A 116,795-nucleotide genomic window follows, 5' to 3' on the forward strand; every position below is an offset into this window, starting at 1 on the left:
GTACAACACAGATATACAGATTAGAAGCTCAACCTAGGGGTATATTCAATCAATTTGTATCTTATTATCATGGCCTTGCATCTCTTCTCCTATCTCAGGATGAGTGATGATCTAGTCAAGAAAGAAACCTCAATACTCGCAACTTGATATTTTAGAATTTACTTTCAACTAAAGTTTTATTCACTACCACCCTGCGACATCGGTAATAGCTATCCCCAATCTTCATAGCTGGGGAATCAACCTTTCGTTTTTAACAATATCACACAGAGCCTTATGTACCACTTACTCCCTCATTGTAAGCTACAAGAGAATTATTATACATATTTTTTTTATCATTTGATTAACTCGCCTGACATGTATACTTTAAACAATAATTAATCATTTAATGATTCAATAGTCTTTACCGGGCATAAGCAAGTATGCTTTCAATTAACCTTATCATAAGATTTTTGGCCACCTATTTGGGGAACTATCATATATCGGTCCAATTGACGATGAACAAGGTCGAAAGCCACTCATCCAGGCTCGAGCCATCACAATTTCATAACATGCTTTTCATCATAGATATTATGCAATACATACACATCATTCGATATACATTTCATTGTTCATAAGCATAAACACCATGCTAACATGTATCATAAATTCTGAAATACACTCATAAGTCCATGTTCGTAAAAATTTAAAATACGCAAATATGCTTGTAAAGCTTGAACATATACGGATTTTTTACTGAAAACATATTCAAAATATTCACATATAGATAATTTAAAAAAAAATTGTACACACATATTTTTGCAAGTAAAATCCAATGGTTTCGTAAATATATATTTTCTTGAAAAATGCACAACATGAGTATCTGAAACTATATATATATATATATATATATATATATATATATATATATATATAGAGAGAGAGAGAGAGAGAGAGAGAGAGCCGAGTGCGGACGTGGTCTTGACATGTGTCCGATAACGATGGCAGAAATCCAGCAAAGATGTTGGCTACAAGTGGTAGCACTGGGGTCGAAGGACTGTGGAAGGAGGTGGCTGCAATGGTCGGCACTGACAACAAGGTGGTGGTGGTGTTGCACACCGGCAAGGAGGGTGGTAGGCGGTCAATGTCAAGAGGTAGTGCAGTGGATCACAAGGGAGCAACAGGCCCTTAAGCTCACTGAGTGGTGGATCTCACCAAGTGACATGGTGAACAAGCGAGAGAGAGAGAGAGAGAGAGAGAGAGAGAGAGAGAGAGAGCTTGTATGGGAGTGAGAGTAGGTGAAGTGAATGGGTGTGAGAGGGAGAGATGATATTTATAGGCAAGTGAATGGTGTAAGTGGATGGGTTTATTAGGAGAAGTGGTAAAACCTATGTTACACATAGAATGATAAGTCAAACACTCGTAAACAATGCGTTCACAAGTGTAATGTAAAATTCAACATGTGTTAACAAATATGGAATACATATAGCATTTTGAAGTTTATGTGTTTTGGGTCTGTTTTGGATCTTATGTGATCCAATTCAAATCCAAAACCAGTTATGGTTGGGTTGTAGTTACATTAACTAGATCCCAATCTAGTTAATGTAACTAAGTTCAATGTTTATTTTCATTTAAGTCCATAAAGAAAGCAGATATCCAAAATGACATTTTTCTTTAATAGAATGATGCCTATGTCCCCATGGTGGTTGACTGAGCCAGTCAACTAGGTTTTGGACAACTATGACCCTCAAGTCATATTTGTCTCCAAAAATTTTCTGCAATTACTACTATGCCTCCAAAACTTGTTAGGCCTACTTCGAACCCATATTAACTATATTTTTTATGAACTAAAGACTATTTTCTTTGAAATTTTGATACAAATGAAACTGTATACTCAAAAGTCATAAAATATGCCTTAAAGTTTCTATTATCCAAATATTAAAAAATTTGCGATAAATTCCAAAAAATACAGGATATTATAGTGTGTATAAGCATGCTTTTAGATTATGAACAAGTAAATTAAATATTTAAAATGTTATATTGGTATTTATAAGCATAAATACTCAAACATAGTGTTATTCATGCTCTGAACATGACAAAATTAATTATGAATGCAAGATCCATATGGAGAAGATTTATAGGGTCCAGATCATCGTATGCACCAATTATATTGGCACCGAGCCCACATGTGGTTCCAAACACTGACAAAAAATGTTAAGGATTGGCTAGAACGGATGCATTTTCATAAATTCTTGGAGATCACATGGTGAAACATTGGTCGCAGTTTCTTAGAATTCATTGTTCAATTCTGAAATTCATCAATAAATACATTTTAGTTTGGAAGCATGGAGTTGACCATACATTGGAGAGCATTGCATGAATCGCCAGATTAAAGTGCAATAGGAAGCCAATCATTGGACATTGGTGGAGAGATTTCAAGAAGATGGGTCAAGAGCACCTAGATGCATAGGATGATACGTTTGCAGGTGGAAAAATCAGGTCAGTGTGGCTAAAGAAACAATTTGACCCTACCGTTTCATAACCAAAGGGTGTGAAGCTACCCTGTTTTGAAGGAAAGAACTATAGTCTGGAGAGGGAGGTAAGAGCATTCTTTCTTTACTTTTTTGGAACTTGTTTATTCATCAACGTTGTTGGGAAGACAATGAGTGGATCATACTTAAAATGCTTGTTGTCACTGGAGCAAGTTGATGAGTATGCATGGGGAGTTGCCTCACTTGCACATATAAATGAAAGTTTGAATGAGTGCAGGAATGACAAAAAAAACCTCTAAAATTTTGGTGGTGTTGTAGGTAATCGTTCCTTCAATTTTCCTTAACTTTTGATTTATACTAAAAAACATATAAAAATTGTTAATGTACTATATTGTGTGTCAATTATGTTTTTATATTGATCCTTGCAAATCTGGATATGGGAGTACATATTCATTGAAAGGGCCATGACACGTGACAAGGCACCTAAATTTCCTCGTATTGCAATATGGGGATGGTTAAGCAACAATGAGGATAGTAATGAACGAAGAAGGTTCAGTCCTCATATCAACAGAAAAGCTTGTGTTGCAGAATTGCGCAAGATAACTACAACACATATAAGTATTCTTGAAACAATTTCTTATGTCTTTAAAATTTTTAGTTATACTTGTATCAACAGGAAACATAGTTACCAACCATGAATGAAATGCTATCGAGGATGAACAAGATGCAGTTGTGGCAACGAAAGGCCTCGCGAGGATGGATATTTGGTTGCACATGAATGAAGTTGAACGTTAACTAGTCAGCTCAATTGTTCGGCAATTTGGTTTTGTTGAGCAAAGTTACCAGATCCGACTGATATAGTAAGCAAAATCATCCACTCACATACAAGAATCGAAAGAAGGATTAATTGAATTGTTTGAATTCAAACTTGAAGACTAGTACGACGGTGGAAAAGACATCAACACCTCATCCATGGTACCTGATGACGAGAAAGTTAAGGTCCACACTGAGGAGGAGGAGGAGGAGGAGGCCGAGGAAGTTGGGGCAAGGAGTCTGAAGCAAACTGCTAGAGAGGCCCTTTTAAGGGAAGAAAACCAAAGGCTAAGGCACTTGCTTAAGGCAAAAAGACACAAAACTCTAGAACATGACTAGCCTTATCGATAAAATAGAGAGGATTAATAAAGAGTTATTGTCTCGCCTTAAGCAATATGAGCAGTGACATCAAATTCTTGTAATTTAATTGAACTTTGTTGGACTGTTATGTATATTATTGCAAATAAAGTGTAATTTAATTGGTCTTTAACAATTATACTAGTTTGATTTGTATATAACACGTGACTAGCTAAATGAAGATTGAATTGTGTAATAATTTTTGGACTGTTATTATTGTATATGAAGTTGTAATTTAATAGGTGACTGTTTAACTAGTTTGAATTGTATATAACAGGTGATTGTGTTTAACTAATTTCAATTGTATACGCAAGTGTGTTTAATGTGTGATCAGACTTTTATGAAATGTGTTTGAAATGATGATTGATTTGTAATTTTATATATAACATGAGTGATCACACGTATGCAAAACAATTCGCAAGTATACATGTGAATTTCCTCATTACGTGTGAAATTTTGCAAAAAGGATGGGAAATTCACACATATACACAACAATTCTCAAGTATACATACAAATTTTCTCATTATGTGCGAAATTTAGCAAAAGGATGAGAATAAAACAAAAAAAACTAATCGAGAAAGTCAATGAGCATCAAATTAGAGTGAACAAACTTTCACAAGGATCACAGCAAAAGGAATTTTGCATTAACTCAAGTGAAACTTCGTGATTTTCATAAACATTCAACAACTTTTGCAAGATAAAATGGAATGTCGCCTCTCTTAAAGTAGCTATCATACGAAATTCCTTGAATTCTACACAATTTTCATGATTTTTTTTCATAAAAAGTCAATTTTCGCAATTATCAACGTGAAACTCTTAACGAAATTCACACCCTCATTGCCTATATGTATGACAAAATTCGTACGATAAAACAAATTCTCGCATCTCTTAAAATCAATATCATGAAAAATCCCATGAATTTCATAATTTTTCATGAATTTCGCATCGTAAGTTGACTTTTGCAACTACCACATGCAAAAATCTTGATGAATTTTGCACATAACAGATTTTCGCAAACGCTATAGCTATTATTGTAGCATAGCCGTGAAATTTGTGGGGATTTTGAGAAAGTGAAGAGCAACGAATGTCGCAGTTGTAGTGTGCAAAATTCATGATTTTTGCATAAATATTGTGCAAATTTTGTTTTTAGTGATATTTAGCAAGATTGGGAGAGCGTCGTGATGTAACACATGAAACTCAAGAGATCTGCATGTTTTAAGGGTAAAATGATCATAAAAAAGTAGAAAACCTTTGAAATTGGACATTTGGTGTATTTTAAAATTTATAGGGCATTTCCAAAAACACATTAAATTTACCATATAGTACGATAATTTTCCATTTTTTTTAGGTAGGCAAGAAACCCTTATTTTTAGTTTCATTTGAAAAGGTAAAAAAAGAAAAGATGAGGGTAATATTGTAACTTGATTATGACTAACCATGGTTTGACCATGATAAACCTACCATAGTCATGGTTTTACCCTAAGGTTTTCTTTGATGAGAAAATCTCGATAAAATGTTATATATTTTGTTACTTTTTTTGACAAATATGAAAATGAAAATTTGGAAAATCTCCCATGAATTTTGTGGCCCATAATTTTTCTTCATAAAATTCTGTCAATGTGCGGTTTTCAACTTTGTCTAATCTGTTAGATACGTGACAGAGGTAAAACAACTAATTTGATTTTGATGATAGCCTGCAGGGTAACATTAGGTCAAGAAATCTATCATATTAACTTGTGGTTTGACCGTCCAAGTCAGCTAACAAGTTTTGACATCCTAGAAAGATGCATGTCACAACAAAAACTTGCACAGGAGAACTTGTGAACGTATTTGGTAAATTCTAATTTTGTGCATGAAATTCTTTTAAGAAATAAGAATGTAATACTAAGCATTTTCTAAAACCTAAAAAATTTAATTAATGATTTTTTTTTTTAATTAATAAGAGCTTTTATGTGAATACTTTTATTTCAAATTTAAATTTGTAGGTGCAAGCTCATTATAATTAATCATTATATATTTAATAAAAAATAGTATTATACCTTGAAACCTAAGGTGAATCATGAACCTAATGGAGAGGATCCATAGTCTATACAAGTGAATTGGCTCTTGCATGCGGGTGAAGCCCAGCTACAATTCATGGCTGAGCCGGCTATCTCTAGAGGAATTGGGCCAATTGAGCTCTGTTGGACCGAGAAGAAGGATGATCTGGTTCAGATGTTGGATTTAGTAGCTCGTTTGAGGCTTCTAGAGATCATCCACATCGAATCCAAGCTCCTGTCGGTACCGTAGAGGTGAGATCCAGTAAAACCAAGATTGCTGCCTCCGTTTCTCCATCGATCTAGCCATGATTGCAGTCCATTTAGCTAGATCTACTCTAGATATAGTCATCTGAGGTGAAATCCTCGATAATTCGTGAGAATTATGCAGTCGATGGAGTTCCTACAAAATATTCTACTCGGAGGATTATCTGCTACACTGAACTTTCAGCGACAATTCCGACCATCTGACAGTATTTCCGTCGGCATTCTAGCATTGGATATGCTCCAGATCGTCCCTAGAGAGCTCCTGTAACTAAAATCTAGCTATCTACGGGTGAGCAACCCTAAATTGTACAAGTTTTCGGCCGAATGTAGCATTCTGTTGTGTTCTGTTTTCTTGAAAATTTGGCAACTTCAAACACATCGTTCTCAGCCCTCGAAGCACCTGTCAACATTCTTTGGCTCTTTGGAGAGCTGGATGTGTGCTCTTGGGTACCGAATTTCGTCGTTTTCCAGCGACAAACAGGATTGAGCAGTTTTCTGCATAATTGTGTAGTCTGGTTTTCCGACATACTTTGAGTGTTTGTATTTCCAGATCCACTCACTCGTTGGTCGTGATTTTTGGTGTGTGTTTAGTTTGTATTACAGAGAGTCTGTAGGCCAATTTGCATCGAGAAATTATCTGTATTTTGAGAGACAACATTGTAAAATTGACTCCTGAAACTGTGTATAATCTGTGTAAACTGATCACTGTAAGTTTGCCAAGTGTTTGTTGTTTTGTCTTTGGAGCCTATTTGGCTCTCAATCGAGTTCTGTAGTGCGTGTGATTGTGAGTCTCGATTATGGATTTTGAAGAACTCGAAAGCCTTCCTCCTCGCATGAACTGACTTTGGAGTTTCCGCAGGAGACCAACGGTCGGTTGGCTGTGGGAGGGTGGTGTATGTTCTCCCCCGATGATTCACTGAATCTCCGAATGAGCGCTGCGTATGTAAGCATAGGGGGCTCGTATTCCCGTATATGTGGACATCACTTTGCATTGGAGTCTGGTGCGGTTGCAAATACTTAAGTACCCTTTCTTGCTATTCTTGTCATAAAACGACGGTTTGAAAATATGATAAAAATGTTCTTCATTAAAAAAAAAGAAACAAACGATTCAAAAAAATGATAAACATGTCCTCCATCCAGAAAGTCGAGGATGATGTTGACTCTTAAAAGTCTAAACAGCGAAAAAAACCTGAGCCGACTATCCGATGGTGATCCGGTGAAATAAACCTGAGTCATAAAAAAATGTCTGTTTGAACTTTTCATCGTCATCTTCTTCTTTCTTCTCCGTAAAACATTATAAAAACCCTCTCTTTTTAGAGAAGAAATCAAGGGATGCAAAGAGCCAGCAATCCGATGGTGATTGTCATCTTCTTTTGACTAGCTGTGGCTGAAATGTTGCTCTCGTCCAGCGGGTAACCGACTGCGGCGACGCCTCTTCTGGCTTCAAGGGACACTTACAACAGAATCTTCCTCCAGTACACCTACAACGGAGTACAACCTCCGACTTCCTCATCATGAACCTCAAGACTACCATCGGGATGGCTGGCGACTACAACCTGATCATGGTGAAAATCGTGCTCAAGGGGGTGGTGTTCGGCATCGTGATTTATGAAAATCGCATCGTGCAAAAAAATGGCAAATCGCAAAATCGAGTAGCGATTTATGAAAATTGCGTAGCAAAAAAAAAATCGCAAATCGCTATGTGATTTTCGTAAATCGTTATATCGAGTAGCAATTTACGAAAATCACGTAGCAAAAAAAAAATGGCAAATCACTATGTGATTTTCGTAAATCGCTATATCAAGTAACGATTTACGAAAATCATGTAGCAAAAAAAAAAATAAAAAATCGCTAAATCGAGTAGCGATTTATGAAAATCACGCAGCGAAAAAAATGGCAAATCGAGTAGCGACTTACGAAAATCGCATAGCAAAAAAAAAAAAACAGAAAAATCATGAGAAATGGTGTTACGAAAACCTTGAGCAAGAAACAACCGAAGGAAACATGAGCACCATGATTAAACAAAACACTTTATTACTCTTTTTCGATAGTTACAAAAGGAAATTTTTTTTATACAAGGCCCCCAAAAAATTTGGTCCGGGGGGCGCCCCCCCTGAACCCCGCAGCAGGACCTGCGCCAGAAGAAGCCCCCGAACCTCCCTCCTATAGGGGAAAATTTTTTGAATCAGGCTCCACAACTTATCAAGTTGAATAATATTACCCACAACGGGGGGAACCCCATACCCCCCTTCTGTAAGGGCAAAAACTCTGAATTAGGCTTCACAACTCATCAAGTTGAACGATGCTACAGTCAGTGTGCAGGTCAGTCAATGCTTGATGGAGCAATGTAGGATCATTTGCTGGATATGCATAGAAGCAAAAAGAGAAGGGAGAGAGAGTGAGAGTGAGAGTGAGAGTATTGATGTTCATGACCTTCTCTAGGAGAGATTCCTTTCTCGAATAATTCTGCAGTGTAGAGACTGAATCTTAAATAACCATCTTCGGGATACTTAAGTCTTTGCAACCACTCTTTTTTTAGAATCATTATTTTTTTTGCACCAATAAAGAAAAATGTACCTAAGTCTTTGCAATCGCATCAAACTCCAACTCTAAGTAATGCTGACAAACATGAAGATACGAGCCGCACATACTTACATACCTAGTGCTCATTGGGACCCCGAACACTAACAACCCTCTTCGGGGGGAACATATAACCTGCTTCGGTTGGTTGTGCTGAGGTCGATCCTAGCGTCCCCCCTACGGTCCTACCACCACGAGACGACACGTCCCCTGCATTCGCCGTTTGGCTGCGGACGCATCCCGCGCCTGTCAACACGCCTTGGGTTTTCCCAACCTGATGCCAGCTGATGTGCGATCAGGGTTTTTTTCTCTGGGACTATTGAAAAAAAAGAAAAGAAAAATCGCAAACATTACACGCCCAATCTTTCCCCAGTTCTGGGTACGTACATTTAGACCTTACCCGAATCCAGGGCTGATTCGAGCCCTAGTCTCTCTCTCTCTCCACAACCACCAAACACAAACACGAGAGTGACCTTCGATACAAAGAAACCCTCGAGAGGGAGAGTAGGAGACCTCGCGAGCAGGAGGTAGGGAGAAAGAGCACGAGAGAGAGAGAGAGAGAGAGAGAGAGAGAGAGAGAGAGAAGGTTAACTGACCTCTTCTCTCTTTCCTCGTTCCGGTTTCCTTGGTCCATGACCCCGTCTTTCCTCTGAACATGCCCTTCTCCAAGCTGCTGCTCTCCAGGGTCTTGAGGAGCCCACCCACCATGTCCCTGTCCAGCCCTCTCCCCCTCCACTTATTATCCCCTTCCCTTAGGATGACGACGCACTACCCACTTCGCCAGCAGTCCCGTTTCTTCTACCACTTGCCCGCCAACCACCACCGGCTCCGCAGCTTCGTCGTCTTCGCCGCATCCTCGAACTCTTCCTCCTCCTCCTCCGCCGCCGCTGCCACATCGAGCCGCTTGTTAGACCTCGATTCCAGATGTAGCCGGGGGATCCTCCTCCCCTCCAACCCTGCATTCCCTCCGCTGCACCCCAGTTTGAGCTACGGGCGTCTTGCCTTTGATGAGTGGTCCGAGGAGGACTCCGATCGCGAAGTCGAATCGAACAAGGTGAGTACAAACTCAATTGCGTTTCCGCCTCTAGTTTCAATCTGAATTCCATCAAGGGTTTCCGTTATTCAGTGCTTCTTTATTCGTTTTCTAGGTTATGCAATGGTCTAATTGCTTCATTTTCTTTCTTTTTATTCCTTTTCCCTGAGCTGGTTGTTTTTCAAGTTTATGCATTTGCGTGAATTGGTTAGGTGATTATAGCTCGCCTCGATTGGTTTTCGATCATTTTTGCTTTTTTTAGTATAACTTTTTGATAATTCATGTCAGGCTTGTGTGCACGGTTGCTTTTGTTCTTTATCATTTGAAATTTCGGCTACTGTCTGTGTGCATTGCTTGAACCTTCTAGATGTCGTGCTTGTGATATTAGGGAAAAGGGCTGGATGGTCATCTCTGCGTTTAACTCCTTTTTGACAATATAGATGAATTGATAATTGTCTGTGAACTTTGTTCATGTAATGGTTGCATCATGATTACAATGCAATAAGACAGTAATTTTGTCCTCATGGCACAGTCTAGGTTGCACTAGGGGACTTTTGCTGAAAACTATGGTCTATTGAATTTTCTTTCATTCGGTGAGCTCTGTTCTTAGTCAAAAATACATTTCTTGAAAGTTGAAACTATCTTAATATATTTGATAAGAATATTTTCTCTAAATTAAGGCGTTGAGTAATTGTTTATACAGTATGCACATTTCAAACTCTCTCTCTCTCTCTCTCTCTATATATATATACTAGAGTGGGTATCATCGAACCCCCTTTCTGTTGAACAAGGATCGGACGATTGGAAGGCATTCATTTTGTGTGAAAAATGTTCAAAAACACATGGAAAAAAGGTCATTTTTTATATAATGCGCGCACGCCCTTGATTGCGCATGTGATCAAGGGTGTGGGTCTCCAACTGGAAGGGTGTCCACTGTTATGCCCTTCCTTATATATATATTTTGAATAATGTCTATACCAAGGATGTAAGTATTATATCGTTACCCGTATCGGTTGAGCCCAAAATAAAATACATATTGTATAGTAAAAATTTGTAATTTTTAATAAAAAATAAAAAAAAATAAAAAAAATTATAAAAAATTATAACACGTCAAACAATGATGAATTACACAAAATCCAACCATAAAATCACATAGGAAGCATTTATGTATCTATGAGTTGCATAAGACATCATCAAACATCAACTATCTCACAAGAACAATGCAAAATATTAAATATCTTGCAATTAAGAACATGCCACAAGACTCATACTTTCATATTACGTAAACAAAAAGATTATGACAATAATTGCACTCGATTTTCAATTGGGTTTCACTCATTACTTGAGTGTCCCATTGCCATGCCGGATCATCTCATGCCATCCTTGTTGGAGGTGTGTGGAGCCTGATTTCTACCTTTATATAAATATCTAAATTTTGCGGATCCAACTTTAACCTACTTTCTTGAGTGAAAAAATATTGAAAATACACTTTTTTACTTTAGCAAACTGCAAAGTCCCTCTCCCTTGCGCACGGATCTGCCCTCATATCACTCTCACGAGTCATAGGGTACGTGGATACCTCTCTAATGACTTCTACACAAATGTGGGAGTCGGCCCTCAAGAGGTCTTTAAAACCTAAAATTGAAAAATTATGATTTGGCTTTTTTTAAGTGTATTGACCCCGTATCGTATAATACATACAATACTGCTACGATATGCACTCATATCGCGATACAAGTGCATATTGTATTGATATTCCTATAGTAACGATACAATGCAGTACAATACATATAACATTGGTTTATATCATGTACAATCTAGTCAGAAAATCATAGGTGCAAGTTTTATCCACTCAATCTAACCTCATAGATATGTTCACACCTTAGATCATATTTTTTTGCACAAAAATATGGTTTTTTTATTCATCAAATTCTGGCATATTGTGAGCTGTTGGTTTTTGAAGCCCTTGCAAAACCTGCTTACATGTTGCAATTACATGATCCAAAACTTATTTTCTACTAAACAAACACTGTAAATCACAACTGTAAGGTCAGATCCGCAAAAAAATTGCAAAAAGGTTGAAAAAATGACTGTAACAAATATATATAAATATGTATATATATATATATTGAGAAATTTACAAATAATACAGGTGCATTTTTTAATTCTGCTGAAATATATGTGCATATATATATTGTGTGCACATATATTTCAGCAGAATTAAAAAATGCACCTGTATTATTTGTAAATTTCCCATAATGCACCTAGACGCTAGGAGTAATAAAAAAACTGTGGGCAATTTTGACATTTATAAAATTTCTAATGTTACCTTTATAAACACTTTTTCAATTTTCTCCTCTGATGGATCTCTTTTTTGTATAAATTTAACAAATTTGTTGTGGCATGTGAATGATAATGATTTAAACATCAATACATTTAAAGAATAAAATGATAACAAATTTTTGGTGAGGAAAATATCAACTCAAAACCCACCTAATTCATGACAATGCCACAAATCTCATTCTTAGGAAAATTTCAATGAGGGAAAAAGTCACAATGATTTAAAATTTTGGTCTTTCTTGGGAAAATCCCAAGCAAATATCCACATATACAAAAATATAAAATGTAAGAAATATAGGCAATACCACAATACTGTTTTTATTTCATTAATATTGTGGTAAAAAATATCAATTTTTTGTGTGTTATCTCATCCCTTGAAAATATTGTGATAATGATATTTTTCAAAATGATGGTGGTATTTGTGATAGATTCATAGGCTGATATTTGTGACATCGATTCATAAGCCTCACAAACCCAGGTTGGCAAATAAGACCTAGAGTATATTCTAAGGGGCTGTATGGATGGTGCCCAAAACTTGGTTTTAACCAGGTTTTGCGTGTAACTGTAAACTTAGTTCTAACTCCTAAACTAGGCTTTGAGTGGTGTTTGGATGACATTTCCAAAATTTTGCAGTTAGGAAAAAACTAGTGGGGATGATTTTTTTCCCAAAACAAGTTTTATTAGTGATGCCCTCCTCGACCCCCTTTCGCATTGAACTCCTCCCCACCTATTCATTTGTGATAGATTCATAGGCTGATATTTGTGACATCAATTCATAAGCCTCACAAACCCAGGTTGGCAAATAAGACCTAGAGTATATTCTAAGGGGCTGTATGGATGGTGCCCAAAACTTGGTTTTTAACCAGGTTTTGCGTGCAACTATAAACTTAGTTTTAATTCCTAAACTAGGCTTTGAGTGGTGTTTGGATGACATTTCCAAAATTTTGCAGTTAGGAAAAAACTAGCGGGGATGATTTTTTCCCAAAACAAGTTTTATTAGGGATGCCCTCCTCAACCCCCTTTCACATTGAACTTCTCCCCACCTATTCTGTCTACTAGAATATCCAGCCGTTTGTCAGCCCTGGCTGATGGGTGGCCGAAAAATGGCTGGATGTCTCTCTCTCTCAAACTGATTTTCACTGATTTTCCAACCCCACTAGCCGGAAAATGGCTGGCTGGTATCACCCATTCTAGAGGTACTAGCCAGTGATTTTCCACCCAGTGAGTGGCTGAAAACCTTAGGTTTTTTATTTTCCTTTTAAATAGATTTAATCCAGCCATTTTCCGGCCAGCTAAAAGTGGTAAAATGTCTGCCTAGTACCGTTCAACATGCAGAATACTAAGCTGGCCATTTTCAATCATCCAATGGCTGGTTGGTACCTACTAGGCCGGCCATTTTCCAACCCCTAGCTGACGAGAAAATGGCTGGAGATAACTTTTGACTTTTCTTTTTTTCAATAGTTGATTCATCTTGCCATTTTCAGGCTAGCCACCAGCAGGAAAATGGACAATGATAATCTTTTTTATGTGTCATCAACAAGATGGTCACAATAAACATAAATTTCATCCAAACAGGTTAGTCATGGTCATGTTGTTGCACAAAAGTTTATCATATATAAGATTTGTCTATTACACAGACACTTGTCCGTTTTCCTTGTACATACATGCTTTGATGTGGAGTGTTATTGCAAATGCTGGTACATGTGTATTTACTTATTTGTACCTGTTTGTGAAATTCAACCAGGATTCATCATCAACCCTTGATAACATTGATGACTGGAAGTGGAAACTAAGCATGCTAATACGCAACAAAGATGAGCAAGAGGTGGTATCAAGAGAGAGAAAAGATAGACGGGATTATGAGCATATTGTAGCGCTAGCTACTAGAATGGGTTTATATAGGTATGCTTTGTCATTGGCTCATTTGCTGTTTATTTTTATGTACAAATTGGGCTTCTGAATCCTGAGATAATGAAAAACATGGCAGCCGTCAGTATTCAAGAGTTGTAGTCGTGAGTAAAGTTCCATTACCAAACTACAGGCCCGATCTTGATGATAAACGACCACAAAGAGAGGTAAAATGCTTAGTTGTGAATGGAAACTAAGTTTCCTGCATGTCATCAAAGGTAAATCATTTTCATGTAGCGACCGATCAGTGTTAACTGTTAACTTGGTATAATAGGTTAATATTCCTCCCATTCTGCAAAGGAAAGTGGACAGTTTACTCCATCAGTTTCTTGCTCAAAAGCCTAAAAGTCTGTCGGCTTTACCTGATATTGCTTTTTCAAGTACAAACACCAGCGTTAGTCTGGAAGGGAGTGTGGATCGGTTTTTTGACCAACAAGAGTCTCAGAAACCTGCTAGTATGATCATGGAAAATTTTTTGAGGCGACGAAGTCTACAACTTCGCAATCAACAACAAGAATGGCAGGTACATTTCATTGTTTCAAATAGTTCTATGTCAATTGTCAAGAAAGCATAAAGACACATGCACACATATATTCTAGTATTTCTTATCTTTCATGCCATTTTGTGTTCCTGCTTTTCACATCCTGCTTTTTAGACAAATTAAAAATAAAAATTACACTGTGCAACCACTTGCATCTTCCAATTTCTGACATCACAAGAAAGTAATTTGATATGTTTAAGAAACTACCAGGTTACTTTGGACTTCCAGCATAACTGTATGTGGATGGCATTATTCATGAAATCACCAAACATGGGGAGGGGTGACTGATGTTGGTTGCCATTAGGAGTCATAATGGAAACATGTACATAAAATAATTCATGCTAGCCACCTTGGACATCTAGAGACTTGGAAAATATGTCCATGTATCATGCTAAGATGACTTCCCATCAAAATGCAACCTTAAGAATGGTGGCATCATGGGTGATTGAATTATCTTATGCTTACAACCTTAGAAAGGAAAAATGTTAGGTCCTTGGGTTCTTTATGACATATTGTCAGATGGTGCAAGTCCAAGGGGATAGGTTGACTGGAGTTCGATGCTATAACTAGATTTTTCATCTTTTATTGGCTGGTAATTCTAGGATGACTGAATTGCACTTTAGTGCACTGCATTGGCCTTGATAGAATGCTAGAGGATTCATAAGAGGGATTCAATTTGAACTTATGCAGGGTACTTTCTTTGTTCAAATACTCCTTGGACTTCACTAAGAGCTTAGGAACAACATCATAGAACTGAGTTTGAAGGTGAATTTGTCACATATCAATCACACATCCTGTATGTGATGATGAACCCAAGAAAGCCTTCTCTAGTAAATAGGATTTGTACCTTCATCATCCAACAACCACAAATGAGTCTAAGATAGCTGTCTTCTTATGGTGTTTAATTAGGTAAATCTTTTGGATCAATTAGTTGAAAATGCAATCTATTTCCAAGTACTCTTAAACAACAAGTTGGGCAGAGCCATTTAGCAGAGTATATCTTTGTCAAAAGAGAAGAATGGAGATGGATGTGTTCAATGAAAAAGAAAGCAGTTTCTATCATTGTTGAATTTTATTAAAAATTCTAATTTCTGTAAGTTCTTTGGAAAGGGATTTTTCTAGGGTATGATCTTTCATAGAAAGCAACAGGAAGGGGTCTTGCAGGTTGTCATGGCGGCAGATTCGGTTGGGGAATAATGAGTATATGGAGACCAATCTTTTTTTGTGGAGTGGATCTACCTTCTACATTCAAGAGGATGTTTGTGATGCTTTGGTCCCTACCCTTTTGTTTCACGTTGTTTAACTCTCTCTCTCTCTCTGTTCCTTTTGTTCTTGTATAGATCTTATTAACAATCAAGTGCATTTTTTTTCTGGACTCTGCTAAAATTAAATAACAAGTTTATCGTGCAATATGATAGATACCTGTATTGGCTCCTAGAACATTCGTATGGACCCTAGTGTCTGTGGATTAAGTGTTATTGGGTTGTGTTGACCCTTACAGTAAGGTGTGGGTCTGTATCACTTGGTATCATGCAAGTCAACTACACCAGGAACTTAAAGTTCTTGACAGCTAATAAGTGGTGTCCAACCACCTTTTGGGGAGTTTTTTAGGCTAGAAGAGTATTTTGACCCTATTTTCATACTGAAACCTAAAAATACCTTCCTTTCTACCATTCTTGGATCAAATCACCCTTAAAAAATTGGGAATTTGCTAAAACCAATTCCTATGAAATGTTTTTTGATAGACCTTCTTTGATTTGATCCTACTTAAGTGTTTTTGCATTAGTAAATAAAACATCAAGTCCTAAAAATTGATTTTGTGAGAGATCTACTTTTTCCATCCTCAAGTTCTTTTCTACTAAGGTATCCCATAAACCAAGCACTAGAAGTTGTTTTGTGAGAGTTGTACCCTCATTCACACGTAGAGAGGTGTTTTCTGCAGCGATATACCAAAATTCACCATTGGATGCATCATTCAACCTAAATAAGGTTAGATTTATGCGATTAAAGGTGCAATCTTTAATTTTGAAAGTAGAAGAGGGCCCTAAAGCTCAAAATTGTGAGGTATAAAGTTTGATCTGTATTATTTTAATAGGCTTTTCTTCTATGTCACATGGGTGCGGGTGCGGGTGCAGGTGCGACACGGGTGCGGCACAATTTTAAAATTTTTGGACATGGGGACTCGGCAAAAATATATATATATATAATTTTATTTTATTTTATTTTTAAAATGCCACAGCTAACAGCACAGTCTGTGTGTCTGTGCACAGTCACAGACTTTGACTTGACTGTGCACAGTCACAGGCACAACACTGTGCACAGTCACAATCACGCAGCACAGTCACAGTCTGCACTGTGCCTTTTTTTTTATATATATATTTTTAAATAAAAAATATAAAAAATATAAAAAATTGGTTTTTTAGGGACATTTTTGGACTCGGTCAAAGTTGACCGAGTCCAAAATGTGGACGGACTCGGCCTGGACTCGTTGACCGAGTCCGACTCGGCGTTGATCGAGTCCGGGCCGAGTCCGAAGCCGCACCCGAGTCCGCACCCGTGTCGGGGCGTGTCGACTCGGGTGCGGCACCTCCTTAGCCGAGTCCGTGTGACATAGCTTTTCTTTTAAATCTCTCTCTTTTTCTCTATTTTTGCTTCTTCTTCCTCCTCTATCCATGACCCCAATTCATTGATTTGGGCTTTTTGAGTTATATCTATTGATGGATCAATACAAAAATGGCCTAGTATAAAATATTGCAAACTAGTCGACTTGAGTCAGGAAGTCTAGCCATGAAGTGTCTTTTTGTGGGCTTATTATTCACAATGGACTATAAAGATTCGAATGCCATGTTGTGTGCCAATGCAAGTATCTGTGCGTATTCCAGCCAATGTCTCATGAGGGGATTGTTGTGAGCTTATGAGAGAGAGATGGAGTTCCAAACATGCCGCAGCTTCAACATAGTCATTGCTAAAGGTCATTTTGATTCTGAAGATGAAACATTCAATGAAGATAATCCATCATTACTACCATCAACCTCATGACTTGCAAAAAATTCCCAAATTTACGAAGGAGCAATAGCAAGAACTGCAAATGGAATGTTGAAAATGTACATTCCAATTTTTGGAAGTGGTCTAGCACCTCTTGCCCTAGTTTTTGGCCACAAAACTTACACATAATCATGAACTATGACATAACCTTATAATTGTCTAATATTTTTATTTTAGTTATTTATAATTGTGTTTCTTTGCTTATTTGTTCGTGTTGAGTTCTTTGGTTTTTCATTGTTATATATTGTTGATTTGTTAGTTGTTCCTTGTTAGTTACTATTATTTAACATGTTTTAGTAGTCTACCTTTTAGGTGTATTTGATGTTCTAAACTTCTGGTCATTTTAGATATTAAGTATAAGTTTCTTTTTAATCATGTATGGATTTTTATTTTTATTTTTTTGATCGCGTATCTTACAATATGATACAGTTTGATACACTTGTATATTAGGCTTTTCCAATACACATTTTATAATTGTTGAAGACAGGTGGTTTTAAGTGACGTTCTTTTATATTTAATGCTATTTGTAATTTTGCCTTTATTATGGACTTGGCTGTAATTTTTTCTTTAAGCCTCTCTCTATTTAACATAGAGAGAGACCCTAATAACGAGTATCGAGTCCTCTCTTCCTGTGCAGCCGTCTCTCTCTCTCTCTCTTCTCTCTCTCTATCTAGGGTTCAGTGCATCTTCTACCTGGTATCAAAGCGTAGCCGATCGTGGGAGCGTGATCGATAGCCGATCGTGATCGTAGGAGCATGATCGAGTGTGATCAAAGCACAGTCGATCGTGGAAGTTTTCTCGATCGTGATCAAACTTCTATCTAATGAAACTATTTCTCCAATCAGGTCAGCGATTAAATTTTTATTTTAAGATCTGATGAAAGATCTGGGCGTGCTGCTGGTCGTGGATGCTTGCTGTGGGTTTGGTAGCTTCTCGTTTTTTTTTGTTTCGTGACTACCTGTTGCTGAGTTTCTTCTTCGCTGTGAGTTCCTGCCGTGGTTCTTTGTTGCCGAGTCTTATTTCATTCCAGGTTGACTCTGTTGTCGGTAAGTGTTGACGAATGTTGGTTATTTCATTCCCTGGTGAGTCTGCGGTTGCTGTTGGTGATTCTGCATATGTTTGGGCCCTGTTTTTTCGTGATTTCATGGCGTGAGACCTTGATATCGTGGACATGGGTACAGTTTGCACTGAACCACGTTAGCTCCTGTGTGTTAATCTATTTGCTTTCTGATCTGTCGTAAATGTGTGAAAGATATCAGTGCTTCTATCCTGATATTTCAGCCGTGAATGTGTTAATCTATCAATGTTTTGATTTCAGCCATGATACCCTGATATTTGGGCCCTGAGTTTTTTTTTATCGTGAGTTCATGTTGCGACTTCCTAGTTTTTGAAGAAACAACAATCAAACAAGTAGTGGTGTTGCTTGTGATTGAAAAATGACTGATTGTCGAGCTGTATATGTCCGAGGAGCAACCCATGTTATGAACCAGGTTCTGCGTATGCAGAGTTATGTTGGTCGTGATTCACTAACGTGCTGAATTTTTTTTTATGGTTGTGGGTTGCTGTCCCTTACTGTAGTGAGTTTTTTTTGTGTGAACAGTTGCTGATTGTCATATCGGTTGATGTGTGGGTGGTACACACGTGTTTCCCTGAGTTGATTGGAGTCTGTCTAGTTTTTTTTTGTTTGCTGAACCAGAAGTATGGCTGAAACTTCGAAAGGTGATTCAAAATTGAAAAATATTGGAGAATATAAAGCTTTTGCCAATCCATTTTCGTACGGCTCGTCCGTAAGGTTGAATGAAACTAACTATGCTAGGTGGTCCAGAACATTTATGATGTCGGTATCTGGACATCGTAGAAAACATGTCTTGTTGGAAGACGAACCCAATGAAAAGGTGGGAAAATATGTTACCTGGAATGAAGATAATGACATAGTTATGTCACAGATTATGAATAGTGTCGAACCTCATATTGCAGATGGTTTAATTTACTATAATACAACCAGACAGATGTGGGACAATCTTCGAGATACGTACTCACAAGAGACTAATGTGAATCGTATCCTGCAAGTTGAACAGAAAATTTATAATTTACAGCAGGGAGATCAAACCTTGGCCCAATACTATGCCTCCGTAAAAGCTGCCTTTGAAAGACTTAATGCTCACAGACCTCTCTGCTGTTCGAAACAAAGGGATCATCAAGAACAAACTATGGTTGCTCGGTTTCTTACAGGTTTATCTTCAGAATTCTCTGTTGCAAAAGTCCAAATGTTGACTGGTTCAGATGTACCTACTCTTGCCGAGGCATATAATCGTCTGAGTAGACTTGCGATCTCTCTTCCACATTCTCAGCCTGTGACTCAGTCATCTGCTTTAATTGTCTCATCTGGTTATGGGCGTGGAAATTTTCAGAACATCAGAGGACGAGGTTGCGGACGAGGTGTGGGAGGCAGATGAAAACTTCAATGTACATTTTGTGGAAAATCTGGACATTTAGAAGATCGTTGTTGGGATAAACATGGCGGGCCAACCCCCTCTTCATCAAAGTCATATGCTCCTAAAGCAAATGTTACTACTCTCGAGGCACAAGAAAATATCTCTGCAAATGAAAGTAGTATCACCCTTAGTCGTGCGGAATATGATGAGCTGATAGCTTTTCGACCTTTGAGTTCCACCCCTCCTGTAGCTGGTGTTGCTTATTCAACCGGAAATCATCTTCATCCGACTGATAGTAAGTGAGTTATTGACTCTGGTGCATCCAGACATTTGTGTGGAAATTCACGTGTTTTTTCAGATCTAAAGGATATTAAGGCTCAGCTTGGAGTCTCATTAGCCGATGGGGGCTCCTCCCCGGTTGTTGGTCAGGGAAATATTTCTATATCCTCCTCATTACAGTTGAAAAATGCTCTTTATGCTCCAAACTTTCCTCAAAGTTTACTCTCTGTTAGTTGCCTTATAAAAGAACAAAACTGTAGAGTAATATTTGATCCAATGGGTTGTCATTTTCAGGATTTGCTGACGGGGAAGAAGATTGGTGGAGGCTATGAAGAAAATGGAATTTACTACCTACATCATCCAATGGGTACTGTTCATGCTGCAGTGGAACATTCATTCAGTTCTGTTCAGTGGCATCGTCGTCTTGGTCATCCTTCATTGTCAAAGCTTCGGTCGATCTTTCCTTAGATTCCTTCCACCACATCATTTCAGTGTGAAGCATGTCAGTTGGGCAAGCATCATCGAAGTTCATTCCCTTCGAGTCAGAGTCAGTCTAGTAATAAAGTCTTTGAACTTCTTCATGCAGATGTATGGGGTCCTAGTAAGATTTCTACTAGGACTCAGTGTCGATATTATCTAGTTATTGTTGATGATTTCTCTAAGTTGTCATGGATGTTTTTAATAAATGAACGATCTGAAGTTCCAAGTATTCTCCAATCTTTAATTCTTGAAATAAAAACTCAGTTTGAATCTATTGTCAAGATTGTTCGCACTGATAATGCTCTCGAGTTTAAATCAAAAGGTCTGTTACAATTTTACCAAGATAATGGCATCCAACCCCAAACTTTCTGTGCCTATTCATCTCGACAAAATGGGGTGGCTGAGCGAAAACATCGTCACCTGCTTGATGTTGCCAGGACCATTATGATTCAATCCAATGTTCCTGCGTTATACTGGGGTGATGCGATTACAACTGCTTGCTATCTGATCAACCGCATGCCTTCATCTTCTGTGGGTGATCAAATTCCAATTCATATCCTAAAACCCAATACCCCCTCTTCTCCCTCTCGCCCAAAGTATTTGGATGTGTTTGTTTTGTACACAAACTTGGCCTTGACCGTGATAAATTAGCTGCTCAAGCTACAAAATGCATATTTATAGGTTATCCCAAAAATCAAAAGGGATATCGATGTTATGATCCTACTTCTCGCCGAGAGTATGTCAGTGCGAATGTCTCTTTCTTGGAATCCACTCCATATTACTCTAGTACCGGTTCCCCGCTGTAGGTTGATTCAGTTGAGTCTTGTCCATTACCTATACCTCATTTTCCTTTGGAATCCGTATCCTCATTCCCGAACCAACCTTCATCCTCTTCCAGATTTCATAATCCTCCATTGGTATATGTACGTAGAGATCCACCTCCGCAAGTGCCTTCATCTTCATCTTCCCCCGAGGTAAGTTCTACTGACAATAGTGATATTAATGATGCTGATAACAGGCCTATTGCTCTACGAAAGGGGACACAACAATGTACCTTATATCCCATATCTCATTTTGTCTATAATGCCAGAATTGGAAATCAGATGAAATCTTTTATTTCAGCCTTATCTGCTGAAACTATTCCTCTGAACTATCAGCAGGCAGAGCTTGATACTCGCTGGAAGCTGGCTATGCAAGAAGAAATGGATGCTTTAATATCTCAGCATACATGGGATCTAGTTGATTCCCCAGCAGATGCCGACATTGTTGGATGTAAATGGGTATATACCATAAAGTACAAATCTGATGGTTCTATTGAAAGGTACAAGGCCAGATTAGTTGCAAAAGGGTATACTCAAACATGTGGTATTGATTTCTTTGAAACTTTTTCTCCTGTTGCACGGATGGGTACCATTCGTCTTGTTCTCTCAGTAGCTGTTCAGCATGGTTGGAACTTGTACCAATTAGATATGAAAAATGCATTTCTATATGGGGATTTATCTGAGACCGTTACATGCAACAACCTCTAGGATTCACGGTTGAGGGGGAGTGTCAGAAGGTGTGTAGATTGAAAAAAGGCGATTTATGGCTTGAAACAAAGTCCTTGTGCATGGTTTCAAAAGTTGTTTGAAGTGATGTCACGCTTTGGCTTTAATAGGTCAGCAACAGATCATACACTATTTATAAAGAAAACTAGCTCTGGCATAGTTGTTATGGTGGTATATGTGGATGACACCATTCTTACAGGAGATGATGTGAAAGCTATTGAAGCCACAAAGGCTCATCTTAAAAAACAGTTTGTTACAAAAGACCTTGGTTCACTCAGGTATTTTATGGGTATAGAAGTTGTCAGGAGCCGTGAATGGATGGTTTTGTCTCAACGGAAGTATGTTCTTGACTTATTAAAGGAAACGGGAATGTTGGGAGCTAAACCAGCAAATATTCCCATGGACCATAAAGTTCAGTTGTTTGAAGAAGGGTCAAAACTGGTTGATAGCAAAAGCTATCGCTCCTTAGTAGGGAAGCTACTGTATGTAACTGTGACCAGGCCGGATATTGCTTTAGCAGTAAGCAAAATTAGCTAGTTTATGGACAAGCCAACTGAGGTACACTGGAATGCAGCTATTATGATTCTCAGATATCTAAAATCTTCACCTGGAAAGGGGTTATTGTTCAGGAAAGGTGGAACTCTGAAGATAGTGGCCTATTCTGATGCTGACTATGCAAGATCTGTAGTGGATAGAAAATCTACCAAAGGATTCTGTGTGTTTCTGGGAGACAACTTGATCTCTTGGAGAAGTAAGAAACAAAATGTGGTTTCTAGGTCGAGTGCAGAATCAGAATATCGAGCTATGGCCCAAACAACTGCTGAATTGATGTGGCTTCGTACTGTTCTTCATGATCTTCAGGTGAAGGTTTCCTCTCCCATGACCATGATGTGCGATAACAAAGCTGCAACATATATAGCGAAGAATTTTGTATTTCATGAGAGAACAAAGCACATTGAGGTTGATTGCCACTATGTAAGGGATATGGTTCAAGCTGGTCATATCACTACCAGATATCTAAAGTCGGAAGACCAAGTTGCAGAGATGTTTACAAAACCTCTTGCTAGACCAAATTTCTCAAAATGTTGTGACAAGCTGAGCATGATTGATATCTATGCTCCAGCTTGAGGGGGAGTGTTGAAGACAGGTGGTTTTAAGTGACTTTCTTTTATATTTAATGCTATTTGTAATTTTGCCTTTATTATGGACTTGGCTGTAATTTTTTCTTTAAGCCTCTCTCTATTTAACATAGAGAGAGACCCTAATAACGAGTATTGAGTCCTCTCTTCCTGTGCAGCCGTCTCTCTCTCTCTCTCTCTCTCTCTTCTCTCTCTCTATCTAGGGTTCGGTGCATCTTCTACAATAATATTGTTTGAACTTGTAATAAGATGTGTGTTTTGTCTCCCATGCATTGAAATTAGGAGGGGCTGTTTTTTTTGCTGTTTGTAGTTCATATAAGGATTATTTGAATGGATTAAAACTGGAAAATGTCAAAGTAACCTGCATCATATGGTAATCAACAGTTATACTCTTGAATCTTGTGTATAAATGCTTTCATACATGTATATGGATGTAGCGAAGGGATGACTTTGTCAAACAAGAAAATATTGTTGATGATTCGATACCAAGTTGTTTCCAGATATAGAAATTGGGTACTTTTTTGCCAATGTTGTTAGTATCGGAATCCGACCTGTATCATTTGGCCAGCGATTCAGGTGAATCGTTCTGAATCAGCCAAAAAATAATTAAAAAATATTACGTGTCAATCAGTACGTGACTCATATTAAAACCATTAAAATAATATTAAAAAAATAATTTTAAGCTATTTTTTACATTTATTAAAAAATAGCCGATTCAGGTTAGTATCGTATCAATTTTCTGCCGATACGATACAAATCGGCCCATTCAGTCCGATTCACACCAATACTGACAACATTGCTTTTTGCTATCAGCATTTAATTCACAATCTACAGAACACCCTTGTTAATTATCATACTAGCAGACAATGTAAAACATAAGTAAATGACTAGCTTATCTGAATGTGCCTTTGCTTTTGCCTTTCACCATTGAAGGTTCTGCATTCTTATTCATTATTGCATGTCACAAATTTTTGTGTACTTTTACACAAGTATTGAAAATTTGGGCTCTCTACTTTTTGTATCATTGATTGATTATTCGTGCATCAATTATAGTTATAAAGCTAGTTAAGCTTCTTTATAATGTTCCAGTTTGGTGCATTTCATTGGCGTACCTCTTCCTTTGTGATTAATTTCTAAGCAGTTGCACATGTTGCTTTCAAAATATGATGCCTTACATATAATGGTGCAGCTTTTCTGTTTTCTTTTGATTTTTCATTTCTTGTGTCTACATTTGGGATACATCAATTCTGGAGGCTTTTTGCACTCATGTACTTGATGACCTGTATTCTGTTATGAAGGAATCACCTGAAGGCCAGAAAATGCAAGAGTTTCGAAGAAGCCTTCCTGTTTACAAGGAAAGAAATACTTTGCTAAAAGCCTTTTCGGAGAATCAGGTCTGAGTTGTATGTCAACCTGGTTCCTTTTTTCTCCCCTTTTCATTCTTTTGCAGTTAGAATTGAGGATATGATTATTGTGTAAATGGTAAACTTATGTATTCATTGCCTTAAAGAACTATTGCCTAGACAAATAGGGATGTGTTTCAGACATGAATCAGAGTCTTGGTCACATTGCCTCAACATAGCTAATCTAATCTCAAGGATCCTTTTTATTTAAAGAAACCCAAAAAATTAGGATAGACTTGCACATTTTTCTTTAAAATTAGGAGACCTTAACCATTGGATGTCTGTTACCATCATTATAACAATGATGTTTGTTACATTCCAGATGCTCATGCAAATATCCTTAAAACAATGAAGAAATTAGATGTCATTTCTCAACAATTTAATCCTCACATATTTTACGCTTCAAAATAACCAAATTTTGTGCTATATTGCTCCTACTCAACTTTAATGTGTTGCATGTGCACATGTGTGTGCGCGTTGAAACCATCCCTTGATGCTGCTACTATGATGAGGTTCTATGTCTCTTGAACTGATAGGCATACTCCCATCTTTAAATGAAAGAGGATACACCTCTTAAGGGTTCGGGCCTCAATTCAGGGCTAAGCCTTCCCTTTGGTGAGGCTTATCTCCTCACCTCCTCAAGGGTGGCAAGTTTCTCAGTGCCTCATCTTGAGGCAGGTTCCTCTTGCCTCAAGGCATGACAGCTGTTATCAGGAAAAAAACACCATACCTTTCATTTGGGGAGATTGGATCATATGAGTAGATTATACTATGGAAGCAACAATAGCTATGGTTTCTTCGTACCCAGTTATCTTTGTCTGATACCAGAATCATCATAGTATGATTTTATAATAACTTTGTGATAGTGTTTATCTTTGGTTTCCTTTTTCTTCGGTTTACAGTTGGCTCTGTATGATTAAGTTAGAATATTTTACTTTGTATTTGTAAATCAGTTGGCAATTCATGCTATGAGCTACGATATACAGATTGTAATGGATATGGTGATTTCACAGGTTGTTGTCATCTCTGGTGAAACTGGTTGCGGTAAGACTACACAACTTCCACAATATATTTTAGAATCTGAGATAGATGCTGCCCGTGGAGCAACCTGCAGCATTGTTTGTACCCAGCCTAGACGTATTTCTGCTATGTCTGTTTCTGAAAGGGTTGCTGCTGAGAGAGGCGAGAAGCTGGGTGAATCTGTGAGTTCTTCATGCAGTCATTTATTTAAGGATTCAACATTTTCAACCCCTACAGAATTGATTAGTTGTTTTATTATGTCTTGCCCCCAGGTTGGTTATAAGGTTCGTTTGGAGGGTGTAAAGGGAAGGGACACTCGCCTACTTTTCTGCACCACCGGTGTTCTTCTGAGGAGGCTGCTTGTTGACCGAAATCTCAAAGGTGTAACTCATGTAATTGTTGACGAGATCCATGAGCGTGGGATGAATGAAGGTAATTATTTTTTTCTTTTGAGTTTGGCTTAAAACTCTAATTACTGACAAATTTCACACTTACGGTCGTTCATACTGGTGTCAGACTTCCTGCTCATTGTCTTGAAAGAACTACTGCCCCGCAGACCAGAGCTAAAGTTGATTTTAATGAGTGCAACTCTCAATGCAGAACTCTTCTCAGCCTACTTTGGCAATGCTCCAGCGCTACATATTCCTGTAAGTTGAAGGGAGTAACCTTAGTGTGTTTTGGTTCTGCAGAAGCTACTGGTACCATCTTGTGTTATAGTGATCTTGTTGATTGCAAATGCTAGAAGAATTATGTTAGCAGTCAACCACTTCTTTATGTCTACAAGAATGTTACTAGAGATAAACTACCAGTATTTTAGCTGCAAAAACATCTCCTTTTGACAAAAAAACATTTCAGATGATACAAGGAGATGGATAAGCACACCAATGAGTGAAAGATCATTGGAGACTGGTCTCCATATCGTTCATATATCAGTGTCGTTTTTGCGTGCTGTTAGACTCATTAATGTTAAAAAATATGTACTAGGTTTATATGCAAATTATGCTTGCTAATGGTGTATACTATGATATGATATAACTGCGAGGTTCGAACCTGGGGCTACAGCCACATTTGGAAATTCGTTGGCTGCTCCCTTCTTTTCACTAATTTATCCTTTACATAATTGGATTGTCAATAGCATTGAACTGGAATATTGTCCAATCCTAGATCATTTATGATGGCCACACTACACATAGAACTTCCATTTTTACAAGTTGCCTCTTAAATCGGGAAGCCTTGGAGTAGGATTATGTTGAGTTTTTTAAAGAAAGGAGAATTATAGTATTTAGAATGTGCTTTTTTCCAGCCTATTCCTGTTAAATATTTCTTATGATGGGCTTTTGGCCCTAGAATTGCCTACCTTATTATCTTAACAATGTGGTTGTGTGTCACTCTTTCATTGGAGTTGGTACTTCCTCTCTGGGTTAATGATCATTTTGATGTTGCTCTCTTGTTGAAAAGGCATGGGTTCTTTTATGTTATTCTTTTTGTGATGGAAGTCCTGGTCGCTTCTTTCTGAGACGGAAGTCCTGAACCCTGTTTTTATATGCTTTGTTGGAATCACGCTCCTATGTAAATTCAATCTTGAGGAGATTTGTTTTGCGAGGGTCACAAGTAACTTTGAAGTATCTTGTGGGTTGTTGATGACTTAAAGTATACTAAGTTAGGACACAACCAAACTAAGGAAAAAGAGGAAGATGAGTGAGAAACACAAGAAACCTTTATTCAATCGCGAAAAATGAAAGAGCAGACATCTTAAAGGGAGTAGATCCCTTCGGTTACACCAAGGTTGCCAAAGCGGGAAGCGGGAAGCGAAGTATCAATTTAAAAGCGAAATATTACAAAAAACGAAGCAATATGGTAATTGAATAGGAATCGAACAAGAAACAAATAAAAACTAAAATAAAATTGATCATTCTTATATTTTGTGATTTTTCAGTAAAAGAGTTAAATTTTTGTTAAAATCTAACAATGATGGTTACTAATTTAAAGAAAGTACATGGAAAGTGAGTGAAAGCGTGAGAGAAAATACATGAAAAACATGAAAAGAAACGTGAGAAAATCATATAGGAAGCATAGACCATGTGTGTAGGAAGCATAGAAGAAGTGTGGGGGAATCAAGATTCCCATGAAGTTTTAGAAGTGAGGAGTATCGCGCTTCCGGGAAGCGAGCTTCCCACCTACCTAAGAAGCTTTCGGTAACTCTGGGTTACACTACAAGACACATTTTGTTGACCTCTAACCTCATATAAAATACAAAAGTGCCCTTATAAATAATTCTATATACACTTAACCATGGGTAGCACAAAGGATAGTAATACATATTATACAATTCATATTACACTCCTCAACACTCCCCCTCAAACTTGAGATGATACTCGAGAAATCATCCCAAGTTTGATGAAAAATGTTTGAAAGTGTCTACTAGACAGACTCTTGGTGTACACATCAACACTTTGCTCCTTTGAGCTCACATGCTATGATCTCATCCTCTTAGGCCTTTCATGTAAAGTGACAATCAATCTCGATATGCTTTGTCCTTTCTTGAAATTCTTGATTCTTAGCAATATGAATAACACTCATATTGCCACAATGGAGAAAGGTCCTTCCAGTGACAACACCACCAAGCTCTTCTAAAGCCATCTTATCCATATGATTTATGCAGTGATCTTAGCCATGGCCCTATACTCAGTAGACAAGGCAACTCGTTGTTGCTTTTTGCTATTCCACAAAATCAAAGAGCTCCCTACATATACACAAAATCCAGTTGTTGAGAGACTATCTTTAGTCGATCCACCAAAGTCTGAATCACAAAATGCTCAAACTTCTGTAGAAGAGGATGAGGAGAACATTCCAAAATGCATGGTGTCTCTCACATATCGAATAATCCTAAGCACAACAACAAGATGAACTAAGGTAGGAGAGCTCATAAACTAGCTGAGATCATCAACAACTTACATGATATCAGGCTTAGTAATAGTCTAATATATCAAACTGCCCACCAATTGCCTACATATCATTGATTCTTTAAGTTTCTCTCCATCAGAGGCTCTTAAATTGACATTAGCTTCCATTTGAGAAGCTACCCACTTGGAATCATCAACCAATTTAGGTTTCACCACAAGATCAGTGGCATACTTATGTTGAGACAGATAGAGACCTCTTCTAGAATAAGCAACTTTAAGACCAAGAAAGCATTTCAAGCTTCCGAGATCTTCCATTTCAAATATGCCAACTATTCTTTTCTTTATATCAACTATCTTCTGCACATCATCACCTGTAATGATCATGTCATCAACATAAAGAAGTAATATGCATCTCTTAGATGCCGAAGAGGATACAAACAATGCATGATCATGATGACTATGCACACATCCAAGCGACTTCATGACTGTACTGAATCTTTCAAACCAAGCCTGAGGCGCTTGCTTAAGGCCGTATAAAGCTCTCCTTAATCTACATACTCTACCTAGTGAATTTGAGTACCCTTGAGGTAACTCCATATATACCTCCTCTTCTAAGTCACCATTCAAGAACACATTCTTCACATTTAACTGCCAAAGATTCCAATGCCAAATCTCTATTTGGCCTTATATCTCTAAATAGGTCCATCTGCCTTGGTTTTAATTTTATAAGCCCATTTACACCCGACTACGTTCTTTTCAGGTAGCAGCTCTACGAGATCCCAAACATACATCTTCTCAAGAGGCTCAACTCCTCAACCATAGCCTGTTGTCACTCCTCTTTAGAGGCTGCCTCTGCATAGGAATTAGGCTCATCATCACAGGAGTAGATTAGAGCTAAATATGTAACTCCCCCAAAATTTACCACTTGTGATTTTGAAAACATTAGTAACAAACCCCTTTTTAAAAGAATTTCGAAAACATCAGCGGAAGCAATCCAAAGAAGGAAAACAAGTGGATGAATTCTGGGTACGTTAGCTCGAAGACCAATCCTCAAACAATTTCTCAGAGTAGTAAGAAACAAAAACAATCATTTATCAATAGCTGTTGTTGTTTAACAAATAATAGTTTTTCCATAATCCAAAAAAACCCCCAACAAAATCCCAAAGCTCCGAGCTAGGATGCCAGTAGAAAGAAGGAAAATTTGAGCCATGTTGCGTCGCACCATCGGCCGCCTGTGAAGTCTTACTCCTCACCTGCCCATGAAATGAGTCAGTTTTGCGACAAACTAATAGGGTGCACAAGTAGACAATGTAGAAAGTAGCAGGATATGCATGAGATAAACAATATTTCATTAAGTGCAGTGAAAGTAACAACAACAGTAACCGTAACAGTGGTATAACTAGAAAATAAGAGACTTAAGTCTAATATAGCATTCCATCATGACTATCACTATACTACACATATCATACATCATAGGCAGAAACAATAACTAATGTAAATCTACAACTATTATGAGTTGGATATTATTTAAGTTTTGATATGTAGCTGGCCTGTGGGTACGCACAAACGCAAAACGTAGAAACAACCGAGACCGATCCAAGGGTCCATTATGTCAAGTGTTTTTCTTATTATTTCGAATGGCTGACTGAGTCCGCTCCTAAGAGGATGGTCAATGACCAAGAGAGTAAATCCCCAAAGGCATTCGTGGCCCATGGATAACTTCTGCAGAAGTACCTGGGAGTTACCACCTGGGATAATTTATGTTTATCCCAATTCTCCTAACTCCGATGACTGGGGAAGCTGGGTCTTTTGCCCTTAGGGTGGTTGTTAACAACCTGTCCATTGGAGTTTTTGTACCATTCATCCTCTCCCTTGATGAACAATGAGGTCGAAAGGGCACGACGGGGGTTTCTTAACTGCCGTCTCCAACTCCATGCTCTGGTATATCAAACCCACTTGAGCATCTTGCCTGTGAAGGCGAAAAGTCACAATGTATGTGATCTTAACAATCTGCTATATGCATAATTCGAGGTTTGCCACAACCTCTTCATCCTAACATTGTAACACCAATGTGACATACTTGTTCAAAAGTACGATCGTACCCGTCTGAAGGTACGACTACAACGGTAGGTCATGGGTTTCTCGAGAGATTAACCAACACAACATGATATAATATGTGAGCAAGCTAGTTTTCTGACCCAAGAACACAAAGTACAGAGAGTTATAACTAGCAACTTACAGAGAGACTCTTGCTTTACATTTATGCTTTTGAGCTCGATAAGTCAAGCCTTGCACCAAGAAGGCCTTTTCATTGGCACTACTGTGCCTATACTCAATTCTGTATTTCTTTTGAATGGTTGTGAAATATTGAGTATGCAATTGTGTATCCTACGTGGCTTGCCCGAGGGTGCCCCCCAAAACAATGGTGTGATAGAAAAATTTAGTATCCACAATGCACTAGCAATAGCTAACGAGTACAGGAAAGCAATAACGACAAAGTAATATAGTACAAGCTCATGCATGCAAGATACACTGAGATCTCAATAAGTCCGAAACAAACAGGAATAAGTCATACTTTTCTATTCAAACATGCAATATCTCAGAATCCAAACATTCCCCAAAGTCTTTATGCGATTTTTCCCCTACCTCGGGATGTTGGGTAGTTGTGTGCGTCTACAAGTGTAGATGATACGAGGCTCAGGCCGCGGAGCCAGAGCGGGGTTCGATGCGAAGTCTGCAAAAGTGTGAGTATTCAGTGCTACATTATTTATCATGCGGAGAATAGAAAGTCAGGCAGGGCATCGCCCTCTGCCTGTCGATCGAAAAAGAGAGAGGCGGTAAGGGTGTGCCCCCGCTTGCCGAAATCAGAAAAGCGACAGGGGGCGAGCCCCTGCCTGTCGACAACAGTGAGGCGACAGAGGACGAGCCCCTGCCGGCCGAGAACCAATAGGCGGCAGGGGGCGAGCCCCTGCCTGCCGAGAACCAAGGGGCGAGCCCCTGCCTTCCCAGAAACCAAGAGGCGGCAGGGGGCGAGCCCCTGCCTGCCCAGAAATCAAAGGACGACAGGGGCATCACCCCTGTCTGCCAAGAGAGGAAGGTGGCAGGGGCATTACCCCTGCGTGCCAAAATCCTAGAGGCTGTGGGGGCAAGCCCCTGCCTGCCGGGAAACACGGGGGCAGCAGGGGACTAGCCCTTGCCTGTCGAGATCCAAGAAGTAGCAGGGGCACTGCCCTTGCCTACCAGAGATCGAGAGGCAGCAAGGGAACTAACCCCTGCCAGAGAGAGAGAGAGACCGGGGCGGCAGGAGCCACCAACCTCCTGCCGACCCCTTGACAGGTCACAGAGGAGGGGCACGAGCGACAGGGGTCGCCGACAACTTGCTGACCCTCAGGTAGACCCTAAAGGAGAGGGAGGGTGTCGCAAGGGTTACAACCCCCTGCAGGCTCGCCGGCAACCTCAAGAGTAGAGAGAGAGAGACGATAGGGGGGCGGGGGGGGCATCAGCCACCTCACAGCCCTCCGACGAACATAGAGGCAACGAGAGGGCGCGGTAGGGGCTGCCGGCCTCCTGCCGTCCTCCCAACGAGAAATCAGAGGGATAGGGAGGAGAAAGGAAGGGCGTACCTGGGAGAAGCTCGTCGGTCGTCGGCGGTGCTGTCGCACACAAGGAACGAGGGGAGAAGAGAGGAGACTCGAGAGGGAAGGGAGGAGGAGCACAAGGAGGTACCCTCCTCCATGCGTGCTCTTAAAGGCACAAGGGTGTCGATTCGGGACCCCCCCCCCCCCCCCCCCCCAAAGACGTTTCCATTTCATTAAGAGGGAAGGAGGGTAACAACACGGGAGGGGGCGGCACACAGGGGAGAGGATTTGTTTTAAAAATCCTCTCCCTGCGTTGGGTTTTAAAACCCTATCGAGGACGGGTCCGGGTCGGGTCTGGACCCGACCCGAGTCCGATATTTTTTTACGTGGGTTTTACAAAATAAGCATGATGCTGAAGAGAAAAGGAATCATAGGACACAAAACATGTAAGAGGAACAAAAACCCTAGAACTTCTACATACCTGAGGAGGTGAAGAGGTGGAAGAAGATTCTGAACTTGTGTGTTCTGGATCAGCTGGAAGGGGATAAGAATTGGCCTCTATCGTTCCAATATCCTCTACCTCTACCTGATCTAAGAAAGGTATCTCCACCACATCTTCTTGCCTTCGATTATAAGTTTGTCCAAATCTATTTCTTCTCCCTTGACTTTCCACGTCCAACTTTTTCTTCCACAGGAAATGATATAAGAAATGAGAAATCTTCTGGTTCTTACTCCTTAGTTTTACTTTTATTGAAGTAGTGAGTATGCTCATGAAACACAACATGCTTCTATACCCAAATCTTCTTTTCAACCGGATCATAACACTTGTAATCTTTTTGCCCATGGGAAAATCCGGAAAACATTTTACAGAATGAGGATATAATTTGTTTCTATATCTATTAGGAAAGAGAACAAAACAAGTATAAAAAATATTCATCTTATAATTTGGGGCAAAACCATACAACTTCTGATATGGAGATATACCTTTAAGCACTCTTGATGGCATGCGATTGATTTGATAAATTGTCATGTGTACCACATCTACTAGTAGTCTTTAGGCACATTTCCTGTAACGCCCCAAAATCCAGGACTTGTAACTTTTTATGAAAAGTTTGAAAGCTTTGAAATCAATCATTTATCAGAGTTTGAAATAGAGGTTCAACAGAAAAATCTTGTTTGAAATAGCAAGTCAAGGGACCTTGGGTGCATTACAACACAAACTTTCTCTTGCACAACAGATTTGCAACACTGCACATTTAAGAAATCAAATAGATTATGAAAATACAAATTTTATTTAATAGTTTAAGATTTGTGCAAAGAAGAGACTTTTAAGAAAACTTTTATGCAAATTTACTGAAATGTCCTCAGGAGCGAAACGTCAAGGAAAGAGTCTCATCTTGAACTCATCACGTCATCGTGTCATCATAAGCTGCCTCAACCTGTCCACCACCTGCTCAAGAAATGTGTCAGTTTCGCGAAAAACTAGTAGGGGTGAAAAAGACAAGAAGAAAAAAGGACTGCAATAAGTAAAATAATTGCTCAACTAAACAGGAGAAACAAAACAGAGCTAACCATACATGTCGAGTATGACAAGTAAAACTCTAGTAAAGCAAATAACTAAATACAAGAGCAGTAAGGTACAAAGTGTTGAACAAGTAAAATATGCATTTATAGCAATCCAACTAATTCTATAGGCAAAGAGTAACTACTCCGCCAAGCAGTTAAGCATAGTAAGCATATAAACTGAATAAGCATTTATAACGAAGCTCAAAATGCATGCAATTACCACTGAATTCTTCAGTTCACCGACAAGTAACTATATTAATCATAAAGTGCAAGTCATTGCACAACAAGCATAAACTACCCGTGATTAAGCAATCACACGACAACAATTATGTATTAACCATAAGGGGTAAGCAACTTATAAGACAAACAACTACATTAGTTCTAGTTGTAGACAGTTCGTAGATTACAAGCTGTGAGCAATTGCATTCGTCATATAAACAGTTCGTAGATTACGAGCGGTAAGCAGTCACATTCGTCATAAGAGATGCAAGCCAACAAGTGCTATATTACTACAAGCACGAATAGTTCAACCAAGTAGCAAGTCATGCTAATATATCGCAACTAGTATAATGCTATCATCACAAGCATTTGACTAGCATGAGCAGCTAATTATTAACAAAGAACTGCGTAACCAGTTCAACTAACAAGAGCAACACCACAATAAGCATGCATAACTCAACGAGTAGTACGCCGAACTACAGAGCAACCAAGCAAGTCACGGCACACACATCTCTACAATGTGAATAACTTACATTTTGTTCTGATTAATAATTGGCCGTTGTGGGTACGCACAAGGCACTAAACATAGAAACAACCGAAATCGATTCGGGGGTCTATTATGCCATGTATTTTATGCTACCCCGAATGACTGACTGAGTCCGCTCTTAAGGGGACGGCCAGTGACTAAGAGAATAAATCCTCCAAGGCATTCATGGCTCGTGGATGCATCCAAACTTCTGCAGAAATGGCCTGAAGGCTATCTTCGTAACATTTTCCCTAACTTCAATGACTGGGGAATTCGAGTCTTTTGCTCGTAACTGCCATTAAAGGACCTGTCCATCGAAGTTTTGTACCATCCATCCTCTCTCTTGATGAACCGTGTCGAATGAGCACGATGGGGGTTTCTTAACCGTCGTCTCATTTTACATGCTCTGGTCTTTTAACCCACTCGAGCATCTTGCCTATGAAGGCACATAGTTACCATTTAGTGAATTATACGTGCTAATGCACGTTCGAGGCAACCACACACCTCTTATCTTACTCACCGAAGTACGCAACATACCTGTTCAAAAGTACAACCGCGATGAGAGGGATCAACTCATAATGATGGTAACAACATCACCATTTTGTGATCTCAAACACGTGCCATTGCACGCTCGAGGTAAACATAAACCTCCCATCCTACACATCGTAGTACGCAAAATACCAGTTCAAAAGTACAACTACGATGAGAGGGACATGGGTTTCTCAAAAGAAATCCATCAACAATCGTCTCTCGAAGGAAGGAAAAATGTCAACCATCTTAGTTGGCTAGAAAACCCAATAACTAGGTCTCGCATCAGGGGTGATGTAGCATTGGTCTAGCGATGGCACATGTTCCTCAGTAGAACGTTTGCCCATCTTATGCACATGCCCTTAAACAGGGTTATCCGAGTTGTATCGGGTACGCGAACTGAAGTTGTAAACACTTCTCCCAAACACATCAATTTGGAAGATCCAGCCGCTATCTCGCAAAAGGACTTCGAAATCTGCTTTATGAAATAATATGTTTCGAAAATAGGTTGGTGCCTAAAAGTTATCCTTTTTGGAGAACCAAGTGCATAAGTGTGCATCATGCCTTTTAAGACAAAAGAATAAGTTGAAATACACTCAAAGCTACACTTAATGAGTGCAAGCTAACAAAAGAGTAAGCACGTGCACGTTACAGTGCGACGATAAAGTATGAACGATTCCCAAAGTGCAAAACTGTATGTCAAACGCAGAACCTCAAAAGCAATGCACAAAGTACGAAAAGGTACCTCACTAAACAGCCGAGCAACTACGTGATTACTGAAAGCAATGCACGAGGTACGAAACCGTACCTCGGCCAATCAAACACACAAGCAAGTGACATACCCAAGGCAGTGCACGCGGTACAAAACTGTACCTCGGTTAACTAGACATGTAAGCAAGTAATATGCAAGGTAAGAGAGCATACATAAAGGAAAGCCTTGGCGCATAAAGCGCGCGGCAACAAAAAGGAAAGTGCAGAAATTAAAAGAGACAAAATGTAAAGGCCATGACGCATAAAGCGCGGGGCAACAAAAAAGTAAAGTGCAAGGAAAGTAAAGATGACAAGGATCACGAAACCGCGTCGACATACATATATATTTTATATGTATATGTATATCATTGTCCTTTTTCATTTTTAATTATCTTTCCTTATTTTAGCATTTATCCGTTCATTGTCCTTTTACACAAGAATCCCCTACCTTGAGGGGTTGCGGTCCTCGTATGCTTGCGGCGTAGGTAAGCATGGGTTCAAGCTACAGAGAGCGAGCCGATTCTATCGTTCAACCTGCGGGCGTAAAAACGTTAACATGAACATGATAAAAAACAACAGGTGGGTTCGGTGAGACCTGTAATGGTCGACAAACCGGACCCCGATACATGGCTAGGCAGGTCAAAAGAGCAGCAAAGGCAGGGTGCCCTTAGCTATTTGTCTGCTGAAACAACAAGGGCCCTCCTGCCAGGGCCTTGCTGGCAGAAGGCGGCAGGTAGGGGCAGAGGCAAGGCGGCAAGGGCAGGGAGCTCTGCTCCCTAACTACCGAGATCCAGGAAACCCAAGCGGTAGAGGTAAAGCCCCTACCGGAAAAACGGAGGCAGGGAGGGGCTTGACCTCTCCCCTGCAACAAATGACGCAGGGAAGGGCTCAACCCCTCCCCTGCCTACTGAGGGAACAAGGTGGTAGGGAGGGGGCTCGACCCCTCCCTGACGAAAGCAGGAATGGGGGAGGGGCCGAATCCCTCCCTTGCAACCCAGGAGAACAGGGAGGGGGCTCGACCCCTCCCTTATGGAATAGAGAAGGCGCAGAAGAAGAAAAGAAGACAACGAGGAGAGGTGCTCGGCACCTCCCTCTTGGTAGACCCAGAGCCACCCACGATGGTGGCTCTTGTCCACCGCCAACAACCGGAAAAGGGGGAAAAGGGGAGTTTACCTGGGAAGACCGCGATGACTTGGGATGTCGCTGGTGAGCGATGCCAGAACGCAAGCACGAAGGAGGAGAGCAACAGTGGTGTCGGGGACGTCGGTCGAGCTGCCCGAGCAAGGGTGGCGATGGTCGGCGGTCGCTCGCAGGGGGTTGTCATGGTTGCCGGTGAGGCTGTCGGAGAAGGGGACGTCTGTCGACAGGGGTGCCCAATCGTGGGTTGCCAGCGTCTGCAAGGAAGGCGACAAAGGAAGGAGAGGAGGCGGCCGACGAGGTCGAGAACGGAGGGTATCGATCGAGAAGGCGTCGACGAAGGTGGAGGGTCACCGGCGGCTTCGTTCGCCGGCGGTTCCAGTCATCGGTGGCCGCAGAGGAAGGGGATGTGAGATGGGAGGCGGAGCAGAAGAGAGAGAAGGGGCGAGGGTTTTGCCCCTCGTCTGCCCAGGTCAGGCTCGGGTTCAGGTCAGACTCGGATCTGGGCCCGACACGGCGGACCAAACCTCGATACGTGTCCGACAAAGATTTTTTTTTTACAAGCTTTACGTTTCCACCAAATAACAATGCTCTAGTGGTCTTCAGAATGTGTTCTTCCTTTCAACAATATCATTATGCTCAGGAGTGTATTAACAAGTTTTCTAATGCTTAATCCTTTTTTCTTCAGGAAACTTTCAAACACACTCCTAATATACTCTCCAGTAGAATCAATACACAACACTTTAATTTTAATAGAAAACTGAGTCTCAAGATTAACATTTTTTTTTAAATGTCAAAAAGTTCATTTCTATTTTTCTTGAAATAAACCCATGTGAATTTGGTACAGTCATATGTTAAAGTCACAAAATATGAAGAGCCACCCTTAGACAAAATGGGTGAGTGCCTGAAACATTAGAATGTACAAAGTTCAAAGGGACTCTCAGACTTTTTATCTCTCACTCCGAATGACAAGGCATGACCTTTTGCCAACCTACAACTTTCACACTCCCGTACATGCTCAGATACGACTACCAGAAGCTACCAAGTATTGCAACCTAGAGCTGAAAATATGTCCCAATCTCTTGTGCCACAGAACATACTCATCTAAAATAGTTGCACCCAGACCTTCTCCACCCCACCTCTTTTCTGCTTGCCTATATCCAGCCAGTTCAAATAATAGAGATCCCCCTTTCTATGTCCAATCCCAATCATCTTCCGTGATAGCTGATCTTGCACAACACAATCAACAAGAGAAAGTGACATTGCAATTATATTTAGTAATTTGGCCAGCAAAAATAAGTTTCATAGCTAGAGAGGGAACATGATAGACTTGAGAGATATTTAACTTGCAACCAGGGTAGAAATTTTGAGAGATACAACCAATTTTGGAATCTAACATCAAAGACCCATTTGCAGTTCAAAACACACCACTGCAGGCTCCTAAATTGGTTAAAACAAATTCATGGGCCATCATATAACATGAGGCTCCTAAATCTATCAACCAACCTCAAGGACTGTCCGAGATACCTGCGAAGGTAATACTAGAAGGAGGGGGCAGAGGTCTGACTGAGCAAGGAACTGCAACTGTTGAAGCTACTGCTACATCTGCTCCAGTGTCTGAATCTGAGCACCACTCACATGCTCTGACTGACTCATCATGGAAGAGGCATTGCCCTGAGCACTACCACTCTCTGGCTGCATCTCTTTGGGCTCAGAGCCCTTATCTCCAGTAGAAGCTGACATGAACTCTGCTCTCTTCTTTTTCAAGGTAGGACATGAGTTCTTCATATGACCAAATCCTTTGCAATAGTGACACTAAATAGAACTCATGTCCCTTTTGCCACCACACCTCCCCGTCTACCACCAAACTGACAAGTTACTGCAAGTGCCACCTAACTGGAGGATTGGATAACTGGAGGGTTGGATATTAAGACACTTGAGCTTTGTCTCTTCAGCTAACACATCTCCCAAAGTCTGAACCAGCGTGGGTAGGAAGAGATGATGAAGGATACTACTACAAACACCATCAAACTCGGAGCGAAAAGCCATGAGAAAATCAATGACTTGTTTATAATCCTATGTTTTTGCATCACTGTTCTTACACTCGGCACACTCATCACACCCATCACACTTGGTGCACTTGCTGATGTTCATCATGGATGCAAGAGCATCTGATAGCTCCTGAAATCGAGCATAACTGATTTGTTGCCTTGCCTCAAGCTTTTCAACTCTTGTTCAAGCTGATATCTTCTTGCCCAATTAGACTGCTCATATTCCTGCTTCAGATATGCCCATGCATCTTTAGCAGCCTCAAACTTCATTATATTCACAAAGATGTTTTGCTCAACTGAGCCCAACAACCCCGACTTCACCTTGGCATTGTCTCTTTCTCATTCCAAAATGACTGTCATAGTATGCATCATCCTTCTTGGGTTTGGGTTTAATACCATCAAGGTACCTAATGTAACCAAATCCTCTAACGACTGTTCACATAAACTCCGCCCAATAGACAAAGTTGGTTCCATCGAACTTGGCTATATTAATTTGTATTGACTCCTTATCCATTCCCAACAATCTCCCAAAGACACAAAACACATTGTGATACAAGCAACAATGAGCACTACTCCAAGAAGAGAGGCAACAACAAGCCGTTTTACTGTTTGCATAAACTCCGCCCAATAGACAAAGTTGGTTCCATTGAATTTGACTATATTAATTTGTATGGATTCCTTATCCATTCCCAACAATCTCCCAACTACAGATGAAGGTGCTGCACAAAGACACAAACAACACACAAAACACATTGTCATACAAGCAACAATGAGCACTACTCCAAGAAGAGAGGCAACAACAAGCCGTGGATCCGCAACACTCAACCAAAGCAAGCGCTACACCAAAGAGAGACAAATAGCAAGTCGCCAATACCCAATATGCAATCAGGACAGCACAAATTCAACCAGCTGAGTATAAGGTGTGCTTAATCAACTATACCAATATCAGAAAAAAATATCACAACATACAGTTGCAATAGCAAAATGTTGATTCTTTTATCTTCGACCATACACTCAACCAACTGAGTATATAACCTGTTCCTAATCAAGCATACTAGTATCAGAAACGTGAAACAACACACAAACTTCCACTTCTCATCCCAAAACAATACACTTAATGAACCAATATGCTCCAGAACAGGTTAACGTCAAACAAAACTCCTCAAAACTTCATCAAATCCACTCGGAAACACACCTATTCAACTCAAAACCAATATTCACAGCATGTCAGATAAAAAATGACCCTAGACAACCATTCTGGGGCGAGGGTCGCAGAATTAGAGTTGATTATTTTGCTTGGCAATATTCGACACTTGAATTCGGCCAACTTTTGCTCTCTCTACCAATTTGTTTAATTCTTTAGATGGGTTCTCACTTCAAAGAGTTCATATTCACAGAGCAGACGGTGAGTACACTAAGAAGGTGGCACATGGACATGAGGGAGAAAAGGAAGGTGTAGCCTCCTTCCACAATAGGCACTTCACCTCCTCCCACTTTAAATCACATTCAAATTGACACCATGTTCCACTATCTGCATGCTTCAGTGCTATGTCACAGGGATTCGGCTAGCAGGGTGCCGCACCCGCGTCGACGCGAAGCGGGTGCGGCACCGGGTGCGGTCAATGCACCCAGGGTCATTTTGGTTCAATTTTCGGACTTAAAAAAATTTTGCCAAATTTTTTTTTTAACCTATATGTCACAGGGATTCTCCAACTAGGTGCCGCACCTGCACCCGATGCGGTCAACCTGACCCTGGGTGCAGTCAACGCACCCAGGGTCATTTATGTCCAACTTTTGGACTTTATATATATATATATATATATATATATATATATATATATATATATATTTTTTTTTTATTTTTGCCGCACCCCCCACCCGCACCCATGTGATATAGCTTCGGTATGAGCCAACTCTCCACTCACCCAACAAAGGAAATAGAAATGCAAGGATCACCATCGTAGAAGGTGCAACTACACAAAGGGAATCCACCAACAACCACGGTGGAGATTGACACTTTCCCAGGAAGCGAAAATTTAATATTTTGTAATAGGCGCCACTTCTGTAAAGTGTAAACAAGAAAATAGCCGCCATGACAAATTATTTTAAATTCTAGGGAAGCTCATTGTGTGAGGTTCTTTTCTCTTTTATAATAAGGTGAAACTTGGCGATTAAGCTGTCACTGGCACAATGACTGCAAAATGTTACAAGTTGTAACATTTTACATTTGCACAAATGAAAGGTAAAGTGGCAACGTCGTGATCCTCATATCCTAGGCTGAAACGAAGCAACAACAGCCAAAGCTCAATGCACTACAACATCACTGCAAAAATAGGGGACCGGGACCCCTTACGAAAAAAATTCTACCGGACAGAGTTGGAGAGAGAGAGAGAGGTACGTAGAGGGGAGAGAGAGAGGCGGGGCAGGGGTTTAGCCGAGAACGAGAAGTGCGAGAGAGACAGGGGGAGAGAGATTGAAGGAGAGTCACATACTTGGAGACTGGAGTCGTCGCGCCGGAGATGGGTTGCGTTGGAGACTGCTAAGTGGAGAAGAGAAGGCGTCGGCGTCGGGGTCTGCTTAGAGGAGATGATTTTTTTGCTCGAATCCCTCGCAAACTCCATTTCATCAGGTTTATTTATTTATTTGTTTTTTTTAAGTCCAGAATTAGACTGTTATGTGGATGCGTTGATCGCACCCAGGGTCGGCTTGACCGCACCGGGTGCCGCACCCGCACCAGAGTCCCGTCGCATCGATGCAGGTGTGGCACCCTGCTGACCGAATCCCTGTGTCTTAGACGCTCGTATATTATGTTAAGTTCCATACTAGAAAATAATGTTGTGGTTTTTCGATTAGAGTTCTGACCAACCCAACCCTTTTGTATTCATATTACACTCGGAAATTATGAATGAAAACCTAACTAAAAAACATTGATACTTCCATTTTGCTTTTTGGTAGACCTTTTTTATTCAAAAAACTGAATATAATGATGAAATTTTATTGAGGCTTTATTAGAAAACTTTGGTTTTCTTCATTAATGTTTTCAAGTGCATAATTTTGTTTAAATTCTTTGTGAAAGTCCTCAATGAAGGTACATGAGAATAGAACTATTTCAGGCTTATATGTATCAGATATGAGTAGCTTGGCAACCCAACCCTTGGGACATGCTATATTTGCCAGGTGGAAATGAGCCAATATCGAGGTGCCAAACCTATCCATCAATGTGAACCATTAGGAAGATCAGCTTGTTATCCCTAGGTAATAACAACATGAAGCTCAGAGTTTTGGGTGTATTCAATACCTCAAAAAAGAAAGAGGAAGCTGTCCATGAGGAATTAAGCCATGGTCAAGTTCCTAAGAGAGTAATATGGACTTGCTAGTTGTACCTGATGAAAATTTTTTCATGCTCTTTTATGGGTTTCTGAAGTCCTAGATATGTGGTGTCATCTTTCCCAGGAAAAACATTCTAGAGTACTGAAATAACATGGCTGTTGTCAGCTCCGATCTAAAAAATTATGTTTATGGAGTTTTCAGTTACATTGATTAACTTCTCAGCCCTTGCTAATGAGGGTTTTCCTTTTGTCTTCGACTGTGAAGCATAAGAGGCACTGTTTGGGAGCTTGGTGTAGGAGGGAGTTGGGGTGTGGAGAAGTGGAGAGTATTCAAATGTTGAAATTGTCAAATAATCTTCTAAAGAGGTATATTTGCCAACTTTGTTTTCGCCTTCGGGTACATAAAGAATGGATCAAAATCTTCAAGCACCTCAGATCCTCAAATGCCTCTCTGTTTTTTTTTTCCTAAACTGCCATTTTATAAGATTTTGACTGAACTTCTGCTTGAATTCACAGCTCCTTCCCCAGCTGTCAGATCCCAAACAGAGCCTTAATGTTGTTGTTGAACTTTTTATTTTCTGGTCAAACTTGTTCTTTTCGTGTGTTTTATGCTAAAATGAAATGAAAAAGATGGCGAGTTTGGTATTATGCATTTTACTTTTTTCTCATTTGCAATCTTTTATTTATTCCTCAAGTAATTGGGCATGACATTTTGGTTCAGTGTTCATGGTTTCAGAGGATTTTGTGTTCCCATTTCAGGGATTCACCCATCCAGTTCGCACCCATTTCTTGGAGAACATTCTTGAGGTTACTGGGTATCGTTTGACTCCATATAATCAGGTAGATGATTATGGGCAAGAAAGGATGTGGAAAATTCAGAAACAAGCTCTCAGGAAGAGGAAGAGTCAAATAGCCACTCTTGTTGAGGTATACAGTGCTGTTTGTCTAGATTTTGGTTCCATTTCATTGTATGACCTTTTCCTGTGTCTTCTTCTTCCTCATTATCTTACTAAATTTTATATGGACAGGAGGCACTGGAGACTGCTGACTTCAAGAAATACAGTTTGAGAACACGAGAGTCATTGTCATATTGGAATCCGGATTCTATAGGTTTTAACCTCATAGAAAATGTGCTATGCCATATCTGTAGATATGAAAGGCCTGGTGCCATTCTGGTATTTATGACCGGTTGGGATGACATTAATTCTCTCAAGGAGCAGCTTCAAGCTCATCCTTTCTTGGGAGATCGTAGTAAAGTACTAGTGCTTGCATGCCATGGATCTATGGCTAGTTCAGAGCAGGTGAGATTATTCTTCTCTTTTCTTTTCCTTTATGTGTAGTGTTAATGCTTTTAATCTAAAAAATTGTATGCTTCATTGGGTTAGTTACATTAAGTTAGAATGCATTCTTCTGGTCTTAATTTCTTTTTATCCTTGTATACGACAGAAGATATACTTTGAACTGACAAGTTACATTAACTTAGCATTAATCTGGTTGAAGCTTCAACATTTAGAAGCTTAAGGGTATATGTGGTTGCATATTTTTGGAAATTTGCATTTTATAAGTGAGCTGCCAAAAACTTCCCTAAAGAGTAAAAACCTGCAAAACATGGTGAAATTATTTGTGTTTTTACCCACCAACCATACACCCTCTCAAACTTTTGATGATGATGACAAACTTTTGGAAAAATAAGCTTGCCTCTATAATTTTAAGAACGAAAGAAAATATATATTGTTTTAGAGGGGCAAAATACATATAAAAAAGAAAAAAGTGTGAACTTGGTTGATGGGGGTTATTTGTCCGTTAAAAAGGCATGAATTGAAATGCTTTCATTGATATTTTTCTCATTCCAAGAATCACTATGACACTTCACTAACCCTTATAAGGTGCTACTTTCCTAAGATGATCCTGGGGCTGAATATGAATCTGCAAAATCTGGATCCACATCTTCCCTTTCCCATGGTACTGCTGGTCTATCTCGATCTGGCACCTCGTTTATGCTTCCACCTCATTGTGTGTTTAAGGAGCAATGCAATATTTTGAAGAATGAGAAAATGCATGCTTGTGATACCAGACTTGGTCAGAAAAGGATTTCGAGTTCCTTTCCAACCAAAAGTTTGGCCTTGGCCAATGGCCACTCTATCTACACCCACTTGCACAGTCATCAGGTTGATTTGTTATCCTTTGCAATACTGGTTCATCTGTCATCCTTAATTCAATTGAAATTTTCATTCTTAAGAAGTATGAGAAGTTGAATCACAATCTTTACTGCATCTTATATGCTCCATAGCCATTTAAGAGCCTTTGTTGTGAGATTTAACATGTAGTCACCTTTCCCCAACAGCCAGACACTCGAATGTCCTTGTAATATGTAGTTACCCTTCTTGGTTGCTCAAAGCAGAAACATAACCATAATACCCCATCCATTGTGTGAGACATTGGACAAACCCTATTTGACTTTCATGGTCTTCACCTTTAGTTCCTTATTATTTTCCTGAAGCATGGTGTTGTGCTAAAAGGGCTGTAGTTCTTTTATGTCAAGGCTGCTCTCTTTTATTGCAGCGTGTTCCAATTCTCTCTCTCTCATATGATGCTTTCTACCGTCGCTTAGTGCCAACTATCCTGTATTAGGGCTGAAATCATTTCTATTTCAAGGCTGTTTTTCTTGGAGTTGTTACTGCATTCCATCACATTATTTGAAAAGCTTTTTAACTTGTCATCCATTGAATGCTGAAAATGTTCTCTAGCATACGACTTCTCCATAGTTTTGATGCTAGCCTAATACACCGAGCAAGTGTTATAGAATTGGCTCGTTCAACTTTAGGTGCCACTGTTGTAAAACACTTAGTGGTCAAGTGTCCTCCATATAGTGGGATGCCCATATACCATTATAAAAAAACAAATTTACATTAAAAAATAGTTTCTAATGCCTTGGTAATGCTTGGCCTGTTTACTTTTGTAAGACTCTAAACTATATATTAGTATTTATTAATAGAGGAATCTGTTGCAACCTTGAATCTTTTCAGAAAGTCATTTGTCATCCTTGGTGAGTGTCCTGAACATGGTTGCCAGATGAGGAAGCGGGAGCAGGAAGCGATACGGGAGCGGGAAGCGAGGCACTTTCAAAATTTTAGGAAGCGGGAAGCGTGGGATCACTTAGGAGCGAATCGGGAATCGTCTCGGAAGCGACTTAGGAAGCGAAAAAAATAAAATAAAAAAATACAAAAAAATTGAAAAAATGGGAGAAGCAAGGGGAAAGCATGATGGGAAGCACGCTTTCCATTAAAAAATGGCGCTTCCGCACACATTTCGGAAGCGCGACGTTTTGCGCTTTCGAAGCTCGCTTTAGGGAAGCACACTTCCCCACTTACCTAGGCGCTTCCGGTAACTCTGGACCTGAAACTAAGGTATCAACATGAAATAAACAAAAGGTTTTCTGACAATGGGCCTTGCATATTATGTGATTGACCTCTCCCATTATGTCAAACTAGTGGGCAGGAAGAGTCCACTTGAACAATGAAGGAACCACCAATGCTTGCTTTGGATATAGTGATCTTTGCAAATAGTGGCCATGCCCAATTGTGCTCATCCAGTGTTTCTCTAAGGGCACATTTGGAAGTGAGAAAATGGCAGGAAAAAATCAATTAGGAAAGACAAAGCGACAACTTTTGTTAAATTATAAGTATGCAATTTCATTTTCGAGTCAGGGGTATTTTGGTCTTTTCTCCTTGTAATAAAATATCCACTAGGGATAATAGTTTTAGTAGTTTTTATTTTTATTTTTCCTTTTTTTGTCTTTTATAAAAAGACTAGGGGCTCTTTGGGCATTGGCCCAAAGAGTCATTGGGAGTGCCCGACCGTCATAAATATGATTGTTGGGCACTCCCAATGACTCTTTGGAGCTCCCAACAGCTCTTCCTACTTGGGTCTTTTTGTGTATAAATAGGGGTTGAAACCCTCTTCTTCTTTAATGCTTGCGTTAAGCATTTGATGAATAATATCCTTTATTTTTTTCTTATTATTGCCTTATTGGCTTTGGTTTAAATTCCATAGTGGACATGTGCGTGTGTATAAGCGTGATCTTGTAAGCCCTTGGTGGCTAGTATTTGTGCTTCCGCGTATTTCATTACATGGTATCAGAACCATTGTGCTCTTGGACTCGTGGAAGTTTGCTATCAAGTGTTTGTATTTATGACAATTTTCTAAAACTTTGTGCTCTCATTCTCTCATTTCCTCTCTCTATTCTTCTCACCAATGGAGAGCAAAATTGACCTCTCCTTCAAACTCAATGAGAAAAACTACATGATGTGGGCTTCAACAAATGCACAAATAACTCACAAACAAGTGTCTATTGGAGACACTACAAGCATGACCCTTGAAAGGGTATAAAAGGAAGAACACTTGAAAAATAAATAATACTTTATTCATGAACAAAATGCTTAAGAAGCATGGTAATTTACATTGAAGGGGTTCACCCCTATATATACAAAAAAGTGGGAGAGAGGAGAGCTCATTTTGAGCTCTCCAAAAGAGACGTTGGATTCCAACGTCTCTTAATATAGCTGTTGGACTACAGTCCAACAACATTTATTATTATAGCTGTTGGACTGTAGTCCAACAGCATTTATTATAGCTGTTGGACTACAGTCCAACAACTATTTGCATAGTCAGGAACTTGACTGAATCAAATATCTAGTTTCTATTGAACTAGATGCTAAAAAAGAAAATAAAGAAAAATAATAAAAGAAAATAATAAAAGAAAATATAATAATATTAAATAATATATATATATATATATATATTACAGATTACATTTTAACACTCCCCCTCAAACTTACGGTACAATGAGCGAAAGTTTGTCTAAGAGGAAGTGAAATCTGAGAGCAGCGAGAGGCTTGGTGAAGAAGTCTGCTAATTGATATTCTGATGTAACATATGGCATATCAATGGTTCCATGTAAGTATTCCTCTCTGACATAGTGACAGTCCATCTCAATGTGTTTAGTGCGCTCATGGAATGTCCGGTTGCTTGCAATGTAGATCGCACTTTTGTTGTCACAGCACATCTTTGAAGCTTGCGTTGCTTTAGCTCCCATATCCGCTAGCAATCGTCTGAGCCAAACAACCTCCATAGTGGTAGTTGCCATGGGTCTGTATTCAGCTTCGGTGGAGGAAAGAAAGACTTTTTGCTGCTTCTTGCACCTCCACGAAATTAAGGTTTCACCTAAGAACACACAAAAACCAGTAGTTGAGTGTCTATTATTGGGATCACCTCCCCAGTCAGCATCAGTATATGCAATTAAATTTAATGAAGATGAAGCAGACAAGAAGAGTCCTCGTGAAAGAGAGGATTTTAAGTATCTAATAATACGCAAAATCGCTCCCATGTGCACGGAGGTGGGAGCATGCTGAAACTGACTGACTATATGAACCGCATGAGTTATATCTGGCCTAGTAATGGAAAGATAAGAAAGAGCTCCAACAAGCTGTCTATAAGGAGTAGGATCATCAAGAAGTTCTCCATCATTAATTTTCATTTTAACATTGACAACTTCTGGAGTGTCTACTTTCTTATCATCTGTAATTCCAGACCTGGAAACGATATCAAGAGCAAATTTAGATTGAGATATCAAATACCCCGAGGGGAATAAGCAACTTCAATGCCTAAAAAATATCTTAATAAACCTAAGTCAGTCATTTCAAAGTGAGTTTTAAGAAGAGATTTGATATTTGCAACTCCCTGTTTGTCGCCTCCGGTGATGATCATATCGTCCACATAGAGAAGAAGAATAATGATGCCTGCATCAGATTTCTTAACAAACAAAGCAGTGTCAGTTAAACAAGGTTGAAAACCAATATCAAGCATAACATGACTAAATCGGTCATACCAGGCTTTTGGAGCCTGTTTAAGACCATAAAGAGCTTTTTCTAGACGAAGAGCTTTACCCTTAGGGATACTAATACCAGGTGGGGCTTCCATGTATACTTCTTCAACGAGATTCCCATTCAGGAAAGCATTTTTGACATCTAATTGAAAGATAGGCCATATTCTAATGGAGGCCAAGGCTATTAAAGTTCTAACAGTGGTCATACGGGCCACAGGAGCAAATGTTTCTTCATAATCGATGCCATACTCTTGGGCATATCTTTTTGCTACTAAACGGGTCTTATATCTTTCCAGGGTCCCATCACTTTTGGTTTTGACTTTGTATACCCACCTACAACCTATAGGTTTCTTACCCGGAGGAATATCTTGTATCGTCCAAGTATTGGCCTTTTTTAGTGCATCCAATTCTATTTTCATGGCTTCTATCCATTCTATATGATTTTTTGCTTGAGAATAGGATGATGGTTCAACATATGATTGTATTAATGTAATGGCGGCCCTATACGTGGGTGAAAAAGATTCATAAGACACAAATTTTTCTGGAGGTTTAGAGATTCTAGACGTTCTTCTAGGTGAGACTTCAGAGTATTTTTGTAATGCACATGGAAGATTTTGCTCTCTACGTCTTGAATATTGTAGACTAACATCCCTATGGATTTGCTCTTCATTATCATCATTTTCAACAACAATAGGACTTTGATCATTGTCAAGGTCACATCCAACATCACATTCATTGGATTTTGAAATTGGATCAATTAAAAACGAGTATTCAGTGACATCCTTGGATTTTTCAAATTCAAAGAAGCTTTCTTTTTCCAAAAAAGATACATTTCTTGACACATATAATTTGTCATTTTGAAAATCGAAACACCTGTAGCCTTTTTGATTATCAGCATATCCTAAAAAGGCACATGGGATTGCACGAGGAGAGAGTTTGTCATTTCTGTTGGTGAAAACAAAACATTTGCATCCAAAGACTCTTAATCTAGAATAATCTGGAGTTAAGTTAACAAGCTTTTCTATTGGAGTTGTATTCTTTAATGAGGAAGATGGCATCCTATTAATGAGGTAGGTGCCAGTTAGGACCGCTTCAGCCCAAAAACTTTTTGGAACTTGATTTGCAATTAGCAATGTCCTAGTAGTTTCCATAATGTGCCGATGTTTGCGTTCGGCTAGGCCATTCTGTTGTGGAGTGTGTGGACATGATCTATGATGTGTAATACCATGTAAATTGAGATAGTATTTGAATTCGTTGGACATAAATTCTCTCCCTGAATCAGTGCGAAAAATAGAAATATCATTTTGAAACTTATTTTTAACCATTTTATGAAATATTTGGAAGTTAGCAAAGACATCAGATTTATGTTTAAGAAAATAAATCCAAGTATGTCTAGAAAAGTCATCAACAAAAATGACATAATATGTATAACCACCTTTGGAAATTACTGGTGCGGGGCCCCAAACATCCGAATGTATTAACTCAAGTGGTCGTGAGGAAACAAAAGTTCTACTAAGAAATGGTAACCTTTTCATTTTGCCAAGAATGCAGTCTTTACAAGAAAAATTTTCAGAATTACAAAATTTTTCCAAACTTGGAAAATATTGAATTTTAGACATATGAGGATGGCCAAGCCTTTTGTGCCATAAATCCAATTCTAATTTCTGAATATTATAACAAAATGCATTCTTGGGTAATTCCAAAAAGTCCATGTAATAAAGTCCTCATTCTCTATGGCCTTCCCCAATCAGCTTCCCTGACTGGCGATCCTGTACCCAACAACCATGAGAAGAGAATGAGATATTACATCCATAATCAGATATTTGCGAGACAGATAAGAGATTCAAATTAAGTTTAGGGATATATCTAACTTCTGGGATAAAAAATCTTTTGGATTTTTGAAGATTTTCAAAACATCCTATTCCTTTTACTTCGAGAGATGTGCCATCGGCTGTAAAAACCTTTGACACACTTGAGTTATTTTTAAGACATTCGGATAGACTATTAACATTTGGGGTCATATGAAAAGAAGCACCAGAATCTAAAAGCCAAGGAAAGTTACCTGGACCGGAGAAAGATGCAACTGCCGCTCCAGTTGAGGCTTCGGTTGAGGAGGATACCCCTTTGAGAAGTGGTTGAAGGATTTCCATCAGTTGAGCCATAGACACAGGTGCATCTTGATCTTTTGACTCAGATTCAACAGATGCAACTCTTTTTTCTTCTCTTCTTTTTAACTTTGGACATTGAGGCCTATAGTGCCCCGGTTCATGACAATGATGACAAATAACTTTTCTTTTATCAAAGTCGCCGTTTTGCCTTCCAAAATGAGGCGGCTTGTAAGTACGAGTATGATTCCCCGGTCTAGATACAGCTAAAACGGAGTCATCATCAACTTTTGGAGTACTTTTTCTAAGTCTATTTTCCTCCATAGTGAGTTCTTCTATAGTATCAACAATAAAAGGAATTTTTCCACGATGTAAAAGGGCCAATTTGGTGGATTCAAACTCCGGCCTTAGACCATTCACAAATTGATAGAAATGTTCCATATCGAGTTGCTTTTGGCGAAGCTCGATGTCTTCGGCACAATGCCATTTGGGCTCAAGAAGAGCCAACTCTTCCCAAAGTTCGGACAACTCATTATAATATTCTCGAATAGTTTTATCTTTTTGAGTCATTGTCCGAACTTTATCTTGTAAATTGCATACATGTGCAATATCTTTAAGGGAATACATGTTTTTGAGGTATTCCCAAGCCTTATCGGCATGCTCAAACTTAGCTAGACTAGAGCATTTTTTAATGTCTATGCTATTGATGAGTCATGACATAATTTTTGCATGCCCTATCCTCCATTCTTTCCATTTCTTTTCATAAGTGGCTAACGCCTTACTCTTCTCTTCTTCCGTTAGAGGAACCTCTTTATCACCCTCTTTCTTGGTAAGAGATAGTTTAGGTTCCAAATCGGAACCATCCACTATACCCCATAAACCTTTTCCCCAAATGTGGTGCTTCATAATCGAAGCCCACATTACATAGTTAGTATCATTTAGCTTCATAGGAATGATGGTGATCTTATCATTGTCATCCATCTTTTACAAGGGTAAGAGAGGAATAAATAGGATGAGAGAGAGAGAAAAATAAAAAGAAAAGAAAAAGAGTAGACAAAAGAATAAGAGAGGATACAAAACCATTTTTTTTTGTAGCACAAGTTCGCCTTTCTTCAAACAAATCTTCTTGAGCCAAGAACAAGGTGATGAAACACCTTTTGTAAATGTGGCACGAAAATCGAGGCAGAAGCACTTCAAGATCTAAGGATTTCGTAGCTCTGATACCATGTAATGAAATGGTGGTCTTCAACAAATGCACAAATAACTCACAAACAAGTCTCTATTGGAGACACTACAAGCATGACCCTTGAAAGGGTATAAAAGGAAGAACACTTGAAAAATAAATAATACTTTATTCATGAACAAAATGCTTAAGAAGCATGGTAATTTACATTGAAGGGGTTCACCCCTATATATACAAAAAAGTGGGAGAGAGGAGAGCTCATTATGAGCTCTCCAAAAGAGACGTTGGATTCCAACGTCTCTTAATATAGCTGTTGGACTACAGTCCAACAACATTTATTATTATAGCTGTTGGACTGTAGTCCAACAGCATTTATTATAGCTGTTGGACTACAGTCCAACAGCTATTTGCACAGTCAAGTTCCAACAGGAACTTGACTGGATCAAATATCTAGTTTCTATTGAACTAAATGCTAAAAAAGAAAATAAAGAAAAATAATAAAAGAAAATATAATGATATTAAATTATATATATATATATATTAAGATTACATTTTAACAACCTCCACCATGGAGAATAATCTCAAGGGAAAGAAGCTTTGGGTTTATATGATGGGCACAATCCCTGAACTTCAACTCAAGCTCACCAAACTAGAAGAGGACAAAAGAATGCTCTAGAGAGAAATGCTTGTGTCATGGCCATTGAGGATCATCATAAGCAACTGGAAGACTGAGAGAGTAACTATACAAAAATTCTTGCATGGTTTATGAACAATGTCGAACTTAAGGTATGCACTAATAATATTGCTAAATTCCGAAAAACGAATGAAGCTTGGTTTTTCATGTAAGGTCCCAAAAGGATCTTGCAATAACATATCTTTTGCAAGGAAAAATTAGGGCTACTAATCAAGGGGACTTAAGTATCCAGGATTTTTATAGTGCATTGAATCCTCTATGGGATGAACTTGCGCTTTTGGAGCCTAAGGGGGTTGCCATTTAAGATGTGGAACTTAGGCAAAAACAAATAGAACAAGAGAGATTCTTTCAATTTTTTGTATGGGCTTCGTCTTGAATTTGAACAAGTTAGATCTTCTATTCTATATGGATGTACTCCTCTCTCTCTTGAGGATACTATTGCCGAAATTATCCAAGAAGAAACTCGCCTTAGAATGAGTAAAAGTTGTGATGAAGTTTTAGCAGTGTCTAAACTCGGTAACAATATTAAGACTTATAAGCCTCCACACTTTGAGAGGAAAAATAACTATAGTAATAATAATAACTATAGTGGTAAAAGAAAAATGATTATTTGTCATCATTGTAATGAGCCAGAGCACATTAAACCTACTTGTCCTAAGTTGAATGAAACCTTCAAGTATAAGGTTGTTTCGGTTGAAGAATCTACTTACAAGAAGCATAAATAAAGCAAAAGTGAGGGTGATCTTAAAGATACACTTGGTCAAATTTTCTTGGCGCTTCAACAAATTCTTAAAGCCACATCATCTACATCGGGTGCTGCCATTGCCTCCTCCTCTTCTCCCAATACGTATTGTTGGATTCTAGATTCAGGAGTAGCTTTTCATATGACCCCTCATGAGAATGCTTTATCCGATATATGCACCAATTCAAACTTGTCTTATGTTTCTACCACCGATGAGACCTCTTTGGAAATCAAAAGAATAAGAACTTTCAAAATCTTTCAAAATTGTCTTGTTTCAAAAGTTAGGGTTGTCCCCAGATTAAATTTAAATATTTTTTAGGTCTCTCAAATTGCCGTCCATAGATGTGAAATATCTTTCTTATCTAAGGATTGTGTTGTGCAGGATCTCCAGTTTGGAAAGCGGATTGCTCAAAGCCATAGGAAGAAAGATCTTTACTTTATGGACTCTTTACCTCTTCCTCTAATTTTTTTTTGTAACTGTCCAAGATAAAGGCATTTAAACTTGGCATAAAAGACTTGGACTTCCAAGCTACTCTAAAATGTATCTTTTTCTTTTTGGAGGAAAATTTTTTAATGAAAAAGATATAAATTGCAAAGATTGTATACTTGGAAAAATGAAATCCATTCCATTTTTAAATAGAACATTTGTTTCGACAAAACCCTTTGAATTGGTGCACTCAGATGTATGGAGGTCCTTCTCTGGTCATATCTAAAGGTGGTTACTCATATTGTGTTACTTTTATTAATGACTTTACTAGATATATGTAGATTTATTTTCTTAACTTTAAATCAAAAGTTTTCTCTTTCTTTAAAGAATTTGATTCAGGTGGTAAATATCTATCCATTAATTTTAAACTATTTAAAATAAAATGAGATTTGCCATCAAAGATCTTGTCCTAAGACACCTCAACAAAATAAACTAGCGGAAAAGAAACATAGACACATAATAGAAACCGCTAGAACTCTATTTATTTCAAAAAATATTCTTAAATTTTTTGGGGCCGAAGCCGTTTTTGATAAATAGAATGCCTTCTTCCATTTAAAAAAATGTTTCTCATGAGAAATTATTCAAGATAACACCCGATTTCAATCGTTTACGTATTTTTGGTTGCAAATGTTTTGTGCTTTTACATAAAAGAGACAAGTTATCCCCTAAAACTATTGAATGTGTTTTCATCGGGTATGGTGAAAATAAAAAAGGATATAGATGCTTTGATTCCAAAAATAATAAACTTTATATTTCTAAAGATGTGACATTATTGGAAGATGAAAATTGTTTTGAAAAGAATAATAAAAAAGATGAAATAGACTATATGTTTTTATATGATCTCTCTCCAAAAGAAGATATACATGCTAATGATTATTCTTGGAGTCATCATGAAAATGTAGATGATAACATTTTTGAAGATCCCAATATTGGGACATCACCAAGTAGTGATGAAATCATTAGTAGTTCTAATAAAAATATTAATGTTTATACCCAACGTGAGCAAAAAAATCCTATTAGTGCCTTAGAAAATTTTTCTTGTTATAGTGAATTTATACCTATAGAAGAAACTTTACTTAAAAGGTCTAGTAGAGTGCCTATTCCACCAAATAGGTTTGTTTCTTATGAGTCACTATCTCCTAATGCCAGGACTTGCCTAATAGCATTACAGTCATACCATGAGCCCTCACATTATAATGAAGCTAAAAATGTTCCTCATTGGATTGAAGTTATGAACATAGAACTAGATGCTCTTAGGAAAGCAAAAACTTGAGAAATAGTTTCGTTACATTGGAACAAGAAAATCATTGGATGCAAATGGATTTTTAAGGTCAAAACCAAGAGTGATGAAACTCTAAAGATATAAAGCTAGATTAGTAGCTAAAAGATACTCTCAAGAATACGAAATTGACTATGAGAAAACTTTTGCACTCGTAGCTAGAATGACTAGTACAGGTTCCGACATTATTATCCTTTTACTTTAAGTAGATGATATTTTCATATATGATAATAACAGAAAATGAAACTCTAAAGATATAAAGAGTGATGAAACTTTAAAGATATAAAGCTAGATTAGTAGCTAAAAGATACTCTCAAGAATACAAATTTGACTATGAGAAAACTTTTGCACTCATAACTAGAATGACTAGTATAGGTACTGACATTATTATCCTTTTACTTTAAGTAGATGATATGATAATAACAGAAAATGACAAATAGGGTGTTAGTAATGTTAAAAATATTTTAAAATAAAATTTTGATATGTCTGACTTAGGACTCTTAAGTTATTTTTTAGGAATTAAAGTTGTTTATTCTCCAAGAGAGTACATACTTTCTCAAATAAAACTTGTTGCATATGTCTGTGCTACATCTGAAATTTCAGATTATAAGAAAGTAGAAACTCCTGAAGTGGTGAATGCTAAATTAAGACTTAAAAATAAGACTCTTCTCGAAGATCTCAGACCTCACCGACAGTTAATTGGGTCTCACTTATTTGTCTATCACCAGACCAGATATAGCACATGCAGTTCACTCTGCTTGTCAATTTCAACATGCTCTAAGTACTGTGCATATGAGTGTTGTTCTAAAGATCGTCAGATATGTCAAGAACACCATAACTAAAGGGATCCTTCTATCATCATCTTTAGATTTACTTGTCTATCCTGATGCTGATTGTGGAGGCAATCCAAATGATAGAATCTTCACTACTGGTTTCTGTGTTTTTTTAGGAGATTTACTAATTTCCTGGAGATGTAAGAAGTAACAAATTGTGTCATTATCTTCTACTGAAACTGAATACAGAGCTATGACAACAACAACTATGAAACTTGTATGGTTAAGAAATCTTCTCAAAGATATGGGTATCGACTGCTTCAAACCCTCAAAGATGTGTTGTGACAACAAAAGCGCAATTTATATTGCTAGCAACCACACCTTCCATGAGCGCACCATTCATATCGAAATTGACTATCATTACGTTCATGAGGAATTCTTGAGAGAAACTATTGAGTTGCCTTTTGTCACCTCTGAATTTCAACTTGCAGACTTCCTTACTAAAGCTCTTATTGTTCCACATTTTTTGTTCCTTCTTAACAAACTTTCAGTGTTTGCACCATAAGTTTAAGGGGTGATATTAAATTATATGTATGTAATTTCATTTTCGAGTCAAGGGTATTTTGATCTTTTTTTCTTATAATAAAATATCCACTAGGGATAATAGTTTTAGTAGTTTTTATTTTTATTTTTCCTTTTTTTTGTCTTTTATCAAAAGACTTGGGGCTCTTTGGGCATTGGCCCAAAGAGTCATTGGGAGCATAGTTTGAAAACTCACCAGGTTGACCCGGTGACTCGGTTGACTCAGCTCGGATCGCCCAGTCACCGGGTCAAAAAACATGTGTGACCCGACTTTAGCAAAACTCGGCCGAGTCATGGGCGAGTCACGCATAAATATACATATATAATATATTTTATATGTAATCACATACATTATATATAAAAATATGATTATACATGTATTAATAAAATTATACATTAAATATACTATAAAAATATCATATAATGTATATTATATATAGATAATATATACATATATTCATATATTCTATATAAAAATAAGGTTAGCATGACCTATCCGAGTCACCAAGTTGACCCGGTTGAGTCACGAGTCACTCAAGGACGAGCTGAGTGACGAGTCACCGGGTTTTAAAACATTGGTTGGGAGTGCCCAACGGTCATAAATATGACCATTAAGAGCTCTCAACAGCCCCTCCTACTTGGGTCTTTTCTGTATAAATAAAACCCTCTTGTTCTTTAGTGCATGTGTTAAGCATTTGATGCATAATATCCTAATTGCCTTATTGGCTTTTGCTTAAGTTCCATAGTGGACTTGTGCATGTGCACGTGTGTAAGTGTGATCTTGTAAGCCCTTGGTTGCTAGTATTTGTGCTTTTGCGTATTTCATTACAACTTTTCCATCCATCCCAAACGAAAGAAATTTTTTGAAGGAAAGCTTTTTCCAAAAACAGAGATTTTTGATAGAAAAATTTCCTGAATTTTTCATATCAAAAGTTTTCTTTTTTGCATTAGAGCAATCCCTCACTTTTCAAAGCATGTCATCCTATTTGCTGCCCCTCTACTACCTTCATCTTCATCTTCCTCTGATGCACCTCTCTCTGTGTGTGTGTGGGCATGCGAAAGGGGGTCTAATCGATCCCCTTCTCCCTATCTTCCTCATATATATATATATATATAAAGAGAGAGAGAGAGAGTTTTTCAACCCTAATTTTCTTATTACACAAACAAGCAAAAAAATTTCATTTGGAAAAGTTCTCATATCAAATCTTCTTATAGGCAAAATTTTCTTTTCTTATGAGATCCTTTCTTGCTTCCAAACATGGTCTAAATCCCATGTGTAAGAGGGTAAAGATAGTAAAAAATCTATAACAAAATATCAAATACGACGTCTAAAAATGTATTAATCACTTTTTCTCTCTTCTCCAAGTTGAACCAATTTGCTGCTTAAAAAAAAGTTGAGCCAATTTCTTGCAGCATGGGGCTGTTGATGATCTAAAGATCAAAAGTTGACTTCTAAATCAAAATGCAAACTAAAATAAAGTGATTAGGATGTCAAAGCAGAGTCTGCCTAATTTATAGGCCTCCCAAACCCAGGTTGGCATATGAGATCTAGAGTATATTCTAATTGTTGGAGAGTAAATTGGTAATTTCATTTGTATTAATCCAAGACATGTTAGTAGTAACTTCAGTTAATTTCAAAAATTTATTTTAAATCCACATGAACACTTTGGGGCCTTTTAAAAAAAAATAGATGTTAGGTGCATATCCAAATTAAACCAAAGGGTTAGGTTCCATTTTGAAAATTTACCAAAACAAAGCTCGAGATATCATGCTAATGGATAGAGTGGACTCTCAGGTATAGTTTGTGTAGTACGCTGCTCTTCGTAAATGCATTTCAATTCATGTGGGGAAGAAAAGTGAGAAAGAAAAGATGTCTTTTTCATGGTTGTGGGAATGATCTTCGAACTCCATTGTGCCATGTTTGATTCCATACAAGAGGTTAGCCTTATAGGACTCACCTAGGGAGCATTTGCTTCTGCATTGGTAACTTGCTATCTATCAGAAAATTATAGGTCTGAGCCTATGTCACCTAGGCACTAGTGCGGGTACGGGTACGGGTACGGAGGGTACGCCACGGCAGTTCAAAAAAATGTGGGTACGGGGACACAGCTATATATATCACATAAATACAAAATAAATTCAATATAAATTGAATATAATCTAAATATAATGTTATATCTAAAACATATATTATATACTGAAAATATGAAGTTATAAACTGAAAATATAATTATAAATTATAAATTGAATACAAACTTGTATGTACGGAGGGCAAAATGGTCTGTCCGAGTGTCGATGCGTGCTGACACGGGGATACACATGTCAACATGGGTACAGAAGGCAAAATGGAGTGTCCGGGTACCATAGGTCTGAGTTTTATCTGGTCAATCAGAGCAGTGGACGAGTTTAGGATGGATAGCTTATCAGGAAACAGACTGTTGATCAAGTTATTCCAATTTAAAAGCTCATTTATGAATCATGAAATTTTGTCACATTTTTATCATCAATTTCTAAGCTCTTAAAATGCCTTTTACACCTTACATTGATACTGCAAAACATGTTTTTTTACTGAAGAAATTGTATAATATGTTGGCCTTAGTTAACATTCACACTCCACTAGGGTCAATCCTGATGATATCTGAACCTGTCCATTTCTCTTTAAGACAAAGAAGTTACCGTGGTTGGATTTTACAATAATTAGCTCTAGGTCTTCCATCTTTTCTTCAGAAATCCTATTCTTATGCATCTATCTTTTCAGAAATTGTCTTTTGAGTGTCAAAGAAAAAAGAAGAAATAGAATGTGTTTCAAGTTCAGTCATTTTAAAAGACATGATATATACCCATTAATTTTAGATTGTTAGTATTTATTGCTCATGATTGCTCTCTGTAGCCATATTTACCAATTTATGAATTTAATATCAGAAATTTTGATTTTTGAGAACACAGCTTAATTATTACCTGCATTTGCCATTTTTTTATTTAAATGTTTCCACCAACATTAGTTTTTCCATTTCTTTTTTCCCTTGTGCAGAGGTTAATTTTTGACAATCCAGAAGATGGTATGAGAAAAATAGTTCTTGCCACTAACATGGCTGAGACCAGTATTACCATCAATGATGTAGTTTTTGTTGTCGACTGTGGAAAGGCAAAGGAAACTTCTTATGATGCATTAAATAATACCCCATGCTTGCTTCCATCTTGGATTTCGAAGGCTTCTGCTCATCAGGTGAAACTACATGATTTGGTTTACTTATTTGTAACATGCTTCTTACATCAGCCTCAACAGCGATGTGAATATCCAATTTTTCTTTCTGATCACCTTGATATTTTGATCAATGTCCCAGTGAGTTTTCAATTGTTTGAGTCATGCACTTGCAATCATAGCATAAAATAACAGTTTGATATCCATTACTTGTAATTTTTTGGAAGATCCTATAAAGAAATCTTTTCTCTTTCATGTGCTTCAGGGGACTATTCTATCATTTAATTTTATGTTGCTTTTGCTACTTCCCGAGGTTCCCCACTTTCTGCATCTGCTTTCTGCCAAATTCTGTCTTTGTAGGCTGTGATCCATATAACGACCTAAGGCAGAAATCTATATGAGCCTACCTGGAATTATGAACTGGCCTGCATGGTCAATGTGATGTAGCTAAAGTTTCTTTATTAAATATAATTTATCCTTTTTTTTTTTCTTTCTGGTGGGGAAGATGGTATTCAGTTGGGACAAAGAGTAGTCACTGACTTTTTAAATGTGTTTTAAAGTGCTGGACACAAAAAATGGTTTATATTTCATTTGCTGCAGCCACTGGAGAATGCGTCGAGTCCTGCTTGAGGGCCATAGGATTGCTGCAAAGTTCCTTTGAATGCATAAGCAGGTGACAGTGTCACCAATAAGATACTTGTCAGATGTAGAGTTAGCTATGATCACATCCAGATCCAACACATTGGTTGAGAAGCTATTAGATAAAACTTGAATTCACAATATGATGGGCTTTATTTTATGTCTGTTTGTTGAAATGATCCTCATTCTATTTTTGGGATAAGCTTTTGTTTTTTTTCTTTTGGCTGTGTTTTGGTCTGTCACCTTTTCTCTTAGTTTCGTGGTAACAAGCACAATCATGTAGCACCATGCTTAGATACAAGTTGTAATATAGTTAGAATGGTAAGAGTCAGCAAATCATGTGTATAGGGCATTTTGGTAATTTTAGCCCACTGTGAGGATATATATGTATGTATATATGTCATAGTTGCAAATATCAAGGATATTTTCAAAATATTGCACAATATTATCACTGTAAAAAAAAAAGCATTTTTATTGGAAAAGTCACGATATTTTGAAAAAATTGGGAATTTCAATTTATCATGAATATTGAAGAAAATCTCGAGAATTTATATTTATGTTTTATACTCATGTTTTATTGCTTCTTTGCTTAGCATATATGCTTTCTTATTTATATTTATTTTTATATTCATGTTTTATTGATTCTTTGCTTAACATGTATTTTTCTTATTTTTCCAACTTTTTTTTATTTTTTTTGTTTTTGGAGATTTTCCTGATATTTATTGAAAAAGAATAATATAGCAAGAGTTTTCATCACCGAAATATAGCTGAGACCGATATTTGTGACTATGATGTATTATGTTCCTTTCCCCCTAGGACTTAAATTATGAAGGGAAGAAGGGAATGTATGCATGGTAAACAAAGGCATTTATGGGTTGAAGCAGTCAATATCGGTATTACAATGACACATTTTTATCCCCTCAAAGTGGAAGTGACCATGCAGTTTTTGTACGAGTAGTGTATGTGGATGACATTGTGATTACAAGCAATGATGATGAAGAAATAGCAAGGTTGAGGAGTCGCCTCTAGAAGACCCTTTATAAAGGATATGGGGCTACTGCACTATTTTCCAGGAATACGTGGGCTTAGGTCAAATGGGACATCTTTTGTCATGGAGAAAATATAATTTGAATCTGCTGAAAGAAACTAGTGTGTTGGATACATAGTCACAAATACCATTCTTGGGAATTTCTTGGCAAGGGAAAATCTCTGGAGATTTTGAGAAGTTTGTTTTCCTCAGAAAAATCTTGGGAAAATCTCGGCAAAAATAAATAAATAAAAAATAAATAGAAAAATGATAAAAACATATTATTTTACACTTCTAAGCACTATAAATTATTAACAACAATATACAAATGAGCTAAATATAAAAGAAAAAAATCAAATACCAACTATCCACTTCAAGCAACAATTTATAAATTAAAAACCACAACATCTAAAGTAACAAATGAGCTAAACCTTAAGGACTTTTCACCAACTATCAAGCAACAATTATGAATTAAAAACCACAATATCTAAAATGTCCAAATCAAGATTACAACCATAAAATTATGAGTCCATCATCAATGTTTTCAAATAAAACTTGCAAAACTTAAATTTCAATTGCAAACTTCCACAAAGGGTCTTTCTCACGCAACATCTTCCCCTAATCTTCCCTTCTTTAAACTGAAAATATTAACTGTAAAAGAAAATTTGGAGTTTATTTTCTTATTCTTAATCAAGATTCACTAGCAATAAATCATAATTTATAACATAGTTGGCAATAACAATTTAGATACAAATGCATAGACTATGATCAAGAAGGATGGCACAAAAGTTCTTACACAATATACAGCTGAATAGTAAATCATTTTTTTTTTGGGATGCACCCTATGTCACATGGGTGCGGGTGCGGGTGCGGGGATTCGGCACTTCCAAAAAACCCGGGTGCGGGGTGCGGCAGGGGCAAAAATGTAAATATATATATATATAAATATATATATAAATATATATATATATAAATATATATATATATATATATATATATATATATATATATATATATATATATATATAGAGAGAGAGAGAGAGAGAGAGAGAGAGAGAGAGAGAGAGAGAGAGAGAGAGAGAGAGAAGGGGGTCGGGGGTTCTCCCGGTGCGGGTCGGGGTCCAATTTTTTTTTGCTGGTGTGTTTGTTTGAAGACTTGTTACCCACGTTCTGCTTGTTGTGTACTTTGGCTCAACGGGACAAAATTGATGAACTGAATGGATTGGCAATCTGATCGACCCAGCCTGCTGCGTTCTGCTGATTGTCATGATTCAATCATGTCTGAAACTCCCTGGTCTTCACGAAAAAAAATATAAGCGAAAGGTTTGACGTGGTTTGTTGGAGAGAGAGTCTTCACGAGGCCTATGGTGCCATTGCCACGCCACTTCCTTGGGTTCTTCAAATTTCATTTTATATACAGTTGCACACAGATGACAGCTAAAGGAAATTTATTGGATTTGACATGTGGAAAAGAGAGGTCTACACAAGGCTACGGCTAGAGCACCCATCTCGTCAGGAGAAAAGTGAATACTAATAGCCACCAAGGCTCTACCACCACCATTATCATTTATTATGAAGAGAGAAAATCCTTGACGAAAAAGGATCTGGATGGTTGAAGCATAAAGACTTCAAAAGGCTCTTGAATTTTGGTTTTAATTTTTGAGAAAGATGGATCATCATTTTCAAGTTAACAATATGTTTTCCAATGCTGTGAATTAATTGTTTGGAGGCAGGAATAGCATGGGATGCCAACAAAGCTCGTCAGATGTTGTGGACACAAGTGGCCCTTTATAAAACAAGAGCAGCAGCAACAAGCAACTGTCAACAGATTTTTTTTTTAAAATTCCGCAGCCCATTTCGTAGGGCAAATTTTTTCTTTTAAAAAGAAATCGAAACAAAAATGGACCGAAATGATCTTAGGTCAACGCACCCAGGATCGGGTTGACTGCACCCGATGCCGCACCCGCACCCGCGTCGAGTCGCGTCGACGCGGGTGCGACACCTTGCTAGCCGAATCCCTGTGACATAGGATGCACCCCATCTCAATTCTCTTTCTCATTTCTTCTTACTTCTGTTTGTTTTTTCTTAGATAAAGGACAAAGAAAAGGGGATCACTGACTCACCATCCCCTTGTAATGAAAATGAAAAATTATACAAGTGCCTCTTATGGGCTTTCTAAAGCACAAGAACATAACCAAACAAGGGACCACTTATGGGTCAATACATAAACACATGTACACAAGCCACTTAAAGAGCTAAAACACCAGTAAAAAATATAAACTTTATTGAGAAGTGCGGGTGCTTGCAAAAGCATAACCCAACCAAGGGGGAATACCCCTTTATATGTACACTTGAGGGCTCATAGAGCCGTTGGATGCATCCCAATGATTTTATGTGGCATTTGACTAAAATACCCATAAAAAATAGAAAATAAAAAGAGAAAAATAAAGGAAAATATACAAGACAGATGTGCCCCTAATGGGCACAACCTATTCTATAACAATAAAATGACTAAAATACCCCTAATGGGTATTATCTATTACAATAATATATATATATATTACGACTTAACACTCCCCCTCAAACTTAGGGTATGATAATTGAAAGTTTGTCAAGTAAGAAATGAAATTGGGGGAGAAGAAAGCACTTTTGGAAAGAAATCAGCCAGTTGAAATTTTGATGCTATATAGTGCAGGATGACAGTCTTCGTTAGATATTCTTCACGATTGCTGGCTATGTAGATGGCACTTTTATTGTCACAACATAACCTCAATGTTGATTGCATATGCACCTCCTGTCAGAAATATCAGAAATACCAACCTGCAGGGGTTAGAGATGAGGTAAAGAAAGAGAAGAGAGAGAAGTGTAGTCAACGGCAATAGGGTTTTCCCTTTTTACTTATTATTTATAAGTGGTACAATGCAGGACATAACTTTACACAGGTAATAAGAACTAATTACAAACATGCCACCGCTCACGCATCTCAAGGTGGATCGGGTCGGATCCATGATCCAAACTAACAGCCTCCCTCAAGTTGAGTATGGTCTTTGATCATGCTCAACTTGTCTTTGAGTGCCCAAAACTGATGAGTGGATAATCCCTTGGTAAAAATGTCAGCAACTTGCATATCTGACCTAACATATGCAGGTTCAATTTCCTTTTCTTCCACCTTTTGTCTAACAAAGTGTTGATCGATTTCGATATGCTTCGTGCGACAATGAAGAATGGGATTGAATGCAATATTAATAGCACTCTGATTATCACAAAGAAGCATAGAGGACGAGATCGGTTCTTGTAGTTCTTGCAGTAGGTGTCTCACCCACGTAACATCGGTTGTTCCTGCTGCCATTGCACGATACTCGGCTTCAGTACTAGATCGCGCCACGGCCTTTTGCTTCTTGCTACTCCATGTTACAACATTATTGCCGATAAGGATGCAATACCCTGAAACTGATCTGCGCTCATCAGGATCACCAGCCCAGTCTGCGTCTGTGTAGGTGAATAGTCGATGTCCTGACGTATAAGCTGTGTCTTTGTTATACATCAAACCATCTCCAATCGTACCCTTTAAATACCGAAGGATTCTTTTTACTGCTTCCATATGTGCATCTGTAGGAGCATGCATAAACTGAGAGGCCTGATTGACAGAGTATGCTATGTCAGGCCTAGTGAATGTTAAGTATTGTAACATCCCTACAACTCGACGATACAAAGTAGGATCATGATAAGTAGTGCCTTCTTTAGCACTTAACTTATGATTTAGAAGGCAAGGTGTGCTAATTGGTTTACAATTCTCCATCCCTGTAGCGAGTAAAATATCAATAGTGTACTTATGTTGGCTCAATGTAATAGTCTCATGTCGACTATCAACTTCCACACCCAAAAAATATCGCAAGGGACCCAAGTCTTTCATCATGAATTTAGCCATCAGCATAGACTTAACCCAAGATATGTGATCCTCATCACTCCCGGTAATAATGATATCATCAACATATATAAGCACCCAAACAATAGCTGAACCACTTTTGAAGATGAACAATGAATGGTCTAGAACACTTTTATTGAACCCATGATGCTGGATCTCTGTGGAAAAACTTTCAAACCAAGATCGAGAAGCTTGTTTCAATCCATAAAGAGAGCGTCGAAGTTTACATACCCAATTTGATGAATCATGCATGCTATATCCAGGTGGCTGCTCCATGTAAACTTCTTCCTTTAGTTCACCATGCAGAAAAGCATTTTTAACATCAAGTTGACTGAGTGACCATCCATGTTGTAACGCCAACGCAATGACAATCCTGACTGTGCCCAGTTTTACTATTGGGCTGAACGTTTCATCATAGTCTTGCCCATATTGCTGTGTGAAGCCTCGTGCAACCAGACAAGCCTTATAGCGCTCAACACTGCCATCCGGTTTGTGCTTGATCTTGTACACCCATTTGGATCCTACAACATTCTTGTTGTCTGGCCTTGGCACAATTTCCCATGTGTTGCATTCATGCAATGCTTCCATTTCCTCATTCATCGCCTCTACCCAGGCACGGGAATGGACAGCCTCATGAAAAGAGGAAGGTCCTGTTTCTTTGGAAACTCTGGTTAGAAATGTTTGAAAATCCAAAAAGAAATTGTTATAACTTACCCAACGCTCTATAGGATGTCTAACCCGAGTGGAATGTCGTAGAGGAGTCTCATCATTGACTGGGTGAGTTCTACGAGAATAAACAAGACCAGAAAAACGTGAGGATGTTGTTGTAGGAAGCAGTGTTTTAAAACTCGCCGAGTCAACTCGTTGACTCGGCTCGGCCCTCCAGCGAGTCAACCCGGCAAGGCAAACTCGGTTTGCCAAAACTCGGGCTTGACTCGGCCTGACTCGGGCGAGTTCTGGGATGTTTGAAATTTGTTTTTTGAGTTTCAAATGGTAATGATATATATACATATATGCAGTCTACTGTTTACTGTCTGTACAATCTAGTTGAAAAATCACAGGTGCAAGTTGTATCTAAGCAATCTGACCTCATATATGTGTTCAACATGGTTTATTTGCTAGGAATCACACCTTTATCATATTTTTTTATGTAAAAATATGTTTTTTTGAGTCATGAAATTTTGGCATATTGTAGGCCATTGATTTGTGAAGCCCTTGAGAAACTTGCTTACATGTTGACAAACTATTTGAAAAAAAAAATTGTGTTCTAATAGATTGTATGTACAATTGACTGAGTAAAAACATACATTGAAAAACTTACTCTATTGGCAAAACCAGGAGATTTTTGTATGCATTTGCTTTTGTCAAATAAAAAATGGTCTATTTTGCAGTTTCAGACCTTGTTTACCTCAAAATTGGGATTGATATGAAAAATCAGATAAACTGTTGAAATGGAGAACCAGGTCTTGAGTAAGGCTAAAAGAGTCTAGTACTTTCTGCAAGCTGATGAAATGGTTTGGGAGTCGGAACTTAAACTAGCAAAATTAATGAATTTTTGCTTGTCGTGACCAACTGTTCTACATCTAATAAACTTTTAATCTTTAAACTCCCAGATTTCTGTGGCACATGACAAATTGACTGTCAAAGTGCTTGTATAGATATCAAATTCAATTATTCAAGCAAACCTCTATAGCTCTTTGCAGTTGTTTTTATATTCTTACAGACATTTGGAGACTATGTTTACTCAAAAACATGGTTTCAGACAAATTATATATTGTTTTTCTTTTAAAATCAAAAGTTAACAAAACCCGGTCCGAGTCACCGAGTTGACCCGCCGAGTCACGAGTCAATAAAGAACGAGTCGAGTTCCGAGTCACGGGTTTTAAAACCTTGGTAAGAAGAATGTCTTCCATATGTGGTTCCACATCGAAAGTACAGGGTTCATTGTCTGTCAATAAAGATGAATCCTCATGAGGCAACGAGTCATATAAAAGTGAGTCACTGAGCCAAGGATCATAACTGTCCTGTGTATCTGTGGAAGATGAACCCAGAGTGTCAAAATTTTCATCATAAAAAACAACATTTCTGGATACCTGAATTTTGCCTATATGAGGATCATAACACCTGTATCCCTTATAGTCATCTGCATACCCAAGAAACTTGCACTGTACAGCTCTGTCTTGAAACTTATTTCTCAATGAATGATCAATATGAACATAACATACACAACCAAAAGGATGTAGTTCTTCATATGATGGATGACAATTATAAAGAACAAAATACGGAGAATTATCTTCAAGGATGGTCATGGGCAACCTGTTGATAACGTAAACAGCTGTATGGAAAGCCTCGGTCCAAAGGGAAAAAGGAATGCCCACAGTATGCATCATGCTCAAGGTTGTTTCAACAATATGCCTGTGCTTTCTCTCAGCAACTCCATTTTGTTGAGGGGTATGAGGGCAAGAAATGTTACGGGTAATGCCATGCTCCTTCAAATATTCACTAAAATCATGGGATATGTATTCTCCCCCCCCCCCCATCACACTGGAAATATACAACATTGGTATTGAATTGGTTTTGGACTAGTGCATGAAACTGTTTGAACAACTTGAAAACCTCATGTTTGTTTTTTTCATGAAGTAAATCCAACTAAAACGAGTGTAAGAGTCAAGAAAAAGTACATAGTATCGAGATCCAGAAAGAGAGGCAGTGGGTGCAGGACCCCAAACATCTGAGCATATGATCTCAAAAGGCTTTGTTGCTCTTTTATTGATACTATGAAAAGAAAGTACATGACTTTTGCATAAGTGACAACTTGGACATTTTGACTCTAAACTGACTGCGGGTATCAAACCTTTAGCAGACAACTTGTCAAGAAAAACTTGACTACAATGACCCAAACAAAGATGCCATAAGTCTGACTTATTAAGTTTCAAGACTCTAGATGAAGAACTATGATCTGTAGATCGACTCAAAAATGTTGGAAAAGAAGAAGCTGATGAAGCCACGACTACGGAAGACGACATCTTCAAAGGCACATGAGATTCTTCAAAGACTTACATGTTCCCGCGCCGTTCACCTTTAGCGAGCGTCTTCTTGGTGTGAAGGTCCTTAAGATAAACAAAAGAAGGAGTAAATTCAACGGAAGAATTTGTTTCATCAACTAATTTTGACACAGATAGGATATTCTTTTGAATAGCAGGTGTGAGTAAGACATTTGACAAGGGTAATTGAGATTCAGGCAAAGAAAGGGAGATATTTCCAGTGTGAGAGATGGGGTGGTGAGATCCATCTCCTATGACTATAGTGCCATTTCCAGTGTAAGGAGTCAAGTGAGAAAATTTACCTGCATCAGAAGTAACGTGTGGTGCTGCCCCTGAATCAATATACCATATACCTTCCTCATTTTGGCGCAAGTTCATCTGATTGAAAGTAGTCATAAGGATATTTTGTACGTCCTGTGGGAGAACCTGTCCCTGAGGAGTACGGGCAAACTGATGAGTTGCCTTCTGCCCTGGTCTACTTTCTGGCCTCCCTGATTTGTTCCGGGTCTGAGGATTGTACCAGCAGTTTGCTTTAACATGTCCCCGCTTGTTGCATAGAAAATAAGTAGGAACACGTCCTCCTCGTGGTACACTGCTTGAACCAATACCTCCTCCACCTGGTGTAGGCAGTAATCCTCCTTTGTTCATAGGTGTTCCATTGGGGCGAGGAGTAAATAGAACTCCTGTTTGAATAGGCGTATGTGTCATCATCACAGGATGAGCATCATCTGACGCGTGTTCTTGATTTAAACTGACCTCATATTGCAAAAGCTTAGATTGAAGATCATCAAAACATGGAAGGACTGAGACAACCTGGAGTGCCGTGCAAAACATGCGATATTCAGGTCCAAGACTACCTAATACCTGTTGTACCATATCCTTATCTGATACAGGACTTCCAATGGCAGCTAACTGATCTGTAATCACTCTGACATTCCCCATGAACTCTGTAATGGATTTGTTTTCTTTTCGCATGGATTGGAATTTCCACTTGAGTTGCAAAGCCCGAGATTCGGAAACCTGAGAAAAAGAATGAGCTAGTCCATTCCACAACTCGGCAGTAGATTGGTCATCAGAGATAGTTTGTAAAACACGATCAGAAAGTGTGGAGGTTATGTAAGCAACTAATGTCTGATCCCGTTGTACCCATATGTCATAAGCCGGATTGGTGCTTCGAAGTTGACTCACCTTCCCATCTTCACCTGTTATTTCCTGCATGATATGTGTAGGTGGGGCGGGTGATCGCCCATCTAGATGCCCATAAAGACCATGACTGCGAATAAAAGGCACAATTTGACGTTTCCAAAGTAAATAGTTATCATGGGATAACTTGTGGGTCATGAGGTGAGTAAGAAAACTAGGGTTCAATTTGGAATCCATGGATTATATGAAGAATGAGAGGCTAAATTGTACTTAACAGTGTATTAAGGGAAAGAAAAACAACAATACTGTGTGCTGGAAATGATATCAGCACACACGTTGCACAAAAATATAGTGATGTGCAAACCAGAAAATATTAAATGCCGACTGTACTTAACAGTATATTGAGGGGGAAAGAACAATGCTGTGTGCTGAAAATAATCTTCACACACACACGTTATTCAGAAAAAAAAATATTAGCAATGCTGTGTAACGTGTGAACTAGGAATAGCAATGTTGTGTGCACAGAGAAATAGCAATGCTGTGTGCACAGAGAAATAGCAATGCTGTGTAACGTGTGAACCAGGAAAAATATTGGAAAAGAAAAGGAATCGAAAGAAAAATAAGGATGCGCAAAACTGGGATGCGTGAAATCAGATTAAGAAAAAGAGAAACTGGAGAAATCTGATTAAGGGAAAAGAGACAGAGAAATAGGGATACGTGAAACTGGGATGCGTGAAATCAGATTAAGAAATAAAACTGGAGAAATCTGATTTAAGGAAAGGAGACAGAGAAAAGATCAGAAATAAAAGATCAGAAATAGAGCCTACGTCCTTTCACGCGTTGGTCCTTATAGGCCTTCCAGATGATCGATTTCCGCGCCTGTGCTCTGATACCATGTCAGAAATATCAGAAATACCAACCTGCAGGGGTTAGAGATGAGGTAAAGAAAGAGAAGAGAGAGAAGAGTAGTCGGCGGCAATAGGGTTTTCCCTTTTTACTTATTATTTATAAGTGGTACAATGCAGGACATAACTTTACACAGGTAATAAGAACTAATTACAAACATGCCACCGCTCACGCATCTCGAGGTGGATCGGGTCGGATCCATGATCCAAACTAACACCTCCATGTCTTCTAACAATCTCAACCACACGACTTCAGATGTCGTGGTAGTCATGGCACGATACTCAGCTTTTGTTGACGATAGATACTTTATGCTGCTGCTTGCATTTTTAGGATACCAACGAATCACCTATAAATACACAAAAACCCGTAGTTATATCAATAGTATCTCCTCCCCAGTCGGAGTTAGTATATGCAAGTAATTCAAGTGGGGAGGAGGATAATAAAAGTTCTTTAGAAACATAAATTTATAAATATCTAATAATGCACATAACAATACTCATGCGTACAATTGTAGGAGAATGTTGAAACTGGCTTGCTCTATGTGTTGCATGAGAAATGCAAGGTCGAGTTTTTGTCAAATAAGGGCCCCAATCATTTGTCGATAAGGAGTGAGGTCTTCCAAGGGTGTTTCATCATCGATCTTCATGTTTGTGTTAATTACTTTAGGATTGTCCACCCTCTTTTCATCTGTAATGCCAAACTTGTCAATAATCTCAGTGGAAACTTGGATTGAGTTAGTAAATAACCATGTGCAGAATATGCTACCTTAATCCTTGAAAACTATCTAAGAAAACCTAATTTTGTCATTCCATACTTGAGATGCGTTTGGATAACATCCTTTTTCGATTGGGTATGGCTTCAACTATTCCTGGAGCCAGGCAATTAGTTAACCATGGACATATTTTAGTTAATGGTCGTCTAGTAGATATACCAAGTTATCGCTGCAAACCCCGAGATATTATCACTACGAAGGATAAACAAAGATCCAGAGCTTTGATTCAAAATCATATGGATTCATCCTCCAACGCTTTTAATATAACTAACTCTTTGTTTGTCTTCTTCATTAATGATCATGTCATCAACATAAAGAAGGATAACAACTTTTTCAGATTTTTTAACAAGCATAGCAATGTCGGTATAATAAGATTTAAAACCAAATTTAACTATAATAAAGTTAAATCTATCATATTAAGCCTTAGGAGCTTGTTTCAAAACATACATAGCCTTTTTTAAGTGAAAAACCGTTCTTGTTGAGATTTCATATCTTGGTGGAGAATCCATGTATATGTCTTCCTTGAATTCCCTATTTAGGAAGACACTTTTGACATCTATTTGATAGATGTGCTAGTTCTTAATGGCAACTATAGCTATGAGAGTTTGAACTGAAGTCATTCTAGCCATTAGCACAAAGGTTTCATTGTAGTTTATCTCATATTCCTGTGAATAACCCTTGGCTACTAACCTGACCTTATATTGTTCTAGGGAGCCATCACATTTGGTTTTTACCTTGTACACTCATTTACAACCTAATTTTGTCATTCCAAATTTTTGTTTTAAAGTACTTTTAATATAACTAACTCTTTGTTTGTCTTCTTCATTAATGATCATGTCATCAACATAAAGAAGGATAACAACTTTTTCAGATTTTTTAACAAGCATAGCAATGTCGGTATAATAAGATTTAAAACCAAATTTAACTATAATAAAGTTAAATCTATCATATTAAGCCTTAGGAGCTTGTTTCAAAACATACATAGCCTTTTTTAAGTGAAAAACCGTTCTTGTTGAGATTTCATATCTTGGTGGAGAATCCATGTATATGTCTTCCTTGAATTCCCTATTTAGGAAGACACTTTTGACATCTATTTGATAGATGTGCTAGTTCTTAATGGCAACTATAGCTATGAGAGTTTGAACTGAAGTCATTCTAGCCATTAGCACAAAGGTTTCATTGTAGTTTATCTCATATTCCTGTGAATAACCCTTGGCTACTAACCTGACCTTATATTGTTCTAGGGAGCCATCACATTTGGTTTTTACCTTGTACACTCATTTACAACTTATGATCTTTTTCCCTTGTGGAAGATCTTCTGTTTTCGACGTATTAGATTTTTCTACCAGAATGCTTCGCCCATAGGTGCGAACCATAACCCTGGTGTGTTGACCTTTGAAAAGTTTTTGAAGCTCGACCCTCCTACTTATTCTGGAATAGCTGGCCCTGAAGTTGCTGAGAGCTAGATTGAGGAAATCGAGCATGTGTTTCGAGTGCTATCTGTACTTGAGGATAGGTAGACAAGTTTTGGCATATACCGATTGGAGGGTGATGCCAAGAATGGTGGGATACGGTTAGAGAGGTTAGATTCGCTAGGGAAGACTACATCTTCTGAGTCGTTTTCCACGAGGCATTCTTGGAGAACTATTTTTCCTCATCATGCCTGTGACAAGGAACAAGAATTCCTAGAATTGACTCAGGGGAGCATGAGTTTGGTGGTTTATACTACCAAGTTTTGGAGTCTTGAACATTACTATCCGAACTTGTTTGCCAATGATATGGCTATGGTGACAAAGTATGTTGGGGGTAGGGGTGGCAAAATCTGACACGACCCGCCAACCCGTTTCTTAGTCGGGTTCGGGTTTGGCTTAAATAGGTTCGTGTCGTAAATGGGTCGACCTGCCTAACCCGTTTATTAAACGGGTCAGGTTCGCGTTAGGGGTATACCAACCCGCCAACTCGGATGACCCGTTTAATAAACGGGTTAGGCGGGCGGGTCAACCGTTTACCCGACCCCGACCTGCCAACCCGTTTATTAAACGGATTAACTGTGTCGTGTCGGGTTACCCGTTTAATAAATGGGCCGGGTTTGTGTTTGCCACAGCCGACCCGTTTAATAAACGGGTCGGGTTCGTGTTGAGGTATGCTGACCTGCCAACCCGCCGACCCGACCCGATTGCCACCCCTAGTTGGGGGGCTTAAAGATGGATTGAGGTATCGAGTAATGACCAACCATCCGACCACCTTTAACGCTGCGATCGAGGCAACTTCTACTCTGAATGAAGAATGAGAGAGATCTAAGGAAGATCAATACAAGAAGTCAGCTGGTAATGGTAAGGCCTGCAACCAACAATTTTCGGGTAGCAATACACAACAACCACCATTCAAAAGCATAAATCCAAGTAAGACGGCTACAAATCCCACCACCAGCAGAGGCAGAGGCAGAGGCAGTCACAACAACCGAACACCCAACATATTTGTCAATGGTGTAACCAGGATCATCCTTTCGATTTTCCCTCTCTATACTGGCGAGAGAGAGAGAGAGTTGCCTGTCGTGAATCATGATATGCAGTTCTGCATTCTATAAATTGTGAGAACCCAAGCTGACATGTTTGTGAGGGTTTTTCACCTCACCATAATCCTTCCACTCTTGAGAGGGATGACTATGCAAACCCTGGGGATGAGCTTCACGAGTTGCCCAAGAGGGCTCCTTAGTAAGGAGTTAGGTAAGTTTCCTTTTAGGGTTTTCGTTTTCATTTTAGAATTTAGACAAGGAAGATAATAAGAAATAACGAGTAGTGTGGATTTGGAAATTGGAATGTGAAATATGGGTTGTGTGGAATAAACCCGTATCGAAGGTGTGGAGAGAGTTGCCCTCTCTCCACACCTATAAAAGGGTCCCTTTGCACCCCTTTTACAACCGTTAAAAGGCTTAATGCTTTAAACTTCAAGGGCCCTTGAAATGAATATTTTCGGGCCTTAAAAAAAGCGTTTGTAGTTCAGCCGTTTAATTTGCGATATATTGAAAAACTCGTGAAAAAATGCAAGATTTTCAATACAAGCGAATTTTTGAAAATATCGCGTTTAAAATGTGAAAATTGCGGGGATTGTTTTTGTTTTTTGCGATTATTTGAAAATCTCACCGAGATTTGTGGCTATGTTTGGATATAGGAGAGTTGGTATCTCAATTGAACAAAATTTTGAGTTGGGAGTTATTGATGGTGAGAAGTATGAGAATGTTGGAGGATATCAAATATTGGTGGGTAAAGCTAAGCTGCCCAACTATTACGAGGGGTTGTATATAGCCTAAGCATTTAGTATTGTTAGTAGATTTATGTCTCACCTTAGATGGCATATGTGGTGGTAGTGCATCATATCTTGAGGCATCTTAAGCAAATCCCTTCTAGAGGATTCTATATGCTAATTATGGTCATTCTGATGTTGAGGTATGTGATGCTGATTGAGTAGGTTCATTGGAGACAGGAAGCCTGCTTCAGGTTATTGCATCTTTGTAGGAGAAACCCTTTTATCTTGGAAGAGCAAAAAGCAATCAATAGTGCTTAGGTCCAATGCAGAAAGCCGCTATTCAGTTTGTATAGGATTCGTATATCATGAGAGAAGCATATAGACATCGATTGCTATTTCATAAGAGAGAAAGTTGAAGCCATGCTATTCTGAATCCTTCATGTTTGGTCACATATTCAGTTTGCCAATATTTTTTTTTACCAAAGTTGTTGGTAGGTTGAGACTCAAAGAGATCTTGTGCAAGATGGGGATGAGATGGTTTTTCCCCAACGTGAGGGGGAATTTGAGATAGTAACAGTAATGGAATCATGTGTATAAGGGCACTTAGTAATTTGAGCTCACTATGTTTTCTCCTAGCTATAACTAATATGTAACAAGTGTACTTTTGTCCATAACGTATTCACATGTAATATACTAAGTGAGAAATGAAATGAGGATTACTATTGTGCTCTCTCTCTCTAATTCTCAACACCAAAGGCTTTCTAAACTAGTTGCTGCATCAACACTTTCAACATGTAGATCACCATTCAAGAACGTGTGTCCTTTTTTCCCCCTCTATGGTGCTATTTTATTAAAGTTGTTGGTAATTTAATCTACAATGTTGATGATGCTTCTTTATGCAGAGAAGAGGTAGAGCTGGTCGTGTTCAGCCCGGAGAATGTTACCACCTCTACCCTCGATGCGTTTATGATGCTTTTGCAGAATACCAATTGCCAGAGCTTTTGAGAACACCATTACAATCTTTGTGCCTTCAGATCAAAAGTCTGCAGCTGGGTAGCATCTCAGAGTTCCTTTCAAAGGCTTTACAGTCACCAGAACTACTATCTGTATGTAGTGTCTAGCTTTGAACTCATTAGTTAGAGAGCTTTTTATTGAGGACTTGGAATATTGATTGGACTTTTTGTTTCCTTCCCTGAATCAATTTATTTTCTGACATTTTTTTTAATTTTTCTGTCTTAGAAAAGATCCGCTTAATTTCTGCTAGCTCACGTTGCTTTTCATTTATAAGGTTCAAAATGCTGTTGAGTACTTGAAAATCATTGGAGCTTTGGATGAGAAGGAAAATTTGACCATTCTTGGTATGCATGCAAACTTCAATTTTTGCTCTTTTTTCTGTGAGCTAACATTATTTAGCATTAACAATGCTTATTAATGTTGCTTTTTGAAAATTTGCCTCTTGTGATGTGAAACAAACAGGGCGCCACTTGTCAATGCTTCCAGTGGAACCTAAACTTGGAAAGATGATTATTTTAGGGGCTATGTTCAACTGCCTAGATCCTATTCTGACTGTTGTAGCTGGCTTAAGTGTTCGGGATCCCTTTTTGGCACCATTTGATAAGAAGGATGTAAGTGAAAGCTTTTAACATATGCATTTATCATGTTCAACATTTTTATGTACTTCGCCCCTGTGTGTGTCTGTGTGTGGTGGCACGTGTGTGTGTGCACACGCTGTTAACATCGACAACCATATTTGGATGTTAACAAGTTCCCTAAAAATTTGTTCTCCTAGCAAATATAAAATGTTATGGTGGATGTGCATTAAGAGATTGTTCATTTTCAAAGTGAAGCTCCCAGGGCGGTTATTTAGTCTTTGTAAAGTCATTGAATTGCTTATGGTGGTGGTAATTAATGCATGAAACTGCTGTCATTTAAAATGTGTCAGTTGTTAATGTTCATGTATGGGTGTGGAAGATCACTACTCTCTCTCTATATATATATACGTATGTATGTATGTACGTACCTGCTTACCTAACTTTAAGCCTTTTTAGATTTACATTAGGAGTTTTTAACTAGCCTGTGTTATTGAACTACTTCAATGCCGTGGTCTTCTTGAAAAATTCTGTTATTTTTTTGACTTTTGAGGATCAAATAAATCATTTTCAGCATGCCTTTGGTAATTTATTGAAGGACCTTCAGGTGTGTTCTGACTCCTTAATAGACAAAAATGACCTAGTCTACCCCTAAAAGTGATAATGAGGAGTTCAGAAATGCCAGCATATTTAGGATAATTTAGTAAATTAGGCATGATGAAAATGTTGAATACTTCTTCCAAGGTAAAACTAAAAGGTTCTAAGATAGCTATTTGTCATATTATTTTATGAATTCAATTTGACTTCGGATGCATATATGACAAGTCTAACTAAGCAGACTCTTGTTGCTCATGGAGCTTTTCAACTGTATAAAACATTAATGTGGCACAAACCTTTCTAATCACTTTTTATGTTTCATTAGTGGCTTCTCCATGCTTTTCCAGCTGGCCTCATCCTACCCAAAACAAAGAAAAGAGGAATAGCTGATATTTACTCTAAAAATTTGTCTTTTCTTCTCAGGTGTACATGATATTCTTCATTAGCAACTTGTTTGTATTTGTGCCTCTTCTTGCAAGCAATTGCTACATTTAACCTAGCACCTCATTCAGATTTCAACTATTAGCATCTGGCTGATGTTCAAATTTCTCCCAGACTTTGAATTGCATGAGTTGGATAATGTTCCTCATCACATTAAGTTTTCAGTCTACCATTTTGTGATATACAAAGCTCAGAGCTATCACTATCATTTGATTGTGGATAAGTTAGCGATTTGCAGATGAAGTTTGACCAAATGATCATGTTGAAAATGTGGCCACACTCGAAACTTAAAACCTGTACAGTTGTTGCTAGATTTGCAATTGTAGTATGGCGCTTGGCCTTAATATGGAACTGACACATTTATGTGATGCATAGTTATGTCTTTTGATCATGAGCTGACATTTTGAGGGTATATATCTTGTCATTATTTATGAATCTTGGCCTGTACTATTGTTTCTGTTACTGTTGTTGGTTTCATTATTTGTTCATATTTATTACTTTATGTCATGGTTTTAAAACTCGTTGACTCGTCACTCGGCTCATCCTTGAATAACCAAAAACTCAGCCGGGTCAACTCGGTGACTCAGCCTGGTCATGTTAACTTTATATTTTATATAAAATATATAAATATATGTATATTTTGCAATATTTTATCAATATATTATATATAATGTGCATTATTTCATATTTTTTGTAATATATTTAATGTATAATTTTATTAATATATGTATAACCATATTTTTATATATAATATACATAATATTTATATTATGTCATATAATATATGTAATTATATATAAAATATTATATATATATATATATATATATATGCATGACTCACCCATGACTCGGCTGAATTTTGTTCAAAACGAGTTTGTACTCATTTTTTACCTAGTGGCTGGGCGATCCGGGCCGAGTCACTGTGTTGACCCGGCGAGTTTCTAAACTATTCTTTGTGTCTCTTTGGATTTGTTTCTTATGCAAGTGTTATTCTTCTTCTCTTTTTAGCTCGCCGATTCTGTAAAATCCCAGTTCTCTGCTAGGGATTACAGTGATCATCTTGCGGTGATCCGTGCATATGGTGGTTGGAAAAATGCTGACAAAGAAGGTGCTGGTTATGATTACTGTTGGAAAAATTTTCTATCAGCTCAAACAATGAAGGCCATTGATTCCCTTCGGAAGCAGTTTTTTTCTCTACTGAAGGATACAGGCCTTGTTGATGAAAATGCTGACATGTGCAATAAGTGGAGTTATGATAAATATCTGGTTCGATCAGTTATATGTGCTGGTCTATATCCTGGAGTTTCTTCTGTTGTGGTAAGGATACTTCTTCATCTCAGAATAGGATATTAGAGTAATTTGATATTGTCTTTTGAAGCCTTAAAGTTGAATGTAAATCATTGGTGGCTTCTTTTTAAATGTTTTATTTGGATTGATGGGTTATCTGGTGGAAAAAAGAAACATTCCAGCTGGCAGATTTTCTACCACTACAAACTAAGGTGGCAGTTGTCAAGTTCTGGCCGATAATCAGTAGTGTTTAGTTTTCTTGTTCTAAAACAGTATAACTCAAATCTAGTCGCTTATGTCACAGGGAGGTTCATATCAGTATACATGGAGAAGTCTCAATTAGATATGGGCTTCTTCTGAGAAACTGCCTGTCTTTTCTTTTACCTTATAGTGAAATCAATAAGCATTTCATCCATGAAAAGGTTAATGTGGTAGAAGTATAGCCAAAGTTTATATAGTAGTGAATTTAAAGCTGTGTAATTCTGTACTTATTGGTTGTAAAATTCAAGCTTTCTGTAGAACAGTGCTCAATGGGTTATTGGGAATAGGTTTTATAATGAGATTTCTGTAATATTGAATTTATGTTTTCTATTTTGCTAGCTTATTTATTTGTTTGTTTATTCTTGTTGTCTTGTTTTTGAATTTATGTTTTCTATTTTGCTAGCTTATTTATTTGTTTGTTTATTCTTGTTGTCTTGTTTTCAAGAGTAGGATGCATGGTGCACTAAGTTGACATTCATGTAGCAAATATAGGGCATGTTTGCAATATCCTGTGTTCTTGGATTTTCTTAGCTTCCTGTTAGTGTAAATCACAACCATAGCATTTTCTCAAGTTTAGTGAAAAATGAGAGTGCAAATTGTGATTGTGATTCTCACTTGAGAATGCTTCTCTCTTGAATCCAGTGAAAAGTTGTTCACATTACTGGCTCTGTGATCAACAGACAGCTTTTGGTTGGACTCAGCCATGATTTTTCATCCCACTTGTGACCAAAGCAAATGTGCCCATAGTATGAGAGAGACACGTAAAAGAAATGACAGGTTAGGAAACTCCATTTTTGGAGAGTTTTCATGCTTGCATGCATGTTCCTATCGAATTTTTTATGCTCTCTACTTCCCTTGTCTTGGTTGATTTCCTTGTTGATTTTTTCCATGGATTGCCCCTAGTTGGGCCTAACGTGCACATGGTCTTATAACCCCAATAAAAGTAGGAGCCCATTGTATGATTTATTCTGTCATTTAGAAGGATCTGCTGTGACCAAGGATATAGGATGCACTGGCTAACATATTATAATTGGGAATTGGAGTTTCCATGTGATAAGTTTTTGTTTTCAACAATGTGCTATTATCTAATTGCACCTGTCTTTGGAATAACGTTCAACAATGTTGTTTTTGTTTCTTCTTGAGAGAGAGAGAGAGAGAGAGAGAGAGAGAGAGAGAGAGAGAGAGAGATGTTTTTGTTTCATCTTGTTGTTGTTGTTGTTGTTATGTGTACTTCAATTTAGACCAGAGTTACCAGAAGCTTCTTAGGTAGGTGGGAAGCTCACTTCGGAAGCGCGATACTCCTCGCTTCCGAAATTTCATGGGAATCTCGATTCCCCCATGCTTCTTCTATGCTTCCCACACACATGGTCTATGCTTCCTATATGCTTTTATCACGTTTCTTTTCCTGTTTTTCATGTATTTTCTCTCATGCTTTCACTTACTTTCCATGTACTTTCTTTAAATTAGTAACCATCATTGTTAGATTTTAACAAAAATTTAACTCTTTTACTGAAAAATCACGAAATATAAGAATCATCAATTTTATTTTAGTTTTTATTTGTTTCTTGTTTGATTCCTATTCAATTACCATATTGCTTCATTTTTTTTAATATGCTTTTAAAATGATACTTCGCTTCCAGCTTCCTATAAATTTTAAAATGCTTCGCTGCTCGCTTCTGCTTCTCGTATCGTTTCCTGCTTTCGCTTCCTAGTTTGGCAACCTTGATTTAGACCAACCCCATGAGGCTGAGATAAAGCTTTTGTGTGCAGAGAGAGAGAGACACCTTTGTATTGGATTTAGATGGATATCTTTACTGTTTTAAGGGATAGTGGTGAAAGGAGCATTTACATACAACTGTCTTAAAGTGGCTTACTACTTCATCTCAGGCATTCTTATCATTTGGTAGATCTAGGTCCAGGGATTTAAAGTGAAGATCTTTTGACAAAGATCCTTCTGCATATTTTTGTGTTATTTATCTTACCCGCTAAGTGCCCTTGCTGGCAAGTACACTCAACTTTAAGACTTTCTTTTGATTCAAAACTTCTCAAGTTTTCTTGTGGTTTCTTATTTTTCTTCTCTTTCTTTCCCTTCAGAGTCGGTCTAGAGTTTTAATAGTTGATAGTTTCCTCTCAGGCACACAACTAGGTTGATAAACCTATATAGTTGCTGAAGAACTATATGGCCTTCTGTATATTAGGCATTTTCTTTCTTTAGGACCAATCTGTTCTGCCTACTACCCACGTTTTTTTTTCCACTTCCCATCCAGCTCAGCAGCGTGCATCATTAAGGAACCAAAAGATTGGGAAAAGAGTGTTGATTTGCACTCTGATGCAAAACAGTTGATATGGTAAAAACCAATGGAGGAAATGTTTCATGATTTGGTGCTTGAAAAGTCAGTTTTATTTTAAGTAGAAATTAGGATTTTGCAGTTTCATGAAAGCAATATGAGATTTTAATAATAGTGGTGAAAGGTTGTGAATAACTGGCGTTGAAATTTGAATAGTTGGTGGTTGCATTCAGACAATTGCATATACTGTGTGCATGCATGTGCAACTGTATCTCCTGCATTTGTACGCCTGTTTTTCATATTCTAGACCATGGCATTGTAAGGTCAATTAATTTTTTTTAACAATCATTATGGACTTGGTTATTTCGTGTAAGCTGGGAAACTGGATCCAGTACATGGCAAGTTTCAGTAACGAGTATCCAGGATTTGGTCTTAGATTCAACTGGTAATGATGATATTGTTGTATTACAGAATAAGGAAAAGTCAATTGCTATGAAGACAATGGAGGATGGTCAAGTCCTGCTTTACTCTGTAAGTTCTCTTCTACTTGTGTGTCATGAATACATTCTTCATCTACATGTGTGTTGTGTACATGCTTCAACTACTTACAAAAACCATCTGATGTGTGATGATATATCCAAAATGTTTGTCGTGCAAGTTTTAAGTTTCACCAGTATATGTCCGTTTCTTGTATTTGTTTCCAGAATTCAGTCAATGGCCGAGAACAAAAAATTCCATATCCATGGCTAGTTTTCAATGAGAAAGTGAAAGTGAATACAGTGTTCCTCCGTGATTCAACAGCAATCTCTGATTCTATACTGCTGCTGTTTGGAGGAAGCATTTCTCAAGGAGAATTTGTGAGTTCCTGTCAATCTCATTGTTCGTCTGAGGAGATTTGGTTTTCTATAGATTGGATATGATGTTCAACCTGTTTTTTGTCGGTTACGAGGGCTTATCTTTTCTTTCTTTTTTGTTTTTAACCTTCTTTGTTTTTTACACAGGATGGGCATCTTAAAATGTTGGAGGGCTACTTGGAATTCTTCATGAACCCTGTCTTGGCAGAAACATATATTTCTCTTAAGAAAGAGTTGGATGAACTAATTCATAAGAAAGTGTGTCCTAAACTATTAATTTGCAGTTGCTATTATTGTTCTGGCATAGTTTGTGATGACTTAGCATTAATATCTTGCTGACACTTATTTTAAATATCTATATGACAGCTTCTGAATCCAAGAATGGACCTTCATGGCTATGAGAATCTAATATCTGCTATCAGATTGCTGGTATCAGAAGACTCATGTGAAGGCAGGTTTGTATTTGGACGCGAGGTTTTAAAACCTAAAAAATCAGGAGTTGCATCGCTTCCAAAACCCAGTTCTGGTTCTGGGGGCGATAATTCTAAGAACCAGTTGCAAACATTGGTTGTAAGAGGAGGACATGAACCGCCGACTTATCAGATAAAGCAGTTAAAGAATAACCAATTCAGAGCTATAGTCAAGTTCAATGGGATGCAATTTATTGGAAATCCATGCCAGAGCAAAAAACTTGCTGAGAAAGATGCAGCCAGTGAAGGATTGCGTTGGCTGACTGGTGGGAGGGCCACTGCTTCTGAAGATATCAAGCATATGTCCATGCTACTGAAAAAGAGCAAGCAGCAACGACGAAGAGCATGAAGTTTAAGGCCTGGGAATTCAAGTTCCAAATTTGGCTTGTGTGTCTCACATGGGATTCCTCTGAATTTGTATGGAAGGTTCAAGAGGTCCTTCAGCTCTGATCCTCTTGTGAGAGGGAAGTGAATGCTGCAGCCCAAGCATATGGAGGTCGAGGCCCTTCCATATGCTAAAATAAAAAAATTTGGCCCCTCATTCATCTGGCTTGTATTTATGGGGCTTCAAATTATTGGAGAAATGTTTGTTTGGCATCACCAATCGGGCGCTTAAGTAGAAGCAGGATTAAGTTCTGCAGCCAAAGAAGGACGAAGCTTACAAGCATTCTCAGCTCATCAGAACAAATATGGCAAGTATGATACTCTCTTGGAAAAAGCACATGTATATTACCAGCAGAGTAATCATCATTGCTAATAGCAACTGCCTGATATAGGCATATTGTAACTCTATATTTGCATAAATTAAACTATTATTTCTCTTTAATGCTGAATATGGACTTTTTGAGTGAAATTCCTCCCAATTTTCTTTTCCACAATTTTGCAGTGTACAGAAAACAGAAAATTAGGGGAAAATTCAAGTAATCTTGTAATTTCATTCAATAAATGAAGACAGGCTGATTTTGTGTTTGTTACAGAAAGTATTTATAGAAATGTGCAATGTGTCTTTCATATATAGTATGTCTATGCATGGCTGCACCTAGCACCAGCACCCAGAAGTATCAGCGACCGCACTGAAATGTTGGGCAGTTTGAAGTACTCATGTTACATATGTAGTCATTTATCCCTACTCTTGAGAATATTTTGGCAAGGAAAATCTTGATAAATAAAAAAATGAAATAAACAAAGATATATGAAATGAAAGAATAATTTGCAAAATATAAAAAAGAAAACTGACAAAAAATGTGTTAAGAACAGTTGATAAACTAAATTTATTGTGATTTTATCAAGGTTTTCACCTTGGGAGAATTTCTTGCCATAAATTCATGGTGAATCAGTTTAGTGGCAGTAGTCAGAGTCTTGTGACTACAAACTTCATTTTGCTCCCGGAAGTTTGATATTCTGAATTTGCTTTGAAATTACATCTGTTTGGCAAAAGAATCATTTCGTCACCAACATTGGTTATTTGCAAATGAATTATATAATCATATGAATGTATGTATCATATGTATTGCCCTGCGTTGAGATGAGAAGTTTCAATATCTATGGGACCTGAAAGTCCTAAATTTTGATGATCTTTTCTCAGTGTTTGTTATAGAATGCAACCAGTTGGCCCAGCCCAATAGACCGTGCTAGAAGTTAGTGGTGTGTCTTTTATAGCACAAAATGATTCAAATATTGTGTCAAGGGTACGTGACAACAACTGAATGATATCTGGAACTCCCAAGGGCAAAGGTAGCAAGCATCTATTTGTTTTTTCAATAAGCATCTGTTAGTTGCAGATATGTATCAGTTAAATAATCTAGAAGCCAAAAAGACGCTAGTCGAACCTAACCATATTTTGAACATGGATATTTAAATGTGAAGTATGTCTAACTTCTCAAGCCTGTTGTGTTGGAGAGTGCAAGCTTCCAATTGAACATGGTGATATTGTGGTCTTACTGAATTCAAGGATGAACATTTTAGTCTTATCAAAATCATCATGTACCTTTAATCGATTTTATCATCAGATCCTGTGATCTTTAACTGGATCCAGAATCCAGTGTGCTGTTTGAATATATATATATATATATATATATAGGGTAACTGGAATATTCAAACCAGAAAAATATATAAGCTGGTATGCACTGAGATTTTTATAGATTTTTTTTTTTAATTTTACCGTACGGATGCGATCTAGATGCTTGATTTTATAGAAATAGACTCTTGGATCATCCGATTACAGTGTATAAGAAGAATCATTTAAGGCTTGAAAATCACCGGCTTAGAGTTTTTATAAATATTCAAGCATAAAAAATCACATTTTCTTGATCCGATTACGATGAACCAATAGTCGATTCCAAGCAAATGGACTATGAATAATGCATCTGCAGAGTTAGATTTGCAAAAAAACCTATGACAATCTCGGTTCATACCAATTTACATATTTTGCTGGTTTAGATATTCCAGTTTTCTTATATATATATATATATATATATATATATATATATATATATATATGTATATATATATATATACATATATTAGTTTGGAGACGGCAGGTTTTGAAAAAAAAGAAAAGAAAAGAAAAGCATAGATGCATGATAGAAGGAAGTCCTTTTGTTAAGCTAGAACCTTATGTTTAAAAATGTGGGCAAAAACTTGAAGGGATTCACACGACAAAGAATACAAGCAGAAACAGTAGCTATGGTTCAGACAACCAAACTTAATCACAGTGATCAAGGTTCTCTGTTTACTTTCATTTGATAGTAAATGAAGGGTATGTGCAGGGAGCGTGGTCTTTCATTAGTAGTAGCATCTCCACATGGACCACCAAAATTTGCAAAATCCACCTTTCTTCTTACACATTTGCTAACGTCCTCTCGCCTGTACCCTTTATGCGATTTTAGTAAAAGAAGGTTCACATATTATGAGAACATTCACAAACATTATTTGTGAATGTCATTATATTTGTCGACTTCTTTTAACTAAATACTCCTACATTTGCAAATGTCCTAGTACATTTGTGAATCGTCCATCTGCCTTGCCCTTTATGTAATTTTCTTTTTTCTAAAAGCAAGTTCACAGAAAAAATTACAACAATGATTTGCAAACATTGTGTTATATTTGCTGAATGACAAAATTATCCTAAAAAACTTGACAATCAAAATTTTGAACATGGGGAGGATTTCAACATATTGTGAGGCTTTTCTAAAAATGCATTATTTTACAAGGACAGTACAGTTATTTTTCCTTAAACTATACCATCAACATTAATTAAACAAACAAATTTGAAAACCCTAATCTTTAAAAAAAAATGAAAGCCTTAACTAGGAGAGAGAGAGGAGGGTGTCGGAGTGGATTCGTGAAATCCACAACGAAACCCTCCATTTGGGATGAGGGAAAGGAGTTGAATCATGGAACTGGCATGGGAAAAACCAAAGCTAGCTCCACAATTCGACTACCACCATGGATAGGTGGTAGTTGACAACATGGTGACAAATATCACGATATTTATGAAAATCTCGTGAAAAAGTATGAGAAAAACTATAAAAGTTTTAAATGGCTAAATCTCGTAAGATTTTTTTTTGACAATTTCTCTCAAAAATATCGCGAGATTTACTAAATCTCATGATGTATCGCTGATGTTTTTGTCGCATATTTTATGTTTTTTTTTTCACCGTTTTTCAAAATGCTTAAAATCCTAGTTACCATTTACAGTTTCTGCTTTGCAAGGGGCCACTGCAACGGGACAGCCGAAAATAGGTGCATATCTCTCTCTTCTGTAGGTATGTTTTTTTCATCCATGGGCGAGAGGTGCTCTCGCTCTCTTGGATGTTATGCTTGACCATGCATATTCAACACTGAAGTTCAGAAATCATGCCGCCATTTCACAATGGATTCAGTTTGGGGTTTTTAAAGCTTCTATCCATGAGCACTTTTAGGATTTGGGTTGTGGGTGAGTAGAATTTTTAGCTATAGTGTCATGGGACTTTTGCTATTTCTGAAGAGTTTGTATTTCCATCTCGTTTCTATTGGTTTAGAGTGAATAGTTTTTTTTGTGGGGAGAGAGTGTAGGGTTAGGGCTAAGTTATGGGTTTTATGTTATTGAGGTCTTTGGCATTAGGAGGCAGTTTTTTTTTGTGGGTATGTGTTGTAGATTCTCGATTTTAAGCCGATGCTTTGGAGTTTGGGTTGGGTCCAGGTCTCATGGTCAAGGCCTAAACGAGCCACTCAAAACGTGAGAAAAAGTTTTATTTTTTACCTTTAAATTTAAGCGAAAATCGAGTTTTTTTTTAATGATTTTTGAAAGCAAAATTTGAGTTATATATCATTGGATGCGTCTTGAAATTCTGAATGTAATTATATTTTATTTTCCTTGATTCAGATTATGGTTGGCCCAAAAATTGCATTATTCAAAAAACAACAGTTTATCGATTCAGATCCGGATTTCGATCGGATCGGATATAATGGATTTGATCCAAATTAATATGGATCTAGACTCTATCCAAGACCCATATTAATCTAATATTGGTCCAGCTTAAGACCCATTTGGATTTTTGAGATGAATTTGGATTTTGAATCCAGATCCAAATCCCTGCCTAACAATTTTTTCAACTTTAAATTCATTAGAAACCTTTAAATTGGAGTTAATTAATATTAAGAAGCCTCTCAAGTGAATTCAGAAATTTTTGGAAACTTCTAAAAATTTATTTATTATTTAATATTAAATAAATAAATAATTAATTTAATTCTAAAAATTTAATTTGACATTTGTTTAAGACTCTTAGTAGAGCTCTTAAATACACTTAGAAGGTTTAAGAAACATAGAGTTCTAAATGAAATAAAACTTTGAAAAGTCAAATTAGAGTTTTCAAAATTTTTGAAACTCTAAGAGAGAAGAGAGCCCATATGGGGTTGCACTCTCTTCTCCAGCTCATCTAGAAGGGGGGGGGGGGGGAGCGTCCCCCCTAGAGCTTTATAAATAGATCAAAACAAAAAGAGAAAGAGAAGGAAAAAGAGAGAAAGTGGAAGAAAAAGAAGACTACATTCTTCAATCATCCGTCATTTCCCCCATTAAATCCATATTTCTTTTCGATCTACACGTGAGGTACGGGTCTTTCTCTTGTTTCAAATGAGAAAAAGGGTATGGATATGATTTTCATGCGAGATTTTAGTAAAAATATATGGGAAAAGAGTAAATCTCAACATTTACTCTAATAAGGGTTTTATATTTCTCTTTTGTGGGGTTATTTTGTGAAAAAGATACATATATTGATGTTTATATCTGTGGGTCCCAAAATCAGGACAGATTTGCCATGTTTATAACATGCGCAAATCTGGTCCAAGTTTAGTGCATGTATAATCTTTGTAACAAGGTGCAATAATAAGTAGTTACTATATATTTTTGTAATTTGATTTGTTGATAGATGCATGCCTAATCTGAAAATATGTAAAATCATGTTTGCTAGTTGTGAATCATGCATAACTGAATAGATATATGCATACTCATGCATACTTGATATATGAATCAGTACAAACATGCAAAACCAAGTGGAATCATGTATTTATATGCACACTTGAGCAATGAAATTCCCTATACGTACAACCTGAGTTTGAACATGCATATGCGTGCATTATTGACTCTAAATATGTGTGTTCTTGCATGTTATGTATATATATTCTTGTTTATTTTCCTTTTTCAATATATATATATATATATATATATATATATATATATATATATATATATATATATATATATATATATATATATATATAACGATATTTTGTTCTCTAGTGGGCTGGCTGCCAGGCCAGCCGAACCTGGCCTGACATGCCAAGTCCTACCAGGTTTGGCTGGGGTCTGGTCGGACTAGAATAGACCTAGCTTGGTCCTAGCTAGACAATCAACAACCCAACCAAGTGGCTCGGCTAAGCAGGTTGGGCCCTGTCAGGTCCAGTCCAGCTCTTGGCTGGACTGGTGCAGGCCCCTGCCAGGCCCGGTTTGCATATGGTTTAAAAAAATAAATAAATAAAATATATATAACATGTAAAGAAAAAAATACTTTGTGCAAGTTTAAAGGCCCAGATTTGTCCATGTGCATTGCATGATCAGTTTATGCATATGTGAAGATTAACTTAGCATGTGAAATTTTCAGTCATGCTTGCAAATTTTCATATTTTGCTATTGGTATTAGATGTGACTTTATGCATACAAAAGAATGATATTTCTTACATGCTTATGCTTGTTATGTCATGTATGTTTGTGGTGTTAATACATAGTTGTTCTCTATGCATGTGCATGCATGAAATCAATATGTTTTGCATGAATGATCACATATTTGAATTGAAATGATTCATGAATGAGAGCATGCATTCAACATGAATATGTATATTGAATAAAAGCATGTATTTGATACAAAGATGTGAACCCATGCACATCCATATAAATATTATTGTTTCTTGCACATCTCTAAATTGACATAAATGAATGTGCATTGAGAAGCATTTAAAAAAGAATGCATAGTGGCATGATATTTATGATTTTTGCATATGAATGCATTGATGATCAAAATGGATCATCATGGGCTGTGTGAGCCACGAGCATGTGTTGTTCTTTGTTTTAGTTGTTTTATACATTACAAAAAAATCAAATATGATATTATTGTTCTAATTGCACTATTTTATGTTGCCATGAGATGTGGTCCCGTGAAAAGTTTTGCATGTTGATTTGCGCGCTCGTGTTATTAATTTTGCATGTTGAATTGCAAATTAAAGAAGATGAATTAATAACAAGATAAAAGAAATTAAAAGAACATTGTAATCTACGTTTCTTTGATATCCCTTTTATAGTATGAGAATCTTGAATATTGTGATTTTGAAGAACCGTGATGATACTAAAATTCTGTGTACGTTATTGTTGCCTCCGAACCTGATATTGAAACCCTTTTCTTGATCACAGTTTTAGGGAGCGTCTACAACTTTGCCTAGGGGTGATATGTAGATACAACTGTTGTTTTGGTATACCAAGAAAGTGGTATTATGGTTGTTGATTTTCAATGTTCTGATGAATGATGTTGATTCCTGATATCAATCGAGGGCTAAGTTTGAAATCCAGTAATAAAATACAATTTGTGTGCTAAGTTACATTGGAAACCCTACTTGACTTCGGAAAATTTTACCCATTTGAAATATCCGCGGACAACAGTAATTAAAAAGAGAAACTTAAATTATATGTATTTAATAAGAACATGCATATAAAAAAAAACTCTGATAAAAGATAATAATTTATTCATGCATTGCACTAAAATCATATATATTTTTGCTATGCATTAGATCATGCATATTTACTTGTCCTCTTAATTGCTATATATTGGTGAATGCGTAATGTTTGTTCTCTAATACATGTTAAATGTTTTGATGACTTAAATTATAGTCCCTGTTGTTTATTAAATTGTTTTCTCATGCTTAATAATTATTTCATATTACATGAATATTTAATTGAGTTATAAATTTATCATAATTACATTCATCTAAAATATTGTATGAATCTTATTTATATTCTTTTTACTTATTTGTTTCATTAGAGAGATTCGTATACAAGATTCTTTGAATTCTTATGCCCTATTTTTATGTTTTAAGCAACTTTAGATGCCTAGTGAGACAAGTTGCTTTTGAGAGGAATCATGAGGGGACTACAAGATATCTTGACAAATTCTTTTGGACAACGTGACTGTTTTTTTTTGCTTTATTTATATTTTACTTGCTTATATTTCAAACTCTATGCATTTTAATAAATAAAGTTAGCGTGTGATGTGAATGGTGAGTATAAGATTCTTTGTGGTGGTCGTTGTGTTTAAACTGTATGGGCCTCTGAGAAAGTTTTTGCACTTGTTTTTTTTTTTTAAAATGTCACTTTTTCATGAGTGTGAATTGGGGTCGTTACAGGTTTTGTGTGCTTTATATTCTTCACTGGGACAGTCCAAACAAAGCCTAAATCACCAAGGCATTGATGCTCACACTGCACCATTTTCCAACGTAAAATTAAAGCTATGAAAGAAAAATCTTGATGATCAAAATTAAATGTAGACTCAAAGAAACCTAAAGGGAATGAGAGGGTTTTGTGGGAGAAGAAACAAAGGAAGTAGAAGCAAAGCGGCATCTCTTCTACTGAGAGAAAGAGAGAGAGAGAGAGAGAGAGAGATTATCGTGGGTGTGCATTGAGAAATGGGAGGAGGAGTTTGAACGTCACATTGAAAAAAGAACAAGGGGAGAGAGAGAGATATTAAATGAAAGAAATAACTGTTTTATATGTGTAGAGTAGGACCCAAATATATATAAAGAGGATTTTTTTTTTAAAGGCAAGCTGGTGTTGGGCCGACCCCTACCCGTAAAACATTATCTCATTGGGTTTTGAACCTGCAAGGTCCCCACACAATGAAGTGTGCACTAGCAGCTCCTACAAGACAAGCGGAGCCCCCGTTGGTAGAGAGAGGAATTTAAATTTAAATTTCATGTCTCTGGCTTGATCCTTCACCCTTGGGCTAGAGATTCATGAATCCAGAGATACTTTTGTCATGAAGATCCCGTGTATTTGAGAAACATGAATTTGGTAGGTGCACAGGGAAGATTTGAATACATCGATCAGAAATCCATGGCATTCAATCACACTCTAAATGACATGAATAGCGCACACACACACACACTCTCTCTCTCTCTCATATGCACACAGACGCATGCACGTTTTTGTGTACTAAGAACGTTTTTACTCAGTACACTGAAACAGGTGAGTTTTTAGGATCTACATAAGGTTGGTAAATGCATTTACCTATAATGCAAATATATTTGGATGATTGAAAGTGTGTTTTTAGTAAGTTAAAGCTTGATAAACACATTTGCTTGTTTTGATAATTGATACTTGCAAGTGCGACTTTTTACCAGGTAGCATGGCATTATCAAAATACTATTACATGTTTTGATTATGATTGGTATAATGGATCGATCTACATTATTTTCTAGCAAAAAATCATAAGTGCAAGCTTTGTTTAATCGGTCTGGCCTCATGGATGTGTTGAGCATGGTTGGCTCATTAGACATCACGTTTAGACCATTAATTTTCTTTAAGGTCTTACAAAAACCTTCATACGCAGCACGCTCAAATCAAAAGAATCAAGAAAGTGTGGAAGAACAGGCAGCTAAAACTTGATGATACGTTCGTAAATAGTATGGTTCTTACTGATGACACCAGTTCTATGCAAAATAAAGCCTGTAACATCTTTGAGTGTGCAGCAAGTTCTCTTCATTTTGACGTATTTGGGCCTCCCACACTACACTTGGGTGTCTCTCGTGAGTTACATTGGAGCAAGGTTGAAGACCAGGTGAGGGCGAGAACTCAATCTTGTATGTCACACCTTTTGTCGAGGACGGTTCATATTAACTTGGTGAAGTCTAACATATTCACCATGGTTCTCCACTTTATTTAAATTTTTAAGATGCTTAAAAAAGGTAGAAAAAATGTTATTTAAGATTTTTTAAAGATTTATTTAGAATGAAAATTTAGAGAGTAATTCGAGGTCCTTGGTTGGTTGAGCGGATATCTCGAAGCCGTTGGAGTTTGGTGGTTTGGCCATTCGGGACACCTCTACTTGCTAAATGGGTGTGACTGATTTGCAACAAAGAGGGTACTCTTTCCATCATTTTTTTTTTCAGAAAAATACAATTTGTCAGAATGTCCTTGGAATTGGTAGGAAAACTACAAATGGCAACCTGGTTTGAAAGGGATGGCAGTGGGCCGGAGGAAAGCGGGGCCCCACCCCGTCTCGCCCCGTTTGGACCGGGGATGAAGGGTATGAAACGGGGATGGAGGTGGGGACGAAGGTTAAAATCCATCCCCATTCGAGGATGGAGGCGGGGATGGACTTACACTTTTCCCCGCCCCGTCCCTGCCATGATCCCCGCCCCGCCCCATCCCCAGTCCTCTAAAGGATCGATGGCAGTAGAACACGGGGAAACGCCCCCCCCCCCCCCCCCTCATTCCCGTTTGAACCGGGGATGGAGGACATGAAACGGGGGTGGAGGTTAAAATCCATCCCTGTGCAGGGATGAAGGTTCTAATCTTGAGACGGGGCGGGGTGGAGACCCTGTCCCCCGCCCCCGCCCTGGTCCATTGCCATCCCTAGGTTTAAGAATTTGGAAATGGTGGACGACGGTGATTGATGTATTTTGTCAATTCATTAAGGTTACGGTGGGTGATGGTGCTCGTACTTTCATTTGGCATGAAAAGTGGTCGGGTCATCATTTCGCATCGGGATGAATTTCCCGATTTGTATCATGTATCACACAAGAAATTCAGCAAGGTAAGGGATATCTGTTCGCCTAATTCTAGCGTTTGGAACATCGTATTAAGAAGGAACCCTTAGGTGGTGTTTCAGTAGTGGTCTACATCAAGGTTGTTAAATGCGATGAGGCGAAGCGAGGCGTTGAGCCTGCGCTTCGCCTCTGAGGCGTACGCCTCTCACAACTGGTATGGAAGTGAAGCGGTGGGAGGGGAGGCAGGGAGCGACGGAGGAGCAGTTGGCCGGCATGTGGCGGTGGATCCACCGGCACTTGTGGTTAGCACAGCCGACGAATCGGGTGGAGAAGGAAGACTTGGGGATGAAGGAGGGGGTTCTGGAGGTTGATGAGGGGCAATTTGCGCATCACAGCACGCCTCAGTACCTTGAGCGTGCGCCTCGCCTCTGAGGCCTAGGCTTCAGGTACTGAGGCGTACGCCTCTCACAACACTGGTCTACACTTGCATTGGATTTGGCCATGGTTTCTTTGTCACATCTTGATAACAAAATCGTGGGGACACTGTCCCATGATGGTCAGTTCTGGGTGGCTTCGTTTTACAGGGCATTGGGTGCCGAAAAATCTGTATGGGGGGGAGGATTACCTTTGGGGGATCGTTTTGCCTGGCCAGTATCTGCTCTCTATGTTTTGCTCACGAGGAATCTACTCAACACTTTTTTCTGGGAATACCCCTTCGTTGAAAACATTATTCGGCTGCCTTTGGAAGGCATGGGTATAGCATGGGACTTCATTTTGTTCCCTACACTGGTCTTGACGGATGATTTCCTCAGGTCTAGGGATAAGATATGATTGTTCGTTTGGAGAGTCTGGTTGCTTTGGGCATGGACCATCATCTGGTTTAGGTACAACCGATGTATATTTAGGAAGGTGAAGAGGCCGGATCACCTACTGCAGCAGTTGAAATGGGAAACCACTGTCAGAGTGCGCAGGAAGTGGCCTGGCCAGGATCTGCGTTGGATTGGTGCTAACAGGATGCAGATTTAACGTCAGTCTCACCTCTCTTAGGGATATGGTTTTTTCATATTATCTATGTTTTGTTGTTTTCTGTTTTCTGTTTTCTATTTTTTTGTTTGTTGTTTTCTGTTGTTTGGTTTTGGGTTTTGCGGTGAGAGATACCTCATCACTACCACTTCTTTGCTGTTTGCCTCTAATCGTTGTTGTATCTTCACTGGTTACTTAATTGGTTATTTTTATGTCAAAAAAGCATTAATAGGATTTAACATTATGTCCAGATTCCTTAACTTATAAACTTTAGATTCCTTAACTTATAAACTTTATGAAAATCAAATACTATAAGAAATATTATTAATTAAGTGTTAAATATCCGTATAGGATGGAAATTTAGCATAGAATTGAATTACTTTGTTTTATGAGAAACAATCATATTTCTTTTATTTTTATTTATTTAAAATAATCATATTAATGAAAAGAAGTTATGCACATTTATACATTATCCATATGACATGTCAATGTAAATATGCAAATGAAATCTTCATGACCAAATCAATGTTCTAACTTAGTAAACATGATCATAAATTATCAATTGAAATATCTAAGTTTATCTAAATTGATCAAATTTCAAATATTAAATACTTGTAATTAAAAACAAACATGCAATTATAATCAACAATCATAAATATTAGAAACAAGGTTGTTAAATGCGATGAGGCGAAGCGAGGCGTTGAGCCTGCGCTTCGCCTCTGAGGCGTACGCCTCTCACAACTGGTATGGAAGTGAGGCGGTGGGAGGGGAGGCAGGGAGCGGCGGAGGAGCAGTTGGCCGGCACGTGGCGGTGGATCCACCGGCACTTGGGGTTAGCACAGCCGACGAATCGGGCGGAGGAGGAAGACTTGGGGATGAAGGAGGGCGTTCTGGAGGTTGATGAGGGGCAATTTGCGCATCACAGCACGCCTCAGTACCTTGAGTGTGCGCCTCGCCTCTGAGGCGTATGCTTCAGGTACTGAGGCGTACGCCTCTCACAACACTGATTAGAAATAAGATCATGCTTATTTAAATAAGCAACCAAATTTGCCAAAATAAAAGCTGCTTGATTGTCATATAATTTTGGACATCATAAAATAAAAATTTGCTTTTGTCTTAAAAAGACAAAATTTGCTTTTGTCTTAAAAAGACAAAATTTGCTTTTAGCTTTTCAACGCATCAAAAATCACTGAATTATAATATACTGTTGTAAAGTTATGACTTCCGTAACCTGACTATGTCAAGTGTTATCTAATTTCGGGTATGATCCGACCCAAATATATGTATATGATCAAAGCACAATTTTTAATAAATATTACGTATAAATTAATAATAATATTAAGAAATAAAATAAAAGAAAAAACATATTTTTAACTAGCCAAAGTTCTCAAATCCATATTTATTGAAAAAGAAAAAATAAGACATAAGACTAGAGATCAACTTACTTTAACTTGAACCACTACCAAAAGATAACCAGGCTCAAATTTTTGTGTTCACCCTATGATTGTGAGGACAACAGATGAAGCAAACCTGAGCTTGCTAAACACAAAACTACTAAAAAAGGGTGAGACCCTTTATTTATAGAGTATGGATACTTCAACCTCTCATTAAGAAAATGAGTTTCATTTGATGCCAACTTCTTACCATACTTTTTTAATTGAGAACTCCATCCCCCATTAGGTAATTATTTTAATTTAAAATAAGACCCTAAAAGTTATACAAATTTCAGAGATAGCAAAACTAAATTTAACAAATATAATAATTATAAACATGTCCCAAAAACAAGACTAACAAAAAACATGTTTGGCAAATCATGACTTTGACTCAATATATTCATATTTATTACTGTACTATCTGAGACCACATTAAAAGATATACTAAAGGTCTGCCCTTAATATAATGTGCACACGCTAGTTACCATTATGAGAATCAGAAAAGCTTTACTCACCTAATATATATGCATGCAATACCAATATAGGACACATTGATTGTCTAAAACTAAAGTTTACGTAGTCAATCCTATCTCAAAGGCTATTGACGAGTGATTATTAACCATTGTCTTTCAATAGGGCTTTCTGTCCCTACGCATATCAAATTTTCTAAATGCCGGAGTGACAATGTCGAGTTTACTGTAAACATGTGTGTCACATGCTCCATGGTGTCGGTCGGGTCCTTCTGTGATTTTTCCATATTAACATCGTGAGTAGGTCTATACATCTCTTTGTAGGCTTCATCTTTAAGAGATCCTACTGCAAAAAAAAAAGATACACTGCATCACCTCAACTCACTCAGGCTTATACCTTTAACTTGATTTGTAAGACATCAAATGTTGGATTTTGTATAGCTTTGCATAATTTTATAATGAAATCCATGGATATTTAAATGAATAAATTTATATTTTGTTCATGAACAACTTCATATCATTGCATGCAATTGTAGCTTGTACAAGTTTATATTGTAGTACTAACCGGTTATTTGTAGGATGGGCTCATCTAAAATTTAAACATGATATGCCATTTTGACATGAGAAAACCCAACCTTCAAGACTATTAGATGCATTACCCTTGATGTCTTACGTATCAGGTTAGGGTAAATCCTGAGTAAGTTGGGGTGTTGGAGTGTGTCTTCTTTTATTTTTTTGCAATAGAGTCTTCTAAAGAAGAGGCCTTCAGGAGATGAACCTACTCATAGTGCCAGTATGAGAAAATCACCCGAGAACCCAATAGAAAACCGTGGAGCATGCAACACACATGCTTGCAGGAGACCCCCATTGTCTCTCTATGTCGGTTAGAAACTTTTCTGTGTGCGAAGGGCAGGTATCCCTATGGAGAGATGATGCTTAACAAGCACACTCGTTGGTGACCTTCAAGTTTGAATTGGCTAAGCGAACTTTGGTCTTGGACAATTAGCGTGCCAAATATTGGTTTGCATGTCCATGTACTGAGTAAGCAGGACTTTTTCAATACTCATTACAATATCTAGTGTAAGCACACCATGCAAGCCAAACCTCTAGTACGTCTTTCAGTGAGTTATATTAATGTATAATAATAATTATGTTTATTGAGTCAAAATCATGATTTGTCAAACAAGTTTTCATAAATCAAGTTTTTGAAGACATGCTTGTAAAAACCAAAATTATTGGATATTATTTTGGTACTCCTAGAATCTCTATAACTTTTTTTTAGAAGTCCTAATTTCTTAATTAAAATTAATTAATGAGTGTTTGGCTTAGTTTAAGAAAGTGTGGTTGGAGATAAGACCAACTGCTGTCTTAATGGGAGAAGGGGTCTCACCCTTGGGAGGGGGCGGGGAGTATTGAAAAATCCTTATGGGTAGCCAAGAAGCATGCCCAAAGTCCACCCCCATTCGGTTTTCTTCCAAACCAAGGATGGACACAAAACCTTGAGCCCGGCTCAATCTTGACGGTGGCTTGAATCAATGTAAGTTGGTTCTTATCTTGTGCTTTCTTCTTTTTTCAACATGTGTAGTGAAGCTCTCATCAGGTGAAAAGTATGTTTCCTCATCCTTATTTAGTTTTAAGTATATATGTTAATTAGTTACATATTTGAATAGCCATTTTAAAGTTTAATCGACTACATTCATTAGTTATGTATACAGTCGGGTGAGCCACATGCTTACACCATTTCAATGAATCAGTGTTGTTGATCGTTCATGTCGTCGATATTGGCACCCATGCATGCAATCAGCAAATTATATATTCACCTTTAATCATAACAACGGATTTCTTTTTCATGGTGTTATAATGTTATTTTGTTTTATTTGTCATTGTGTGAACTGTTGACATTTTTATTATTATAAAAATCATGGCATGTTGAATGAAAGGTGGTTAAGTTATAATGCTGTAATGCTATAATGCATAAAGTGAACCGCAATATCCTTACATGGGCATCGACCATGACATAGCCATCCTTGCATCATGCGTAAATATGTGGAATGTGATATTTTGTTTTAGTAATGGATTCTTATGCATCTTTTAACTTGCCCCCGTATACATGAACCTAATGGCATTGTGGAACCAAGGCATAGACATATTATGGATACATGGCTGTTTATGATGGCATAAGCCAATGTCCCTTCTCATTATTGGTTATATGCTTTTAGTGTAGTTTTTCTAATAAATGGCACACCTACTAAAGTGTTGGATTTTAAATCTCTTATGAAAATCTTGTTTAAGGAAAAAATATATTATTTGTTTTTAAAAGTGTTTGAGTGAGCATGATTTCCAAATTTGAAAGTCAAGTTTTCTTACAGGCAAAGGCGTAGCTAGGGGGGGGGGGGGGGGGGGGCAGGACTGGGCTACAGCCCAGTCCTGCCTCCCGAAACAGTTAAATTTTTTATTTTAAAAGCCCAGTCGTGGCCCAGCCCTGACTGCAGCAAATAGTTTGATTTGTCCATATGAAATAGATTTTTATTAATAATTGTAGCCATTTTTTATTTTATCTCAAAAAAAAAATTTTCGGGGGCGCTGCCCCCCCAACCCCCAACTATCACACAAATAAAATTTTTTTTGCTACACCCCTGTTTGCCCCCCCCCCCCCTCACATGAATCCTAGCTACGCCCCTGCTTACAGGTTGTTGTTCATATTTCAAAATATTTTCAATTTGGTTAGAACCAAAAGAGAATATTGTTATCATGTTATTATATAAATTTTTTTATCAACCGTACATACATCTTCATTAAAACATGACTAAGAGATTTCTATGGAGTGTTGGTTCAATGTATGAAATTGGGGCGATTGCATCTGTTGCTATCTTAATAATATGTGTTATTCAAATAAATAAATTTTTTAATGACACATTATTTAAATGAATAAATATCGTCAACATTTTTTTAAGTTTTATAGGTTATTTATTGATCCCAGCCTACCACGATTTCCAAAATCAAAGACAATGTATCTATAATTCTGAAGCTGATGTTTTTTCTCATGTCCAAAATGATACAACTTAAAGTTTTTAGATGAGCTCATCCTGCATTTAAAATTGGTAAAACCATGATAAGATCATGCATAAGTGATGGTTGCATGCACTATGGGAACAACACTTGATGAACATAATAATGGTTATATTTGAATATTCATGAATTTCATCAGAAGTTATGCAAGGCCATATAAAATATCCAACACCTCCCTCTCTCATGGTGTTTCAAAATTGTGTCATGTATCCATCGCAATTTTGTGAGGGTGGAACTCATCCTTCCTGGAGCTTTGTTCCAGGCTTGTATCATGTGTGTCTTGCAATTTATCGTCCTTCATATGTGGGGACTTGGCATTACCTTGAAATGTAGTTGCTAGAAGCACTTTTGCACCAAAGAGTCCTATATGAAAGAGCCAACAGCTCAAGTGGGCACTCCATACAGAGTGTATAGGAATCTTCCCCCACTTCTCACCTTACTGCTCTAGTTATAACTTAGCATTCTTCCAATAAAATCGTGGTCTATGATACATGGATACTTCATTTTGACTCTCGTATCTTCGTATTCATGTGACATAGACTATCGCAATACCAAAAGTAATCTCTGCGGTGCTTTTAAAGTGCCGCTAGAGAACTTTGATGGCACTTTTTAATTGCCCTGGAAGTGCCGGGAAAAATCACGTCCTCAGCTTTACTGACGACGCTTTTTAAAGTGCCTTGCAAGGAATTTCATGCCTGGATTTATCCAGTTTGATAGATTGGTTGTGACTAGTCCATAACCCCACCCCCCTGCTTGTTCCGGAGTGCAGCTAAAGAGCTTTGTTTTCCTAAGCCTGTCCTCAGGTGTACAAATTCATTGTGGCATATTTTAAGTTAATAATTTGACTGCAACCTTTTGTTCGTATGTTAACTGAGTCACTGACAAGTTATTAAACCCCTGACCCTCTTTAATAAATGATGAAATTTCCTTCAAAATTGAAAAGCAGAGAACCTATTGTCAGCTGAACCTTTTCTTCACCATCTGAATCTAGGAGTGCACCCTTTATGATAAAGTGGACAAAGGATAACACTTTGTTGCAGTATTTTTGGACATGTTAATAAATATGAATGCTGGCATAAGCCACACATCAGCTTTAACCAACAAAAAGTATTATGGAAACATTAATTTCAGCAGATATACAGCCATACAATATATAAATGTACTTTGATGTAATAGACATGAAAAATCAGTAACATGTAAGATGCATGTGCAATTGTTGCTTGTGGGAGTTATTTTTTGACTTGAGTGTTTCACCATTTTTTTAAAAAAATTATGATATCAATACAGCAACGTCAAGAATAGTAGGATAATAAAGCACGTAGAATAAATGGGAGTTCATTATTATTGGGCGTAGCTCAGACAATTTAGCATCTTCATTAATCTGAAAAATCTGAAAAGATGGTAATTAATTGTGTTAATATATATTCTTCTTTTTTGTTAATTGAGATTAGCTAATGCATCTAGATTACAAACTTATCCTTCTCAAAAATGACATCTTTGTAATGAAGTATATTAAACCAATATAATATAGACAAGCACCAAAATTCATCGTTGTATGTTGTACACTTAAACATGTTTTATTATCCTTTATTATTGGTGACTACATTTTTATATTGGTCTGTCAGGGTTTTTTTTCCATGATGATATACCTGAATTCTACACAAAACTATGTGAAAAATTGAATGATTTTCTAGTTGAGGAAGATACAAAAACTTAGACAGTAAGATTACCTAGAAAGCTACAAAGGATGAGAAGCCCCCAGGAGTAAGAGGAAGTTTTTTTAAACGTCTAGTTGTTCTCAAGGATAACGTAAAGAGGGTTACGTTCTACTGCTGAGAGAGAGAGAGAGAGAGAGCAATTTTTGGTTCAACTTTCAATTTCTAATTTTTTTTTGTACAGACATTTGTAACAGATTTTGTAGACTGTGTATACAAATTTTGTAAGACTGTGTATAAAATTTACATTGATCTATAAACCAAAATTATGAACCTGGCATATGTGTGTTGAATACGCAAATCACCACCTCAAGCACCCAAATCGCAATAATGTAAATTCTGCAGGCACATGTTTCAAAATCATAATACAAATATCTTGCAAATTGACACATCTTATAATTTATAGGATATTATATCAATTTTTGTGAGATATTATTTTGTTGGTTAATATCGATTTATAATATATTATACTAAATTGTCGTATATCAATTTCTAAGATATTATGTGTTTTTTAGTGTTGATTTGTGAGATATTATTTTGTTTATTATTATCAATTTGTAACATATTATGCTGAATTGCCGTATATCGATTTGTAAGATATTATGTGTTTTTTAGTGTCGATTTGTGAGATATTGTTTTGGTTGTTAAAATCGATTTGTAATATATTCTGTTGAATTATTGTATATCTATTTGTAAGATATTATTTGTTTTCTAGTGTCATTTTGTGAAATATCGTTTTGTTTGTTAATATCAATTTATAATATATTATGTTGAATTGATGTATATTGATTTGTAGGATATTATGTTGAATTGACGTATATCGATTTGAAAATATATTATGTTGAATTGTCATATATCAATTTGTAAGATAATATGTGTTTTTTAGTATCGATTTGTGAGATATTATTTTGGTTGTTAATATCGATTTGTAATATATTATGCTGAATTGCCGTATATCGATTTGTAAGATATTATGCTGAATTGCTTAATATCGATTTGTAATATATTATGTTGAATTGTCGTATATCGATTTGTAAGATATTATGTGTTTTCTAGTGTCATTTTGTGAGATATTATTTTGTTTGTTAATATCAATTTATAATATATTTTGTTGAATTGTCGTATATCGATTTGTAAGATATTATGCTGAATTAATGTATACCGATTTGTAATATATTATGTTGAATTATCGTATATCGATTTCTAAGATAATATGTGTTTTCTAGTATCAATTTGTGAGATATTGTTTTGGTTGTTAATATCGATTTGTAATATATTATGCTGAATTATCGTATATCAATTTGTAAGATATTATGTTGAATTGTTTAATATTGAGTTTTAGTATATTATGCTGAATTGCCGTATATCGATTTATAAGATAATATGTGTTTTATAGTATCGATTTGTGAGATATGGGTTTGTTTGTTAATATATGTTTTTAAGCTATTATGTTGAATTTCTGTATCGATTTATAATATATTATGCTCAATTGTTGTATATCGATTTGTAAGATATTATGTGTTTTCTAGTATTGATTTTTATGATAATTGTAGTTTGATTTCTATTGTGGAATTACAATAAAGAATTATAACATTACAAGAAAGAATTATCGATTTACAACAAAGAATTATAGAATTACAATAAATAATTATTGATTTACAACAAAGAATTATCGATATGGCAAGCACAGAAGAGATGCTAATGGTGAACGTGGGGGCTCCTGCAATCTCATAGACCACCTTCTTGGAGGCTCCTCCAACACGGGTCTCCTCGACAATGAGGCTTCATGGTACGACAATCTTGGAGGAGAAGACTGAAGTGAGGAAGATGGTGGCTCCAATTTCAACTACAACTGCCTTCTTGGTGGAGTTGGCTCCTCTAACATGGGTTTCTTCGACGATGTTGGTGTGTCGCGATAAGACAACAACGAAACAGAGGGTGGAGAAGATAAAGGTTCCTCGATTCTGACCCGCGATTGCGTCAATGGCACTTCGTATTCAAAATCATCATCTTCCCTTTGTCTCAAACTGAACATTAGCTAAAGCAAAAGATAGAAAAGATTGATGATACACTAAAAACTAAAAACCACGCAGATGAACAAATGCATTGAACAGACCATGTTCTAATTCACTATACTTCACATGCATTGTCATTGTCGTCCTCATTTTCACCTCACAAGTTAGTTACTGATAAGTTGCACGTAATACAATTTACATGTGAAACAATATACTGTATTATATACTTGTTCATGTGAAGGGCTTGGTTGCTTAGGGGTTGGTTGTTTCTTAGATATTTTCTTGCAAACCAATTTCAGTACACCCGTATATCGATTTCCAGGATATTATGTGTAAACACACCAAATTTTTACCTTCATCCAGTGTTTGTCCGTTTCATAAGTCATCACAGATCATTGCATGTCATTGCACGTATTCTGCATAGCATTGTATGACATTGCATCTCATTTTCGAGATCCAGCACTCCTATTTCAAAACATTCAATCCAGATTTGAATTTTAAAGCTTTATTTCAAAATCAATTTCAAAACCTGGCTTTTTATTCAATACTCTGTCATTTTCCAACCCCAGGACTTTATATTTCGAAATATTTTCTCAAGGAAACAATCTGGATTCATTTCAAATTCAAATTTTAATCGATTTCAATTCACAGATGAGACCCGATGAGGTGGTGTCGCTTCTGAATTCCTCTATTCATCAAATTTCTCAAATTTTTGAAAGTTTCAGTCCGATCAGGACTCTGTCTCAGAGTCCTAATCCAGTCAGGAGTCTGTTTTACTTCCATTTTTAGTCTTTTTCGATTATTTTCAAAATTTAGGTCATTTTACAGAGTCCAGTTAGTTCAGGACTCTATTTTAGAGTTCGGTCGAGTTAGGAGTCTAACCCTGACTGTGTTTTCTGACTTATTTCATCATTTCTTGATAAAATCTTTTGAAAATTCTTTCATTTGGCTTTTAAAATCTAAAATCTCAGAGTCCTGAGAGTTCAGGACTCTAACCCGGAGTTCCAGTTCGCTTGAGACCCTATTTTCAAAGATCTTGAATTTTAATTATTAATTTTAACCCCTTTTCAAAGGTATTTTCAGTGTTTATTTCAAAATTTGCAAAACTCGATGTGGGCCCACTCAGTTGGTACCATATCTAGAGGAGTCCTGACCCAGTTAGGACCCTATGCCATTTCAAAAATTTTAATTTCAAAGTTTACTTTTGAAAATCTTTTGAAAACTTTCTCAATTTCAAGTTTTAAAATCATTTTTAAAAAAAAAAACTCAAGTAGGGCCCACTCGGGGTGACGCCATATTCGAGTAAGTCAGGGCTAGACTAGGGTTAGTCATTTTCCTAGTTAGGTTAGAGGTTTAGAGGAGTCAAAATCAATTTTAAAAATCCATTTTATTTAAGTTTTAAACCATTGGTTTTTAAAGGTTTTAAATTCAGGTTTTAAAAACCAAATGTGGGTCCATACTAGGTGGTACCACATTTGGACTTTTTAGGGTTTAATTAGGTGTTAATTAAGGTTTAATTAGAGTTCATTTAGGGTTAGAAAACCACAAAAAATCGTTGCCTTTAGTGGATTTATTAGAAAGAGTCCTAAAAAATGAAAAACCTCTTAATTAACCCTAATTAAGTGACTTTTTGAAAAACTATAAAAAGGGACCTAAGGGGAGCCAAAAGGGGGGCGCTTTTCTCTCAAATTTTCGTGGCCTCTCTCTCCTCTCCAGCACCTCCACCTTCCTCCATTGCAGCTGCAAGCACCAAGGTAATATTTTTTAGTTTTATTTAATACTTTTTCATGTTTTAAATCAATTTTAGCCATTGGTGTCATCCCCTTCATGGATTAAACCATGGATTCAACCTCAAGAACCATCAAGAATCAGCAAGAACGATCCAAGAAGGTGATCTAATTCTGTTTTGGATGATTTACAGAGATTTTAATCCATTAGAATTGATTTTAATATGATTCTTTACATTATTAACCAATAAAATATATGATTTACCCTTTTTGATGGATTAAATCTATGTTTTAAAGGTGAAAGCAAATTCCAGCCATTGATTCCCTGTTTTTATTTTATTTTCATGGTTTATTCATGTTTGTTTTACGTTCTATAGCATAGAAATAAGTTTTATTTACTATTTTATGGTTTATTTTATTTATTTACATTAGTTAATGCATGGTTTGTCAAGTTTCTTAAATTTCTGTGTGCTTTAGGTTTAGAACAGTAAAGATAATGTTATTTCGGGTTGAATTTCTCATTATTTATTTCTGATTTTTTTATATGTGATGCATGCATGAGTTATTGAGTTACTGTAGAAAAATCAGAGGTTTTGGAAATCGGGAACCCTGTCAAAAAAATCAGACATCAAATCAGGTTTTTAACATAAATTTCCATAGAGATTTGACCCCTGGTTCAGGTCTTGGATTGAGACTGGTTGGTGAATTAGGTCAAAAATAGCATATTTTAGGGTTTAATGCAATTTTTGGATTAATTTAATGTCAAAAAATTATTTTTATAATTCCAATTCGACATTAGGGTTATAACAAGTGCAGGTACCAATTTTTATGGATTTTGGAATCCATTTGATGGCTGAATTGAGCAAATTGCAAAACCGGGTTCCTGAAAGATCCAAAACACTGCAAAAATCACAAAATTTGTGATATTATTGGATTTTCGTACATAAGCATATATTTTTAGGGTTTTAATCATGTTCATAATCATATTAGGATTCTTTAGGTTTAATTTTGTGCTCATTTGATTTCATTTAGTGCATAAAACCTAAGTTTTTACCAAAATCTATTTCTAAAAACCCTGATTTCAAGGCCATAGTCTTGCTATCGGGGGCAATTTGGTCATTTGACCTAAATTTCGAAATCTCTAACCCTAATTTTCACATATTTAAGCATGTCATATCATATTTAGCTTAGTTTATTACATTCAAATTTCAAAACTTGCATTTTATCAAAATATCTTTCTAAAAACCTTAATTTCAAGGCCATAGTCTTGTTATTAGGGGTATTTTGGTCATTTTGACCCCAATTTCGAAATTTCATATTTTATCTTCCTTATTTATTCAATTTTATTTCATACTTTATCATTTTGATTTAAGGGAATCAAGGAAAAGGCTTATATCTGGCAAAATCCAACAATTTCCTGATATTGTTGGATAAATCTAGAAAAGCCAACATATTTTCATTAACCAAGTTTTCTAGTTTTGCAGGTACATTGAAGACTTTATTTTTCATGTATTTAAATTTCAATAGTGATGTAATTTGTAATTAAACTTTGGAAAAAGAATTTACATTTCCTGCTTAGCTTAGGTTGCATTGCATATAACTTATTTTTATAATTTTAATGTGTGATGGATGATGATTCATGCATATTTTTACAAATTCACCATGGTCTACACGAATGACACATGCACTAGCTTCTATGAAGTTTATAAACTTGGTGGAATTTGTATTTATGGCCATAGTCAGAATATGAATGATACTTAGATTTATGATCTTCACATTAGCCACATTCAGCCTACACTCTTAGGCTAACTTCAAAATGCACTGCATTTCTCAAAAATACAAAAAGTATTTCTCAATTCCTCAAATCCATATTCATTCATTTCATGCATTTGTCAACTCCAATTCAAAATCCAAGTCAAGAAAATTGAATTCCTCAAAATCTCCTAAGTCTTATAGCAAAATCGATTTTCCCAAAAGCATTGAATTTCAAAGAATATTTCAAGTATATTCCAAGTCCTAATTCACGATTTTCCATGTGATATCATTTCCAAGATTTATATTTTCTTTTTCAATCATTTAAAGCAAACATCATGTTTTCAAATGTGCATTTTTCTGAAAATTCATAGCACATGCCTGATTCTTTGTGCATTTAGAAATTAGAATATGGTTTAGACAAGTTGAATAGAGTAGAGCATAAGATTGATCCTTGGTTCAATTATCCCTGTTAAAGGTGGCAGGAACGGTTGAACCTCGTACCGACAGGCGAGTCCCATTCTTCGGAATTTTCCCGCATTTTAAAACGGAGGCGAGTTATTTTCAAAAAGTTTTTCAAAGGTCAGTTTGATTTGCAAAAGTTAAAAATTTTGCGATGATAACATTATGCTGAATTTCCTTATACCGATTTGTAATATATTTTGTTGAATTATCGTATATCGATTTGTAAGATATTATGTGTTTTTGAGTATCAATTTGTGAGATATGGTTTTGTTTGTTAATATCGATTTGTAAGCTATTATGTTGAATTTCCGTATCGATTTGTAATATATTATGCTCAATTGTTGTATATCAATTTATAAGATATTATGTATTTTCTAGTATCGATTTTTATGTTATTTGTAGTATGATTTCTATTGTAGAATTACAATAAAGAATTATAACATTACAACAAAGAATTATAGAATTACAACAAAGAATTATTGATTTACAACAAAGAATTATAGAATTACAACACAAAATTATAAATTTACAACAAAAGAATTATAGAACTACAATAAAGAATTATAAAATGCTAAACATTACAACGATTTGTAAGATATGAAAGTTAAATGCTACAACTATTTTGTAGCTGAAGAATACACACGTGATTCATGTGTTGCGTTGCTCACTTTTGAATTGAACTGAGCCTGTCATGAAACAAAACAATATCAGACACTACATTAAGTTCAACAAGAAATGCAAACATCCTCCCAAAATTGTTACATACCAAAAGACTTGTCAAACTCATGCCATCGTAGTAGAGATGTACATGAAGCACCGGGGTCTAGTTGAAGCGAGGGGAGTCTTAGATAATATGAAGCATAAAAACTCATTCACATGGAATACTCTTGCTGGAGGGTATGCCATAGCAGGTATTTTGGTGAAGCTTTAGAGCTTTTGAATATAACAACGTCTATCAATTAGTTTAGCAAGTAAAAGAAACGATTGAATGAATCACAGTATCAAAGATTCAACATGATAGCTTACAAATCGATATTAACAAACAAAACCATATCTCACAAATCGACACTAGAAAATACATAATATCTTACAAATCGATATACGATAATTCAACATAATATATTACAAATCGGTATATAGCAATTCAGCATAATATCTTACAAATCGATATACGGCAATTCAACAAAATATATTACAAATCGATAGTAGCAAACAAAACAATATCTCATAAATCGACACTAGAAAACATATAATATCTTACAAATCGATATACGGCAATTCAGCATAATACATTACAAATCGATATTAACAAACAAAATAATATCTCACAAATCGACAATAGAAAACACATAATATCTTACAAATCTCGATATACAACAATTCAGCATAATATATTACAAATCGATAGTAACAAACAAAACAATATCTCATAAATCGACACTAGAAAACACATAATATCTTACAAATTGATATACGGCAATTCAGCGTAATATATTACAAAACGATATTAACAAACAAAACAATATCTCACAAATCGACAATAGAAAACACATAATATTTTACAAATTGATATACGGCAATTCAAGATGCATATAACAACGACTACTGATTAGTTAAGCAAGTCAAAGAAACAATTGAATGAATCACAGTATCAAAGATTCAACATAATAGCTTATAAATCGATATTAACAAACAAAACCATATCTCATAAATCGACACTAGAAAATACATAATATCTTTCAAATTGATGTACGACAATTCAACATAATATATTAGAAATCGGTATACGGCAATTCAGCATAATATCTTTTAAATTGATATATGGAAATTCGGCAAAATATATTACAAATCGATAGTAACAAACAAAACAATATCTCACAAATTGACACTAGAAAACACATAATATCTTACAAATCAATATACGACAATTCAGCATAATATATTACAAATCGATATTAACAAACAAAATAATATCTCACAAATCGATAATAAAAAACACATAATATCTTACAAAATTGATAGTAACAAACAAAGCAATATCTCATAAATCGATAGTAATAAACCAAATAATATCTCACAAATCGACACTAGAAAACACATAATATCTTACAAATTGATATACGACAATTCAGCATAATATATTACAAATCGATATTAGCAAACAAAACAATATCTCACAAATCGATAATAGAAAACACATAATATCTTACAAATCGCTATACAACAATTCAACATAATATATTATAAATCGATATTAACAAATAAAACAATATCTTACAAATCAACACTAGAAAACACATAATATCTTACAAATCGATATACAGTAATTCAAAATAATATATTACAAATCGATATCAACAAACAAAATAATATCTCACAAATTGACACTAGAAAATACATAATATCTTACAAATCGATATATGATAATTCAACATAATATATTACAAATTGATATACATGTTACTACAACCGCGATTTGGTTACATTGCATATACTAAGTGAATGGATGATACCGGATGGGGTAGAGGCCCTTTCTCGCATCTGTAACCAAGCATTCTTGTCAAGAGATCTCACTGCCTTACAAATATCTTCAAGTTTCCAACCATCGAAATGATAAAATCTACCTGCAATAACAAAACAATGCCTTAATGACACTCACAACGACATATGTTCTTCAACAATAGCATGATGACATAGAAAGGTACTCACCACGCTATAATGTCACTTGTTGGAATGTTTGTGCGTTATTTTTTTTCCATACTGCCTAACAAAAATGAAGAAGAAGAGAAGACTGTAAAAAGAGATGGTCGACAAATCCTCCTTTGACGCCCACCAATGATCGAACCAGTCGTTCGATTTATAGTTATCTCCATGAGGTAGGTACGAACCCGAAAAAGTTTTTTATCTAACACAAGGTAGGAACGAGAAGTCGGCCATGTGTTGTAGCGCAAGCTAAAAACAAAAGCGAAATGTGCAAATCTATATGCGAGGAGCAGGAGGACATTTTCGCCCAACACATATCTATCTTACGAGAGGACATTTCTGTCAAAAACATATCTACCTTTTTTATATGTTTTTTTATTATAAAGTCATCGTGGGCAACATTGGCATATGAATTATCATGGGTCCCAAGATATTCCTTCGTACACACTGAAACACGTGAATTTGTGTTCTGGGGAGAACACACAACACCCTCTCTCTTTTTCACTATCTGTTTTTTGTTGCGTCTTCCCTGCACAGCCGCACTAGTTGTCCACTTCCCCCGCGTAACTGCTTGCACATTTATTGATCCCGTTCACCCTTATGGGAAGCTGCCCGCGGGCAGTCATGTCATCGGGTCGGGTCGCTGATTTCATGATATGGAGAGATAGATCCGAACTATGCTCCCATCTACGTGGGCCGTGGGGAGGGCTATTCTCGTCAAAAAAAGTATACCACACGACCCTGAAGACTCGGCCAGTCCCCCATGCATGTCATGTCAGTCGCAGCTAGTGAATTGGTGCACTCACGCTAAGGGATGACATCACATGCGCTAAGCGTACGGTTGGTCCAGATCCGATTTTACAAAATGCCCTCAAAGCGTACCCGTTCCGTTCTTCTCATTGTTTTTTAGTATAATGATTGGCCACTTATGATGACATGGGATCCTTTTTGCTGGAGGGCATGACAGGAGTTGATAGATAATTTCAAGAAACTGCCCCGAAATAGTATTATGACTTATGGAATGGTTATACCGACAAAAAATGACTATATTATTCTTATAAAATGACGTGTTTCATGAAATGCCCTAAAAATTGCATTATCACTCATGTCCATAATTGAGTATGCCTTAATTTTTAGGATATTTTTAACCTTTAAGCTTGCAAATCTCATGAGTTTTGGGTGCATCATGCTAATGTTCTAACAACTGTTATTTTTTTCATCTAACAAAACAAAAGCTCAAAGCCAAATCCCACAACTAGTTATTTGGATGAGTCTTAGTATAGTCATGGTGGGCTGACAACCATAATATTAAATATCAAAACTAAAGAGTGGGAGAGATGAATCTTATCCAGTATTTCTTCTCTCCACACATCACGAGAATGAAATTTTGGGTTTGAGTTCTTGTTTTGTCATATGAAGAAAATAACAGACATTGCGAGTAGCATAACGTGAGGACATTCACATTGAGTGGTTTGTGGACCTCCTTAAAGTCAGTGTGAATGTCGCCATACATTTGCAAACCTCCTTGAAGATCAGTTACTTAAAGGAGATTCACATGATAGCTGGTGAATGTCATATTATATATATATGTGAATGTCACTACATATTTATGGGCCTCTTTGACAATTAGTTACTTAAAGAAGATTCACATGGTAGCTCACGAATGTCGTACTATATATGTGTGAATGTCATCGTACATTTGTAAACCTCTTTGAAAATTAGTTACTTAAAAAAGATTCACATGATAACTCACGGATGTCATGCTATATATATGCGAATGTTGCCACATATTTGCAAACCTCTTTGAAAATCAATTACTTAAAGGAAATTTTCATGCTAGCGCGTAAATGTCGACATTCACATATATATAATATGACATTCGCCAGCTATCATGTGAATCTCCTTTAAGTAATTGATCGTTAGGAAGGTTTATAAATGCATGGCAATATTCACATATATATAGTATGATCATGCTACCATGCAAATCTCCTTTAAGTAATTGGTTGTTAAGGAGGTCCGCAAATGTATGGTGACATTTGATTTGCATATATATCGTACGACATTCACGAGCTACCATGCAAATGTCCTTTAAATAACCGATCATCAAGGAGGTCTGTAAATGTGCAGCGACATTTACATATATATAGTATGGCATTCATGATCTATCATGTGAATCTCCTTTAAATAACCAATCGTCAAGGAGGTCCGCAAATATGTAGTGACATTCACATATATAGTATGACATTTGCGAGCTACCATATGAATATCCTTTAAGTAACTGATCATTAAGGAGGTCCGCAAATGTATGACGACATTCATATATATAATACAACCTTCGCGACCTACCTTGCAAATCTCCTTTAAGTAATTGATCTTTAAGGAGGTCTGCAAATGTGTGGCAACATTCACATATATATAGTGCGGCATTCGCGAGCTACCATGTGAATCACCTTTTAAGTGATTGATATTCAAGTAGGTTCTCCAACCACTAGATGTTGGGTTTGGATCATAATTGTCAAAAATGGGTATGGGTACTAGTTCAAGTACTAGGTACTGGTACTACTACATTTATGAAAAAATTAAATAAGAGATTTTAAACAATTCAAAATAAATATACGTTTTCATAAAGATATTTATGAATTAAAATAGTTAAATGTGCACACTTGATCAATTATTATAATATTATAATTTCTTTAGAAATAACATTTAAAACTCTCAATAAAAATAGTGCTTTGTAGTGATAACTAATAATGTAGAGATGTTGATAGAAATGGGTTTGTTACTCGTTTATAACATATAATATAAACATATTTCTATTAAAAATGGTATGAGTTTTCTAAGTAATTGAGACATGTTTCTTAAACATTTGTTACTTCTGTTTATTGTTTTCAAAATGAGTTTTGTATAGATATCATGTATTGGCACACAATCATGAAACCTTGAGTTTGGGATAGTCAAGTTTGAGGATAATTCTAAGGGGATTGGACCCAGATCTCTCTCTCTCTCGATTATGATAATGTGGTCTAACCATCCAACTACCAAGTTATTAATAATATTAACTTGATGCCTGCTATGTGCACCACATTATCAAACTAACATATATGTTGCACACAAGGGTTCCACAAATCTGGTAGGGGCGACTTATGAAAGTCACCAAGTTGACGGGAAGTCATAAGTTCGAAACCCATAGGTGGCATCTCTCTCTTTTTATGTTGTGGTAATCATACGGTGACCACAAAAGTCTTTCATTATTACAAACCAAGGATCTCTCTACAAAACCAGCCATGCTCCAATCTCTCTCTCTCTCTCTCTCTCTCTCTCTCTCTATATATATATATATATATATATATATATATATATATATATATGCTCCAATCTTTCATGCAATTCAAATATGACTATACAAATTACTCAGGTTTTGAATAGCCAAGTCAGTGATTGACAGGACGGAAGATTTTGAAATTTGGTTTCATACATCTTTATAAGTTAAGTACAGTTTGACTCGACCGAAGATTTTGAAATTTTGTTTCATACATCTTTATAAGTTAAGTACAACATCAGTTCACTAGGACTGTGGCTGTCTGGTAGGTCCTTAAGCTGAAAGGACAGTGTGAGTTATGTTCTTTTATATTAGATTAAAACTATGCCTACTCCCTAATGGATGAGGAGGTCCCTTACCGGTAGGTTTGATGGCTTGTTCAAGGATGAACGAAATTAACAAAAAAGATGAAACAGAACATTGGTTCTGTTCGTTTTGTAACAATCGTTCCAAGTTCAATGTTTATTTGGACGGTACTCAAATGTTATGTTTCAAATATCCGGTGTTGTTTGATGATGACGTGGGGACGACTTGGACAGTCATGGATAATAGGTCAAATTACTTTGGTTTAGTTATCCGTCCACCATTTTACATGTTTTAACAAGTTTATTATGGTTTTTTGTCCGAATATGAATCCAATTACAAAATTATATTTAAAAATCATGATTTTTTTTCCTTTTGGACAGTCATGGAAAATGAAGGTGGCTTCAAAGAAGCAGGGTGGCAACAACTTTGATTTTCAAATATAGCATTTCAAAGGAGCAGCATGGTAACAACTTTGATTTTTAAATATAGCATTTACAAATTCAAAAGGCACATACACACATTCCCAAAATATACATTCTGGCTTCCTTGATGAGTACAGTGGATGGTATCCAAAGAATCAACGTAATTGAAACATGATACAAAATTACATTTATTTTCAATCATAACATTTCAAAGGAGCAGCATGGTAACAACTTTGATTTTTAAATATAGCATTTACAAATTCAAAACGCACATACACACATTCCCAAAATATACATTTAGGCTTTCTTGATGAGTACAGTGGATGGTATCCAAAGAATCAACGTAATTGAAACATGATACAAAATTACATCGATTTTCAATTATAGCATTTCAAAGGAGCAGCATGGTAACAACTTTGATTTTTAAATATTGCATTTACAAATTCAAAAGGCACATACACACATTCCCAAAATATACATTCTGGCTTCCTTGATGAGTACAGTGGATGTTATCTAAAGAATCAACGTAATTGGAAACATGATACAAAATTCCAGTTTTTTCCTTTTTAAGCCAGTATAACAAATTCACATCAAAAAGAAAGAAAGTGAAGATAACCCACCTGCCCCTTCAAAAGAGTACCACAAAATGTCATGAACAACATCAAACACCATCTTTAGATATGTTAAAAAAGGTGCAAATTTTGCAAACCTAATTCATTTTCAATACTAATACTCACATTACAGTTTCAATTTCTTTATAATACTAAATTTGTTTCTAGTCTCCATCTTTACTCTTAATAAAACAGCTTCATACACACATTGTCAACAAACAAAGAGAAACCTAAATAATCCTTCTTACCCAACAAGCTCACTGGACTAAGCAAAGATCAACAAGGCATGCACATCTCTTCATCCTCTAAACTAAGTCACTCTGTACACAAAACCAACAACACTCAACCTCCATCCTCCTAAAAACCTTCTTCCCACCAAACAAAAAGGGAAAAAACAACCAAAAGAAAAGAAAGGAGGCAAAAAATTCCCCAAGCCTAGAACCAGATCATCTCCTCCCGTTCACCGGACAATGCAAGTGTGGCACAAACTTAGACAACGGTGTCGAGATAGGTGTGGGCAGCAGTGACATCCAACAGACCGGGCATGAAGCGTTGAGCCCCAGTCACAAGTCCACACACCCGACATGGAAGAAGTGCTTGCAGTTCGGCAGCATCTTGACCATCTTCCCTTCCTTGTAATTGCACAAATAGATAGAGCAGATGACATCGACGCAGCCCAATTCCCGATCTTTCAACATCAAGAAGGTGAATTTCGGGTACAACGCGATCACGACGGGATCGAGCCCGGGGGCGCAGGTCTCTCCTCGTCATCCTCGGTGACGAAGATACTGTTGGGGAGGACAAAGATGCGAGGGGCATTTGGGTCATCGGAAGAGGGGCGTGCGACGCAACAGCAGATGTAGGAGGAAAGGAGGAGGGTGGAGAAGAGGACGAGGCAGCCGAGGGCGATGGAGATGGCATATCTGAGGCCCAAGTTGGGGTGCTAGGTCTCTCCTCTGGTTTGGGTGCCATCGCCTCTTCTTCTTCCCCAAACACAAGGGGGAGAGAGAGAGAGAGACGCGCCCGTCGATGCTTTTTTTTTTTAAATCATTTTTTGTCCCTATTATTTTCGTAACTGGGGAGTATGTGGAACATAAATTACAGTAATTAGTGAAAGCGAGAGATGACGTTCCGCGCATCTGCTATGTCTCATGTTTGTTAAAAAATGTGTATTTTTTGTATTTTTTGTTCCGCATGATGCGTGGGATGTGCTGTCAAACATACCCTAATGGGTGATGAGGTTATATGGTTTTTACAGTAAAGAGTTCTCTAGTGAGTGATAATTTTTCTTAATTATCAAAAAAAGGAGTGCGGCCTGTCAAAGCTGACAGTAATCTATCAGAGCTGCCTTTGACACTGCGGGATGAACGACCTCACCAACACAAGGCTTTGAGAATGTTTCTAGTAATCCATTTTTACACTCCATATGTTCTTCATCTAGAACATCAACGGCTCTGAAAAAAATTGTGAGACCACACAACCATTGTGTTTTGGAGGCCGAATGAATGGTATCACTTTGACCTGATACCCTCTAAAAAAAGGTTGAGTTAAACATCACAATGGCTGCTTGGGTAAAAAGACAAGAATGCCAAGAATGACCAAGCTTATGGTTAGCTTAGTTAGAGTGAAAACAATGTGACAACCTTGTCTAGATTAGGTTACAGCTCATATTTTAAAGACGTGGAGTACATTCTCAAGCAAGCTCACAAGGTACAAACCGTTAAAGTTGATCCACTTTTTATTATTACAGTCCACATGATCACCAAGTATGCATAGTTTTTTTTTTCAAAAAAAAAATGCTCAATTTCTGCTCTACACCATCTAGTGTTGATCTAAAGTATGAATCAAGGTATCAAATCCAAAGTTAGTCATTGGGTTTCACAAAGAATCCAATAAACCACAAAGTATTGGACCCTTAAAGTGCAATTATGGAAGTGATTATTGGATAGTGAGGCATGATGGCAACAACAAGAGGTGTAAATATATGCTGAGAGATTTTACAAGGTGACAGTGTATAACTACAACATAGAAAACCCTCCTAAAGGAAGTCATTAATATTCTCTATCTCTCATTCTCTCTTTGCGTTCTACTATCTGCTACACCTATTCTATTTGAGACGTCAGTGGTATCAGAGCTATGGGTTTTTAAGGTTTCCATCACCACCTCTCGCAGATGGTGTCATTCTATAAGTTGGCCGCCATCATCGCAGATCTGTTGTGGCCACAAGCTTGCTCATCCATTCCATCAACACCACAACGGATTCGATAATACTACAACTTCCCAGCCTCGCTGAGCCACAACAGATTTTTGGAGATGGGAGATTCCCCTCAGACAAGGGGTATTTGAATGAGAGGGGGGGTGCATAATGCTCACAATGGATGCTCAGAGGACAAAACAATTGATGCTCCTCTTCCTTCAAACAATGTCGACTCGTGTGGCACTTGTGATACACTCTGACTAGGAACGGAACCGCCTTGAGCATCTTGGCTTGTGCGCACATGCCTCAATACAAGATCTCATTCGGTGCACACAGGTGCAGCTCACAATTGCGCACACAGGCGTAGCTTAAAGAACACGCACAGGTGCAAACACATAACAACAACGCCGAAAGTGCTTTAGACTCAATGCAAGCAGGAGTACTATGAATACAACACGCACTCGGGTGTGACAGGGATTCGCCGCTTGCGTCGATTTGCGGTCGTTGAAGATCAAGCCAGTCCTTTTGTCAAAACCAATCGACGCGTGGATCTACTAGAATCTCCTTTGGATCTGCACAATACAGGATTCAAAAGTAGATACCGACACAGAAGTCAATCTAATGGAGATGACTATGCACTTAGCTGAAGATATATGATCAGTGAATTGAGTTTTTGCTCAGCTTCACTGGACATTGAAAGTTTATCATCAGCTACAGAGATTTTCTGGTTCCATGAGCTTGCAGACGTTAGATCACTCTTATAATCAACCCACAAATAGAAAGATTACTAAGGAATTTCTGATCGACAACAGTTCATATCAAATCCTTGTAATTGCACTTAGTTGCAATGATTAGATACGTTCATGAGTAGAGAGCTCAATGATCCGTCTGGACGCAAGGCTCCAATTATGCCCGGAGCGACAAAGTAGAGAGCTCAATGATCCGTCTGGACGCAAGGCTCCGATTATGCCCGGAACGACAGTCGCGTGAATCACTTGAGAATGTGCAGACTTGCGCTAGCTTGTGGTCTGTAGAAGCAATTCTTGATATGCAGATCTGATTGGCGGAATCGATCTTTCCAAGTCGTTGCTCTATTTGCTGGTTCAATTGAACTTGACAGAGGATGAATGATAAAGGAGTGAAGTGAATGACAATCCTTAGCTAGACGGTGGAGAAGACTAGCAAGACCTTTCCTCAATTGAGGTCATCGCATTAGCTGGAGCCAAAACAGAATTTCAAACTTTATTGAATCAAATCTCAAGATTACAAAATTGCTGAATGCTAGCTATTTATAAGTTGAACATGGAATGACGCCAATTTTGAGACAGGCGACCCCAGCTTCAAACCTTGCTGGTGTCAATCTTAAAATGACTGTTGAAACCATTCAGACATGGTTGCTCACTGCACATGTCCACCTGTTAAGATGCTCTACTTAAACTATTTCACCATGTTGCTTGCTGCTAATACTGACCTTGTAACTGGTGCCTTGCTGCTCGGTGTGCTCATATGGATTCTTGAACTCGACTGGCCCGATTATGTCCCCTCTTACTTGATTCCACCACTTCACTGTTGACATTTTC

General features: G+C 37.3%; 1 protein-coding gene across 2 annotated transcripts; it reads left to right on the forward strand.

The window, feature by feature from the left end:
• Positions 1 to 9,020: 9,020 nt before the first annotated feature.
• LOC149815742 (DExH-box ATP-dependent RNA helicase DExH3-like) lies at positions 9,021 to 82,672 on the forward strand. Of its 2 annotated transcripts, XM_089988907.1 has the most exons (19): positions 9,021 to 9,575; positions 13,639 to 13,796; positions 13,882 to 13,969; positions 14,077 to 14,325; positions 24,567 to 24,662; positions 25,685 to 25,873; positions 25,964 to 26,123; positions 26,208 to 26,338; positions 43,038 to 43,205; positions 43,307 to 43,579; positions 59,039 to 59,233; positions 74,814 to 75,017; positions 75,200 to 75,269; positions 75,388 to 75,536; positions 77,547 to 77,855; positions 80,846 to 80,905; positions 81,079 to 81,231; positions 81,376 to 81,486; positions 81,595 to 82,672. In XM_089988907.1, exons 1-19 carry the CDS (start codon positions 9,177 to 9,179, stop codon positions 82,045 to 82,047), a joined length of 3,615 nt encoding a protein of 1,204 aa, XP_089845033.1. In that variant the 5' UTR covers positions 9,021 to 9,176; the 3' UTR covers positions 82,048 to 82,672. The 2 variants fall into 2 exon arrangements, with proteins under 2 accessions (XP_089845033.1, XP_089845034.1); XM_089988908.1 differs by lacking the exon at positions 59,039 to 59,233 and having other exon boundaries at positions 9,029 to 9,575.
• Positions 82,673 to 116,795: the final 34,123 nt, after the last annotated feature.

The sequence above is a fragment of the Nuphar pumila genome, chromosome 15 (assembly GCF_984573655.1).
Source record: "Nuphar pumila chromosome 15, dmNupPumi1.hap1.1, whole genome shotgun sequence".
In the NCBI taxonomy this organism is placed as follows: domain Eukaryota; kingdom Viridiplantae; phylum Streptophyta; class Magnoliopsida; order Nymphaeales; family Nymphaeaceae; genus Nuphar; species Nuphar pumila.

Coding starts and splice junctions, on each gene's coding strand:
- LOC149815742 (XM_089988907.1), top strand. CDS start 9,177: ATGCCCTTCTCCAAGCTGCTGCTCTCCAGGGTCTTGAGGAGCCCACCC. Junction 43,206..43,306: donor AAATAGCCACTCTTGTTGAG/GTATACAGTGCT, acceptor TTATATGGACAG/GAGGCACTGGAGACTGCTGA. Junction 43,580..59,038: donor CTATGGCTAGTTCAGAGCAG/GTGAGATTATTC, acceptor TCCCTTGTGCAG/AGGTTAATTTTTGACAATCC.